The 128,166-nt window shown below is 42.6% G+C and overlaps 1 protein-coding gene across 2 annotated transcripts; it reads right to left on the bottom strand.

The window, feature by feature from the left end:
• Window positions 1–8,468: 8,468 nt before the first annotated feature.
• On the bottom strand, window positions 8,469–96,192 carry TMC3 (transmembrane channel like 3). Of its 2 annotated transcripts, XM_072148354.1 has the most exons (24): window positions 95,855–96,192; window positions 90,374–90,450; window positions 77,167–77,240; window positions 42,865–43,008; window positions 40,640–40,715; window positions 34,879–34,960; window positions 34,547–34,653; window positions 32,227–32,325; window positions 31,419–31,561; window positions 29,750–29,897; window positions 28,986–29,029; window positions 26,565–26,712; window positions 25,544–25,653; window positions 25,371–25,446; window positions 21,131–21,364; window positions 20,204–20,332; window positions 18,954–19,021; window positions 17,763–17,891; window positions 16,230–16,340; window positions 13,514–13,639; window positions 13,022–13,100; window positions 12,893–12,935; window positions 10,232–10,502; window positions 8,469–9,739 (listed from the first exon to the last, which is right to left on the bottom strand). In XM_072148354.1, the coding sequence occupies exons 4-24, from the start codon at window positions 42,888–42,890 to the stop codon at window positions 8,893–8,895; spliced, it is 3,096 nt and encodes a 1,031-aa protein (XP_072004455.1). In that variant the 5' UTR covers window positions 42,891–43,008; window positions 77,167–77,240; window positions 90,374–90,450; window positions 95,855–96,192; the 3' UTR covers window positions 8,469–8,892. The 2 variants fall into 2 exon arrangements, with proteins under 2 accessions (XP_072004455.1, XP_072004454.1); XM_072148353.1 differs by lacking the exons at window positions 77,167–77,240; window positions 90,374–90,450; window positions 95,855–96,192 and adding an exon at window positions 43,546–43,676.
• Between the last annotated feature and the right edge of the window lie 31,974 nt (window positions 96,193–128,166).

Here is a 128,166-nt window from a genome sequence, read left to right as displayed (position 1 = left end):
AGTACGTCAAATGTCGGGAAGGGGTTAATATATTTTTAAAAATTTTATTTTAACATTATGGGGGACATTTATCATCGGTTTTTGGGTCAGTTTTAGCAGGGGCACTTAAAAATCACTGTTTTTATTACTGGATTAAAAGGTCTACACTTCCCAAATGTAAAATTACCGTATGCTCCAGAGTATAAGCCGAGGCCCCTAATTTTACCACCAAAAACAGGGAAAACCTATTGACTCAAGTATAAGCCGAGGGTGGGATATACATTGGTCACAACCCCCCCCAGTATATAGCCAGCAAGCTCTCAGTACAGTAGTGTACAACGTGCCTGCCCCCTTGTATTATACAGCCTGCCTGCCCCCTGTAGTATACAGCCAGCCCAGCCCCCTGTAGTATACAGCCAGCCTGCCCCCTGTAGTATACAGCCAGCCTGCCCCCTGTAACATACAGCCAGCCTGCCCCCTGTAATATACAGCCAGCCTGCCCCCTGTAGTATACAGCCAGCCTGCCCCCTGTAGTATACAGCCAGCCTGCCCCCTGTAATATACAGCCAGCCTGCCCCCTGTAGTATACAGTCAGCCTGCCCCCTGTAATATACAGCCAGCCTGCCCCCTGTAATATACAGCCAGCCTGCCCCCTGTAATATACAGCCAGCCTGCCCCCTGTAATATACAGCCAGCCTGCCCCCTGTAATATACAGCCAGCCTGCTTCCTGTAGTATACAGCCAGCCCCCATTTGTATACAGCCAGCATGCCCCCTGTAGTATACAGCCAGCCTGCTCCCTGTAGTATACAGCCTGGTAGCGCCCTGTAGTATACAGCTAGCTCCCTATAGTATACAGCCAGCCCACCAAGCAAAATAAACTTATATACTCACCCTCCTGTGGCCCCAAGGTCGGCGCAGCTCCTTTCTTCAGTCTCCTGTGCCGGCCGACAGATAACATTGCTGCGTCAATGCCGGCTGTTACCGAAGACCAAAGAAAGAAGAGGTGCCGTGCCGACATCGGGGAACCGCGCTGAGCATCTGGGCTGCTGGAGGGTGAGTATTTAAGTTTATTTATTTTATTGACTCGCGTATAAGCTGAGGTGAGGTTTTCAGCACAAAAAATGTGCTGAAAAACTTTGCTTACACACAAGTACAGGAAATCCCCTACTTAAGGACACCCGACGTACAGATGACCCAAAGTTAAAGACGGACACCTCTGCCCACTGTTACCGACCCCTTGCCACTCCTCAGACTAATGCAGCAGATGGCCGCGCATGACCGAGCTGACGGAAATTGTCAAGCACTGCACTCACCGATCTCCGTAATGAACGGTCATCCGCGGCCGTCTGCGCCATTAGTCAGGAGAGGCGAGTGGTCAGTCGGACCCCTCGTTCTCGCGATCTGCGGGGTCACAGCACTGAGACCCCACTGATCAGCACGTTAGGCCCTATCCTGTGGATAAGGCCTAACTTACCTTTGTGGGAGAACCCCTTTAATGCCTAGTAGTGATACATAGTAGTGAAAAATTCCTTCCTGAACCCAAATATTGAAGTCAGAGTAATTTCCCTGGATCAACATCACCCAGTTTATTTCTATATTTCTAGTAGGAATATCGTAAAATTGTCACATAACAAACAGTATTATAGTTTAAGGATATTTTAGGGTTTTATTCGCTCATTTCTGTCAGGATCAGTGGATCCTCTGGACCACCGCGGGAGATGTAACTAGCCAACACCCGGAACCGGAGCCTAGCGGCACTTGGTATTCACCAGAGCCCGCCGCAAAGCGGGTTGGACTTGCTGCGGCAGGATACCACTAGGTCGTTCCCAGGTGTGACTAGCCCACGGTGGCAGCCGAGGTCGAAGTACCTTAGCGGATGACAATCTCGTAGACAGGTCCAGGCACAGGGTCAGGGCAGGCGGCAGAGATGCAACGTCAGGTCCAAGTCCGGGGTCAGCAACAGGAGGTCCAGGCAGGTGGGAACGGGAACACAGGCACACGGAACACAGCAACACGGAGGAACTCGGGTAACACAGGAGCGGGAACACACAGGAATACACGGGAACACAGGAATACACGGGAACGCAGGAATACACAGGAACGCAGGAATAATCGCTAGTAAGCTTTCTCTAAGGCAATGAGGCACAAAGATCCGGCAAGGGTAACAGGAAGAGGCAGGCTTATGAAGAATTGGGCAATATGGCCAGCGCCAATTAATGGCGCGCTGGCCCTTTAAATTTGGAGAAGGTGCCGCGCGCGCGCCCTAGCAGTCGGGGACGCGCGCGCACAGCGGAGGGGAGCGAGCCAGGAGCCGGGACGGGTGAGATGCGCTGGCGGCGCGCTGGCGGGGGCAGGGCGGCACGGGTGAGCCCGCGACCCGCGATGTGGGTCGCGGGACCACCCGTGACAGTACCCCCCCCCTTCGGCCTCCCCCTCCTCCTAGGCTGGAGGAACCTCTGCAGAAGACTACGATCCAATATGTTGTCCTCTGGCTCCCACGACCTTTCTTCAGGACCGAACCCCCTCCAGTCAACCAAGAAGAACCGCTTCCCCCTCACCGTCTTCATGTCCAAGATCTCTTTTACCTCATAGGTGTTGGTAGAGTCCGCCACTGGAGTAGGAGGAGGATCTTGCTGGGAGAAGCGATTCAAGATGACAGGCTTGAGCAGGGAGACATGAAAGGAGTTCGGGATGCGCATGGTGGGAGGAAGGCGCAGCTTATAGGCCACAGGGTTAATACGCTTCAGCACCTCAAATGGACCCAGATAGCGAGGGCCAAGCTTGTAGCTGGGAATCTTCAACCGGACATATTTTGAAGACAGCCACACTTTATCCCCTGGAGAGAAGATGGGAGGAGACCTGCGTTTTTTATCGGCCTGAGCACCATAGGAGCTACCAGAGTCGAGAAGTGGGGAATGAATTGTCTATAATAATTTGCGAAGCCCAGGAATCTTTGAATAGCCCGTAGTCCCACTGGGCGTGGCCACTGAAGAACCGCAGATAACTTATCAGGATCCATTTGCAAGCCTTTATCGGAAATAATGTAGCCGAGGAATGGAAGGCTTTTTTGATGAAACAGGCACTTCTCCAGTTTGGCGTAGAGATGGTTGGCCCTGAGGCGGCTGATCACTTGCCGTACATGGGAATGGTGGGACTCGAGGTCAGCAGAATACACAAGGATGTCATCCAGGTAAACCACAACACAGCGGTACAATAAGTCCCTGAAGATATCGTTGACAAACTCTTGGAAAACGGCTGGCGCATTACAGAGTCCGAAAGGCATAACTAAATATTCAAAATGCCCATCACGGGTGTTAAAGGCGGTCTTCCACTCGTCGCCCCTCCTGATGCGGATAAGATTGTAGGCCCCACGAAGATCCAGCTTGGTAAAGACTCTCGCACCCCGTAGGCGATCAAACAGCTCCGTGATCAGCGGCAGAGGATAGCGATTCTTAACGGTGACCTTGTTAAGACCGCGATAGTCAATACAGGGGCGGAGAGAGCCATCTTTCTTGGTGACAAAAAAGAAGCCGGCGCCTGCCGGAGAGGAGGATTTACGAATGAAGCCTCTTTGTAGATTCTCCTGGACATACTCGGACATGGCGGCTGTTTCAGGTACCGAGAGCGGGTACACCCGACCCCGAGGAGGAGAAGATCCAGGCAGCAGGTCGATGGGGCAATCGTAGGGACGATGTAGAGGAAGGGTCTCAGCTTGTTTCTTGGAGAACACATCCGCGAAGTCCTGGTATGGAGCGGGAAGCCCCCCCAAAGGCTTAGGAGACAAGGTAGAAGTCCCGACAGGGAGCGGATGTAGAACCTTCATACAGTGTGATGAACAATCCGGACCCCAGCGGAGAATCTCCCCAGAAGACCAGTCCAGAACAGGGGCATGATGTTGCAACCAGGGAAGGCCCAGCAGGAGAGTGGAAGTGCACTGGGGCAGCACAAAAAAGGACAGTCTTTCTCTATGTAATGCTCCAACTTGCAGGAGCAGGGGTTCTGTGCGAAACCGGATGGGCACGGAGAGAATTTGGCCACTGACCGAGGCAATGGACAATGGCTTCCTGAGACGAACCACCGGGAAGTGATGCTGGGAGACCAGGGCAGCATCCATAAAGTTCGCTGTAGAGCCCGAATCCAGGAAGGCGGAAACTTGGATCTGGGTGCCAGTGCCAACGCTGAGGAGTACGGGGAGAGTCAAGCGTGGAGAAGCTTTATTCTCACCTAGGGACGCTTCTCCTGAGAAGCCTAGGTGCTGGCGTTTCCCGGACGTTGGGGGCGGACAGGACAAGCCCCGACGAAGTGCCCTGGGCTGGCACAATACATGCACAGGTTCTCCTGACGTCGCCTGGAACGCTCTTGTAGAGAAAGCCGGACTCGGTCCACCTGCATAGGTTCATCAGCAGAAGATTCAGCCGGGGGCTGAAGCGGCTTTTGGAATACAGGTGCCAGGCGAGGAAGACGTCTAACACGGCCTTGGGGGTACTCGGAGCGTAGTTCCTCAGCGCGCTCCTTAAACCGCACATCAATTCGAGTGGCCAAGGTGATCAGACCACTCAGAGTTGACGGCAGGTCCCGTGCTGCCAGCGCGTCCTTGACCTGCGCAGAAAGTCCTTTCTTGAAGGTAGCAATGAGGGCCGCATCGTTCCAGGCAAGTTCAGAAGCCAGGGTGCGGAACTGAACCGCGTACTCTCCCACAGATGAGTTACCCTGGCGCAGGTTCAATAATGCAGACTCCGCAGAGGAAGCTCGGGCCGGTTCCTCGAAGACTGACCGGAACTCTGCCAGAAATTCCGAGAGGGTAGTGACAACCGGGTCATCCCTGTCCCAAAGAGGAGTAGCCCAGGCCAGGGCCTTCCCGGAAAGGAGGCTGAGGACAAATGCCACCTTGGACCGCTCTGTGGAAAATTGCGACGGCATAAGTTCTATGTGCAGGGAGCACTGGGTGATGAAGCCCCGGCACATCTTGGGATCCCCGTCAAACTTGCCGGGCAAAGAGAGACGTAGCCTGGGTTCAGCAGCAGGGAGATAAGCCGGGGTAGCAGGAGTCGCAGCGGCCACCTCAGGAGACTGTTGCTGATGCTGGGTAGCTAGCAGCTGTTGCAGCATGGCGGTGACTTGCTCCAGTTGATTCCGTTGTGCAGCAATCTGCCGGGACTGGTGGATCACGATGTTGGCGAGATCAGGCTGACTGGGAGAAGGAGCCTCGGCGGGATCCATGGCCGGATCTTACTGTCAGGATCAGTGGATCCTCTGGACCACCGCGGGAGATGTAACTAGCCAACACCCGGAACCGGAGCCTAGCGGCACCTGGTATTCACCAGAGCCCGCCGCAAAGCGGGTTGGACTTGCTGCGGCAGGATACCACTAGGTCGTTCCCAGGTGTGACTAGCCCACGGTGGCAGCCGAGGTCGAAGTCCCTTAGCGGATGACAATCTCGTAGACAGGTCCAGGCACAGGGTCAGGGCAGGCGGCAGAGATGCAACGTCAGGTCCAAGTCCGGGGTCAGCAACAGGAGGTCCAGGCAGGTGGGAACGGGAACACAGGCACACGGAACACAGCAACACGGAGGAACTCGGGTAACACAGGAGCGGGAACACACAGGAATACACGGGAACACAGGAATACACGGGAACGCAGGAATACACAGGAACGCAGGAATAATCGCTAGTAAGCTTTCTCTAAGGCAATGAGGCACAAAGATCCGGCAAGGGTAACAGGAAGAGGCAGGCTTATGAAGAATTGGGCAATATGGCCAGCGCCAATTAATGGCGCGCTGGCCCTTTAAATTTGGAGAAGGTGCCGCGCGCACGCCCTAGCAGTCGGGGACGCGCGCGCACAGCGGAGGGGAGCGAGCCAGGAGCCGGGACGGGTGAGATGCGCTGGCGGCGCGCTGGCGGGGGCAGGGCGGCACGGGTGAGCCCGCGACCCGCGATGTGGGTCGCGGGACCACCCGTGACAATTTCTCACTCTCCATCTTCAAAAATACATAACTTTTTCATTTTTCCATTTACAGAGCTGTGTGAGGGCCGGAAGGTAAGTACATCTTTATTGGTTTAAGCAGCCCGCTCCCGGCCACCTATAGTTTTTTTCAAAACTCGGACAACCCCTTTAATACAAAAAAAAATATTTTTTTGCCATCTTCTGACGCTAATACATTTTCATACTTTGGGGTATGGAGCTGGGGGAGGGGTAATTTTTTGCAAAATGAGCCGACGTTTTAATTGCTACCATTTTGAGGACTGTGCGACATTTTGATCATTTTTATAAAATTTTTTTATGTCATGTAAAAAGGTGTAAAAGTCGCATTTCGGACATTTGGGCACCATTTTCCGTTTCGGAGGTCACTGCCGTCAATAAGCGTTTTAATATTTTGCTAGATCGTGCATTTTGGGACGCGGCGATGCCTAATGTGTCTGTAATTTTTTTCTTTATTTAAGCATTTTCCAAAATATACATATATGCTTCAACATCACATACACAAACCATATGTATAATCAATTCCCCGAACCCTCTCCCACCCCTTCCCAACAAACAAACAAAAAAAAAACATTCCCCCCCTCTCTCCTCCTCATCCCCTTCCCTCCCCCCCAAGGTTCCACACGCCAGGTCCCTACCCTACCCAAAATAAAGGTATTGATCTTCACCCATTTTTCCCAGATCTTCTGATGAGATGTATGTTTTCCTTCCATAAATGCTGTTAATTCCTCCATTCTCCTAATCTCTTCAACTCTCTGTACCCATTCTTTATATGTGGGAGGGCTTGTATTCCTCCAATTTGAGGCTATACAAGCTCTTGCAGCGTTGACTAAAGGACCCACCATTAAATATCTGTACTTTTCTATAAAAAAAATTTTTGCCATCTTCTGACGCTAATAACTTTTTCATACTTTGGTGCACGGAGCTGTGTGAGGTGTCATTTTTTGTGAAATGAGCCGACGTTTTCATTTTGATTATTTTTATTACATTTTTTATATAAACTTATTCATGACATAATGTGACTGTGGTATTTAATAATTGTTGCTTTGCACTTGCTTCAGCTGATTTGTAATGGTATAGCCAGTGATTATATTATGGTTTGCTTTATTTAAGAACATAATACAATGAATAAAATTACATTTGTAAACATTGTGATTTCCTAATCACACAAGATGATCTTCCCTGTGAAGACAACCGTTATGTGTTGTATGAATACTAATATGTGATGATCTCCCATCTTCTTTATTGTTAAACACAGTAGAGTTTTTCTTGTCAGAAACAATTGCTTGTCAGTAACATCACTCGTCTAAGAATCATGGGAGAAGAGCCTTTATGAAAAAGGTGAAGAAGATCACTGTGGTAGAGCTCGAGAGATACAGAAGTAAGATGGGAGAAAGTTCCACAATGTCAACTATCACTGCAGCCCTCTAAGCGGCAGGTATGGAGAAAACCCGGCACTGCTCATCACCTGCCAAATACAATCCTGACAGTGATAAATGGTGGTGGCAGCATCATGCTATGGGGGTGTTTTGCAGCTGCAGGGACAGGACTACCGGTCGCAATTGAAGGAAAGATGAATGCGGCCAAGTACAGAGATATCCTGGATGAAAACCTCTTTCAGATGCTCTGGACCTCCAACTGGGTAGAAGCTTCATCTTTTAACAAGACCATAACCCTAAGCACGTAGCTAAAATAACAAAGCAGAGGCTTCAGAACAACTCTGTGACCATTCTTGACTGACCCCGCCAGAGCCCTGACCCAAACCCAGTTGAGCATCTCTGGAGAGACCTGAAAATGGCCTCCACCAATGTTCACCATCCAACCTGAGGGAACGGGAGAGGATCTGCAAGGAAGAGGCAGAGGATCCCCAAATCCAGGTGTAAAAAACTTGTTGCATCTTCCTAGGAAGTCTCATGGCTGTAGTAGCTCAAAAGCTGCTTCTACTCAATACTGAGCAAGGAGGCTGCATATTTTTGATGCTAAATTTCGGGGTGCATGATCACTGTGCGGTGAGACAACGTGCGCTCACTGTACAGTGACCGGGCGCCATAGATTTCAATGGGTCCCCATTACGTTTGCGTGAATGTGAAAATCAATACTTTGGTTCCAGACAGAACACAAACCCTACCATGAGTCATGTCCGTGACACATCAGTCTCTCACCTCTGTCTTGTATGTCACTATAGGCCAGAGGTTCCCTCTGTATGATAACTAAGCCAACCCACAGTGTATTCATCTAGAAAGTGATAGGGGTTAGCTTGTATGGAGGCAGCCAGGCCCATGTAGTGTTGTCCTGTAGAGATGTAGTTGAGACACTTGCCTTTTGTTGGAATTGAACTGGAAGTTGCAGTTCCAATGACAAGTTGTCTACTCAAAAGCATAAGTATTTACACCTTAAATATCTTATGTTAGCAATATTTATAAAAAAAAACAAAACATATAGGGACACATTTATCATACGCTAGTGCTAAGTGCACCAGTGTATAATGGTGCTCCCACCCACTGGCACTTAACGGGTCTATCAAGAGACTGCGGCTTCCTGATAAATTCCGGCGGGTGGCTGTGCTGCGCTGCTAGGGCACTTCTAGACCAGGTCTGAACAGTTAAAAGCTATTGGCAGTGCACAGGCGCGGGACCTGTATGGCTCGGCACCACCCCTTTTCCTTCCAACTGGCGTAGAAGGCTGTGATAAATCCCCCCATAGTCTTTTCAATATAACACACACAAAAGGTTTATTTGTTTGTACTGCATTTTAGTATTTGCAATGCAAAACTATCCACAGATCCCTATATTTATAGTCAGCTGTATGCATTTTTATATAGATTTTTATATAATCCACCATATGCAGATTTCTCCAATGAATCTTGTTTGTGAAAAGAAAGCCATTTACCGCACAGGAAGACAGATGTACTGTATATGGCAAGAAGAGTATTCTAGACATTTGAACAAATAAGTTCATTAAATGCAGAGGGATTTAAGTCACCACTTGCTTTGGACTTCTTTTTTGTTACCTTTCCACTAGATTTGATGTATTTCTCCTTATTATGGATGACCTGGATATATTGGTCAGTGCTGCTGTTTTGCTGGTCACTGCTAGAAGCATTCGAGTCTGACTCAGTATGGAAATGTTCAGTTTTGTGCTTTGACTTTACCTTTTTATGACGCTCCACAAAGTGTTCATCAACATCATAGTTCCTTGTATTAAATTTTTTGCGATGATGTGGTAGCTTATCTGTATCCACCGTAAATCCTCCTTCCCAAGATTTATATTGCAATCGAGCTAAATCCCTTCCTGATAAAATCTGATTGTCTGCACGATCACCAATGTAAAAGCGAGGAGGATGACGGAGATCTGATAATGAACGGGGCCGGTTGGATCTTCGAATTAAATCTCTCTGAAGTTCATCCTCCTCTTCCTCGCTGAGGTGTGGTGAATAGGATCTTCTTGGAGTCTGAACAAGATACCTCCTGAAATTTCTTGGGTATAGCTCCACTATATCTCCAGACTCATCCATTCGGAAGTGTCTTGGAAGCCTAGATGTTGAACGCAAAAGTTTCTTTCGAGACTCATGTTCATTTACAATAAAATACCTTGTGTGTGGACGGTGAGATACAACACTCGGGGCACTGGATCCATGATGCTCAGGTGTTATATGTCTGATTCCTTTTCTAAATAAAGGTTCTGATTGTGCATCTTCACTGTGCTTCTTAGCCACTATGGGATTGTAGCTCTTAGTTCTGCAGGCATCATTTGAACTTCCAAGTTTTACACTCGGAGGCCTGTGAAAAGAACAGCATTAGTGTGTGAGTATAGTCAGAGTCTCTCCAGATGTATGAAAGAGTTATTTCAGTGAGAAGCAGTGATCACCTATCTACTGGATAGCTGATTAGTGGGTGGATCTATGTATCAGTTATTCTATGTAACTTCTCCCCCCAAATCTAAAAGCAACTATAGGGAGTTTGAATGGAATGGCAGCCGGAAATTAATCATGTTTCTTCATTCAAAGTCAAATTGGGTTTTGTCAACTGGTAGAAATCTTATCGGCTATCAATCTGGAATTGATCACCAGCAATGAATATCACCTATCTAATCATAATACCAGTTTAATTGCCCATAAATCTAAGTGGCTAGTTGAAGTTTTCAAGGTATGTTATGTTATGGGGAAATCAACAGATGTAGTCTTTGGTCATGTCCCCTTATATGTTAGGCCACAAAAAAGATTATTTACCTATTTTCTCACAATGTAGGATTCAATTGTAGTGTAAACGTACCTGGTTGAAGTGCTCTCTGCTCGCTGCTGTTTCACCCTGGATGAAGAAGGGCTCAGGTTTACGTTTGGGATTTGGGGAACAGCCACACGTGGGGCAGGTTGAGCAGATTGGGTGATGGTCTGTATTCGACTGTGTTTGCTTCCTGGGGATTCGAAGTTCACCACACTGCCATTCTTTCTTGGAGTTGAAGAGTGAACAGATGACTCTTGGCTGATTAAGTCACCGTCTTGTTCTCGTTTTTTATCGAGTCCGTCTTTGTTCTGAAACCGGGCTGAGTACATAAAACAGAGTAATGTAAGGACAATCCAAGAAATCCACATAAACATACATTGATATCTTAACCCCTTAGCGCTCTGCGCCGTAGCTGTACTGCGCTGAGTCCCGCGATTAGCGCTCAGCGCAGTACAGCTACTGCGCAGAGCCGATGCCGGTTCAGCGCTGCATAGCAGCCGAACTGGCATCGTTAGCCGCGGGATTTCAGCGGTAATTTACCGCTGACATCCCCGGCTAACACCCGCGGTCGGAGTGGGCTCCGATCGCGGGTGTTTAACCCGTTAAATGCCGCGGTCAACGCGACCGCGGCATTTAACATGCCTTCTGGGGGTCTTTACCCCACAATCGGCCCCCCCGCACCGTTTTCGGGGGGGCGATCGCTGTTTTGGCTCCTCTGGGGTCCGATCGGGAACCCAGAGAAGCCTGGAGGGTTTACCTTTAAGATGGCGTCTGTGATAGGCTGGCACTGATAATACCCTGCAATACATTAGTATTGCAGAGTATTATCAAGAACAAGCAATCAGATGATTGCTTGTTCATATCCCATGGTGGATCATGTAAAAAATGTACAAAATAATGTTTTTCAATAAAAAATTACTTTATAAATCACTAAAAATGCCCATAAGCCCCAAAACATATAAAGAGACATATAACACTCAAAAAAGTCTAAATCATAACACAAACCCCACATATATAGTATCACCGCGTCCGTAACAATCCATAGAATAAAACTAAATAACTATTGAACCCATATGATGAACGCCGTAAAAAAAAACGTCAAAAACCCACCAAAAATTATGATTTTTACCTATTATATCCCACTAAAAATGCAATAAAAAGTGATCAACAAAACATATGTACTCCAGAATGATATTGTTGCAAAGAACAACATGTCCCGCAAAAAACAAGCCATCAACCAGCTCTGTAGCCAAAAACGTAACAATGTTATGCCACTTGGAAGACAGCGATGCAAAAATGATAGATTTTTCCCCACATTAGGGTTTTATTTGGCAAATTTAGTAAAACATAAGAAAAAATATTCATGTCTGGTATCCCCGTAATCGTATTGACCCATAGAATAAAGATAACAGGATTATTAGGCTATACGGTGAACACGAAAAAAAAAAAAGTAAAAAATCCAGTACAGAATTGATGCTTTTCTACTCATGACCTCAAAAAAAGTTCCAAAATTTTCAACAATAGGTGATACCAACCCCAAAATGGTAACACTGGAAAAAGCATCTCGTCCCGCAAAAAAAATGCCATCACATGGCCCAAATAACGGAAAAGCGAAAATTTTATAGCCTTCAAAAGGGGGCAACAAGAAAACTAAAATCCTGGTAGCTGCAGGGTGCTCCTTCCCTTCTGCGCCTCGCTGTGCCCCCATAACACAAGTAATGTCCACATGTGGGGGGTCGCTGCACTCAGGAGAAATTGTAGAACAAATTTTATGGTGAGTTTTCTCTTTTTATCTTTTGGAAATGTGTAAATTTTAGGGCTAAATGAACGTATAACCGACAAAATTTGACCATTCTAAATTTCACCGCCATTTTGATTCAATTACTATGAAGATCTCAAGGGGTTAACAATCTTTGTAAATGCTGTTTCTGATAGCTTGAGGGGTGCAGATTTGAAAATGGGTTGGTTATATAGGGGGTTTTGTTGCTAAATATGTAAAATTTGATTTCAAACAGTATTTATCCCCAAAATAGTCAATTCCAAAAATACAGAAAATCGCTATTCGATTTGTAGGCCGCGTGACGTCAAAATAAATTATCCAGACATTTCAAAAATTATGAAAATGTAAAGTAGACAAATGGGAAATGTTATTCTGCAAGTTATTTAGGTGGTAAATCTATCTGCCTGAAAACGCGGTGATTTTGAATTTCGAAAATGGCAAATTTTTCTAAAAATTCATCATTTTTTTCTTTTTTGTAAATAAACGCAAAACTTATCAGCCAAAATTTACCACTAAAATGAAGTACAACATGTGGGGAAAAAACTATCTCAGAATCGCTTTGATAAGTAACAGTGTTCAAAAGTTATTACCACAGGAAGAGACACTGGTCAAATTTAAAAAAAAAGTTGCGAGCCTTAACCTGCAAACAGGTCCTTAAGGGGTTAAATAAGTGATGACTTTGCCAAAATCAACACACCAATTAAAAAAAAAAACAATCAAAACAGGCTAATCTGCCTCACAATTACCTATTTTTCAAATGTGGAAACATATTTATATAATGAAATTCAAAACTCTAAATCCACTCCAGAATCCACTGTCTGAATTTGTATGTCTGTTTTTGATAATACAGTATGTCAGTGCACACAGGGTTTCTTGACAGAAAACAGGAGCTACATAAGTGAGCAGTATTATTATTTACTTGCACCCACCTACAGCCATTTTTATTACTTTCTTCTTGTCCTCAGTTCTTTCCTAGAAAAAAAACAGAAAAAAACCTTAAACAAGATGTATGTCTAGTTTTGGCTGAGAATAATGACTGCCCGCAGGCCTCTACTTACACTCTGGATTTGTGCTCTTAGCTGATTATTGGTGAATTTTAATGACCTTGCAATGCTTTGAAGGTAATAAATCAACATGCTACAAAAGAGAAAAATGCACAATAATACAATTAGAACCAATGAATATTCCAAAAAGGGTAAGAAATCTTGTAGGAATGGGAGAACTAGTAATAACAGGATTTTCCAGGCATAGAGATTATACCAGTGCAGGATGAAAACTACATCCACATGGTTGAACAAATACCCTTCTTTAAAGGGGTTGTATCATAGCTGCTTTCTTCTAGAAAGAGCACCACACTTAGGTCCATACTCCCACCACAAGTTCTTAAAGCTCACGTATTGACAGCATATTATTTACGGTTTTTAGTGCATACAATTTGCTTAGTCATGCAGTGACACATTTGACAGCTTTGCCTTGCATCTTTAGCTATGTATGTGGTCAATACTGCATAAGGTGTACTATTATTAGGATGATGGTCCATTGTCACTTACAAGAGAAGAAGCAGAGCTGGAAGCACCACTACAGGGCTACTGACATAGCTCATGACCTTGTTGAACCAAGCTGGAAAATCAGTTTCAATGGTTTCTGAAATTATGTCATAGATCTTCTCCTGCCCACTGTTATGAGATAATGGTTTGACAACTTTATATATACAACAAACATGTCCAATGCAAAAGAAAGCAATATATAGCATGAGTGCATTTTTACATATTTCTATTGGAAATCTGACAACTCAAACTTTTGGGTGTGAGAATATTACTGGGTCAATGTGGCCTCCAAGACCAGAGGGCTGTAACCCTCCAATGTGAGATTACTAGGTGGATTACTAACGTATCCTTTCAATGGAGGACCAGGATCCTCATACAGTGGGAAGCATCCTCCTCCTCCTTGAAAGCAGTAGGAGGATGTTGATATTCAGGGTATTTCCCCAGTGATGTACCGTATATTCCGGCGTATAAGATGACTTTTGAAGACTGAAAAATCTTCTGTCTGGTCTGGGGTCGTCTTATACGCCAGTAATTGACCGCCCGCCGTGTATTCACGGTGGCGGGCGGGTCACGCTGCATGGAGAGGGTTCACGGGCTGAGCCCTCTCCATAGCCAGTAAGTCTTTGCTAGCACCGATCGCGGGTGTTTTCACAGCGATGGCTGCCAGCAAAGCTGCCGGCAGCCTCAAAAAGATAGCGTCTCCATGGTAGCCTTGGGTCTTCCGAAGACCCGAGGCTATTTCGTTTTAACCCCTTCATTACAATGTGCTGATAGCACATTGTAATGAATGAGGAGGAAAATCCCCATATACTGCCATACTGTAGTATGGCAGTATATGGTAGGATCGATCAGACAACCAAGGGTTAAAGTACCCTAGGGAGTCTGAAAAATAGTATAAATAAAGAAAAGTAAAAAAAAAAAAAATTATAATAAAAAAAACTAAAATTTCAAATCACCCCCCTTTCCCTAGAACTGACATAAATATAAATAAACAGTAAAAATCATAAACACATCAGGTATCGACGCGTCCAAAAATGCCCGATCTATAAAAATATAATAATGGTTTTTCAATGCGTTTAACCCCGTAACGGAAAATAGCTCCCAAAGTCGAAAATGGCACTTTTTTTTGCCATTTTGAAAAATATAAAAAAATCTATAAAAAGTGATCAAAAGGTCGTACAGTCCTAAAAATGATATCATTGAAAATATTATCAAAATTTGCAAAAAATGACACCACCCACAACTCCGTACACCAAAGTATAAAAAAGTTATTAGCGCCAGAAGTTGGCAAAATCAAAAAAATTATTTTTTTACAGGAGGTTTTCATTTTTGTAAATGTATGAAAACATTATAAAACCTATACAAATTTGGTATCCCCTTAATCGTACCGACCCAAAGAATAAAGTAGACATGTCATTTGGGGCGCTCAGTGAAAGACGTAATATCCAAGCCCACAAGAAAAAATGCGTTTTTTCACCATTTTCATTGCATTTGGAATTTTTTTCCCGCTTCTGAGTACATGGCATGGAATATTTAATAAAATAAAAATTTAAGGTACAGTATGGTAACATTTACAGTAAAATGGACGATGGTAATGTTGTTGTTGTATGCCTTATGTTTATGAGCGACAGTTTTCCTGCTATATACCTGCATGTCATAAGAATTTAAATTAAAAAAGGACCATGTTAAATTTAAATCAGTTTTTTAAAAATTTTTACCGGTGTTTTGTATGCGTTGGAAAAGGGGTAGTCTTATACGGTGAATAAATCTTAAACTCTATATTTTAACAGGAAAGTAGGGGGGTTGTCTTATACACCAGGTCGTCTTATACGCCGGAATATACGGTAATTGTCCTTATTTGGACAGCTACATTACAGGGGACCTCCCAAAGTGTAAGCTTAGTGTATACCAGGGAGGGATGCAACACTTTACATCTGTACCCCATAGGCTAATATGGAATATACGGCACACAGCAGGAGGAAGCACGATGAACGACGTAGCTTACTATGCTGATGGATGCAAAAAACATGCCTCAATCTGTCAATATGGTCTATGGATATGTTATATACATTTGCAGAAAGCTACTATGTAATCTGTTCATCTTCCTAGCAGGCTGGTAAAGGCAGAGTTTTTAGAGAATATAGCAGATGAAATAAAATAAGGGGAAGATGTTAAGGACGGGAATGATATGAGCCATAAAAGGGTGGCGAGGAAGCACTTTGCACTGATAACACTGGTAATTTTCTATGAAAACTTTATTGAATAGTTAGTGATTAATTAATGGGGGATTTGAACAATTTTTTGCTCTTTTGCAATAACAAATGTTATATTTTGTTATTTTATTGGATATTTTAAAGTCATATTATCAAAGAAGGATATGGTATCACTTTATAATCATTCACATTTGACTTTTGGTACCGCACAAATGGTGGCTTCGTGCTTAATCCATCCACAGCAGAGCTGCCAGTCTCCAAGCTACTTAAATGGGTGGCTAATGGCTATGAGTGCCAACAGGTAGGGAAAAACAAAGGAACAATCACTTTCTAACATATTGCTAGAGGTCCCAGAGGTAGGACCCCCAACAATCATAAAGGTTCATAATAAAACATCAGTTTACTAGATGCAAATGCCCAGAATTCATTCAGCATAAAAAGTAATAGATGAAATAAGGATATATTTAGCTTCTTATTTACTTTAAATAACTTCACAGATAACTTACCTAAAGGGTCCACAGTTTATGGATGGCTTATACCTTACTATAGCGAACACTGTTGGAAGCATACACAGAAAAAGCATGAACAAGAGCATAGCCAAGTAGAAGTTGTTAGACCTAAAAGAAACAATGGGATAATGTTCTGTATGTGAGTAATAACTACGTCATCCTATAGAAGCTAGGAATCATTTCATTACGTTGGATAATGTACCACTTAGTGTAATTATAGTCTGTGGCCCTAATGTGACCTTTAAAAGCTTAAAAGAAAATCTATAATACTGATTTATATAAAGAGTAGATCCTTACATTAATACTACAGAATTTTTTTCTACACAAGTTTCAGGTATATATTTATTATATGCTCTTTTGTAAAGATGTCTGAATTATTATTATTTTTTTTATTTTGAGCACCATTAATGCTATGGAACTGTGCAGTCAATAAGGGGCTCACATACATTACATAAAGATAAATACAAATCTACAGCAATCTGTAACAAGTCGGAGGAGGTCCGTGCCCGTGTGGGCTCACAATCTACATGGAAGGGTGATGGAGGTTAGGGAGCAGAGCAGTTAAATGTTTGTTGTTACGTTTGAAGGTTTGAATAAAATGTCTGTATGGTTAATAGCGTTGTGGACACTATAATTCTGCCAGAGCTATGACTAAAATGTGTATTTTCAAGTTCCATATTAACTTAAGCAAGTTTAAAGAGAACCTGTCATGCAAAATAACCCCCCTAAACTAAATATATTTTCATAAGCTGCCATTAGAGAGCATTCCCTTCATTGTCCCTCTACATGCCTGTAAACCTAAGCAATGAGGTCCTAAAGCTGTATGCAAATGACCTGTGAAATGTCCAATGAAGCATTAGCATATTCAAGCTGTCCACTCTATTCATGAGTGGGAGGTACAGCCACACCCCCAGTACATGACTGACAGCCTGTATAGTGGTGTGAGGCTGTATAATGATGTGCTTCCTGGTGCTGGTGGCCACACCCCCTGCAGCCTGTGTGTGCATGTGTGTGTGTTTAGGAGAGATACAGCAGCTCCAGGCAGCCATGTTACAGCAGAACATGTCATATTCATGTGTAGCTGATGTCTGTGTCTCTCACCTGTATATTAGGAGGATGCAGCATGTCAGCAGATGCAGCACACCCACTAGCCATGCTTTACTATACATTACACACAGACATGAGCAGGGGGAGAGGTAACAGCCTCATTTACATAATAAAGAAAATATGATTTTACAATGAATAATGTATGAAATAACTAGATAAAGGCTGGGATGGATCCTTGTGAGCTGCTCCAACAGGTAGTAGTGACAGGACTAGTGACACAGACCTGATGACAGGTGTCCTTTAATGTAATGTAAAACTTTCAAGTTGAGCGCTAGAACTTGTTATAATGTGACTTTAGCTGGTGGATTAGAGCAAGACATCTGTAGCATAACCTTTGGTAGCTACAAACCACATTTATCTTTATAATATAGTGGTGAACTGAGAAATTGGTCTTCTTCTTCCCGTGAGCGACTTACTACTGACCTTGAAGCTCGGAAAACCTGCTGGTGTGGAACATTACAGGTCAGCACGGCCCAGCTCCTTAGATACATCAGTCCTATCAATTTGAAGACATTGAATGCTGGCAGGCACGGAGAAAAGAATGCTCCCATCCTAGAAAATGATAACAATTGTAATTTAAAATAACAGATATATACTGTACATTAATAAAACATGCACAATAAATAATAACAATAAATATATTATACCGGTAATTAATAAATAAAAAATAATAAATATATAATAATAATTAAAACATGCATGTTTGAATTTCTGTGCAAATCTTATATTTAAGTCCATATGATTAATGTAGATTTGGAAGTAGATTTGCTACGTTTGAGACCTTGCATCATTCTTAGCTAAATATAAACTGAATGCTTTTCAGGGCATCAACTTATTAAGGGGCTTATTTACTAAGGGTCCGCGGATCGTTTTTGGGGATTGCATGACTGGGACAGGTATTTAGAAGGGGATTGTGTCGCACGCGGGGGTGGGCCAGCAGACAATCCGATGGATTCGGACTGAGCGCGGGATTTAACTTTAAAATTGTGTCACAAGACCTGCACTTACATACACCATTATATATACATAATAGAGAATAAAATGTTGACAGCTCACCCTACTTAGCATTTCAACACACAGGGCCATAATAAGCCACATTGTTAGAGTGCATAAAATTATTTTCTTTACAGAACTCGTCTTTATTTTTTTGTTTTGTGACTCATTTAATTTTTTTTATTATTACAATTTAAATTAAAAAATATGATTGATGGGGAATCAACTACAGAAACCCCCACTTATCCCAATAACCTGGTTCCCTCAACGTATGGAGTATAAGATTGCCCCATCATTTATCGTCTATGGGACTACCAGAGATAGCACATTCTATGACTGTGAAAAACCGACTTTAATACATCCAATACTTCTTGAAAGTATCTAGAAAAACTGGGTCTTAAAATGTGCTTTACATACCTTTCTCGTTAAACTACAATGGACCTTTCATTACCTTTCGTTCCACATCAGTCAATAATAGCAAAAGCAGATGCAGACTATTATTTCTGTATTAAGAATGTGTAAGGTTGATATGTCATGCAAAGTACTAGATCATATCTGAAGAGCAAAGCACACACATCTTAAGAATATTGAGAATATTTCTCATTACTTTACTATACTTACCAAATCATTCCTTGGTTGTAGACCAGATGCAGAACATTTTCAGCAATTTTGAACTCCCCATATTCTGGCTGAATGCATATTAACACACAAATAGTAAATTATGTAATATTCATTATCTGTTATAGATATTTTGTTGGGTAGCAACATTTTGCATGGACCCTATACACAAGCACATGTCAAACACTGCAGACAGGGTTAAATCTAAACCACAAAACAGGCAAATCAAATTATATCTCATTCTCTTGATAAACATCCAAACATAATTTAACCTAATAGCTATCCATACTCAACAGTGAGAACATGGAGTAATGATCCCTAAGCATCATCTTTACATGTATTAAATAATTATGGAAAATATATGTCCATCTGAATTAAACCTTATTTTCTCAGGGAAGTACTGACACAATGGGGCAGATTTACTTACCCGGTCCATTCGCATTCCAGCGGAGGCTTCTCCGACGAGCGTTCGGGTCTTCCGGCGATTCATGAAGGTCCTGCGCCCGATATCCACCAGGTGTCGCTGATGCGCCGAAGTCCGCTGAGGTGACCCGGAGTTCATCGTCTTCATCATGGTGCATGTGAGTATGGCCCGTGCGACCAATTTTTTTTTTAAATGCGGCGGTTTTTCCGAATCCGTCGGGTTATAGTTCGGCCACGCCCCCGATTTCCGTTGCGTGCATGCCAGCGCCAATGCGCCACAAACCGATCGCATGCGCCAAATTCCCGGGGCAATTCAGGGAAAATCGTCGCAAATTGGAAATATTCGGGTCACACGTTGGGAAACCGCAAATCGGGCCCTTAGTAAATGACCCCCAATGCATGTTTCGGTTACTGAGGCCTTAGGCACAGTGATTGTAACTGTGGTAGAAAACAGCAAGTTTTTGATGCAGCGGGGTGGGTCAGCTAAACCTTCACATTGTAAAGATTACAGTATATTCTGCCTCTCAAATTCACGACAGTAATTGACCTGCTGTGGATTTTAAGTGTTTTTTTGCAGAGCTGTATAAAACCCATCAAGTATGCACTATATCTGTATATTGCTTAGGGTTAGCCACCAGTAATTCCAGTGCAGATAACCAATTGTAAACCACCAAGTCTGTGGGCTCAGCAAGGCCTCTATGCCTTTGTAAGGTTTTATCTACTTGGACAATGTTCACCAGCTGGTACTTCCGAAGATATCTCAATATTTAGTTCCTGTGTTGAAATGATTTTAAAAATATTTTTAACTATGTATTTCATCTTATACTCACAAATTTTCTTTCAAGGTCCCAACAGCAGCAGTCACTCAAATACCGTACAAACAGGCCACGAAAGAAGTCAATAAGAAGGATACTGGCCACTGTGAAAATCATATCAATAATGGACAGCTTCAGCATCTCCTGAAAACAAGAATTTACTATAATTAAGATCAAAACTATGTAACTATAGTTTGACGAATTCTTAAACATAAAAAACATATTTGCAAAATTCGGTGCTAGCTGGGTGGCATTCAACTCTAAAAGTAATTGAAAGTCAGTCCATAAATTATACACTATTGTTTTCACATGAATTCTTAACTTCAATAAAATTGAATACACTTTATCCCAAGTAAAAGTCTTCACTACTATGGCCCCATGCACACAACCGTATAAAAATGGCTGTATATACGGCCCCATGCATTCTAATGGGCAATTTGGCCATCCATGCACATGCCCGTATTGTCCACCATACCATAAGCGATCCATATAAAAATATAGAGCATGTCCTATTTTCCACCGTATTTCCGTTCCGTACAGCCCATAGAGGTCAATGGGAATGTATAAAATATGGGCTAAACACTTGCTGCATACGGCTGTGCACTGTATGCTGCTGTTTATCTACGTTCAGTATCCAGAACCAGTGGGAGGTGCATTCTGTCAGTCAGCCAATAGTCAGCCATCCATCATTTGCCAGTCCACCGTATTTTATACAGATACAGTACGGGTACAGTGCAATATGTTACCATACTGTAACAATACATTACGTATTTACAGCCAGAATACAGCCGTATATACAGAAAAGAAAAGACCATACGGTCGTGCGCATGCAGCCTATATCTGTATAGTCAGAGCCCTCTTTATTATCTGTATGTAGTGGTGTGTCCCATAATGATGCCAAAAGCAGCTGGATAATGATGCCCTGGTGTCGTGGTGACTCACCTGGCCTACATATGTTTCCCAACATTCATTCTTCTGTGGTCGGATGGTGGGTATTACCACCGGTGTTGTCTGGTTATCGATAAGTGCTAAAGGCTTTGTCATGTTCTGTTCAAATTCTATGAAAATTGTAGCATTTGTATCTGCTGCTACTGAAGGTGTTGCTGTAGAAAACACAGAGACTGCTGTTGTACCATAGAGTGGGGCAGCGTCTATGAATGTGTCATTTGTGCTATTCTGAAATAAAGGATCCAGATATACATTAAAGTTTAAGATGCAATAGTAGAAAAAAGAACAAACACAGTTTCTTCAGTTATTTTGAGCCAAAACATGGAGTGGTCATCAATGCATGAACAGATGCAAATCTTCTCAAAACACCTTACCTCTATGGCAGTGGCAGATTAAGTGTCCCATGGGCCCTGGGTTGTTCACACAAATAGGGCCAACCCTGTGTCCCGAGGCCTAATCTACTCCACCTGATGACATCACTGTAGCCTGTACAGGCCACCCTTTAATGAAATGTCCACAGCAGAGCCCCCCTTTACAGAAATGTCCACAGCAGAGACCCCCATTTACAGAAATGTCCACAGCAGAGCCACCCTTTACAGAAATGTCCACAACAGAGCCCACCTTTACAGAAATGTCCACAGCAAGAGCTCCCCTTTACAGAATTGTTCACAGCAGGGTGTCATGTCCAGCCATGAAAGAGTGACGCATGGACCCTGAGCTCCGCTGTGCACCCCCGATCATCTAGTGCCAACAGACACCCGGGCATGGGGAAAGCCACCAGAAAAGGGCTAACTAAGACCACTCAACTCCCCACTGTGACCAGAAAGGGAATCGGCTATTTTTTTCCAGCGACACTTGGCAACATGGACATCGCTCCCCTCACCATCAGGAGTCAAGATGGCCGCCACAGCCCATCCAGCACTCCACCACGATCGGCTGGTTAAAGATGCTCCAGTTTACCTTCTGACCCCATCAGAAGGAGGAGCAGGCGCAACAGCCACTGACACCGGCTGCTCTGCACCCACCCCAAACGTCACACTGCCGGAATCAGCAGCTCGCGCCGTGGCTGCAAATATGGGGTTCACCACGTCCAACCAGTTCACCACCTCTTCTGAGCTGCACCCTCCCTGGCTGATGGCGACCCCACCGAATTCTACCGGAGCGCCTGCAGGGCCCCAACCGGTGCCTGGCATGAAGCCACAGCTAATGTACTGCTGACCTTGAGCTGCCATGTAGCAGAACAGGCCTTCCTGTGAGTATGGGGTCGGATACCCTTTAACTTCCTCCCTGCTACACACATTCAATGACAGGACTAAGACAACGCCCCACTGTGACCAGAAAGGGAATCGGCCATTTTTTTCCAGCGACACCTGGCAACATGGACATCGCTCCCCTCACCGTGAGGAGTCAAGATGGCCGCCACAGCCCATCCAGCACTCCCCCACGAGTGGCTGGTTAAAGATGCTCCAGTTTACCTGCCGCCATTACCCGAACCCATCAGAATGAAAGGACTATTCGTCCACACCTATTCGCACAGGGCCTGCCCCTATTCCACCCCAAGGAGTAATTACTCCTCCTCTGGCCCATCTGTATGAACCCACTACAGCACAGCTGGCCCCGACAGATGAGAGGATGCCCACCTTATCCAATTTGCACACCCTATTTGCCTCTGTGCCCACCAAGGCTTACGGCCAATTGTAAGCAGGAATTTGCTAAACTTCACTCTGAGATCTCAACGCTATCAGGCAGAGTTGATGACCTATATCAGGCTAAATCCTCCATGGAAACATCCCTTGAGACCAGACAAGACACATGTCCACAGCAGAGCTCCCCTTTAAAGAAATGTCCACAGCAAAGTTCCCCTTTAAAGAAATGTCCACAGCAGAGCTCCCCTTTACAGATATGTCCACAGCAGAGCTCCCCTTTACAGAAATGTCCACAGCAGAGCTCGCCATTAGAGAAATGTCCACAGCAGAGCCCCCTTTACAGAAATGTCCTCCAGCAGAGTCCCCCTTTACAGAAATGTCCACAGCAGAACTCCCTTTAATGATATGGCCACAGCAGAGGCCCCATTGATAAAATAACCACAGCAGAGCCTCTCTTTAATGAAATGGCCACAGCAGAGCCGCCCTTTAATGAAATGACCACAGCTGGGTCCCCCATAAATGTAATATCCACTGCAGGCCCTCCCATAAATAAAATGTCCACAGCAGGGCCCCCCTCATAAATGAAAGGCCCACTGCAGGGCTCCCCATAAATGAAATGTCCACAGCAGGGCCCCCCATAAATGAAATGTCCACAGCAGGGCCCCTCCTTTTACAGAAATGTCCAAATTAAGCCCTCTTGAAAAAAAAAAATTCTTTCCGGCCCCATGACTCTGTCTCCTCTTCTTCCTGCCCTTGCGGAATGCAACACTATGACGTCACACGGCCATGACCATGCAGTGTCATAGTGTATGTGCGTCGGCCAGAAGAGTAGAAGACAGAGCCGTTGGGCTGGGAAGAAGAAGCCGGAGGTGAGTATACAGTATTTTTTCCTCATATAGGACCTGGATATAGAAACAAATCAAAGCGCACAGGGGCGGCCACAGCCCAATCACAGCCCAATCACATAATGGACACCCATGAGATCGGTAACCAGCACCCAGTGTTTTTAAACAATTCAAACACCCCGTGTACATGTATCAGACCTGCATCAGTTCTGCTAGTGACTAATGTTACAGTAGGAGGTTGTTTTTCACTTCACATATTTTCACTTGTAGAGTGACTCCTATGAAAGATACAGTCACTGTTATGAAACCATGGTTTTTGTGATGGCAAAAAAGTGTAGGTGTCCCCCAGGAATATTTTATGGGTCTATTTGGCAACAAAAATACAAACCTATAAAAAAGAAAAAAACACAAGTATAAAAAAGGAAAAAGTATTAAATAAAAATTTAACCCCTTAACGCTCTGCGCCGTAGCTCTACGGCGCAGAGGTATAAGGGATGTATGAAGAGGGCTCACGGGCTGAGTCCTCTTCATACAAAGGTGGGGGTTTTTGCATAATGCATAAAACCCCCACCGCTAATAACCGCGGTCGGTGCTAGCACCGATCGCGGCTATTAACCCCCCCCGTTGCGGCCGGCAAAGTCGCCGGCGGCATTTAAAAGACGGCGGCACGCGGGCGCCGCAATCTTTTTTTCGATCGCCACGCCCCCGAACGTCATCGGGGGGCAGCGATTGGTTGCCATGGTAGCCTCGTGTCTTTTTTTGACACGAGGCTATCTGGCAGCTGCAGATTCGTTACAATGAGCCAGTGGCTCATTGTAATGAATGTGCTGCAAAAATGCCATATATTGCAATACAGAAGTATTGCAGTATATGGTAGGAGCGATCTGACTATCTAGGGTTAATGTACCCTAGATGGTCTAAAAGATAGTGAAAAAAAAAAGAAAAAAAAAAGTTTAAAAAATAAAAAAAATTAATAAAATATTAAAAGTTCAAATCACCCCCCTTTCCCTATAACGGATATAAAACATAATAAACAGTAAAAATCACAAACATATTAGCTATCGCCGCGTCCCAAAATGCCCGATCTATCAAAATATAAAAACGGTTACGGGCGGGTTATTAGCATCAGAAGATGGCAAATTTTCTTTTTTGTACACATTCGTTTAATTTTTGAAAATGTATTAAAACACAATAAAACCTATATAAATTTGGTATCACCGCGATTGCACCGAACCAAAGAATAAAGTAGGCATGTTATTTGGAGCGAAGAGTGAAAGTCGTAAAAACTGAGCCCACAAGAACGTGACGTGCGTTTTTTTTTCAATTTTTCCACATTTGGAATTTTTTTTCAGCTTCGCAGTACACGGCATGTTAAAATAAATAACATTACGGGAAAGTAAAATTTGTTACGCACAAAATAAGCCCTCACACAGGTCTGTACACGGAAAAATGAAAAAGTTATGGATTTTTGAAGTTGGAGAGCGAGAAATGAGCCGAAAAACCCTGCGTCCTTAAGGGGTTAATAAAGTTGAAAAAGCTCTTGCAAAATACAAAATAATGGCCATAGTAATCCCTTTTATCCACGAAGTCACATTATGATAATTTATTTTACTATTTATGTGCTGCGTTAGGGGATACAAAATATAGTTTAAACTTTTGTCCCAAGTCAAGCATATATTTTAAAATGTATTATTGGTAATGTGTGTGACCATGTAATGTAACATTTGCACAACCCTCACTTACTTCACTCATGCTGTTAACTTTGTCCAGTAGTGCAATTATTAAGCTGTACAGGTTCCCTAGGTACAAAACCAGCACCCTGAAAGCAGAAGAGATAGTGTGAAGGTACAGTATTGCTTACATGCTTCCATTACGTCACTACCAGAATTACCCATGGAAAAGCTCTATATTCTTACCTCGCCAGCTGGAATCGTAGTGTTGTTCTTGGATGATACATTTCCAGAGCAGCTACAAGCTCAAATGCGGAAGGAGCAATCATGGTTATGAGTGAAACCACAACACTCACCTATAAAGAGATAGAGAATACATAATCCACACATTAATATCATGCTCATCATATATACAGATGAAGCAAAGCTTAACCTGACTCATTAATGATTACCATGGATCAGTAGCTTTTGTTATCTTACGAGATAAGATATCACAATACAGAAAGTTATCACAGCAGGATAAAGTCTAGATTAAAGAGTTTTATATCTGTTTATTTAGAATTTTGCACACAGATGATATGTTATTTATAAATAGGTCGCCTTTTGATGACATCATTGGAAGTGATGACCCTCCCCATAATGGTGGCGCACAGTGCTAGCGACATGTTAGTGTTGGGTCACTGTGGTAGTTTAAAAGCTTTAACCTTGGAGCTAACTTCATTTTCATAAAGAGTTAGTCGTAGATTTTTAGAGATAATCATTGATAAACATAGCCTATACCTTTATAGGGGTTGTCCAGAGGTTGAAAAACATGGCTGCTTTCTTCCAGAAACACCACCATTCCTGTCCATGGTTTGTGTCGCTACTGCATATAGATTAAAGGAGATTAGTTGCAATGCCTGCTCAAATATTTGTCAAGTGTGGCCCTATTTTTGGAAGAAAGCATCCATATTTTTCAACCTTCAGACAACCCCTCTAAATGAAAATGTAAAAGGAAGCATCAAAGACTTTATGAGCCATGAATAAATAAGTTACATGACATACAATATTACGGTTCTTTTCTAACCCAACAGACAATCCATTTTCTATTAATGTGAAACAACAAATTTTAAAAAAGCCTTATTTGGATAAATACTTTTAAAAATCCGTCAGTTCGTTTTGAGCCAAAACCAAATTTAAAAAAGGGGATTAGACAAAGACTGCACTTTGATGTAGATGTAGACCCTAGCTAAAAACCATAATATTCCTACAGAGGAAATAAATTTACCTCATTTTTCTCCCAAAGTGAAAGCTCTATTTTCGTTCGTTCCAGTTTTTGTGATCTGTCTACAACAAAGTAGATAATGTAGATACTGCCAGCCAGTGAGAGCAGAACTAAGATGTTGGCAAGAATTCTTAGACTTATTGTAACTGCTCTGAAAGGAGAAGATGTGGTCTGTTACATATTGTCAAAGATGCAAAACTGTTACAAGTTACTTTCGAGTTAAGGTTCTCCAATTGATCAATTATCCTTAGGTTTGTTGATCAGTAGCCGAACGAGAGTTGTGATCTATTGCAACTGCCTTTCATTACCTTTTTCCCTTAAAATAAGACATCCCCCAAAAGTAAGACCTAGTACAATTTTGCTCCGGCTTAAAAATATAAGGCCTCCCCTGAAAATAAGACCTAGCAGCAGTCATTGCAGCAGCTCCCCCCACGCCGTACATTAGTATTAGTAAATGTTTTAGATGCCACCGAAGATTGTGACATGGGGAAGAATTCATGGAATCACCGGCTGTTGTGCTGCAAATGTGATACCAGCAGCTACCAGGATAAGAAGGGACATTTATGGAAAGTACTTTTACTAACATGAAAGATTGGTTTCCAATGATTCTAATAGGAATGGAGTCACAAGAAATACAGCATGAAATTCAGAGTTTGGAGGATCATAAGAGGATGTTGGAGAAGTAGATTTTTTGTTCAATGATAAATGTAAATTCTTGTTCATGGAAAAATAAGACATCCCCTGAAAATAAGACCTAGTGCCTCTTTAGGAGCAAAAATGAATATAAAAATATAATAATGCCTTATTTTCGGGGAAACAGGGTAGTTACATGGCCTGGTTGCAGTTTAGTCTAATTGTGGAAGTCGCTCAACTAAAATACCTAAACTCTTATTCATCAATAAACTATTTCAATATGACATCATGATATGTAAGCAAAACCCTTCAAAATTCCCAACCAACCAATACTGTCTTGAAAAGTTACTTTTTTCCTGACTCATCTATTTGGACAGAGTGAGACCAAATGTTAAAGGAAACCCAACATTTGATTTGATGCAACCACTCAGCTCCGGGATTAAACAAGATATGGTCCTGCATCAGTGCAGCTACTGCATTCTCCAGGTATGTTTGCTTCATAATGCATCAAATAAAATGGTAGATTTTCTTTAAAGTAAAGACCAGAAATTTGTGTTGATTATTGTAAATTGTTGATTATTGTGATTATTCCCTCTGATGACGGTTTCTGTATTTATGCAGAATGTGGTAATGTATTTTCTAGGTAAATATTGGGCCTCATTTATGAGAAGTGTCTGAGAGTAAAACTGTTTTAGTTGTTCATGGCAACCAATGAGTTCTTAGCTTTCATTTTATAAACATCTATGGGAAAATGAAATCTGAGTTTTGATTGATTCCCATGAGCAACTAGCACAGTTTTAGGGCTCTTACACATTAGCAATGTTTTTCACATCAGCAGTTCTGTGATTTTCACGGATGCCTTACTGAGACATTGGGCCCATTTACTAAGGGTCGCTGATAGCACTTTCGTCGGACTGTTCGACGTTTTCAGGGATTGCACGGCTTGGACAGTTATTTAACAGGTGTCTGTGCTGGGATTGTGTCACACGCGACCACTTTTTAGCCGCAGCTGCGCTGGCTTCCATGCGTCACAAACTGAGGGGGCGTGTCGTGAGACGATCCGACTGATTCGGACTGAGCAGAGGATTTAACTTTCAAATTGTGTCGCAAGACATTGCACTTACATGGACCAGGAAGAAGAAGGTGAAGCAACACATGCAGGATATCGGGTACACGATCCTAGCGAATCGTGGCACAGTGTATTATCGTTGGACAATGCACTTTCGGGGAACTCCGTGGACGGGTAAGTAAATGTGCTCCATTGTTTTCCATAGGTGTTTTCACATTGGCTTTTATTTTCTAAAAATTTTAAACTGTCAGTTTATTTTCACTAATGCGGATCACAGAAGGCAATAGAAGTCTATGGGTGCACAAGACAAAACTGCAGGTAGGGTTTTTTTTTTTTCGTCCGAGGGGCGCCGGTGCCAGAAGCTGTGGGTGTCAGCTGAATATATATCTCCGAAAAGATGGTGATACGAAAATAAATTAGATTTTCTCTATAATAGGTTTTCTTCAGTAAAATTGTAAAAATATATAAAAATCTATATAAATGAGGTATCACCGTAATCATAGTGATCCATACAATAAACATAATATGTTAATTTTATGGTACAATGGGTAAGTAAATGTGCCCCAAGTGTCCCACAATCAGTGGTGTAAATTAAGGCTGCTGGGCAAAATCTGTATGATTTATAATGCAGGTTTCCTCAAATAGGGAAGTGACACCTAATGGGCCCACATAAACTTGCTCACAATGAAAGTGCTTAAGAAGAGACTTGGAATTATACTTACAAATTCTTGCTTTTTCGCTTTTCCTGCTCCTCTAATATTGCTTCCTTTGTGAAAGTAATAATAAAAAGCAAATAAATGGCTTGGTCGCTCAAAATATTTCATCTGTAAGTAATATAATAATACCAGCAGTATCACTACATCTGTCTCCTAGATGAAAATCTGCTTTTGTGTTCGTGTCTTTTGTACATTACACATTTCATAAAATCTTAATATAACTACAGGTACCAAAGACTTGTTAATTAGTCTGTCAACTACATCGCAGCTTATAGGGGCCGGCATATTATGAATTGCTCACAATTCAGACCACTATCAGGTGATACAGTCCCTGTGTTGCTTAGCTTTTACTAAAGAGAGAGAGACCTTTCCTTCCTCCGTCCAGTAGGGATTCCCATGCATACCAGGAGGCATGACAGAAGGAGAGCAGCCTGGGGGGAGGAAGGTAAAACCTCTGCTAGCAGGTAAACGCCTGCAGACAACTAATTAGAGTAAATTAGAGAATTGCTTATTTTTGCTTAGTGCAAAACTAGTGCAAAGTATATGTAAATGAAGTATATTGCAAAATTTAGAATTACTGCCTGCTCTATTGATTTTTGCAATTAAAAAATAGCATCAAAGGTATTGTTACTTTTCAAATACAAATGCATTAGATTAATTTCTATGGTTATATTTGAGATTTTACAATAGATCTTAATTAGAGAAAAATTATAGTGCTGGAAAACAGCACTGACTCATGACTTTGTTGAAATTGGAGATGAAGCACTCACCCTAATGCTGTTGACTATGGCAGCAGTTTTGCTCTCTGCAGCCTCTGGATTCCCAATGAGATAATCCCATGCACAGAAGATTCTCCAGCAGAACGTGTAGTTTTCATCTGATGCGCTCGCCAAGCTCAGTCTTGAATTCTTTGCCATTCTGAGAATGAGACCATTTTACAGTATGCAGTTATTTAGAGAGTCAAGATCAGAACTTGTAGCAGCACTGTATAGAGGGTGTACTTGATTGGTCTGGTTATAGGAGTTTATACTTCAGACATTTTTAGTGAAAACCGGACTGTATGCAGTTAATTTCCTACACATTGAGTACAGTGCCAGGGTCCCTGTTTGACGACGGAACAGCAGTTCCAAACTTGGACAATGTCATTCATTAGTCAGTATACTCATTAATTTCTAAGATGAGGTAATTGAAAATTTAAAGGGGTATTAGGGAAATATGAACTTCTGATATTGAAAACCCACAATGCTATCAATGAAGGAATAAAACAAATCTCAATGTCACTAATCACAAAATAGAGCTTAAATTGTTTGCTTTTATGATTCTCAAAATGTTATGGTCTTTCTAAAGAAGGCGGAGTTACCTCCAATATGGCTGCCATCTACAACTACAACTCCCATGATCCCTCAGTTCTCAGTAAAATCTCTTTCCTCTTATGCTCTGCTCCCAGGGATGATGACAGCAGACTGTCCTGCTCTGTTACCATAGAAAAGTTTCACCACAACTCTGGCCATACTGGATGCATTGCAACCAACTGACTACAGCCAAAATAGTGATGTTCACATGACCTGCCCAGGCCGGAGCAAGACATGTGATGTGGACTTGTGACAGTGACAAAGTCACAGGACTGATTAGAGGGCCAGTGGCATTTTAATTCTCCATCATAGTGTATGACCACAACATTTTTCTGCTAAGGAAAGCAACATTTTAAATAACTAATTACACATTAGCTTATATTTTAATGACCCATTTGAATATGAAATATGCTTAACTCTGGAATACCCTCTTAAGCATGTACTAAACAGATATTGTAAGAAGAGATGCTTTTGCATCACATGGCTAAAGATAGAATGATAAAGTGCTTGGACATGAAATAGCTTAAAATGCACATTGACACATAGGGGGTCAATTACTAAGGGCCCGAATCGCATTTTTACGGTGGGTTACCCGAATTTTTCCGTTTTGCGCAGATTTTCCCTGAATTGCCCCGGGTTTTTGGCGAACGTGATCGGATTGTGGCGCATCGGCGCCGGCATGCACGCGACGGAAATCGGGTGTGTGGCCGTACAAAAACCCGACAGATTCGGAAAAACCGCCGCATTTTTAAAAAAAAAGGGTCGCTTGACACACGCTTACCTGCACCCAGGATTGGATTGTGAACTTCAGTGCACTCCGACGAACTTCAGCGCAGCAGCGACACCTAGTGAACATCGGGGGAACTACCTTAGTGAATCGCCGGAAGACCCGAATCCTCCACACAGAACACGCTGCGAATGGACCGGGTAAGTTAATCTGCCCCATATAATTTTAGTGGAGGCTCTAGCGCTTCTTTTTCCAACCCATCAATGCAATATTGCGCTAATGTAGCTTCTATCTGGACAAGATATCCACGAAACATACACATTATCACACTAGAATAATGTATATAATATATAAATTTACTTTCTTAGCAGTGTGATGAAACTGTAGGCAAACACTGCCATTCCAACAAGAAAATATGCCAGTGGCAAACGGTACCCAGCTCGTCCTATTTTTCTTTCCCGTCCATAGTAGCCATAGAATAATACTGAGTATTGGAGATAACCCTATGAAAAGAAAAAAGGACTTTAACAGAGATTTTTTTATACTGTCTTCAAACTATTTCGAAGGTTGTACTTTTTAAGCGCTCTATCGGTCAGTCCCAAAGGCAATGAATGGAGAGTACAGTTAGCTAAATTTTCGTATTTGTAGCAGTATTGTGAGGAGAAATGGGGACTCAAGCCCTAGTGAACAGGGGGGGTTACAGAGGTGGGGCCCACAGAGGTCCCAAATTTACCATCTGTCCTGTGGATAGGTGACACACACACATATATATCTCTCTCTGTCTCTCTCTATATATAAATATATAAGATGAGATCATACTGAAAAACACAGATAAAATATACTTACAGCTTGTCAGTTTGTAATATAGACCCCCCTGACTTATTCTGTCATAGACATGCTTAGAGATCTGTGTACATGCAAATATACTTTCGCCTCTATTCCTATATAAAATATTCTGTATTATATTTTTGAAGATTTTATTGTCTGAAGTACCTGTTCGGATGGATATTTCCAGATAATAGATATCTGCCCTGTATAATCCTAAAATATACTTAATTATGCACGTGACACTTGCAAGGCAGCAAACTTATGGAGTGTCCAGTGTGTGTATAGGAGTTATATGTCTTCTTCAGTAATGAATGGCTTTAAAGATATATTAGAGCCTTACTCCCAGTGACCAGATGGTATTCAAGTCTTGTGCTGAAGGAAATTCCTTATCAGGGATTTTCTTGTTGACAGTGCTTCCAAAAGGAGCTCCAGCTAGGATCTGTAAATGAGAAAGAAATATGGAACAAATAGTGATAAGTATGTGTGACAATTGTACAGTACATGCTAGTGTTTTAGATATAGAGTGCTTCCAAATTTACAGCAACAGCAAAGTATTGCAAGTCCCTTTTTACGGATGATAAACAACACTTTGTCTACAATGTTGGTCCAATGAATCGGTCCTCAGACAGTGTAAATTTAGGGACATTTCCATGTTTGTCAAACATAGCCAAAATGGGAATGCACTGTGGGATTTGTGGAGATATGTGGCCATGCCCTACTCTTTCATAGGGATGTGGCAATATGAAAACAGTGTAGCAGAGTGAGCTAGGTTGTCTGCAAAACTCTTATTCACATATTCACCAATCCTTGGAAGTTACAGATAAAGTAAGAATTGCCACTTGGCTTTTTTTGCAACTTCTGACCCCTAGAACATCTCAGAGGTATTTAACCTTAAATGAGTTGGCCACTAGAAGATCATGTAATCTCTCTTGGGGGAAATTTATCGTCAATTTTCTAAACTGATAAATTGGTAAAACTGCTCTAGTTGCCCATGGAAACCAATCAGAGCTCAGCTTTAATTTTATAAACAGCTGTGGGAAAATGAAAGCTGAACTCTGATTTGTTGCTAGGGCAACTAGAACAGTTCTGCTCTAAGAGACTTGTGATAAATCTCCCCATATCTGTCTATGAACAGTCACCCTGCCAAGACCTTATGATAGTATTCATGAATATAAGATCAAAGTCCTGGCAGGTTAATTGTTCCTGGACAGACAGAGAACACGTTACCCTATGTCTGTGGCCATTTTATAGTCACTAATGTCTGGCTAATGAGCTAAAAGACAGGAGGCTTCACATATCAATAAAGCGATGCAGAACTTTTAATAGATGTATATTGGTAAATTACAGAATATCTTGCCCCCCACACTTACATACACATCACAAAAAGCAAGAGGTAAAGCGGCCAACCCCTTTAATCTAGACAGTCTAGATTCTGATGTCCTTCAATACCTTCTACTCCAATATAAAAATAAGAACATTCTTCTCAGATGACTTTACCTAAGTAGAAAGGAACAGCACAAGGACACAGTTCAGCCAAAGTGATCAGTCCACAAAAGACTGCACAGGACCACATCTATCTTCTTGTAAGGTGCTATACTGCTCACTGATGATAAATATCCCAGGATTTTTATGGAGGTTACACACTGTGGTGTAGATAGAATGTAATAAATTTGCTTGAGATTTATATCAGGGAAATGGCTGTATATCATCAGTTAACTGATGTGTCTAACCAGCACTAAACTCGTGTTGACATTGCCTCATAAAGTAAAGCACTTTGTTTCAATATCGGTGAAAACACATACTATATAACACTATTATCAAAAAGCTGCATACACAGAGTCATAGTATACACACAGGTATATAGAGGTCTATTGTTGGTTTCTCAACATTGCCAGAAATTAGGCCCACACTGTACCAGGCTAAGGGGTATCAAGCAATCCAAAACACCAGATCACCCCTTGTATTCCTGTGGTCATGAAGAAGAGCACATGTAGTGCATGAAACACATTGACTTCGAGCAGGTTACCTGTGATTTGCTTTGGATCCCACACTAAATGCTGAATAAAGACTACTATTTTTTTTGTCTAAAGAGCTGGATCAGAACTTTTCTTATTTTAAAGGGTATAAAGACCCACATGTAAAACACCAGATAGATTGTAGTTTCCTTTGCACGCATGTCTCCAAACATATATATTTGCTAGAACACAGTGACCCGCTCCCTCTCCTTGACATAGAATATAAACAAAATAAACCCAGAATTATAGAAAACTGGACGTGATTAGCTATGTGATGTACCTTCACTTCTTTCTCATCAACATACATGGGCTCCATATCGGATCCTTATGTATAAAAACTTTTGCCTAAGCCAAAATAAGCAATTCTCTAATTTATACTCATTATCTATCTGTTGGCAGGATAGCAAATAGGGTAGCAATAGCAGATGTGTTGTCCAGATCCAAGAGTTCCTAGGGTTGTGTTCTGTTAGCTCCATACTTTGCTTGTGGCTTTGATCATTGTTTTCCTGGTATCCTGACCCTTGGTTCTTGTTCATACCACTCTATCTTGTGATTTTGTACTATGTTTGCCCTCTTTGTTGTGACCTGACTCTGGCTATTATTATACAGTACAGAAACAGCAATTCTGCTCATTGCAAGTCATACCTCTGGTAGTACCACAAAGGCTCCAGTCATAATTGTAAGAACGATATTGATTCCAAATAACCATCGTAAAAAGATAAAATATGAGGCAACACCCGAGCCAAAGTGACCTGAAATAGCAAAATAAAGTGTTATAGATGCAATAGATTTTAATCCCAGATGGAATTGTAATGAAACATTCATGAAGACTATCAGCTGCATGGTGTGGTATTGGGGTGACTTAGTGTCTCCATTGTGGCCATTTCTTAAGGGCTTTGCATTTGTGTCAAATTTTTTTAGAAAATGGAACTAAAATTTGTGTAACAAAAAGTAATGTTACATTTCAACGTACTTACTCTCAATCTTCTTTATTCTCATTTCCCATGGTATAAAAAGGACAACAAAGTTGTAAGACAGACGACTTAACTTTTTCCAAAGCTGCAGCAAAGAATAATAAAAATGTATTTTAATTTTCCAAAAGTAATCATCGTGATCACTGGCAAGGAATGGTATGTCTATGGATGCCCCAAAATCTCTTAGGGAAATATTACGGTATATAGCTTTAGAAACAGAAGGATTTTGTCACTATTGGAGCCAATGTGATGGGCTGAATAAAACATACATGTTCATTTTTTATTCAACTAGTGAAAAAAATGTCCAGACTATAGAGATGATGTATAATATCAAACAATAACTTATACATGTGTGTACAAATAGTCTTTATTATTTGCACCAATTCTTTAATGTACTTGACTCTTTTGAAACCGCTATACAGATCTTCACACAAATGGAGAAATAAGACCATGACCTGTAGCCTCTTTGGGATAATTTGCAATGAAATTATTTTTCATCATTGTCAGCACAGTGGACAATTACCTATCCCAGTCATTAATATAACACACTCATCTGAATTACAGACTACAGACCTTGGGCTTTTTAACAAATGAACCTCTGAGCCTACATCCAGCTGTATCCAAGCCTATTTAATAAAAGTACAAGATAAGAAAAATGGTCTATGTGTTCTTTTAAGGAGCTTGATGAATTGGCTTGCAATGCGCCCAAATGGCGTAACTTCAGATGATCAATACTCAATTAGCTGTAATTGTACTAATTAACCTCTTATTGTAATTCCAAGACCTCTTTGTAAAGTAGTGCAGCATGAACCAGTATACCTAGTTCACGCAATAAACCTTGTTTTATGTGTCATTATCATTTTTTAGATTTAAAGGGGTTGTACAGGATTAGAGCAACATGGCTGCTTTCTACAAGAAACAATACTACTACTGTCCATAGGCTGTTGGTATTGCGATAGGACAACCTGTTCACATGTGTTGAGGAAATCAGACATGTTTTTCTTATTCTGTAAAACCCCTTAAGGGGAAGCTGGCAATAAATGCTCTGAACATGTTCACACATACATTGATTTTCTTTACTGGTATCCTCAGTGCTGAAAAATGCATTTTCACCAGTTAAAATTATGTTGCAAATATCTCAGGTGCCTCATGTGTTCCATGTTTCTTTATATTAGCCAACCCCTTACTTCCGACTAGCTACATGATCACATATATACTGAGAGCATGTGTTTCCTGTCCAGCACATATACTATACATTATATTTGTAATACCCTATGCATACTACCCTATATGGCGGCACTCAGCTAGTCTCAGAAATTGTGGCTAGCTCAGAGCTGCCATTGACTTCTATTATGTCATAGTCACATGGGGGCCTCACAGCATCAGGACCGGGCTGCCCAGTTTCTATGGAGATGGGAAAGGCGAGCAACACTCATCCCACCCATTTTCACCTGGCCGAAACAGACTGCAAAACATTTTTTCAGCACATAGTTTTCAGCACAGTTGTGTGCATGAGGCCTAAGGCTGATGCTCTAAGCAGGAAGCGTACCACACCGTTACCATCCACTATTTTCTGACTTCTCAGGATATACATGACAATAGCACTGTGACTAATGGCAAGGTGGAGGTGTTGGATGGGTTTGGAAACAGAGATCTAGAAAGAAAAGTATGCAAATGAAGGTTTCAAATATGGTCTAATAGTGATAATTACGTCTATAATAAAACTCTGTGCTCATGATAGTGCTGCTAAGCTAATATATTGTGCTGTTGACAGCAGTACCTCATTGTCATGGTCAACACTGGATTATTCTGCGAAAAACATCTTGCAAATGTCTATACCAAAGCATTTATACCAAATTTGGAAGTTAAAGAAATATTGAATTTGGCAAAATCGTGGGCTAATTTTAGAATAGTTTTAGGCTGAAGTAAACTACATTTTTTGGGAATTAAAAAAAATGAAATTGTTGGTGGCATGTCAGTAGTTGGACACCAAAGGGGTAAGGAGAATTTGTAAAATACAGCATTTATGTATTAAACCTTTAATCATATGCACGCACATATCAGGGGTATAATACACATTTGTGTGAGTATTAAAGGGTGCCTACCAGCAGAAATTAACCTAATAAAACACTACCAGTATGTTGTCAAGCACCTTACCACTTTACAAATGATATTTCTTTCAGCGTGGTGTTATTATCCACAAGATTTACTTTACATAAGACATAAAATGGTTGTAAAAAGTCAGATAGGCAGAAAGCTCAGTGCTGAAGTCAAGCTCTCCACCCCTCAGTATGCTCTCTTCACTGTAATTGACACTCTTGCATACAGAGACATAAAAACTGGTTCTTCTGAAGTCTTTTCAATGATGTCAATCACAGCATAAAAGATCTTTTACAGTGAGGAGAGCTTGACTTAGAGCAACCAGTATACATCTCACTGCAACGTAAATATTCTGGTGGATGGCACCCCAATGGCCCATGACAGTAACAGGATCTGGAAGGTATTGTGACAAGTGACAACTCACTGGTAGTGATTTATTAGGTCGAGTTCTGCTTACAGTTTCTATTTATTCCGGCTTTATACCTGAACTGGGCCACACCTAAAACTCTAAGGTTAGTGATCTGAAACATAAACTAGTAACTGGCTTTGTTCTGTTTCTTTCTGTAATAAATAGATTATATAAAGGACAGTGATTCATGGTGTAGATGTTGCTTCTTTTTAAGACGAAAGCCAGGAATGAATTTATATTCCTTATTATGTTTTGAACCATTCCTGGTTTATCAATTGAGAAAACTGGAATTAGTTTATTGATAGGGACTTTTATACCACTAAATTAACACTATCTTCAAGTAGGTTATGAAGAATCCTTTCTAGCATTTACTCATCTGTTTATCTTTGAAAAAAGCTCACCTGGAAAGTCACATGGAAATCAGCTGAGTCACTTTAAGAGGCTGGAAGGGGAGCATCACATTTTTATGCCTGTGTCTAGATAGATAAAATGTTATAGAAATAGAGATATGGGCAGCTACAGACACAGTAGGGACTGTAAATTGCAGTGAGATCCAATTTCTACCTCTTTCTTTTAACTAACAATATCTTTTGGTTTCATATCCCACTGGCCTAATGTGTGAATCTAGGAATCTAGGGGATCTGAAGTGACGATCTCCTTCTAGGCCCTAAAAGTGACTTTCCTAAGCTCATTTACATATGACATTGCAAGCAGGTTTTTTATAGTTAGTGTTTTTTTTAATAGATTTACATAAAATAGCAAATGCGAGAAAACTTTTTATACCCTACCTGCAGTGGTTGCATGTTTAATGGGGTCAAAGCTGCTGACATGTTCCCTTTAACATAAAGCAATGTTTATACAACATAATTATGGGTATACGCCATTTACATTGCATTCTAATAGGCCATTTATATACATGTCAGAAGTGCCTTGATCTTATTAATATTATCCACACAAAATCCATTTTCCAGAAGTGTTGAGCAAACACACACATTACAAGCTTCTCTCCTCATATAGCAGACTGGGGATTTCATGGAATAACTGCTCTATAAATCATCATGGGAAAGTTAATTAATTTTTACAGAGCTATTTCTCATTTTATTGCGCAACTGAAGTATTTTAATTAAGCAAAGAATTAACTGAGACTACTAACAGATTTAGAGCCTGTAGGACTGGCTTCTTTCACTGTTTATTTGTACCAAGAAGCAGTCATATGGTTATATTGATGACATATAAATTACACATTGATGTCATTGGAAGGAGCCTGGGCCTGTGCTGATAAAGCTGTGCTGACTGTATATTCTGCTATCACTGATAGGTGGAGGCTGTGTACAGAGGTTATAGACCCTTATAATGTGTTTGATGTAAGGTGCAGGTTTTATAGCATCAAGTGTGCGGCATCCTAAATATTCGGAATGTAAGAGATGGCTATTATTACACTATAAATACTGCCATCATTGCTGCACAGGGACAATAAAATCACTACAGTATGAGAGGCAGAGAATTGATAATTGCTTTTTTTCCAAGAAAGGATTGTTATTTATCTTTTCTTAATATACTTGGAATAATGTGGAATAATGTAGGCGGTTTCATGTTGAAAGGAGGAATGATCCTGTAGGCTCGGTTCCAGCTATAAAAAAAAAAACAGGACCGTCTAATGAATACCTGTAGATCCCATTGACTCTATTTTAAAAGAAAACACAATATTTCTTTATTTCTTACAGTTGTTTTCCATGAATCAAGTATTGCTTCTGCAGGACAACCCCTTTAAATTTTCAAATAATGGAGATTAAATGTGTTTAAACAGCTATTTTGACTGGATATGGAAAAGATTTGCATAAACCCCATCTACTGTAGACTGTAAGCTCTTGTGAGCAGGGTCATTTCATTATTTTATTACTCATTAGCCCCTTGCCAAAAAGTGCCATAATAGTATATCCATGTGTGGAAAAGATTGTATGGAGAGCACTCAGGAGCAGAGCCCTTTCCAAACAGGCCACGTGTTTGCCACGATATGCTAACACCTGTGATTGGTGCTTGCCACCCGCAGTGCATTGCCGTATTGGCTTAGATCGTTGTTCCCTGTGATGTCATCAGAAAGCGACAATCTATAACCATGGTAGCCTGGAGTCTATATAAGACTCTAGGTCCTGTCATTTATGCAGATCTGTATCAATGGTCCACATTTACTAAGGGTCGTGTGCTAGTTTTGTGTCAGATTTTGCTCGTTATTTTCAGTGGAAACTGCTTGCACAGGTATTTAATAAGTGTCGCACGCTGCACTACTTTTCATGTGACACAAATTTCTGCACAGAAGTGGGCATTCCAGTGCTCAATCAGACCTTACATCACATTTAACATGCAAAGTCTGCCGGAGATGTATTGCACGTAACGTACTGGGGGATATAGGCATAGAGGTGTTAGCTTGACGACTCCAACACTGAGTGCCTAGGGTAGCATCAACACTAAATATGGCCCTGAGGGGTAACACCTCAAGGATCCAAAGCTGTTACCCCCACTGATGCATTCTACTGACCAAAATAGGGGCATGTGAAAATGGCCAAAATATGGAAAATGCACAATGTCCCTTTTCAATAAATTGCAGTTATTTGAAGTTTTCAGATTTTTTAAAATAACTTCTTAAATTGTGTCAAACTCCACATTAATCAGCTGATCAACATGTTAAAATATACTGATAGTTTGTTTTTTCTGCATTAACCACATGAATCAGAACAGATCCAGGAAATCTTTGAAATGAATCTTTCCATTAACAAAAATTAGCAAACCACAGGACGACGGCACATGTTCTTATAATTAAGAGCCGTGCCAGCTGCAATGTTAACAGTCATTAACAAATAAGTTGCCATAATGAAATGATACTTCTACATGGCTGCCCACACTTCCTTCTTACATGTGCATACTGCTTGCCGCCATTTTATTCATAGATCAAGTAGTGCTAACATGTGTGCCAATAAGTCAATACCACCACAGTCCCAAAGGACATCTCCTTCCACACATCTCTCATCCATGTGTAGATACCATACAATAGGTTACTGCTGAAACATTAATCATGCAATACTCTTAATATATCATGAATACCCCTAAAGCAAATGAAAAGCAATTGATAGAAGACAAGACTGTAACCACTGGCTAGCAGAACTGCTACAGGAGGAATATCTTACACAGTATCAGAAGGTCATCAGAGAGAATCTGTCTTAAAATACAGAACAATTGCTTCCACATATGAGTCCTCACCTCTGCTCCAGCTGCTTGATAACCCCGTGTCCTGGTAAGCCGTCCTTCATATTTCAGTACAATTTCTTTTGCTTGCCTATCAGAAAATATTCAGATTACAATTTTTCATTTTTATTTGTTCTTATTTTTCTCCAACTAGATACTGCACCTGCATTGTTCTGACTCTAAGATGTGTCCTAAAGACATTTCTTTAGGACACTGAATGACAAATGTGGTGAAATGTGTACCAGAATTTTGTATTGAGTTGGATACAGTACATACAAGTAGTTTGCACTGAAAAGAATGTGCAAAGTTAGACAGAAAACTGCTGCAGGGGCTTTAATAAATGTGGGCCAGCGCAAACACTCTGCTCTACTGCAATACAGAACTCTTTGGTTTCAAGTTTTCATGGCAGGACATAATTTAAAAAAACACATTTAGTCCACAGATGGGCAGCAACTGAGGATTTTTGGATTTTCAAATATGTGGCCAAAATGTAAAAACCATCGGGTAAAAACTAAGCACAATCCCAAGAATCAATATCCGGAAGAATCAATTTTATCAACAATAACTGGAATCATCTTTTTCTGGCTTGATCAGTCTCCAAAAATGTTCTTGATGAATTTTGTGCCCCTTTCTACAAGTCACTACGGTTTATTGAGGTTTTTGCCATTCTTTAGCTGTTAGATAGATACTGTATTATTTCGATCTGGAATACTTTGGTAAACAAGAATTCATAGTTCATAATTGACGTGACTGCAGGGTACCCAGGTCGTGTGACTGCAAAACAAGCCAAAATGACCACCCTCCACCGCCATACTAATAAGTTCATATGTTTGATATGCTGTGTTTAGTTCATGACCAAATATAAAAAGGAGTATTGTATCTCCAGTCATTTGTCCACAGAACATTGTTCCAGAAGTCTTAGGGCTAGTTTAGATGTAAATTTGTAAACTTAAACCATACTGTCCTATAAGACTCTTTCTCATGGCACCCAGATTTTCAGATGCCTTCAAAGTTTTTCACTTGTGAATTGTCTTTCTCACTGTAAATTATAGACTTCAAAATTTTTGGAACCAGCCGCATAAACCTTCACAGATTGATGAGCAGCAACAATTGCTTCCTTAAAAGAAATGTCAAACATCATCAAACACAAACATGAAGATAAGCACATTTAGAAGTCAGCATGTGCCTACTGAATCTGGATATTGTCTTCATTAAACCTGAAAATGCTGCATTTGGAAGAAAATAAGGGTTTAAAATATGTTAATGAGTCTTAAGGGCTAATGTCAACGTCACAGTAGCCCTTGCTCACTTCGTCTTGCTGTAATTTTTTCATGCCTCTTCAGTCATTTAATTAACTCCTAATTAGCTCATTAGCATATCACAGAAACATCTTTTTTTAGGAAAACGAGACTACAAAAGACTATTACAAAGTTAGATGCGACATCCGGGTGCAAAGTGGATGTAGTCAATGAGGCAACTTTATAATGTTTGAATCAGATGGTAGATTTTCTTTTAAGGACATATTCTCCTTTTTACACTAGAACTGTTTTTCTAGGTGCCAAGCTTCAGAAGATTTAGCTATATGAAGTGTGACCCCGTCCTCCAGCCTGTCATCTAACGGCAATATGGTGAAGGAGCTCACAGTTTATAGACGTACATGCACATTCTTTATCTCTAGCTGTACTTTGTAATAGATTGATGTCTTACATATTTTTAACATATTTTGTTCAAAGATTGTTCAATTTTACAACTTGTTAACCAGAAGGCATTTTTGTATTATGCCTTCTTTTTCTCTGTTTAGGCAAAGCTTGACACACACATCCAGTTTTACTCTGCAAATATATACACATACTTCTACACTCACACACACAGCTCTGCTGTTCTGATATTTAGCACAGTACTTCTTACTGTTTGCCTTTCTCTCTCATACCTAGGACATGTTTCATGCTTATAACAACAGGAAAGATGCTTAACACTAGGATCTTCCATGTGCCATGACCTGCAGGATAGAGACCCCCACTATATTTAACATCTTTTACATGGGGAATTTTATGCCTGGCCACATACAAACACTTATCTGGATAAATACCTCTCAGGGAGCAAATGACAAGAACTAGAGTAAGTTACTATAAATAGAACTGAATGACTAGCGCTAGAATAAATTCCTATACTAGAACTGAAAGACTACAACCAGTCATCTATCAACTGTCCTAGAGTCAGTAACATTTTATAAAACATACTTAAGTGAACGCAGCTTCTGTCTCATTGGCCATGGCCTGCAACGAATATTTGCAACTATTTCCTTTTGGATTTGTATGTTCTGGAAGATAGTTTCTGGATCATTATTCTCCTCCTTTCCTTCATTTTCATCTTCATCCGAGTTACTGCCGAAACAAACAAAATATTCTGAAACCTTTGTTTAAGCATTTGCTATAGCAGACCTGTTTACCAAACAGTAAAGCATAAAGTAATTCATCAAAACTTACAGTTTTCACAGTTATCAGTTGTCCAGGGGACCATCATCATGACTACTTATCACAGTCTTATCACAGTGAACATAAGAAACTAATCAACAAATTCAGCCCTGCTCTTATTACATTAAATTGCTATTAAACTACTATTAAATTGTTGCTTTTACTGAAAAGAAGACAACATCAAGGCTGAGGTTATAGGGAAAAAAATATTGGAATATAGAAAATACTGTATAGCAAGTGAATGAACCCTATAGTTCAGCTGCTCTCCATGGTGCTGAATCTTTCAATGGTTAAATTTGGACTGTCAGCTGAAAATATGTGTTCAATATATTTAGTATTGTATATTTCCTTACTTTACAGAATCAGGTATAGCATTATCAAAAATACACAAAAGTTCATTTGGCATACAATATTATGAAATAGATTCTCCATGTGCTTTCAGCTTACCTCCGTGGTGGGACGCGGTAAATATTGGTGTTCCTCCTGACACTTTTATATCTCTTAGTGGACTTTGTAGGCTTCAGTGCTGTAGAGGTGCTGACTGTTGTCATTGCAGTATAATCCTTCCTCAGACATGAGGAGCTGAACAGTGTGCTTAGTACAGCATTCTCCTCCTGTTTTATTGCCTGGAACGCCCACCACAGTGACAGGGCTGAGGGATACAAGTCTCTAATAGAAGGTTTCCCACTTAAGGATGCACTATGTGACATAATAGTTATAATAATAATATATAACAATATTCTACCATGTATTTTATTGATGTATTTTATATCTGCCTAAAAAAAAACAATATTGATTCTTGATTTTCCAAATGCTAACTATTACATGGAGTAAGATTAATTATGAGATAAGACCAGGATTGCTTTAATGTGCACAGTTAATGTATCATTTATTTGGTTCGTCACTTGTACCACTTCTATCCTGAGGTTGTTGCCCCATTCCACTTCAGTAGTGCATAAAGGGTGAAAATGAAAATAATTTATTCTGAATCTTGGTATTTGATATGATTTATTTTGGAAAACAACCTTAGGCCAAGTGCACACAAAAGTTCTTATTGGCTGTGAGCTGGCCACACAAACTTCGGCCAACTTATCTTTCATTATGCAGTGTAATGGTGCGATGAATACACCATGTCTCACTACACATACTATAGAGTACTCCTAATACAATAGGGTCCTGCCCAGATTCCCTCTGAGGCCCATTTTCAGCAAACGGACGTGTGCACTTAGCTTAACTCTTAGTAATCGTATCTAAGGATTATATTGCTTGTGGATAAACATTTAAGGCGTTTCCCTACATTTATCATAAGTTTTTTCTGGACAAGGAGTTGCCACAGACCATATCCTCGAGTGGTGACCTATCTCTTATTATAACAATAGGATCAGGTGCGGTGAAATCTAACTGCTCAATTCTCCTTTTCTTGAAAATTACCTGTTGTGGGAGTCAGATGGCCACAACAAGTAATTCCCCAACCACTGGGCTGTAATGCTGGGATTACGATTAGTTAGGGCTAGGCAACAGGAGGAGGATGAGGCAGGAGTGACCACTAACTACAGTTATGTTAGTGACCAGGCATGTTGCTTCTGATCTTCAAATGTTCATCTGCTCACAATACAGTACCGGTCTACTGGGGCTGTGACCAATAGGAGCAGTAAGTAGTAGCAGCGCTGCGGTCAGGCACCCCCACCACCTCCAAGCTCCACCTGCTGTGGACAATGGAAGGTACTTCTACCTGATCCACTAACTCATCTTAAAAGGAAAAAGTGATTCCAGTGAAGGCTGGAATAAAATTTTATAACTTCATTTCTGATATAGAAAAATTATAGGAAGTGTATACTTTAATTTAGGGTAAGTCTAAAATGTAAATATTGCAATATATCTATTGAAGTTTAACAGTAAGTTTCCCAAATTCATATAAAATTAACATCAGGGTTGAGGAAGATTATGTCATGCACATGGCCTCCAGAAGATATCTGCACATGCACAGGATCAAGCTAATGTGATGTATGAATCTCAGAGGAGAAGAATGTCATGACCCTGGTGATCACATGCAAAGTGAATTAAGTGGAAATCACTCAAACATGATTAAAGTCTTTGTTATCAATCTAGGATTTTAGTATTACAAATAGCCTCATGCACCCAGTAAGCAAAAAGTTATATTATGCAAATACATGCAAGTTGTAAAGAGGAATTGATAATTAAGTTGCAAATTTATACATCTGCAAATGTAGTTATTTAAATGTGTGGAAGCTAGAAACAAGTGATCCAGTGATGTTCTCTAGAGACTTACAGCCTATAGACTAGAGACATGTAAAACACTGCAAAATTTTATCTTGTGTCCTAACCCTTCTGTTAGCATTTACCACAGGGATGATGATGTGTATTCAGTGCAGTCATGTTTCTGTAAATTTTGTAAAATACATTTTCATTCATATATGAATATTATTAGGAAGAGAAACCATCAATTTAACCATATGTTAACCTTCCATGTTGGGACAGTAGATGGAACTGCTGGGGGCATCATTTGGGTCCTATTCAAGACTCATTATTAATAGTAAATTAAATGGCAAAATGTACATACCGTAGAAGCAGAAAGGATGGATAATAGTGTCATTTTTCTTCCAACAAAAGACAGCAAGTAAATTGCTTTTGTATGTTTTCCCCACAAATAGAATTTTGTCAAACAGTAAAAGCATATCAAATGCATATCAAATGGGAATCACCATGGCATAAACAGGAAAATGCTGTTTTTCGTAGGCGTGTTGACAGCTGTACCATTGTACTACATCGCGCATTCATAGTAGTCTGGAGTAGTAAATAAAATAAATAATAAAAAATTTGGGTATGTGTATAACATGAAAGACACTTTACAAGATAGCAAGGGCGAACCACACACGAAATGAGTGTTATGTGTGGAAAAAAATTGCAGTATTTATACATGTTATACATACTCTGCTGTTTTACAGCCTCTCTGGCTGTGCTGCACTGCTACGGCAATGAGAGTAGTTGGAGGCAGAGCTCACTAGCTACAGCCTACTGTGCAAGGCTTCATGGGAATGCTAGTCAGCCTGTTACAAGGAAGTGGAAGAACCAATATAACCATGATAATATAGTTGTTATGCAAACAGCATATCAATATCAGGTGAGAGCACCTTACAGAGAACTCACCCATTTTTACTCTTGCACTCGAGGTGCCCTAGGATTGCTTGTCCCATCCTTTTTCTAGTACCAGTAGATTTAAAGGATATCTATCACCAAGATGAAGGATTGTAAACCAAGCACAGTCACATACTAGTGTGTATCCCCTAATGACGGGATCTTCTCTTCTTGTAGCTTCTTATGCCCTTGTTTTTAAGAAATAAAGGTTTTAAAAATTATGCAAATTACATTGCCATCTATGGAGTTTGCATAATTTTGAAAACCTTCTTTTTGTAAAAACAAGGTCCTTAGAAGCTAAAAAAAGAGAAGAACCTAACAGATGCGACACAAACCAGCATGTGACTGTGCTTGGTCTACAATCCTTCTTCCTGGTGGTAGATGTCCTTTAAATAGTTACCATTGTCATGGGTGAACATTGATTTGAATAGTTGTGGTCTCATAGTTACATTTTTATATCTATGTTCATAGAAAAATGATGGATGGGGAGTACTATAAGGTCTACAAAATGGTGTCTTTACAGATGTAACCTATTCTTTCTGAAGAGAGAGGCAAATTGTTATGCCTGAGACCACATGCTTTTCACACAGTTAATTATTTCTAACCTGGAAAGAAAGCTCATGTTCTCACCACAGATATATATGCTGGTGATGAATTGACATGACATGACATCCTGGCTGGTGGCAATATCCCATAAGTGGAGCATCAGGATGTCAATAGACATACATATTGTCACCTACTTATCATGAGGGCAGAGGCTGTGACGGGGCACATGTGGTAAGGTCAGGGGTCTAATAGGAAGCCACAGATGCACATGTTAACTGGTATATGAAACCATTGGATATACTATGATGTATAATCATAGCAGGAAATTAATTGAGAAAGTGTCAGTATATCACTATATAATGTGCTGACAGCCCAGTGACACAATTTCTGGGGTTAGAGATGATGATCAGATGCACAGCCTTTTCACAAGATTTCATCCATCCACCATTTCCATCTTATTTAGATGATGTGCAGAGGTCAAAGGTTAATTGTTCTGTGCTAATAAAGATTTGAAGTGAGAATGTAATTAACCAGATTCTCTCATATTAAGAGCTATAGATGAAATCAATAAGGATGTATATTAAGACTTTTTTAATGGAGTAATCCCAACCTTAACAAGTCTTTTGCGAGGAAGGAATTAATGGGAAAAAAATTAGCTACTACTTTATAAAACTGCACAGAGATCCCAGTATTTAGGATTAAAAGAAACAGGCAGGGACTCTTGTGACTCAAGTGATTTTGATACTTTGAAGCTACTCAGCCAGTCATTGCTAGAGGGTGTAGCCTCAAGGCTCCTTTCAGGCAAATGTATGCTACTCCTAGGTTGGGACCGGGCCATCACATACCAAATAACCAACAAAGAAAATAGAGTGAGCATGCGTTACTAAAAGATGTAAAGTTTATTGATATACATTAAAAGTAGAACATCACATAATTCTGGGTAGTTGCAAGGCGAAAGCCAACAAGGTGCTGGGCAGCATCAATATTTAATGGACATTAGGCATAATATTATGTAACATCATAAAGTGCATAGTGCAAAGCCCAAAGAGACAATCCATACTGAGTAAACACAAATGGTTTAAAGCGCTAAAAGACAGATCACAAATTATACCTGAAATATAAAACGTAGTAGGCGCATAGAGGGAGAGCTGCCCAGCACCTCCCCGACACGTGTTTCGTCCACGTGTATAATTCTTTGTTGGTTATTCGCTTTCTGAGCGTAGCATTTTTTATATTTTTGGTGCCCTATTCTCATTATAGCAACATTGCTGGGATTTACGTTACAAAATTAGTTCATATTTTGCTTTAATAGGATTTTCTTTTTTCATCACATACCAAAGGCTGAAGAAGGGGAGGGAGGAGCACTTCTCACCTCTCCCATCTCCATAGGAAGCCATGCAGCCAGGCAGTTCATACAGTGGAAGGTAGACCATGCTCTACCTTTTTCCTGCTTATGGTATGGTCCAGTGGGCAATCCGGCCATTCAAATGGATGGCTATATTGCAAATTCAATGGAAGGTGGCTGTGTATATTTTACTGAAAATCTACGGTATGGGTAGCACACGGCCATATTAAAATGTTAGAAGGTGTATTACGTGTACCAATTATTGGTAAAGACCATTCCTAGAAATGTTGAGCCATCAGCCTGCACAAAGGCAGATTTACAGTGGTGTGTCTATTGTGTGTCCGTTGACAACAGATCTGTTTTTTGTTTCTGTTTTGGTTATTCTTCTATTTCCCATTTTTTTCACATCTGCAAAAAAACCTGAAGGTTAAACATTGGTTAGAAGATATAACACCTTGTTTCACAGCATCATCAGTGAACAAAAATGGATTGTCTTTGGGTTTTTTTTTCAGATCCACAGATTTCTATTCTCTTCCATGATCTGCAAGTGTGAAACAATTAGGACAGGTTCCAAATTCTTTTCCATTTAACAGATGAGTGGAAAAATATGGAAATGTGAATTTCCATTGTGAACCCATAGAAAAGTATGCTTCAGTATACCTAACAGCTACGGGCACAATATAGACATGTCCTATCTTTTCCCTGTGTATAGGCGGCACGGTGCCACACATGAGCTGCACCCTATTGCTCTGTGCGCCATTGTCATCTATGGGGGACGTATGTACGACCACAAGCATGCAGCCGTACATGCGTCCCCCATATATTTGTGTGTATTTGGCCTTACACTGTCTAGAAATTAATTCCTCCCCATACTAAAATGATGGTTATCAGATACATCAGATACATATGAGATAAATTGACATTTCAATGATTTTATTGAATGATATTAAAATAATTTCACTATTACCTGTGCAGTTTCATGAATTAGTTATCAAAAGGAGCAACTGATAGACAAGTTGTTATCTGAAAGTCTCCCTATAAAAGGGGTTTCCAATGTTAAACATTTTTGGAAAATCCACAGCCTATAAATATCTGATAGGTTTGGACCCCAGAAGCTGGGTCCTAAGGCTTCCCATCCCTAGTTTTTCCCTCATTTCTGATATAAAACAATGGTGGAGGTGGCGTAGCCACAAAAATAACTGCAATTTCCTGCAGAGTTCAAGATAAATTTCACTGATAAATCCCCCCCCCCTCATATTTTTGACCAGATTACTAGACAGCTGCAAAGACATTTTATTAAAACAATATTAACTTTCCAATCTAAAAACTGTTTTGAAACTCCTTCCACTAGGGGGCTCCTGTCTTTCAAATCTTCTATCCTCTTTCTGATTCTATATACATCCCATCTCCAGCAGAGGAGGTTGAGATAGAATGGAGAAAATAGGTGGATGGGTCTTTAGCCACAGGCACAGCATGGCAGTAATCTGTGCACAGACACTCTGCCATATAGATTCATTTCTTCAATTACATGTTATTAAAAAAATTTACCTGTGTGATAATTTCTCATAAATGTAGTGATATGGTCCCTTAGAAACAAGACTGTGTCCTTAATAAGACCACCTCTGCTGGAGAGACAAAGATACAAAAAGTTACCGTCCTGTGGTAATGAACTCTGAAGACAGGTGGTCAGGCAGGACTCAATAGCGCATGTCTGGCCACCTCTACCAGAGTGCGGGCTGGTCGTATCCGAGGAAGCTATCTCGTTTCTAAGGGATAACAAGGCTACATTTATGAGGAATTATCTTCACACAGGAACAATTTTTTAAATAACATTCAATTGAAGAAATGTTTACATGTGGCAAATGAATTCCCTCATACCTCTCCACATAATGTCTATCATCCTTATCCTCCTTCTTCTCTTCCCGTTTTCTAAAACTTTACATGAACAAAACGGAACTAATAATCTTTCCTCTATCTAACACATCCCTCCCGCCAGACCTAACTGTAAAAATGTACGGCTCCACACTCTCCCTGGTCCCTAAAGTTCGCCGCATTAGAGTCAGCTTTGACTCTGCTTTTTCCTTTAACCCCTAGGCGCACCAGGACGTTATAGTACGTCCCCGGGGCTAGATGCTTAGCGCACGGGGACGTTCTATAACGTCCTGCTTCTGGCACCGGCTCACGAACGGAGTCGGTACCAGAAGCAGTGGCTGTCAGCTGTCTAGTACAGCTGACAGCCTGCGCTAACACCCGCGATCGGAGCTGGCTCCGATCGCGGGTGTTAACCCCTTACACGCCGCGGTCAAGCATGACCGCGGCGTGTAAGGGTGTTTGCGCTGTGGATCGGATCCCCCGTGCCGCTTACCGGGGGATCTGATCCACTTCTGGGCAGCTCTGAGGACTGACATGTGCCCCGGAGCTGCCCAATGTCCCTGGCAGTCAGATCCCTTCCAGGTCTGACTGCAAACTGTCTGAGCATGCGCCTGCATGCTCAGACAGTTTACACTGCTCTACAATAAAATAGTATTGTAGAGCAGTGTATTGAACTTGAACCAGTGATCAGAGCATCACTGGTTCAAGTTCAAGTATGTATAAGTAAAAAAAAGTCAAAAACACTAAAGTTAATACATTAGAATAAATAAAAAATAAATACATTAAAATATAAGCCCCCAAAATGTCACTTTCCTATAAAAACACTTAATAAAGTATAAAAAACACAAAAACACAAAAACCTCCCGCATATTTGGTATTGCCGCGTCCGTAACAATCTTTATAATAAAACAGAATCATTACTGGACCCGCACTGTACACGCTGTAGAAAAAAAAATGCAAAAACGTTCCAAAAAAAGATCATTTTTAATGAATACCCTATAAAAAATGCTCTAAAAAGTGATTTAAAAAATGTTATGCACTCTAAAATAAGCCCACTAAAAAGAACAACTCTTATCGCAAAAAATAAGCCCCTAACTAGATTTGTCAGCCGAAAAATAAAAAAGTTATGCATATGAAAAGATGGTGATGCTAAAATGAACAAGATTTTCTCCAAATTGTTTTTTATTCAGTACAATTGAATAAAATACACAAACCCCCCACATATTTGGTATCCCTGCGTCCGTAACAATCTGCATAATAAAACAGAATCATTACTAGATCCGCAAAGTAAACCCCGTAAAAAAAACCCCCAAAAATCTCCAAAAAAAAAGATAATTTTCAATTAATACCCTATAAAAAATGCTCTAAAAAGTGATTTAAAAAATGTTATGCACTCTAAAATAAGACCACTAAAAAGAACAATCCTTCTCGCAAAAAATAAGCCCTTAAACAGATTTGTGAGGCGAAAAATAAAAAAGTTATGCATATGAAAGACGGTGATGCTAAAATTAACAACATTTTTGCCAAATTACTTTTTATTCAGTAAAAATGGTAAAAAATAAAAAATCTATATAAATGAGATCTTTTTGTAATGGTGGCGACCCATAGAATAAAAATAATGTACTATTTTTATGGTATGGTAAACAGCCCAAAAAAACCCCAAAATCTTCCTAAAAAGTGATGATTTTCATTTCCTCCACCAACAAAGATAATAAATAAAGATAATAAAATCTCACCAATTAGCCTATAGATTCCCCAAAATTACGTACCAGAAAAGTACATCTCATGTGGCAAAAGAAATAAGCCCCTATAGGTCCACATTAAAAAAAAGAAAAAAATTATAGCCTGTACAATGTGACATAGCAAATCTGATCTGGATGGTGCCCTCTTCCCTCCTATGCCCGGCCGTGCGCCCATACAGCAGGTTACCACCACATATGGGGTATCCATGTACTCGAGAGAGATTGGGTATCAAACTTTGTGGCGCCTTTATTCATTTAATCCATTGTAAATGTTTAATTTTCCACCCAAAATGAGTTTATTGTGAAAAAATATTACAATTTGCAGACTGCACCACCATTTTGTTTTAACCCCTATAAAACACCTAAAGGGTTAACAAACTTCTTAAAAGTGGTTTTTCATACGTTGAGGTGTGTAGTTTCCACAATGGGGTAATTTACGAGTCTCACTATTATTTAGGTCTCTCAGTGTCAATTAGAAGTTGTGCAGGTCCATCTAATACGGGTTTTAGTGATTTTACAAAAAATGTGAAAAATGATACCTAAATTCTGAGCCTCATAACATTCTAGTAAAATATGTGGAATCTTAAAAACAATGGCAACATAAAGCAGACATTTGGGAAATTTAAGTTATGAATTTATTTGGGTGCTATGACTGTCTGCATCAAAAGTAGAGAATTTAGAACGTTGAAAATAAAGAATTTTTCCAAATTTTTGCCAAATTTAGTTTTTTTTCATAACTAAACGCAAAAGATTTCATCCAAATTTTTAAACTAATTTGAAGTACAATGTGTCACGAGAAAGCAATGTCAAAATCCCCTGGATATCTCATAGCGTTCCAAAGCTATAACCACTTATAGTGACACAGGTCAGATTTGAAAAATGGGGCCGCATCCTTAAGGCCAAAAGAGGCTGAGTCCCCTAGGGGTTAAAGGACTTTTACCACCGGGATAAAGAATTGTAAACCAAGGCCACTTACATGTTGGTGTGTGCCCCTCTGGCAGGATATTCTCTTACTTAACCTTCGTATGGTCTGATATTTACAAAAAAGGCTTTTACAATTATGTAAATGAGCCTTAAGGGCTCCGGGATCCATATACATTAATGGAATTAGGAAAAATATAATGGAAATGCACCAGTAGGTATACACAGTGTTCATAGGAATTTTTCAGATTAAAAATAAAAGTTACATACCCTCAGGTATGTGGCACTTTCAGATAATCAGGAGTCAGGACCCACCACCCCCAACACACATACACACACCTACACCTGAATCCTTATTAATGCTTTAGGTCAGGCCAGAAATATAGTACTGTTACAAACTACCATATATAATTGCTACTATAGGTAAATACATAGAAGCAAATCTATCTTTTATTGGTCCTATTACTTTATGGTTGCACATTATTACTGGGCAGAAAACTCATATTATGATATTAGGATACTTTCTGATGGTGAATACTTTAATATTTCCTTGAGGAGCAATTGGTTTTCCTTTTTAACCTACTTCTAAACTGAGGTGTAAATCACTATAACACGTGCATTAAGGAAGGTGTAGGTCATTCGGGGCACATAACTCCTATTGGCATCTGAGACACTAAGAGCTATTTTTATAGATCACAATAAAATGTATTTCTCTGCCGTAGATCAGAACCTCATGTGTCCATCTGTGTCTGTCACATATATACAGCATGTAATACACATTAGAGAAATGTATCTGTTATTTCCCTATCTTTTTGGTACATAATTCCTATGAACAGGTGCATTTTTATCACGTTTTTGGCTTTACTTTACTCCATAGGGATTGACCATCTGGATCTTTTTTATGTTAAAACTCAGGTTAGCTACAGTACCCCTGTTTAGGACTTGCTGGATTGTCAGGTTGAAATAGTCAGAAGGTGATAGAACCTGATGGATGAGTGAGATATAATAGCTTGATTTTTGTTATACTATTATACTATTAAAAGCAACATAGTTCCGGGTTGTGATGAACGGATTAGTCATATCTAAAAATGCAAACCAACAGTATCCCATTTCTCTTCCCACCGAGTATTGCCTATATAACTTCTAAAATGCATTGCTCAAAAATACACAGGAAAGTATTTCCTTGTAGTCTCTGTGCGCTTTTGTATAAGCTACAGTTTAAATCAGAAGTTGGCACCCAAGGATGAACCAGACTTGTGTAAGTCCCCAAATCTTTTCCTTATATCTTGGCTGATTTCTTTAGACATTCCCATGATGCTACACAAAAATACAGTTCTTTTCCAGTTGTGCCTTAAAATACATCCACAGGTATCCCTCTAATTAACTCAGATATTGCCAATAAGCCAAAAGCTCATATCAGAAGCTTCCAAAGACATTGCATCATCATATGGGCTGCCCAAATTGTTCAAAGGCATAGTAATCTAAGTGTATGTAAAAAAAATGCCAGATGCATGTGTTTCTTTTATATAGTGTATGGATTTTTTTTGTAAAATACAAACATAAAACACATAAAAAAGAGAGTCTGAAGCCCAAACAAAAATGAGTGCAGGTTCACTGAACACATGTTGTATGACATGTCAGAGCAAAAGCGGCATTACATAAATAGTCCTGACAAAATACAGTACTCCATGAAAGCCAGAGTAAACATAGTATAAATGGATGTAATAAGTTAAGACAAATACAGGGGCAAAAGGAAGAAGTGACATAGGGGTATGTACATGTCTCTGGCAGAATGCCTCATTTTTATTCTGGTGCACTTTCTTCGAGCTTTGGAATTGTGGTGCACAGAATCCAACAGTGCACTGGAACGCCCCTTCTGGTGCACATTTTTTTGTCTTGTCAGACACAGTGAAGCTGTGACACAAAACTGGTACAAACACTTCATAAATACATGTGCAAGCGGTTTGCACATTCTTTCTGGTGCAAAGTCAGACAGAAAACTGGAGCAAAGGCTTTAATAAATATTGGGCAATCCCTTCATTTCAGGGGCTCAAATGAAATTGGACAAATTTAATCATAATACATTAAATGTAAATTTCTAATACGTGATTGAAAACCCCTTGTGGTAATGACTGCCTGAAGACGTGCTGTTTTTCCTCCTTTTCATTGCTCAGTCAGGTCTTTCAGCTGCTGTTTGTTTGTGGGCTTTCTGTCTGAAGTTTAGTCTTTCACCACTTCATTGCCACAGTGTTTACCCAATTATTGCATTTCTAACTCAGCATACATATATTGGGGCAGATTTACAAAATAAGAGTTCAAATACCGCCTGGGGGAACCCTACCTAACATGGGGAGTGACTATTCATGGGCAGATGATGGGTTCCCCACTAGCTAGGGAATCCCCAGCTGTCAACACACAAAGCAGAGGAATTCCATAGCAAAGTCGAAGGAAGCCCTGGGGTTTCCTGAAGATAACCTGAGAACTGGGTAAAACTTGGTATCCCCATGGATACATGCAACCCCGAGTGACTAGGGAGAGTGGCCAAGATTAGAGTGACCAAACCCCAACAATCCTAAAACAAGACATCCATTGATCATCAAGGTACACATCTGTAGTCCCTCTCCCATGGTTGGTACTGCTCTGCATGCAGGCTGGGCCAAGAGCCCCCACTGGGGGTCACCCTGTGCAACACACAATGGAGAAGGGAGTGCATGAAGCGGTCTATAACCACTCATTGCACCGTATGTGTCAGGTAGCCCGATAAACCACTTCTGGACTAGATGCAACAGGTTACGCTGCTGTGATCTTGGAGGCTTGTCTAGGGCATAGGCCCAGTGCTATATACTTTCTGCACTGCCCAGTAAGGTGTTGCCAAGCCATGCCTATGCTTTCATTTTGGGGAACTCCTTTGAGTCCCTCATGGCAGGATCATAGAGCTAGGACTTTGGCCTACTTATCCAGCGTCAGCTTCTCCCAGTCAGTCACCCGCTTCAACAACATCATCCAGGGTCATCTTCTGTAAAGCTACCCTCACAGTCTTCCTGACATGATGACCATCATCCTTGGTTAAAACAGAAATCCACAAGATGTCATCCCGATCTTATAGGCGCTGCTTCACTCAGAAATCTGGTCGCAGTATTTATCCATAAGAATAGATTTATTAATAATAGGTAGAACGCGTTCCGGCTCTGGGTGGGAGCCTTCGTCAGGTGCAGTTGCTTACAGATCAACTGCACCTGACGAAGGCTCTTGTCCGGAGAAACATGTTGTGCCTATTATAAATAAAACTATTCTTATGGATAAATACTGCGACCATATTTCTGAGTGAAGCAGTGCCTATAAAGTCGGGACAACATCTCATGGATTTCTGTTTTACTGCTGCTCCGTCACTCTGGATGAACAGACCTCTACGTCCCGCGGGCAGTAGCTCCTCAACTTTACAGCACGTATATGATATGCTCTCTATACAGTTACATCAGGTGAGAGTTACACCCTAAGTAATTTTGTCCTTTTTAAAAGATCTCACTTGAGTTCTCTGCGCTCTTTATCTCATTTCTCTATATTGGCTTTGTTGTCGTACGTCCGCGAAACTCTATGGTCCTCCATCCAACGCCAGTCCCTCTGCATCATCATCCATGGTTGTCAGAGTTTAAATCTACCGAGCAAAGGCAGAATCTGTCAGAACTGCCGTCTGCTGGGTGAGCAGTCAATTGGCCTCCTGCGGGCTTGTATAGCCGTGGTAATGCATTTCCCTTTATTGCTGAGCATTCATCTGTTATTGCTGAAAGTTCACCTGTACGAAGTGGTGGATCACTTCCTCCATGGCAGCTAGTGTGGTGGGCTCTGTGTTGAAGCTCTGACACAGAACATGTAGTATGTCTGTGCCCACATCAGAACCACCAGTTGTGAGTGATCAATTCTAATGGCAAGTAGTTATCCAAGTTAACTGTTTTATTTTCTTCAAACTATCAGCTCACTTTATCAAGTCCAGGCACCACGGTCCACATCAATAATGGCACCATATACTTATGAAGATTACCATGCTATGGGTCATTGCCATCAACTGAAGATGTGACATGTTGTAAGTGATGATGTGGCCATGTATAGGATCTTTATACATGGAGGTAAATCCATCCTATTAATAATGAAATTCTACACTTACTGCCCTACTGAAAGATGTTGATGTACAGTTGCTGACACATGTCATTAATTGTATAATGCAATGAGAAAGGGTTCATAACTAGAGATGAGCGAACATGCTCGTCCGAGCTTGATGCTCGGTCGAGCATTAGGGTACTCGAAACTGCTCGTTACTCGGACGAATACTTCGCCCGCTCGAGAAAATGGCAGCTCCCGCCGTTTTGCTTTTTGGCGGCCAGAAACAGAGCCAATCACAAGCCAGGAGACTCTGCACTCCACCCAGCATGACGTGGTACCCTTACACGTCGATAGCAGTGGTTGGCTGGCCAGATCAGGTGACCCTGGGATAGACTAGCCGCTGGCCGCGCTGCTCGGATCATTCTGTCTCTGGATGCCGCTAGGGAGAGAGCTGCTGCTGCTCAGGGAAAGCGTTAGGGTGTTCTATTAGCTTACTGTTAGGCAGGAGTGATTCTCAAAGAACCCAACAGCCCTTCTTAGGGCTACAATAACGTTCTACTTTTTTTATTTTAATTTGCATCTTTTACCATTTTGTGAGGAATTAGCAGGGGGACTTGCTACCGTTGTGTTTAGCTCTTAGTGGCACACATATCCATAGCAAAGACCGAAGTGGGAAAATTCAGTAGGGGTTGGATTTCTATTAGGCAATAACTCAGTGTCATCTCATCTGGCATAGTACTGTGCTTCCTTTGATACTTGGCTAGAAAATAGCCATAGGAGAATACAAACAGCTTCTTGAAGCCTACAGTAGCGTTCTATATATTTGATTTCTGGTTGATCTGCTGGTGGCTGTAGTTTCTGCAGTGCATGTACTTGCCAATTCTGAGCAATTTGTAGTGAGACTTGCGACCGCTGTGTTCTGCGCTTAGTGGCGCACATATCCATAGCAAAGGCTGAAGTGGCAAAATTCAGTAGGGGTTGGATTTCTATTAGGCAATAACTCAGTGTCATCTCATCTGGCATAGTACTGTGCTTCCTTTGATACTTGGCTAGAAAATAGCCATAGGAGAATACAAACAGCTTCTTGAAGCCTACAGTAGCGTTCTATATATTTGATTTCTGGTTGATCTGCTGGTGGCTGTAGTTTCTGCAGTGCATGTACTTGCCAATTCTGAGCAATTTGTAGTGAGACTTGCGACCGCTGTGTTCTGCGCTTAGTGGCGCACATATCCATAGCAAAGGCTGAAGTGGCAAAATTAAGTAGGGGTTGGATTTCTATTAGGCAATAACTCAGTGTCATCTCATCTGGCATAGTACTGTGCTTCCTTTGATACTTGGCTAGAAAATAGCCATAGGAGAATACAAACAGCTTCTTGAAGCCTACAGTAGCGTTCTATATATTTGATTTCTGGTTGATCTGCTGGTGGCTGTAGTTTCTGCAGTGCATGTACTTGCCAATTCTGAGCAATTTGTAGTGAGACTTGCGACCGCTGTGTTCTGCGCTTAGTGGCGCACATATCCATAGCAAAGGCCGAAGTGGCAAAATTCAGTAGGGGTTGGATTTCTATTAGGCAATAACTCAGTGTCATCTCATCTGGCATAGTACTGTGCTTCCTTTGATACTTGGCTAGAAAATAGCCATAGGAGAATACAAACAGCTTCTTGAAGCCTACAGTAGCGTTCTATATATTTGATTTCTGGTTGATCTGCTGGTGGCTGTAGTTTCTGCAGTGCATGTACTTGCCAATTCTGAGCAATTTGTAGTGGGACTTGCGACCGCTGTGTTCTGCGCTTAGTGGCGCACATATCCATAGCAAAGGCTGAAGTGGCAAAATTCAGTAGGGGTTGGATTTCTATTAGGCAATAACTCAGTGTCATCTCATCTGGCATAGTACTGTGCTTCCTTTGATACTTGGCTAGAAAATAGCCATAGGAGAATACAAACAGCTTCTTGAAGCCTACAGTAGCGTTCTATATATTTGATTTCTGGTTGATCTGCTGGTGGCTGTAGTTTCTGCAGTGCATGTACTTGCCAATTCTGAGCAATTTGTAGTGAGACTTGCGACCGCTGTGTTCTGCGCTTAGTGGCGCACATATCCATAGCAAAGGCTGAAGTGGCAAAATTCAGTAGGGGTTGGATTTCTATTAGGCAATAACTCAGTGTCATCTCATCTGGCATAGTACTGTGCTTCCTTTGATACTTGGCTAGAAAATAGCCATAGGAGAATACAAACAGCTTCTTGAAGCCTACAGTAGCGTTCTATATATTTGATTTCTGGTTGATCTGCTGGTGGCTGTAGTTTCTGCAGTGCATGTACTTGCCAATTCTGAGCAATTTGTAGTGAGACTTGCGACCGCTGTGTTCTGCGCTTAGTGGCGCACATATCCATAGCAAAGGCTGATATGGCAAAATTCAGTAGGGGTTGGATTTCTATTAGGCAATAACTCAGTGTCATCTCATCTGGCATAGTACTGTGCTTCCTTTGATACTTGGCTAGAAAATAGCCATAGGAGAATACAAACAGCTTCTTGAAGCCTACAGTAGCGTTCTATATATTTGATTTCTGGTTGATCTGCTGGTGGCTGTAGTTTCTGCAGTGCATGTACTTGCCAATTCTGAGCAATTTGTAGTGAGACTTGCGACCGCTGTGTTCTGCGCTTAGTGGCGCACATATCCATAGCAAAGGCTGAAGTGGCAAAATTAAGTAGGGGTTGGATTTCTATTAGGCAATAACTCAGTGTCATCTCATCTGGCATAGTACTGTGCTTCCTTTGATACTTGGCTAGAAAATAGCCATAGGAGAATACAAACAGCTTCTTGAAGCCTACAGTAGCGTTCTATATATTTGATTTCTGGTTGATCTGCTGGTGGCTGTAGTTTCTGCAGTGCATGTACTTGCCAATTCTGAGCAATTTGTAGTGAGACTTGCGACCGCTGTGTTCTGCGCTTAGTGGCGCACATATCCATAGCAAAGGCCGAAGTGGCAAAATTCAGTAGGGGTTGGATTTCTATTAGGCAATAACTCAGTGTCATCTCATCTGGCATAGTACTGTGCTTCCTTTGATACTTGGCTAGAAAATAGCCATAGGAGAATACAAACAGCTTCTTGAAGCCTACAGTAGCGTTCTATATATTTGATTTCTGGTTGATCTGCTGGTGGCTGTAGTTTCTGCAGTGCATGTACTTGCCAATTCTGAGCAATTTGTAGTGGGACTTGCGACCGCTGTGTTCTGCGCTTAGTGGCGCACATATCCATAGCAAAGGCCGAAGTGGCAAAATTTAGTAGGGGTTGGATTTCTATTAGGCAATAACTCAGTGTCATCTCATCCGGCATAGTACTGTGCTTCCTTTGATACTTGGCTAGAAAATAGCCATAGGAGAATACAAACAGCTTTTTGATCTTGAAGCCTACAGTAGCGTTCTATATATTTGATTTCTGGTTGATCTGCTGGTGGCTGTAGTTTCTGCAGTGCATGTACTTGCCAATTCTGAGCAATTTGTAGTGAGACTTGCGACCGCTGTGTTCTGCGCTTAGTGGCGCACATATCCATAGCAAAGGCCGAAGTGGCAAAATTCAGTAGGGGTTGGATTTCTATTAGGCAATAACTCAGTGTCATCTCATCTGGCATAGTACTGTGCTTCCTTTGATACTTGGCTAGAAAATAGCCATAGCAATAGGATAGCATTGTTTGGTTTTAAAAACTCAAAAAAAAAAAAAAACACAAAAAAAAAAAAAAACACAAAAAAAACAAAAAAAAGTAAAAAAAAAAATAAAGTTATAACTCTCATTTTAAAAATGTTTAACCCGAGGGCTAGGGGTAGAGGACGAGGGCGGGGACGTGGGCGTCCAACTACTGCAGGGGTCAGAGGCCGTGGTCCTGGGCGGGGTGAGACACCACCTGCTGATGAGGGAGCAGGGGAACGCCGCAGAGCTACACTCCCTAGGTTCATGTCTGAAGTTACTGGGACTCGTGGTAGAGCACTGTTGAGGCCAGAACAGTGCGAACAGGTGATGTCGTGGATTGCTGACAATGCTTCGAGCAATTTGTCCACCACCAGTCAGTCTTCCACGCAGTCCACCCATGTCACCGAAATCGCCACTCCTCCAGCTCCTGCACCTCAGCCTCCTCCCCCCCAGTCTGCCCCCTCCCAGGAAAATTTGGCATTTGAACCGGCATACTCTGAGGAACTGTTTTCTGGACCCTTCCCACAGTCACAAACCACTTGTCCGGTTGCTGCTGAGCAATTTTCCGATGCCCAGGTTTTCCACCAGTCACAGTCTGTGGGTGATGATGACCTTCTTGACGTAGTGGAAGTGTGTAAAGAGGTGTCCGACGATGAGGAGACACGGTTGTCAGACAGTGGGGAAGTTGTTGTCAGGGCAGGAAGTCCGAGGGGGGAGCAGACTGAGGGATCGGAGGATGATGAGGTGACAGACCCAAGCTGGGTTGAGAGGCCAGGTGAACACAGTGCTTCTGAGACGGAGGAGAGTCCTCGACCTGAACAGGTTGGAAGAGGCAGTGGTGGGGCCAGACGGAGAGGCAGGGCCAGAGCTGGTGCATCAGCGCCACTGTCAACTAGTGAAGCTCCCGTGGTGAGGGCTCTTGCGGCGAGGGCTAGATCTTCAGAAGTGTGGAGGTTCTTTAAGGAAACACCGGATGACCGACGGACTGTGGTGTGCAACATTTGCCAAACCAGGCTCAGCAGGGGTTCCACCACTACTAGCTTAACTACCACCAGTATGCGCAGGCATATGAATACTAAGCACCCCACTCAGTGGCAACAAGCCCGTTCACCTCCGGCCGTGCACACCACTGCTCCTTCCCCTGTGTCAGCTGCTAGTCAGCCCCCTGCCCAGGACCCTGCCACAAAAACCCCATCGTCGCCTCCATGATCCTCCACAGAATCCACCAGCGTTCAGCTCTCCATACCCCAGACGCTGGAGCGGAAACGCAAATATAGTGCAACCCACCCGCACGCCCAAGCCCTTAATGTGCACATCTCCAGATTGCTTAGCCTGGAGATGCTGCCCTATAGGCTAGTAGAGACCGAGGCCTTTCGCAACCTCATGGCGGCGGCCGCCCCTCGGTATTCGGTCCCCAGCCGCCACTACTTTTCCCGATGTGCCGTCCCAGCCCTGCACCAGCACGTGTCAGACAACATCATCCGTGCCCTGACCAACGCCGTTTCTGACAAGGTCCACCTGACCACGGACACGTGGACGAGTGCTGCCGGGCAGGGCCACTATATATCGCTGACGGCACATTGGGTTAACTTGGTGGAGGCTGGGACCGAGTCTGACCCTGGGGCTGCTCATATACTGCCGACGCCGAGGATTGCGGGGCCTACCTCGGTCCAGGTGTTTCAGGCCTACTATGCCTCCTCCTCCTCCCACCCCTCCTCCACCTCCTCCTCCGAACTACCATCCGTGGGCACGGCGCCATCAGTCGGTAGCTCTAGGCACAGCAGCAGTGCCGTCGCTAAGCGACAGCAGGCGGTGCTCAAACTGCTGAGCCTAGGCGACAAAAGGCACACCGCCCAAGAGCTATTACAGGGCATCACGGCGCAGACTGATCTGTGGCTGGCACCGCTGAACCTCAAGCCGGGAATGGTTGTGTGTGACAACGGCCGTAACCTGGTGGCGGCTCTGCAACTCGGCAGACTGACACATGTGCCATGCCTGGCCCATGTGTTAAATCTGATAGTGCAGCGTTTCCTCAAGACATACCCCAATCTGTCTGATTTGCTCACGAAGGTGCGCCGCATCTGTGCGCATTTCAGGAAGTCCAGCCCAGATGCTGCCACTCTCAGGGCAGCGCAGCGCCGCCTCCAACTGCCCGCTCACCGACTGTTGTGCGACGTGCCCACGAGGTGGAATTCAACACTGACCATGTTATCCAGAGTTTACCAGCAGCGCAGAGCGATTGTAGACTGCCAGATGTCAACTTCCACCAGAACTGGTAGTCAGCTTCCTCAAGTCTACAATGAGGAGTGGACGTGGATGTCTGATATCTGTCAGGTGCTGAGTAACTTTGAGGAGTCAACACAGATGGTCAGTGGCGATGCCGCCATCATCAGCCTCACCATCCCGCTGCTTGGCCTGTTGAAAAACTCTCTGGTCAGCATGAAGTCGGAAGCTTTGCGCTCGTCACAAGAGACGGGGGAAGAATATTCCCTTGTTGATAGCCAAAGCACCCTGAGGTCTGTTTCTCAGCGCATATCGGAGGAGGTGGAGGTGGAGGAGGATGAGGAGGAAGAGGAGGAGAATGTTGGCGAGACACAAGAGGGGACCATTGTTGAGTCCTTCACTGTTCAGCGTGTATGGGCAGAAGAAGAGGAGTTGGAGGAGTTGGAGGAGGAGGAAATGGACAGTCAGGCCAGTGAGGGGAGTGAATTCTTACGCGTTGGTACTCTGGCGCATATGGCAGATTTCATGCTAGGCTGCCTATCCCGTGACCCTCGCGTTCAAAGAATTTATTCCAGCACCGATTACTGGGTGTTCACTCTCCTGGACCCACGGTACAAGCAAAATCTTCCCACTCTCATCCCTGGAGAGGAAAGGAGTGTGAGAATGCATGAATACCAGCAGGCCCTGGTGCACAAGCTGAAACAGTATTTCCCTTCTGACAGCGCTAGCGGCAGAGTGCGTAGTTCTGCGGGACAAGTAGCGAGGGAGAGTAGGCGAGCAGGCAGCTTGTCCAGCACTGGCAAGGGTACGCTTTACAAGGCTTTTGCCAGCTTTATGTCACCCCAGCAAGACACTGTCACCTGTCCCCAGTCTCGGCAGAGTAGGGCTGATCTTTACAGAAAGATGGTGAGGGAGTACGTAGCTGACCATACCATCGTCCTAAATGATCACACAGCTCCCTACAACTACTGGGTTTCAAAGCTGGACATGTGGCACGAACTGGCGCTCTACGCCTTGGAGGTTCTTGCCTGCCCTGCCGCTAGCGTCTTGTCCGAGCGGGTTTTCAGTGCAGCTGGTGGCATCATCACCGATAAGCGTACACGCCTGTCGACTGACAGCGCTGACAGGCTGACGCTTATCAAGATGAATAAAGCATGGATTTCTCCTAATTTCCAATCTCCAGCAGGTGAAGGAAGCTCAACCTGAATAATTTATCCACTCCTCCTCCTCCTCCTCATTTTCCTCCTTCTCCTGCTCTTTGTACAGTAAAGCAGAGGAAACTGGCTATTTTTTGACAGGGCCCACTGGCTCTACCTATAGTACTTTATGCATTTAATTTTTCTGGAGGGCCACCTACCCGGTCCTCTGTTTGAAACAATTTTTGTGAGTGCCACATACAGGCACTCAATCTATTCCATTTTTCTGGAGGGCCACCTACCCGGTCCTCTGTTTTAAAAAATTTTTGGGACTGCCACATACAGGCACTCAATCTATTCCATTTTACTGCAGGGCCACCTACCTGCTCCTCTGGTTTGAACAATTTTTGGGACTGCCACATACAGGCACTCAATCTATTCCATTTTACTGCAGGGCCACCTACCTGCTCCTCTGGTTTGAACAATTTTTGGGACTGCCACATACAGGCACTCAATCTATTCCATTTTACTGGAGGGCCACCTACCTGCTCCTCTGGTTTGAAACATTTTTGGGACTGCCACATACAGGCACTCAATCTATTCCATTTTACTGCAGGGCCACCTACCTGCTCCTCTGGTTTGAACAATTTTTGGGACTGCCACATACAGGCACTCAATCTATTCCATTTTACTGGAGGGCCACCTACCTGCTCCTCTGGTTTGAAACATTTTTGGGACTGCCACATACAGGCACTCAATCTATTCCATTTTACTGCAGGGCCACCTACCTGCTCCTCTGGTTTGAACAATTTTTGGGACTGCCACATACAGGCACTCAATCTATTCCATTTTACTGCAGGGCCACCTACCTGCTCCTCTGGTTTGAACAATTTTTGGGACTGCCACATACAGGCACTCAATCTATTCCATTTTACTGCAGGGCCACCTACCTGCTCCTCTGGTTTGAACAATTTTTGGGACTGCCACATACAGGCACTCAATCTATTCCATTTTACTGCAGGGCCACCTACCTGCTCCTCTGGTTTGAACAATTTTTGGGACTGCCACATACAGGCACTCAATCTATTCCATTTTACTGGAGGGCCACCTACCTGCTCCTCTGGTTTGAAACATTTTTGGGACTGCCACATACAGGCACTCAATCTATCCCATTTTACTGGAGGGCCACCTACCTGCTCCTCTGGTTTGAAAAATGTTTGGGACTGCCACATACAGGCACTATCCAAATTAAATTGTCTCCATAGCAGCCTCCACACGTTGTCTCCATTGCTACCTCCAAAAGTCGTCCATATAGCTGCCTCCATACATCGTCCCTTTATCAAACGAGGTGTGTCAGGCAGAAATTTGGGTTGTTTTCATGGATTCCACATCAAAGTTGTTAACTTTGTCGCCACCCTGCTGTGTAATCCCCAAAATATACTGGCAAACTTTTACCATTTAGGGATATTATTTCAGCGCTTCTTGCGCATCTGTTTACATTCCCCTCACCCGGCATATCCTAAACTTATAAGAACGCTACTACACTTGATCTTATACAAAAGGTTCTTAGAAGTGCTGTTTGGGGAGTAGCCTAGAGACAGGGGCTTGGATTGGCGAAAGCTCGCCTGGCAGCGGAACGCCAGCTCCATGCGCATCATGCGCTTCTTGCGCATCTGTTTACATTCCCCTCACCCGCCATATCCCAAACTTATAAGAACGCTACTACACTTAACTTGGTGCAGGCTGGGACCGAGTCTGACCCTGGGGCTGGTCATATACTGCCGACGCAGAGAATTGCGGGGCCTACCTCGGTCCAGGTCTCAAAGGCCTACTATACCTCCTCCTCCTCCGAATTACCATCCGTGGGCATGGCGCCATCAGTCGGTAGCTCTAGGCACAGCAGCAGTGCCGTCGCTAAGCGACAGCAGGCGGTGCTGAAACTGCTGAGCCTAGGCGATAAAAGGCACACCGCCCAAGAGCTATTACAGGGCATTCCACATCAAAGTTGTTAACTTTGTCGCCACCCTGCTGTGTAATCCCCAAAATATACTTGCAAACTTTTACCATTTAGGGATATTATTTCAGCGCTTCTTGCGCATCTGTTTACATTCCCCTCACCCGGCATATCCTAAACTTATAAGAACGCTACTACACTTGATCTTATACAAAAGGTTCTTAGAAGTGCTGTTTGGGGAGTAGCCTAGAGACAGGGGCTTGGATTGGCGAAAGCTCGCCTGGCAGCGGAGCGCCAGCTCCATGCCAAGATCCAACTAACATAGTTTTAACTGCAGCACCTTTAATCTACTACTAGTTCACTGCCTCCATACATCGTCCCCTTATCAAACGAGCTGTGTCAGGCAGAATTTTGGGTTGTTTTCATGGCTTCCATGTTAACTTTGTCGCCACCCTGCTGTGTAATCCACAAAATATACTGGCAAACTTTTATCATGTACCGATATTATTTGAGCGCTTCTTGCTCACCTCCTTTGGTTCCTCTCTGCCACCCATTGGTTTGAAGCCTGAGTCCATTTAGGGTATGTCGCCATGACACTCTCTAGCCTGCTGCCGCTGCCTCTGCATGCCGTCCCCTATAGTGTCAGGGTCAATTATTGGATGTTTTAGATGCTATCTAGCTTCATTCTGTCACTCTGTCATGGCCATGCTGTTGCCCATAATTTTGGCATAATGGTGCGATTATGCAGCCTCAGAGGCATCCATGCATGCTGCCCCTGCTGTTTCCTGTCCATTTCCGTGGTGTTTCCATCCTTTTCTGAGGTTCCCAGGTGTTTGGCCAAGCTTCCCTGTGCAGAGCCTTGGTCCCCTTGAAAAATGCTCGAGTCTCCCATTGACTTCAATGGGGTTCGTTATTCGAGACGAGCACTCGAGCATCGGGAAAAGTTCGTCTCGAATAACGAGTACCCGAGCATTTTAGTGTTCGCTCATCTCTATTCATAACATTTTGTGTTAATAAGAAGCATTTGCCACCTTACTAGTATTTCAAGCTACAAGCCAAAAATGTATTTGCAAAAAAAGGATTCAAATGAAAATGTTAATCTAAAATTGGCTACATGCTTTTACATAAGAGTGGAGCAGACATCTGGCACAGGAGGAGAGATCCAGTTCCAGCAGATGAATCATCTCAGTATAAAGTTTCATGCGCTGCCGATACATTTGTCCAGTGAAATAGTGAGATTTACCAGTGGCTGCTGTGTGGAGCCATACAATGTCTAGCGCAGCTTTCCTAGACATAATAAACCATATAATGTTCTGTTGATATAATGTAATGGTTATAGCAGAGCTCAAGGAAATCAGGTTAAGAGGTTATACAGATTGTGCATTTTTTCTTACTGCTGAGAATAAATATAAATATACCGTATGTGATGTTCCCAAGGTCATAAACCGGAACAAAAGTATTATTATGTATGATAACTTCGGATTTATAAAACAGTCACGTTAGTATGATAGTGGAAAATGGCAGAACACAGCCATTATCTACTGATAAACTGAAGTATCATAGACGCCACAACATTCACAATAATTATAGCTTATAGCATGTGTCTGCAATTAGCTACAGCCATAGAGTTGCACTGCAGATTCTTCCTTGTAAATCCATGGCAATGTATAGAACAATAACTGTGGATAGGATTTACAAAACTACATGCATCAAAAAAGATCTGCAGGAAATATGGACATGCCGTGGTTTCCTGCATATTCATTGTTGTATGGATTCTTACTGCAAAATTCACAGATCATATATACTTGAGTATAAGCCGACCCAAGTATAAGCCAAGGCCCCTAATTTTACCACCAAAAACTGGGAAAACCTATTAACTTGAGTAAAAGCCGAGGGTGGGAAATGCATTGGTCACAGCCTCCCAGGATATAGCTAGCAAGCCCCCAGTAGTATATAGCCACCAGCCTCAAGTAGTATATAGCCTGTCAGCCCCCTGTAGTATAAAGCCATCCTCCTGTAGTATATAGCCAGCCCCTGTAGTATATAGCCAGCCAGCCCCCAGTAGTATATAGCTAGCCAGCCCCTTTTAGTATATAGCCAGCCAGCCCCCTGTAGTTGAAAGCCAGCCCCCTGTAGTATATAGCCAGACAGCACCCTGTAGAATATAGCCAGCCCCCTGTAGTATATAGTCACCCAGCCCCATGTAGTATATAGTCAGCCAGCCCCCAGTAGTATATAGCTAGCCAGCCCCTGTAGTATAAAGCCAGCCAGCACCCTGTAGAATATAGCCAGCACCCTGTAGTATATAGCCAGCCCTCTGTAATATATAGTCAGTAACCTTTAGTAAACAGCCAGCCAGCCAAACAGCGCGGCTCCCCGATGGACCCATCCCTGCGACTCCTCTTCTGTCTTCTTTTTGCTGTAACAGCTGGCAACAGCTCTGCGGCTGGTGCACACTATGATGTAATCAGCAGCGATACCACCGCATCATAGATCGCATGGATGCATCTCTGCCGGCTAATACAGTAGAGATAAAACAGAAGAGGAGCCGCGGAAACAGGAGCATCGGGGAGCCGTGCCGAGCATTGGGAGCGCCGGAAGGTGAGTATGTAAGTTTATTTTTTTTATAGACTCATATATAAGCCGAGGTGGGGTTTTTCAGCACATTTTTTTGTGCTTGCAATAGATAACTGCAAGGTATTCTATTGTACGATCACTCCTCCTCCAGCTCATCCCCTCTGAAAGAAAGCATTGATTTTCTGCTGCTGATGTTCAGGGTGTCTCCCTAGTAACAGAACTGTCTATACATAGACAGTTACATCAACGTGTTCAGTGGAGGGCAGGGATGGAGGCTATACATTGTTGTCTGTACCCCATAGACCAGTGATGGCTAACCTATGGCACTGGTGCCAGAGGTGGCACTCGGAGCCCTTTCTGTGGGCACTCAGGCCATCACCAGAGATGACTCCAGGTATCTTCCTGCAGTCCCAGACAACCCAGGAATTGCTGTGCAAAGAGGTATTTTAAAGTGACAGCTCTACCTGGGACTATTTTCTGCTATATTGGTGCCTGAGGGTGCTGGTATCAATGAAAACTGTGACAGAGAAGGGAGTATAAATCACAAATTACATTTCTGTGTTGGCACTTTGCGATAAATAAGCGGGTCTTTGTTGATGTTTGGGCACTCGGTCTCTAAAAGGTTTGCCATCACTGCCATAGACTATTATCAGTACTGGTACATATACATATACTTTTCTTACAGCAGCCAGGTGGATAAAATACTGCAGTCTATAATGCTATTTCATCTTCTATTTCCCGATGTACATGACAATTTACACTGACCATACTGACCAGACTGGCCTCTGTCGGAAAATATATGTCTATGGACATCTGGGGATTTCTTCAACGTGTAAAAAAATGTAGAGTTTGGATGCTACAATTAGAAAAATTCGAAGTATTTGGTATTTATTTTATGTTCTGATTTTAAACAAAAGTTGACCTATTTGTTTTTAATCTTTCTTATATGATTTTCAGCATACAGGACTTTATGTGCATGTATAGTTCCCCCAATAGACATTGTTTGGAGACCATAATACCAGTCTGTAAACATCCAAGAGAAAATCCAGCACAGATTACGGGGGATGCGTTTAAAAGTCCAGTTTCTTTATTTCCACATCGTTAAAAGTTTACAGGGCAAATATATACGTCAGCACACGGGCAATGTAGCACAGACCTACGCGTTTCGTCTACTCGACTTAGTCATGGTCCCTACGAAACGTGTAGGTCTGTGCTACATTGTCCGTGTGCTGATATATATATTTGGCCTGTAAACTTTTAACGATGTGGAAATAAAGAAACTGGACTTTTAAACGCATCCCCCGTAATCTGTGCTGGATTTTCTCTTGGATGTTTGCTGGAATAGTGCGTGGCAGGCTAGCACGCTGAACCTTTCCGTGCACCGGGAGGATTGCGGATTGACCACTAGGGTGAGCCTGCAGTACTATTATAGGACCAGTCTGTCTCCATGGTGATGCCAGCTCCATCAATTTATCTGCCATGACCAAAGATCACTAAAGGGGTTACTAAATAGCAAATCCTGCCATTTGCTATTTTTGCATTACACTTATCTCACACTGACAGCACCTGTGTCCTGCATCACCATTATTCCAAATATGTCATTGTGCAGCACATGACGGCTGCCCTCCAGGATTGAGATACAGTTGTTAATACTTTTTCTTTTACAGGCAGTCCCCGGGTTACATACAAGATAGGGTCTGGAGGTTTGTTCTTATGTTGAATTTGTATGTAAGTCGAAACTGTATATTTTATAATGGAAGTTCTAGACAATTTTTTTTCTTTTGCCCCAGTGACAATTGGAGTTTCAAAATTTTTGGTGTAATTGGACCAAGAATTATCAATAAAGCTTCATTACAGACATCTTACAGCTGATCATTGCAGTCTGGGACTATAGTAAAGCATCCAGAGAGCTTCACCAGAGGTCACAGTGGGCAGAGGGGTCCGTCTGTAACTATGGGTTGTCTGTAAGTCGGGTGTCCTTAAGTAGGGGACCGCCTGTATTTATTAATGAACTATACAAATTTCAGCTCACGCTGTTCTCATATGTCAAGGGTCTAGTACACATGTCCTGATATACTAGCAACATAATCTTCTATAGAAATATTTTGTCTGAATATCCTGAATACTCTCTGATTTAAAATTAAAACATATCACATTGTCATGTAGTTATAAAAGGGAAAGCCCTGAGACTTCTCATGTATAACAGCTTATAGGAGGCGCTTTCAAGTCAGGCCATAGAATAGACTGTAATAAGTGAACACCACTGGGAAATTATTGTAGCAATGGGCAGATCCAGGCGATGAAAGGAGCAAGAGGAACAACACAGATCTGTAATATCCTGCTGCGCTTTAGTTATTAACTTTTTATTGCTTTGGCTGGAAAGAACAAATTTTCCCCCATTATTGATGATCTATGCAAGCCTCTGGCATTCATACATTAGTAGTGGACCAGGAATGAGCACAGCGATAAAGTCTCTTTTCATATACATTATATATATGAACTCTATATAGAATCTATCTATCATGCTATGAAAACATACTGGGGTAGATTTATCTTTCTATTTCTAGTTTTACTGTCAGTCTATTTCCTTTTTTTGTCTTTTTTAATTTGTCATAGGTGGATTTTTCTTGTGTTAAATTGCATCTGTGCCTGTTAGTTTAGCATTGCTGCCTGTTGTGGAGGACACAACTTTTTTATAAAGTCGCACATTTGGTTGTCCTGCTTTTTCCTGCCAAGCTTGCGACCAGAGACCAGGCAAGCTTTTGTGCATTTTTTTGCTACTTTTTCAAAAAAGCTCAACTAACTTTAGTCCAAACACCTGGATTCATTAGATAAATAAAGGCAATCCACTCACATGCTGTGCACTACAAGTTGTGGCGCAAACATGGAAAAGTAGCAGAAAAATAGCAACCTGCTCAAAAACGGGCAACTTTTTTTTGCACTAACAAAATAAGAAAAATGAAGAAAAATAAAGACAAATTTCCCCTACTGTCTACTAACTCCATAAATAAAATCCAATCTTTACAGCATTTATTGAAAACACCAACAAAACATGTTGCAGATTAATAACACAAGACCCACCAGCTTTCTGAGGCAGCAACAATTTTGATGCACATGGTTGTTATTGTATAAAGAAGCATCTGCATTTCTACCATGGATTCCACCTATAAAAAAAGCAGTAGGAATAATTTATGGGAAATGTGTTGTAATCAATGTGAAGGATGCGTGTGTACAGCATCTTTGCTCTGCTATCAATAAACTGTGACCTCGATATTACAAGGTGCAGACACTCGTGTATCTACCTTCCACACAGACCAATATTTATTCCTTTTGATTATATCCTCTTATCTTAATCTGCGCTGGCTGTAAAACGGAGTATGAGCACTGCTACTAGCATGATCTTAGTAGTAATAATAATATATTCTTAATTATTATAGTTATACTATTTAATATATCACAATAGTTAAAAAAACCCCCTCCTTTAAAGGAAAACAACCACTGAAAAATCTTTAAAAAAAATCTTTAAAAATACTCACCTCCTTCATCTTGATTGCAGCGCTGTCCATCGTTAGTCTTGATATACCGTGATCACCTAGAAAAGAAACATAATTAGCAGAACGGAGCACGGGGACAAGATGTCCGGTAATCCATGCTGCTAATTATAAGTTTTCTAGATGATCCCGGCATTTTAAGACTAGTGACAGACAGTGCCGGGATTAAGGAGAAGCAGAGGTGAGTATTTGTAGGATTTTTGTTTTTTTCAAATTTTGATTTCCTTTAAATGTCTGTTCTATTTTCTTAAAGAGGACCTGTAGGTTAGGGTCCCAAATCGTCCTGCATGTGGAGAAAATATATAAAAATAAACTTCGGATTCACTTCTGAATATCCCGCGACGATGCCTTCTCCCCCAATGTGGTAAGTGAAGCCAGGCTACTGCCACGGCTTTATTACACATGCAGGTATCACAAAACGCAATGCGCAGGTGCAGGATGGAACAATTAAGGAGGTGAGTGTAAAGGTTTTTTTTAACTTCTGCTTAAAAAATCATACAGGACAATTCGGAAAAAAAAAACAGTCATTAAGGACCTGTAGGTGGTTTAGTTTCCAAAATCTTCATGACAAGTTCATTTTATTATTTCTACATACCACAGTACAATTTTCTCTATAATTTCTTTGATTTAAAGTGTAACTAACATTTTAACAAGCTTTACCCAATTTAGTCCAGCCTGTACATTAGAACCTTATCTCTAGTTCTCAGTTCTTGTTTAGCTTTTAGTTTGAGAATGGCTTCTATAATGTCTCCCATACATCATACATAAAAACAAAAGGAGATTCTGTTCATATAATGCTTTAGGGGGGATATATCAAGGCTTGTACTTGTACCCCCCTGCCCTTTTACACTGCCTCCACTCCAGTTCCTTATGCAGGTTATTGAGAAGTTCAACACTTGGCATATATATGTGCCAGAGCATCTTGAACCATACCCCTACATGTGTCACAAATTTTCAGTGTGGTATAGGACGTCCTAGAGAAGTTCTAAACAGCGTTGATGAGGATGAAGCACTTGAATGAGATTGGATATTTATATTTCACTATGGAAGTGCTGGTGTCTCACTAAGCTTATGTCCACTTTTTCACTTCCCCCTCAATAGGATTTTTAAAATAATCTTATACCCCTAGACACTAGACAGTCTTAGATCGAAGCAGACATCTTTTTTTTATTGTTGTCTCTTTTTGAGTACTAATATCTTGTTTGAGTCAGTGACTCAGGTATTTTTGATTTCCAATACATCCCTTTAAGGAAGTTTAGGGTTAAAACCTTTCATTTTTTTCACTTGCCACTTAATGATCTCAATAGCTAGCTATAAACTTCATCAGGGCTGGATATCCCTACCCGAGATATGGTTTATCTGCCTAAGTGTTTACTTTGCCGGACCTTGATTTCACTAGATTACCTTCTGCTTTAATTTCTGACCACCCGCAGCCACTTGATTTTGTACTGTGTTGCCATCATGTTTAAACCTTGGATTTACCCCTGTCTATGCTTTTGATTACAGATTTTATTTAACCTTTCATACAAATGTCCTTTTCAGAAATTAATAGTGCAGGAGATATCGTATATACTCGAGTACAAGCCGACCCGAGTATACGCTGAGGTACCTGTTTTTAACACAAAAAACTGGGAAAACCTATTGACTCGAGTATGATCTTAGGGTGGGAAATGCATTGGTCACAGCCTCCACCCAGTATATGGCTAGCCCTCTAGTATACATGTCCCCAGTGTATAGCCAGCCAGCACATGCCCTCTAATATATAGCCAGCCTCTGCCTCCAAGTATATAGCCAGCCACCCCATGCCCTCTATTATACAGCCTGCCAGCCCCTGCCCCCAGTATATAGCCTTCAGCCACTGCCCCAAGTATATAGCCTTCAGCTCCTGCCCCAAGTTTACAGCCTGCAGCCACTGCCCCAAGTATATAGCCTGCACACACTATATGGTAGTGCACACACTATGATGTCAGCCTTTTACTTCCCCCATGGATTGAGTATAAAGTAAAGTTATAGGTATCAAATACAGATCTTTAATATAACTGTGTATACACAACATTCCAGAACTGAATCTAGTTAGAACATGATATACATGTAAACATATACCGTATATTCCGGCGTATAAGACGACTTTTGAAGACAGAAAAATCTTCTGTCTTCTCTGGGGTCGTCTTATATGCCGGTAATCGTCTTATACGGCGGCGGTCGGGTCCCGGTGCATGGAGAGGGCTCACGGGCTGAGCCCTCTCCATAGCCGGTAAGTCTTTGCTGCATATTGAAGCAAAGGCTCACCAATCGCGGGTGTTTTCACAGCGATGGCTGCCGGCAGCCTCAAAAAGACATACTCACCCTCCGTTGGCCCCGATGTCCGCGCAGCTCGTCTTCAGTCTTCCGCGCCGTCTTCTGTCTTCTGCTGGGCACCGCCAGGTTTTTCCCAGCAGCGGCGCGTCATACTAGGCGCCTGCCAAGGAAGATCAATGGCGGCGCCCAGCAGAAGAAAGAAGGCGGCGCGGAACACTGAAGACGAGGGGGAGCAGCGCAGCACATCGGGGCCACCGGAGGGTGAGTATATAAGTTTTTTTTTTTTTTTAATGCTGGGCTGGGCTGTGCTGTATACTACTGGGGGCTGTGCTGTATACTACTGGGGGCTGTGCTGTATACTACTACTGGGGGCAGTGCTGTATACTACTGGGGGTAGTGCTGTATACTACTGGGGGCAGTGCTGTATACTACTGGGGGCTGTGCTGTATACTACTGGGGGCTGTGCTGTATACTACTGGGGGCTGTGCTGTATACTACTGGGGGCTGTGCTGTATACTACTGGGGGCTGTGCTGTAATGGTAATGTTGTTGTTGTATGCCTTATGTTTATGAGCGACAGTTTTCCTGCTATATACCTGCATGTCATAAGAATTTACATTAAAAAAAGTACCATGTTAAATTCAAATCAGTTTTTTTTTAAATTTTTACCGGTGTTTTGTATGCGTTGGAAAAGGGGTAGTCTTATACGGCGAATATATCTTAAACTCTATATTTTAAACAGGAAAGTAGGGGGGTCGTCTTATACACCCGGTCGTCTTATACGCCGGAATATACGGTAAGCAGGATATTTGTGCAGCTGTCTTCTGTACTTATGTAATACTCTTTCTGTGTGCAGACAATGTTGGTATCTTACATTAAGGTACATTTATTATTTTCATTTTTGCAGTAATTAAAAGTAGAGAGGATAGATTTTATGTGATTTACTGCTATGGCAATCCATCCAGCACTGTTACAATAATGCTGAAGCCATGACGTCTGTAGGTTTAAATCTTCTTTGATCAATAGCCAATGACCAGCCAAATCCATGATGTAACAGTAAAGAGGGTATAAAATGTCAAATATCATTTTGCTGAACTGTTACCCTGTTTGTGTTAAATGCAAACAAATTTATGAGAAAAAATATCTTATTAGAAAATGTGTCATGTTTAGACCAATCTGCCACCTTCATCACATCAGAAAATACTAGATAAAAAATGTGGTACGTATTTAAACTGTTTATAGCAGCTACTTTTTTGGGGAAAAATTTTGGGAAAGCTCGCCCTCTTAAGGAAACTTTAAACTTATGGGCTTTTAGGAGAGATGCTGTTGAGGGGTGAATAGTGAACTGTCTGTGTGTTTGTACTTTTTCTTCTTTTTGTCCTCCTGCTGGCCAGCAAACCTTTGTCTCCCTCCACTATTGTTCCAACAGACAAACCAGTTCAGCAGTCACCACTCAGCATTACCTGATCTTACCTGTGTATGCAGACCCTAAGCAGAGGGTGCGCTGGACCCGATTACGGCCAGGTGATGCAGAGCTTAAGCCATGAGATATGTGTTTGTATTTCTTACTTTGGTTACTTGTGTATATTGTAAATTCCACTTTATTTTTAGGTTGTGTATTATATTATGTTGTGATGTTTTATATATTATTTATGTAAGAAATGTATCTTGGGATGTTTGTTTTTAAAGCTGAAACCTAGGAGTGTATCCCTTTAAGACTCTAGGGAAATAGTTGGGTATTTAATGACACCTGTGTGTACATGTGTGTACATGGATGGTCTCTAGGTCTGAGCGTTTGATCTCATCACATGGGATCTGCTTGTTCCAAGTTAGCTGCAACCTGACATCCTGCATCCTGATCATTTTTTTGTGCAAATAAATGCAAGCTTTTTCTTTGGACCTGAAGACTGAGTAAAGACCTTTATTGACGGCTAGAAGATCCTACATCTCAACAGATCCTGCATCATGCGTATTTATGAGAACCTATGACCTTTATTTTACAGTATTGAAGTGGTTACACAGAAGTAGACTAGATGAAGGCTACAGAAAAAGGGGCATTATATAGAGTGGGGCCAGTAAGAGAGTTATACTTCATGGACACACAAGGGGGTGGGACTAGGTATGGGGTAAGGTATGGGGTAAGGGCTGGGCTTGTGTATCTTTGCCAATGTTCCCCCTTCCATTGGTCCCTGCAAAATATTTCCCTGTAGCTGGTCAACAGGGTGCTTGGTTTTAAGCCATACTACTTAAAACCACTAAAAACTACTTAAAACTACTCCAATTAAGTTGCAAATCACAAATGAGATAAAAAGCGGATCTAAAAGATATTATAAATGCAGGGCATAACATGGGTATCAGAAAAGGGGGCATTATAAGGAGGGTCTACAGAAAAGAGGGCATGTGGACATTATACATGTGTGGTTTACTATATATTGTTGAGCCAGTAGGGGCTTATACTTCATGGATACAAAAGGCAGTGGGGTTAGGTATAGTGTACGGGCTGGGCTTACAAACTGAATGTTTTGGCAACCTTCCACCGTTCCCTGTGAAAAGGAACACTGAAAGTGGAGTTCCAAATAGGGTTTAAAACACAACATAAATGTGGGGGAAAACAAGGTTTTCTGTTTTTGAGCACTAATTAAGACAGAATTTTAACACATTACACTTAAAAAGATTAATTTTCCCATTGGATTTGACCATATTCATGTTACGTCATACTATAGTGAAATTGATTTGACGTGTCCCCTCCACACCTGGCTTCTGTGGCAAAACAATGTATTGTGTTAGGGCCACAAATCTCATATATGAATTTCATATTTGATAGGAATACAGCACATTATGAGCCGCATAGTCTCCTTGGTTCAGTAAACAAGCTCTTCCTAGTTTCAGGTTTAGCAATGTATCCATTAGGCTCCATCTCTTAGCAGTGACATTGAAATGTCCTGCTTCATTTAGCTGCCTTACCCCACTATATGTGAACAATCTCACTAAATCTTCTATGGTGACACTTCTTCATGCTCCCATGTCGCAGAGAGGACCTACAGATAAATTATATAGGAAATGAGGCACAATGCAATTACCCTGCCCTGCAGATAGATAGTTTTAGCCTTATAAACCATTTAAACAGAGGACTTCTTATAAAAGCCACATTAATACTTATGATTCTATGAGCCATATATCAAAATGCCACCTAATTGCTGCTTTTATCACACCATCATGGCTGGACATTAAGAAGCATTCGGCTACACGGTCTCCCAATTTCGTATTTGTAACCTCATTATTGAAGACATTGAACATTTGACTCATCGGTATGTGTATCACAGAATGTTTTGTAAAATTACATTTCACTGCTTGCAATTGAATTTACTGAAAATAATACATTTCCACTGGGGTTAAGTCCAGCATTTAATATTCCATTAGTATCTTCTATCAGATATGGTTTTCCTGTGGAAAGAAAATTATTTTAAAACTTCTGATTTATTATTATTGTTGTGGGTAAAATGTTTGGATATTGACAGGAATTCACTCTGATAACAGATCATTAGTCTGAAAAGGCAGAAATTTTATTGACAAGACCGACAATAACATTCCCCTATGGACAGACCATATGTGTCAGACCTCACTAATGCTTTCTGCAGTGCTCTGAGTTTAAGCCAGTGCTCTGAGTGATTGACAACTGCATTACAGAGTCTTTTGCCTGGAAAATGTGGGCGCTGTCATTTTGAGCTCAGTTGTGACTGGAGTGATTGACAGCCGATCCACTAAGTTGCATGGGGCGGCGTCCAAGAACTCATTAATATATCTACCATGTTATATTACACCTCACTGGTTTTACTAGTCTCCTAACACCTGTGTCCCATTTCTGTTTGATATTGCTTTTGCTAACACTTTGTATCTGACCTCTACTTCTTATTTGACCATATTTTGCTATTGGATTCTGTGTTTGGATTCTGTGCCATCTTGGATTTGAACCTGTTCGTCAGATTTTTCTTGTATGTGTGTTATCTGTTGTTTGTTCCTGTGGCTTATCATCTTTCTTGTGTCCCTAAGCAACAGGGTTGGTGAGGCCTTTTAGGTAGGTTACATAGGTTATGGGTGAGGTCTGCACCCCCTTTCTCTATAGTGACAGTATGGTAGTATGATCCTTTATTTATATAAGGGTTACATGTAAAGTGGGTGAATCATTTTAAGTAAATACATTTTTAAAGGTACTGACTAGAGATGAGCGAACATGCTCGTCCGAGCTTGATGCTCGGTCGAGCATTAGGGTACTCGAAACTGCTCGTTACTCGGACGAATACTTCGCCCGCTCGAGAAAATGGCAGCTCCCGCCGTTTTGCTTTTTGGCGGCCAGAAACAGAGCCAATCACAAGCCAGGAGACTCTGCACTCCACCCAGCATGACGTGGTACCCTTACACGTCGATAGCAGTGGTTGGCTGGCCAGATCAGGTGACCCTGGGATAGACTAGCCGCTGGCCGCGCTGCTCGGATCATTCTGTCTCTGGATGCCGCTAGGGAGAGAGCTGCTGCTGGTCAGGGAAAGCGTTAGGGTGTTCTATTAGCTTACTGTTAGGCAGGAGTGATTCTCAAAGAACCCAACAGCCCTTCTTAGGGCTACAATAACGTTCTACTTTTTTTATTTTAATTTGCATCTTTTACCATTTTGTGAGGAATTAGCAGGGGGACTTGCTACCGTTGTGTTTAGCTCTTAGTGGCACACATATCCATAGCAAAGACCGAAGTGGGAAAATTCAGTAGGGGTTGGATTTCTATTAGGCAATAACTCAGTGTCATCTCATCTGGCATAGTAGTGTGCTTCCTTTGATACTTGGCTAGAAAATAGCCATAGGAGAATACAAACAGCTTCTTGAAGCCTACAGTAGCGTTCTATATATTTGATTTCTGGTTGATCTGCTGGTGGCTGTAGTTTCTGCAGTGCATGTACTTGCCAATTCTGAGCAATTTGTAGTGAGACTTGCGACCGCTGTGTTCTGCGCTTAGTGGCGCACATATCCATAGCAAAGGCCGAAGTGGCAAAATTCAGTAGGGGTTGGATTTCTATTAGGCAATAACTCAGTGTCATCTCATCTGGCATAGTAGTGTGCTTCCTTTGATACTTGGCTAGAAAATAGCCATAGGAGAATACAAACAGCTTCTTGAAGCCTACAGTAGCGTTCTATATATTTGATTTCTGGTTGATCTGCTGGTGGCTGTAGTTTCTGCAGTGCATGTACTTGCCAATTCTGAGCAATTTGTAGTGAGACTTGCGACCGCTGTGTTCTGCGCTTAGTGGCGCACATATCCATAGCAAAGGCCGAAGTGGCAAAATTCAGTAGGGGTTGGATTTCTATTAGGCAATAACTCAGTGTCATCTCATCTGGCATAGTAGTGTGCTTCCTTTGATACTTGGCTAGAAAATAGCCAGAGGAGAATACAAACAGCTTCTTGAAGCCTACAGTAGCGTTCTATATATTTGATTTCTGGTTGATCTGCTGGTGGCTGTAGTTTCTGCAGTGCATGTACTTGCCAATTCTGAGCAATTTGTAGTGAGACTTGCGACCGCTGTGTTCTGCGCTTAGTGGCGCACATATCCATAGCAAAGGCCGAAGTGGCAAAATTCAGTAGGGGTTGGATTTCTATTAGGCAATAACTCAGTGTCATCTCATCTGGCATAGTAGTGTGCTTCCTTTGATACTTGGCTAGAAAATAGCCAGAGGAGAATACAAACAGCTTCTTGAAGCCTACAGTAGCGTTCTATATATTTGATTTCTGGTTGATCTGCTGGTGGCTGTAGTTTCTGCAGTGCATGTACTTGCCAATTCTGAGCAATTTGTAGTGAGACTTGCGACCGCTGTGTTCTGCGCTTAGTGGCGCACATATCCATAGCAAAGGCCGAAGTGGCAAAATTCAGTAGGGGTTGGATTTCTATTAGGCAATAACTCAGTGTCATCTCATCTGGCATAGTAGTGTGCTTCCTTTGATACTTGGCTAGAAAATAGCCAGAGGAGAATACAAACAGCTTCTTGAAGCCTACAGTAGCGTTCTATATATTTGATTTCTGGTTGATCTGCTGGTGGCTGTAGTTTCTGCAGTGCATGTACTTGCCAATTCTGAGCAATTTGTAGTGAGACTTGCGACCGCTGTGTTCTGCGCTTAGTGGCGCACATATCCATAGCAAAGGCCGAAGTGGCAAAATTCAGTAGGGGTTGGATTTCTATTAGGCAATAACTCAGTGTCATCTCATCTGGCATAGTAGTGTGCTTCCTTTGATACTTGGCTAGAAAATAGCCAGAGGAGAATACAAACAGCTTCTTGAAGCCTACAGTAGCGTTCTATATATTTGATTTCTGGTTGATCTGCTGGTGGCTGTAGTTTCTGCAGTGCATGTACTTGCCAATTCTGAGCAATTTGTAGTGAGACTTGCGACCGCTGTGTTCTGCGCTTAGTGGCGCACATATCCATAGCAAAGGCCGAAGTGGCAAAATTCAGTAGGGGTTGGATTTCTATTAGGCAATAACTCAGTGTCATCTCATCTGGCATAGTAGTGTGCTTCCTTTGATACTTGGCTAGAAAATAGCCATAGCAATAGGATAGGATTGTTTGGTTTTAAAAACTCAAAAAAAAACAAAAAACACAAAAAAAAAACAAAACACAAAAAAACACCAAAAAAAACAAAAAGAAGTAAAAAAAAAAAAAAAGTTATAACTCTCATTTTAAAAATGTTTAACCCGAGGGCTAGGGGTAGAGGACGAGGGCGGGGACGTGGGCGTCCAACTACTGCAGGGGTCAGAGGCCGTGGTCCTGGGCGGGGTGAGACACCACCTGCTGATGAGGGAGCAGGGGAACGCCGCAGAGCTACACTCCCTAGGTTCATGTCTGAAGTTACTGGGACTCGTGGTAGAGCACTGTTGAGGCCAGAACAGTGCGAACAGGTGATGTCGTGGATTGCTGACAATGCTTCGAGCAATTTGTCCACCACCAGTCAGTCTTCCACGCAGTCCACCCATGTCACCGAAATCCCCACTCCTCCAGCTCCTGCACCTCAGCCTCCTCCCCCCCAGTCTGCCCCCTCCCAGGAAAATTTGGCATTTGAACCGGCATACTCTGAGGAACTGTTTTCTGGACCCTTCCCACAGTCACAAACCACTTGTCCGGTTGCTGCTGAGCAATTTTCCGATGCCCAGGTTTTCCACCAGTCACAGTCTGTGGGTGATGATGACCTTCTTGACGTAGTGGAAGTGTGTAAAGAGGTGTCCGACGATGAGGAGACACGGTTGTCAGACAGTGGGGAAGTTGTTGTCAGGGCAGGAAGTCCGAGGGGGGAGCAGACTGAGGGATCGGAGGATGATGAGGTGACAGACCCAAGCTGGGTTGAGAGGCCGGGTGAACACAGTGCTTCTGAGACGGAGGAGAGTCCTCGACCTGAACAGGTTGGAAGAGGCAGTGGTGGGGCCAGACGGAGAGGCAGGGCCAGAGCTGGTGCATCAGCGCCACTGTCAACTAGTGAAGCTCCCGTGGTGAGGGCTCTTGCGGCGAGGGCTAGATCTTCAGAAGTGTGGAGGTTCTTTAAGGAAACACCGGATGACCGACGGACTGTGGTGTGCAACATTTGCCAAACCAGGCTCAGCAGGGGTTCCACCACTACTAGCTTAACTACCACCAGTATGCGCAGGCATATGAATGCTAAGCACCCCACTCAGTGGCAACAAGCCCGTTCACCTCCGGCCGTGCACACCACTGCTCCTTCCCCTGTGTCAGCTGCTAGTCAGCCCCCTGCCCAGGACCCTGGCACAAAAACCCCATCGTCGCCTCCACGATCCTCCACAGCATCCACCAGCGTTCAGCTCTCCATACCCCAGACGCTGGAGCGGAAACGCAAATATAGTGCAACCCACCCGCACGCCCAAGCCCTTAATGTGCACATCTCCAGATTGCTTAGCCTGGAGATGCTGCCCTATAGGCTAGTAGAGACCGAGGCCTTTCGCAACCTCATGGCGGCGGCCGCCCCTCGGTATTCGGTCCCCAGCCGCCACTACTTTTCCCGATGTGCCGTCCCAGCCCTGCACCAGCACGTGTCAGACAACATCATCCGTGCCCTGACCAACGCCGTTTCTGACAAGGTCCACCTGACCACGGACACGTGGACGAGTGCTGCCGGGCAGGGCCACTATATATCGCTGACGGCACATTGGGTTAACTTGGTGGAGGCTGGGACCGAGTCTGACCCTGGGGCTGCTCATATACTGCCGACGCCGAGGATTGCGGGGCCTACCTCGGTCCAGGTGTTTCAGGCCTACTATGCCTCCTCCTCCTCCCACCCCTCCTCCACCTCCTCCTCCGAACTACCATCCGTGGGCACGGCGCCATCAGTCGGTAGCTCTAGGCACAGCAGCAGTGCCGTCGCTAAGCGACAGCAGGCGGTGCTCAAACTGCTGAGCCTAGGCGACAAAAGGCACACCGCCCAAGAGCTATTACAGGGCATCACGGCGCAGACTGATCTGTGGCTGGCACCGCTGAACCTCAAGCCGGGAATGGTTGTGTGTGACAACGGCCGTAACCTGGTGGCGGCTCTGCAACTCGGCAGACTGACACATGTGCCATGCCTGGCCCATGTGTTAAATCTGATAGTGCAGCGTTTCCTCAAGACATACCCCAATCTGTCTGATTTGCTCACGAAGGTGCGCCGCATCTGTGCGCATTTCAGGAAGTCCAGCCCAGATGCTGCCACTCTCAGGGCAGCGCAGCGCCGCCTCCAACTGCCCGCTCACCGACTGTTGTGCGACGTGCCCACGAGGTGGAATTCAACACTGACCATGTTATCCAGAGTTTACCAGCAGCGCAGAGCGATTGTAGACTGCCAGATGTCAACTTCCACCAGAACTGGTAGTCAGGTCAGTCAGCTTCCTCAAGTCTACAATGAGGAGTGGACGTGGATGTCTGATATCTGTCAGGTGCTGAGTAACTTTGAGGAGTCAACACAGATGGTCAGTGGCGATGCCGCCATCATCAGCCTCACCATCCCGCTGCTTGGCCTGTTGAAAAACTCTCTGGTCAGCATGAAGTCGGAAGCTTTGCGCTCGTCACAAGAGACGGGGGAAGAATATTCCCTTGTTGATAGCCAAAGCACCCTGAGGTCTGTTTCTCAGCGCATATCGGAGGAGGTGGAGGTGGAGGAGGATGAGGAGGAAGAGGAGGAGAATGTTGGCGAGACACAAGAGGGGACCATTGTTGAGTCCTTCACTGTTCAGCGTGTATGGGCAGAAGAAGAGGAGTTGGAGGAGTTGGAGGAGGAGGAAATGGACAGTCAGGCCAGTGAGGGGAGTGAATTCTTACGCGTTGGTACTCTGGCGCATATGGCAGATTTCATGCTAGGCTGCCTATCCCGTGACCCTCGCGTTCAAAGAATTTATTCCAGCACCGATTACTGGGTGTTCACTCTCCTGGACCCACGGTACAAGCAAAATCTTCCCACTCTCATCCCTGGAGAGGAAAGGAGTGTGAGAATGCATGAATACCAGCAGGCCCTGGTGCACAAGCTGAAACAGTATTTCCCTTCTGACAGCGCTAGCGGCAGAGTGCGTAGTTCTGCGGGACAAGTAGCGAGGGAGAGTAGGCGAGCAGGCAGCTTGTCCAGCACTGGCAAGGGTACGCTTTACAAGGCTTTTGCCAGCTTTATATCACCCCAGCAAGACACTGTCACCTGTCCCCAGTCTCGGCAGAGTAGGGCTGATCTTTACAGAAAGATGGTGAGGGAGTACGTAGCTGACCATACCATCGTCCTAAATGATCACACAGCTCCCTACAACTACTGGGTTTCAAAGCTGGACATGTGGCACGAACTGGCGCTGTACGCCTTGGAGGTTCTTGCCTGCCCTGCCGCTAGCGTCTTGTCCGAGCGGGTTTTCAGTGCAGCTGGTGGCATCATCACCGATAAGCGTACACGCCTGTCGACTGACAGCGCTGACAGGCTGACGCTTATTAAAATGAATAAAGGCTGGATTTCTCAGAATTTCCAATCTCCACCAGGTGAAGGAAGCTCAACCTGAATAATTGATCCACTCCTCCTCCTCCTCCTCATTTTCCTCCTTCTCCTCCTCTTTGTACAGTAAAGCAGAGGAAAATGGCTATTTTTTGACAGGGCCCACTGGCTCTTGCTATAGTACTTCATGCATTTAATTTTTCTGGAGGGCCACCTACCCGGTCCTCTGTTTGAAACAATTTTTGTGAGTGCCACATACAGGCACTCAATCTATTCCATTTTTCTGGAGGGCCACCTACCCGGTCCTCTGTTTTAAAAAATTTTTGGGACTGCCACATACAGGCACTCAATCTATTCCATTTTACTGCAGGGCCACCTACCTGCTCCTCTGGTTTGAACAATTTTTGGGACTGCCACATACAGGCACTCAATCTATTCCATTTTACTGGAGGGCCACCTACCTGCTCCTCTGGTTTGAAACATTTTTGGGACTGCCACATACAGGCACTCAATCTATTCCATTTTACTGCAGGGCCACCTACCTGCTCCTCTGGTTTGAACAATTTTTGGGACTGCCACATACAGGCACTCAATCTATTCCATTTTACTGCAGGGCCACCTACCTGCTCCTCTGGTTTGAACAATTTTTGGGACTGCCACATACAGGCACTCAATCTATTCCATTTTACTGGAGGGCCACCTACCTGCTCCTCTGGTTTGAAACATTTTTGGGACTGCCACATACAGGCACTCAATCTATCCCATTTTACTGGAGGGCCACCTACCTGCTCCTCTGGTTTGAAAAATGTTTGGGACTGCCACATACAGGCACTATCCAAATTAAATTGTCTCCATAGCAGCCTCCACACGTTGTCTCCATTGCTACCTCCAAAAGTCGTCCATATAGCTGCCTCCATACATCGTCCCTTTATCAAACGAGGTGTGTCAGGCAGAAATTTGGGTTGTTTTCATGGATTCCACATCAAAGTTGTTAACTTTGTCGCCACCCTGCTGTGTTATCCACAAAATATACTGGCAAACTTTTACCATTTAGGGATATTATTTCAGCGCTTCTTGCGCATCTGTTTACATTCCCCTCACCCGGCATATCCTAAACTTATAAGAACGCTACTACACTTGATCTTATACAAAAGGTTCTTAGAAGTGCTGTTTGGGGAGTAGCCTAGAGACAGGGGCTTGGATTGGCGAAAGCTCGCCTGGCAGCGGAACGCCAGCTCCATGCGCATCATGCGCTTCTTGCGCATCTGTTTACATTCCCCTCACCCGCCATATCCCAAACTTATAAGAACGCTACTACACTTAACTTGGTGCAGGCTGGGACCGAGTCTGACCCTGGGGCTGGTCATATACTGCCGACGCAGAGAATTGCGGGGCCTACCTCGGTCCAGGTCTCAAAGGCCTACTATACCTCCTCCCACCCCTCCTCCACCTCCTCCTCCTCCGAATTACCATCCGTGGGCATGGCGCCATCAGTCGGTAGCTCTAGGCACAGCAGCAGTGCCGTCGCTAAGCGACAGCAGGCGGTGCTGAAACTGCTGAGCCTAGGCGATAAAAGGCACACCGCCCAAGAGCTATTACAGGGCATTCCACATCAAAGTTGTTAACTTTGTCGCCACCCTGCTGTGTAATCCCCAAAATATACTTGCAAACTTTTACCATTTAGGGATATTATTTCAGCGCTTCTTGCGCATCTGTTTACATTCCCCTCACCCGCCATATCCTAAACTTATAAGAACGCTACTACACTTGATCTTATACAAAAGGTTCTTAGAAGTGCTGTTTGGGGAGTAGCCTATAGACAGGGGCTTGGATTGGCGAAAGCTCGCCTGGCAGCGGAGCGCCAGCTCCATGCCAAGATCCAACTAACATAGTTTTAACTGCAGCACCTTTAACCCCTTAACGCTCTGCGCCGTAGCTCTACGGCGCAGAGGTATAAGGGATGTATGAAGAGGGCTCACTGGCTGAGTCCTCTTCATACAGAGGTGGGGGTTTTTGCATTTTGCACAAAACCCCCACCGCTAATAACCGCGGTCGGTGCTTGCACCGATCGCGGCTATTAACCCCCTAAACGCCGCCGGCAAAGTCGCCGGCGGCGTTTAAAAGACGGCGGCGCGTGGGCGCCGCCATCTTTTTTTCGATCGCCACGCCCCCGAACGTCATCGGGGGGCGGCGATCAGTTGCCATGGTAGCCTCGTGTCTTCTTTTGACACGAGGCTATCTGGCAGCTGCATATTCGTTACAATGAGCCAGTGGCTCATTGTAATGAATGTGCTGCAAAAATGCCATATATTGCAATACAGAAGTATTGCAGTATATGGTAGCAGCGATCTGACTATCTAGGGTTAATGTACCCTAGATGGTCTAAAAGATAGTGAAAAAAAAAAGAAAAAAAAAAGTTTAAAAAATAAAAAAAATTAATAAAATATTAAAAGTTCAAATCACCCCCCTTTCCCTAGAACGGATATAAAACATAACAAACAGTAAAAATCACAGACATATTAGGTATCGCCGCGTCCCAAAATGCCCGATCTATCAAAATATAAAAACGGTTACGGCCGGCGGTGACCTCCGAGGCGGGAAATGGCGCCCAAATGTCCGAAATGCGACTTTTACACCTTTTTACATAACATAAAAAATGAAATAAAAAATGATCAAAATGTCGCACAGACCTCAAAATGGTAGCAATGAAAACGTCGCCTCATTTCGCAAAAAATGACCCCTCACACATCTCCGTGCGCCAAAGTATGAAAAAGTTATTAGCATCAGAAGATGGCAAAAAAAATTTTTTCTTTTTTGTACACATTCGTTTAATTTTTGAAAATGTATTAAAACACAATAAAACCTGTATAAATTTGGTATCACCGCGATCGCACCGAACCAAAGAATAAAGTAGGCGTGTTATTTGGAGCGAAGAGTGAAAGTCGTAAAAACTGAGCCCACAAGAACGTGACGCACGTGCGGTTTTTTTTCAATTTTTCCACATTTGGAATTTTTTTTCAGCTTTGCAGTACATGGCATGTTAAAATAAATAACATTACGGGAAAGTAAAATTTGTTACGCACAAAATAAGCCCTCACACAGGTCTGTACACGGAAAAATGAAAAAGTTATGGATTTTTGAAGTTGGAGAGCGAGAAATGAGGCGAAAAACCCTCCGTCCTTAAGGGGTTAATCTACTACTAGTTCACTGCCTCCATACATGGTCCCCTTATCAAACGAGCTGTGTCAGGCAGAATTTTGGGTTGTTTTCATGGCTTCCATGTTAACTTTGTCGCCACCCTGCTGTGTAATCCACAAAATATACTGGCAAACTTTTATCATGTACCGATATTATTTGAGCGCTTCTTGCTCACCTCCTTTGGTTCCTCTCTGCCACCCATTGGTTTGAAGCCTGAGTCCATTTAGGGTATGTCGCCATGACACTCTCTAGCCTGCTGCCGCTGCCTCTGCATGCCGTCCCCTATAGTGTCAGGGTCAATTATTGGATGTTTTAGATGCTATCTAGCTTCATTCTGTCACTCTGTCATGGCCATGCTGTTGCCCATAATTTTGGCATAATGGTGCGATTATGCAGCCTCAGAGGCATCCATGCATGCTGCCCCTGCTGTTTCCTGTCCATTTCCGTGGTGTTTCCATCCTTTTCTGAGGTTCCCAGGTGTTTGGCCAAGCTTCCCTGTGCAGAGCCTTGGTCCCCTTGAAAAATGCTCGAGTCTCCCATTGACTTCAATGGGGTTCGTTATTCGAGACGAGCACTCGAGCATCGGGAAAAGTTCGTCTCGAATAACGAGTACCCGAGCATTTTAGTGTTCGCTCATCTCTAGTACTGACATTAAATTCTCGCCAAATGTCAGTAAAAACACATCCAATCCACACTCACAAATAAATGAAGACATATTTGTCCATACATTTAGTAATGTGTAAAAATGAGAAATGAAACAGGATAAAGTAATGAATACATAAAGAAAGAGACATGAAAACGGCATGGAAAGTCACGACGACAGCTGAAATCTTTTAGTAATTAGAAAGCCATCCTTCCACTAAGTGAAAACTTATATACCGTAAGCTTATTCAACTGATGGCCTCATTACCTCATTACCAATTTGCCACAAATGTAGCATCTCATAATGGGTAGAATATGGGATCTGTCTCAAGACCATCACAACCTTATTGTTAAAAAATATACTGTCCGCATTGGTAAAAGAAACATTTTTGAACTACAGAAAGGATCTAGTGAGCATTGTTGGAGCCATAATCGAGAAGTGAAAAGAATATAATACATCATAAACCAGCCATGACCAGGCTTTTATGACTTTCAATGTGCAGTCCAGATGACATCCCTGATTATTTTTTGGATTAATATAATTATAGCAATAACACATTTACAGGCAGTCCCCGGGTTACGTACAAGAGAGGGTCTGGAAGTTTGTTCTTAAGTTGAATTTGTATGTAAGTCGAAACTGTATATTTTATAATTGTAGATCCAAACCAAAAATTTTTTGGCCCCAGTGACATTTGGAGTTTAAACATTTTTTGCTGTAGTGGGACCAAGGATTATCAATAAAGCTTCATTACAGACACCTTACAGCTGATTATTGCAATCTGGGGCTATAGTAAAGCATCCAGGGAGCTTTACCAGAGGTCAGAGGGGTCTGTCTGTAACTGTGGGTTGTCTGTAAGTCGGGTGTCCTTAAGTAGGGGACCGCCTGTATATAGTTTAATTATGTCATAATAATGTAAAAAAATTTTTAAAACTTGCATTAAAAAATGCCTTGTATCACTATATTCTGACACGCATACTTTATTCTATACTTCAGCATACGGAGCTGTGTACGGTGTCACTGTTTGCAGGATGGGATGACGTTTCAAATTATTTTGAAAACTGTACGATCTTTTGAACACTTTTTATAAAAATTTCTATGGGAGTCAAAATGGCTAGAAAGCTGTGATTCGGACAGTAAAGTGTTATTTTCCATTACGGGGTTCACCGTCAGGAATAATAGGCATTGCAATATCCTAAAATGTCCAAACATATTTATGACTTTACTTTTTATATGTGTATTAAAGAAAAGGGGGGTGATTTTATTATTTTTTTTACATTTTTAATTTTTATTTTACTATTATTTCAGGCTGCCTGAAATACATTACAACTGTCGACAACAGAAGACAAAAAGCTTGTCCTTTGCATGCTGTGCTACTTGTCCCTGAAGTAAGCAATGTTGAAGCAACTGTCCCTAAGGCTATGCTTTTTATGCACCATAATATTAAGTAATATTAAGATTATCACCCTCTAGGCCTGTCATAAAGCCAGAAGCAGGGACTTATTCATATATGGCATAATCACCATATACCGCAATACAGGAGTATTGCAGTATATTGTATCAGTGATCAGAACCCCTAGGGCTCATGTGCCCTATGGGGCTTAAAAATAGTTTTAAAAAAGTTAAAAAAAAGATAATTCAAAGAAAAGTTACAAATCATCCCCTTTTCTGTAAAATGAAAACAAAAATAAAGAAACATAATCATATATGGTACATGTTATGCTTCCCAAAATGCATAATATATCAAAATATAATAACTGATAATTCCCTGTGTTGCAGCCCATAAAGGAAAACAAAAATTCAAATATCTGAATCACCACTCACATAAAATCTGAAAAAAAGTGATCAAAAAGTCATAGAGTCCCCTATTTACTTACTAAATGATATATTTTGGGTTATTTTTATGAATTAGTATAACATTTACAGTTTTGTCAGTTTGTACTGCTGCTACCTCTATTAGAGAGCTATTATATGGATTACAGTGATGCATTTTACCATAATCCATCCCACTTGTCATTTTAGTGGAGAAGGAATAATTACACACTTAAGCCCAATAGCAAGGGTAAACTGTTTCACAAAGCAGATGCTATCCATGACTTTACACAAGCCATATGCCTGTATAGTTCTCCAAGGGATCTCTAATAACAAGTGAATTATCTTCTACACATCTGCCACTGCCATTGATCTTGTGCCTTTAACTCTAGTGCCACACAAGTGAGACCAAGTTTGTTTGCCTGTGTTAGCTCCTTATTCCCATTGCCGTCCATCTTGTCTGGTTTACAAGCTCTATAGAGCGTCTGTCCTTGAAAATTAGATTTAATTTATCTCCATGAAAACAGCCAAAGAAACTCACTTGAGTCCAATTTACTCCAATGCCAGTTGGTTTTTTTCATCTCAGTCCCATCAATTCCAGCAGTATTACTTGGAATGCTGGAAAAGGAAAAGAAAATCCATTATAGCCAATCAAAGGACAGTAAGAGAGAATAATAAAGAATACACTATTTTCAATACATTTTGTATCTTGTAAGCCCATGTGCATACCAGTTTGCAGCTTTTTTGCCAGTTTACACTTTTATTGTCATTGTCTAAACTGAAAACAAAATCACATTGGATTTAATGGAGGAAGCTCTATCTGTATAATTAAAGCTTGTGAGGAGAGGGGGAAACCTAGGGTTTGTGTGAGAAGAGGTGTAAACACGTGAGGGATGTGTGAGGATAGGAGGAAATATAGGGGCTGGTGTGAGGATAGGAGGAAATATAGGGATCAGTGAGAGGAGGAAATCTAGGGGTCTCAGTGAGGAGAGGAGGAAACATGGCTGAATGTGTGAGGAGAGGAGGAAACATGGGGTCTGTGTGAGGAGAGGGGGAAACATGGGGGGCTGTGTGAGGAGAGGAGGAAACATGGGGGAATGTGTGAGGAGAGGGGGAAACATAGGGGGCTGTGTGAGGAGATGGGGAAACATTGGAGGGCTGTGTGAGGAGAGGGGGAAACATGGGGTCTGTGTGAGGAGATGGGGAAACATCGGAGGGCTGTGTAAGGAGATGGGGAAACATCTGGGGGCTCGGTGAGGAGAGGGGGAAACATCTGGGCGCTGTCTGAGGAGAGGGGGAAACATCTGGGGGCTGTGTGAGGAGATGGGGAAACATCGGAGGGCTGTGTGATGAGAGGAGGAAACATGTGGGAATGTGTGAGGAGAGGGGGAAACACAGGGGGGCTGTGTGAGGAGAGGGGGGAACATCTGGGCGGTGTGTGAGGAGATGGGGAAACATCTGGGGGCTGTGTGAGGAGAGGAGGAAACATGGGGGAATGTGTGAGGAGAGGGGTAGATATGGGAGGGCTGTGTGAGGAGGAAATATGGGTGTTTGTATGAGGATAGTGGGAATCACAGGAGGGCTGTGAGAACAAAGGGGGAAACACAGGGGGCAGATGAGACAGAGATGAGGTTACACATAAATATATTCCCTTATGTTACTTTGTACAAATGATGTACCGCCACATGACAGAAGCAGAGTTGTGTCTCTGAAATCATAAACATGTTAGTTGTTCCCGTGGGCCAATATCTGATTTATTAAACTATGTAAAAAAAACTATCCCATAAAGTGAACTTTGTAGCAGAAAACAGTCAGGTTTCACCACTTTTTCACGGGAAAAAAAAATTGGCAGTATTGAAAATGTCATCTCGTCCTTACTCAGGTCTATACACAGAAGTATGTAAGAGATATGGCAAGACAGCTAAATAATTATTTATTTTTTATATATATATATATATATATATATATATATATATATATAATTTAAAGGTATTAAGGTATTAAAGGTATCAAAATTTAACAAATAAAATTTAACAAACATATTGGGGCTCATTTACTAAGGGTCCGCGGTCCACACTATCATCGGAATACCCGTCGATTTCCCTTGTGTGCCGCATTTAGAAGAGGTTTTTGGATTTTGCTGCACCGGCGCGGCTTTCACGCGACACAAATCGGGGGTTGTTGTCGTCGGACGATCCAACGGATTCAGATAATGCACCGGAATTAACATTCAAAATTGTGTCGCAAGCCAAGCACTTACAAGCAAACCTCAGTGGGGAAGCGACACATGCAGGAATTTGGACGCACGATCTTATCATTGCTGTTTACATAAACTGTATATACTTTAGAATTCTAAACAATTGGACTTCTCTAAATAATGTTCATGAATAAAATGATATGCTACCACCACTTCTATCCATACGTTTATCATTAAATCATTACAAAGAATATGTAATAGCAGAATGAGCTCAATATTTGAGTACCCTTGAGGGCATTCTGAATATAACTTCTAAAATGAGACCATGAGCGGCCATCTTAATTACATTTCAGGTGGTGACTGCCATTTCAGCTAATACAGGATTAGACTTTCTTTGAAAATATCTCTCAATGGTCCAAATCTTTGATCTCAGTAAATGTACATTTCTGTTGCATTAAGATTTTAGATCTATGGCATTATAGAGCTTCAGGTCTTGTAAATGGAATGAATATACAATCTAAAATTACAAGGTTTGAGTGTAAGGTAGAACATACTACAACAAATACCTTTAACACCTTCCTTCACCTTGACATAACTGTACCTCTTAAGGTGTGGTTATTAATGCACCATGACGTACTATTACATTACGTTGATCACCCGGCTCAGAAGATGAGCCCAGTTGAATACTGTTGGATCCTGGCTGTAGGCGCAATCCTGGCTGTTTAACTTAAAAGACACCGCAGTCATGGTGACCGCGGCCTCTATAGGGCATTACCGGTTACTCACTCAGAAGAACGGCAACCTCAGTGCTGAGTTGCTGATCATTTCTATGGCAGCCCTGGGGTCTGATGAATGGGCCATGGGCTGCCTTCATCCCAATCTAACAATGTTCCTGTCAGCCTATGCAGAATTTTAATATGATGCAATACATTAGTATTACACTGAACATGTGATGAAATGATTGCTCATGTGCCACACTAGGAGAAAATAAAACAGTAAAAAGTACTGCTGATCCCACAGAAAACAAGCCCTAAAACAGCTCCGTAAGCAAAACAATAAAAATGTTATGACTTTTAGAACATGGCAATGCCAAAACAAACAAATTTCTCACCAAATGCAAAGCAAGACAACCATAAAAATCGATATAAATGAAGTCATTATCATGGTGACCCATAGAAAAAAAAGCACAAAGAACGGCAGAAAAAAAAAACCCGAAAAAACCTTAAACCAGAATTAATGATTTTCTTGACTCTTAAGAAAGATTTAATTAAACATCATCCATCAGCTATTAATCCCCCTTAATGATGTACCTGAAAAGTGGATCTCACTCCACAAAAAAATAAACCCCCATATGTCAACATTACAAAAAAATAAACATTTTATGTAAAATGCGACAATGTACATCTGCTCTGAATGGCGCTCCTTCCATTTTTTGCCTTTTCATGTGACCATACTGCAGTTTACCAACACATATGGGATATCAATATACCTGTGGGAAATTGGGTATCAAACTTTGTCCATTGTTATGTTTAATTTTTGGGCTAATATGAAAATATTAAGACTAAAAAATTACAATTTGTAAGTTGCACCTCCATTTCGTTTAAATATCTGTGAAACACCTGAAAGGTTAACAAACTTCTCAAAGTTGGCTTTTCATAAGTTGAGGTGTGCAGTTTCTGTAATGGGGTAATTTGCAGTGTTTTTGCTATTATTTAGTCCTTTCAAAGTCACTTGAAAGCTGAGAAGTGTCAGGGTCAGTGGATCCTCTGGACCACCGCGGGAGGAGGTATTAGCTGACACCAGGGACCGGAATCTAAGTGGCACCTAGTCTATACCAGCGCCCGCCGCAAAGCAGGATGGTCCTGCTGTGGCAGGGTACCACCAGGTTGTTCCACAGGTGCGACTAGCCCGCGGTGGCAGCCGAGGTCGAGGTACCTTAGCGTAAGACAGTCTCGTGGTCAGGTTCAGGCACAGGGTCAGGGCAGGCGGCAGAGAGGCAAGGTCAAGTCCAATCCGGGGTCAGCAACGGGAGGTCCAGGAAGATGGGAACATGAACATAGGCACAGGGAACACTGGAACACAGGGATGCAGGAACACAGGGATGCAGGAATGCTCAGGAATGTTGCAAGGAAGCTTTCTCAATGGTGGACGCACACAAAGATCCGGCGAGGCAGGAAGGGAGGTGCCTGATTATAAGGAGAAGGAGTTCAGCCAATCAGAGGTGCGCTGGCCCTTTAAATCTCCGACAGCCTGAGTGCACGTGCCCAAGGAGGCGGGGGCACGCGCACATCGCAGTCCGCTGGGGAGCAGGAGCTGGGACAGGTGAGTGCGGGGTGGCGGCCGGACCGGAGGCACACAGAGGAACATGTGTTCAGTTCCCTTTAAATATAGGTTTGGCGATTTTCAGAAAAATTATAAATCTCCTAACATCCTTGAAAAATGAGAGGATGGATAAAAAAACCATGTCAACATAAAACAGTAATTCGGGAAATGTAAGTTATGGAGTTATTTGCCTGAAAGGAAGCAGAGAATTTGGAACTTTGTAAGTGGAGAATGTTTTTAAAATTTTTTCAAGTTTCCATTTTTCTTTCATAACTGAACACAAAAGATATCATCCAAATTTTTCAGACAATTTGAAGTACAATGTGCAGTTTGCCTGTGTAGTGTGCAGAGGGCACAATTGTGACACAATTCTGTTGGACACTGCATATTAAATGGGGTGTGCATCGGAATGCCCATTTCAGAATTTTGTGTCGCGTCAGGTATAGTGCAGCCGCAACAAGTGTCTAGAACACGTCTTAAATACATGTACAAGCAGTTTGAACATAAAAGAACAGGCAATGTCCGACAGAAATCTGGCGCAAATCTGGACCAATGTGTCAGGAGAAACAATCTCAAAATCCCTCGGATTTGTTAAAGCACTCCAAAATTATAACCACATATAGAAAAATCGCTGTTGTTGCTGAAGCCCTAAAACGGCTTAGTCTGGAACGGATTAATACTGAATTTCAGAGTAATTTTATTGTCCATAGTTGACTGCATTGTGTTTTTTTGTTGCTGTAACATAACACAATATAGAGGATGTTTTCAATGCTTGGACAATGACCTCTGCTGGTGGAATCACAAACAGAATGGCCCAGTGCTGCCGTTCTTGCTACTATTCCTTTTGTGTCCCTTGTATTAAAGCCTCCTAAATCTTACATAGTATTTTATGGAATACAACTAGTTGTTGAAATTGTGTTTCTGTTAAACATGGAAATTTTTAATTAATATTATTTTTTAAAATGTATTATGTATTTATCTAAAATAAAAATCTTTCTGTTTTCCCAAGTGGCTCACTCTGTTTAGCAGAGAACATTCCCCGACAGTCAGCAGCTCAGTATCATTACTTCTGGAATCTGGATTCTGGAAAGCTGGATTCAGATCCTTAAATAACAATGGATGATGAGGAAAGTATTTTAATGCTCAGCCTCCAAATACAGCAAACCATTGTGCAACATCCCCACCGGGGTCTAGCCTTTTTCTTGGGGCCTGGAGGAAGCCAGGGGGCCCAGAATACCGGAGTGGCTGGCGGTTGCGGCCTAGGCAAGCTAGTGTCACGGTGCTTGGTATGGAGACCGGAGGGCTGTCCTACAGCCTGGCAGGTCTCCTGCAGGTGGTGTTGGCAAGAAATGATGAGGGAGAGGCTGCTATAGTGGTTCTCCCTGGGGCAACCCTTTGAGATCTGGAGTATGTATCCCTGTGTAGTGGATAGGATGCCCGTAATGGTGATAGCCGTAGTAGCAGGGATCAGACAGAGGCAGACGTTGTCTAAAAGCAACTTACAGTTCTTTATTGGAACCAACAGGAGTAGTGGATAACATGCCAAACGAATCTTAACAATGGTAACAGGCTGGAGATGCACTTGAAGAGGGAACCACAGGGATTGATCACCAGCCTGGATGCAAGGGCAGGCTGGGAGATAGCTGTGTCCTAGTAGGATGCTTCAGCTTGTCCTGGGTTACTTCAGATATCACCCTTGAAGGTAGGATTATATCCCTTTTCTCTCACTAACTCCTCAGAGCTCTACTCTCTCACTGCTTGGTCTAACTGACTAGTCTTTCTGACTGACTCTTGTCAAACTGGACTCCTGACTGACTGCACTCTCTGTCTCTCCTCACTACACTAGCTGAACCGACTGTTGGCACTCTCCAACCGTCACTTCTCCTCAGCTCCTGGTCAGGTGGTGGTTACTCCTCCAATTACATCCCAGCTTACAATACAATATTATAACAGGTGTGATTGGCTGATGGAATGACATCACATTAAACAATTAACTCCTGCCTTACGAGGCAGGATCTAGCGCTGCAGTGTTCCCAGTGTTGTGTAGTGACCTGCTGTGGGGTTGATCAGACTCCACACACGTTGCAAGCTACATATTGGGACGTATTCGCAACAAACCCTCTGCCTTGTATCGGCAGGGGTGTTGCAATTGGAACTGCTAAAAGGCTGGATTCACATGACGCTTTGGATCTATGTTGTAGGGAATCCTCCTGATGCATCCTTACAACTGAGGGCAAGTTGTCCTGGTACTCCCTTTCCCCCTGAAAGCAGGAGGAGGAACAAACATCATCAACAACCAGTAATTGCTTAAGGCTGATTTTCAGTATGTTAATTCCAAGAATGCTGCTATATTTATACTGACATCTCTGGTGATCTCCGGAGGAGGCTGTGGTAGGGATACAATACATTATATCCATCCTGCATTGCATCTAATGGCCTCCGATGAGTGTTGCTGCATCTTTCCATTCAGTGTTTTCCATAGCACACCATGTAAACTGTGGAAGCAAAAAGGATGCCTCCATTGCTTGCATGGCCAAGGATGGCTTTACGGCTTTACGGCGTAGCAAACTGGGCCAAGTCCCCAAAGCTGGTTTTAGACAATGTAGGGCCCTGGACAAAACTAAAAGTGGGGCCCCAAAATAAAATTACTGTATATACTCGAGTATAAGCCGAGTTATTCCCCACTCGGCTTATACTAGGGTATATAAAAATAATAAACTCAGTACTCACCATTCCGATGGCCCGGACAGCTCTTCATCGATCTTCATGTTCGTGGCAGGTCTGCGACAGCTCCCTGGGCAGTGCCTCTTCTTTTTTAAAGAAGCCGCTGCGGCTGACATCATAGTTATGCACCGGCCGGGCTGCAAGCACGGAGCCGACGCAGACCTGGCGCCAGCATGAAGAAAGAAGAGGCGCTGCCCAGGGAGCTGCCTCGTACCTGCCACGCATATGAAGATTGAAGAGGAGCTGCCTCGGCTGTCAGAATGGTGAGTACTTAGTTTATTTTTTATGGGCAGGCTATCTTCTACAGGGGGGCTGGCTGGTTGTCCACCTCAGGGGGCTGGCAGGCTATCTACTACTACAGGGGGCTGGCAGGCTGTACACTACAGGGGGCTGGCAGGCTATACACTACAGGGGGGTGGTAGGCTATATACTACTACAGGGGGCTGGCAGGCTATTTACTACAGGGGGCTGGCTGGATATATACTAAAAGGGGCTGGCAGGATATATACTTAAAGGGGCTGGCAGGATATATACTACAGGGGGCTGGAAGGTTATATACCCTGTTTCCCCGAAAATAAGACAGTGTCTTATATTAATTTTTGCTCCTAAAGAGACACTAGGTCTTATCTTCAGGAGATGTTTTATATTTCCATGAACAAGAATTTACATTTATTGTTGAACAAAAAATCAACTTCTCTAACCTCCTTATGACTATGCAAACACTGAATTTCATGCTGAATTTCCTGTGACTCCGTTTCTATTATTAATCATTGGCCCCAATCTCTCATGTTTAGTAAAAGCACTTTCCATAAATGACCTTTCTTATTCTGGTAGCTGCTGGTATCACATTTGCAGCACAACAGCCGGTGATTTAATTCCATGAATTCTTCCCCATGTCACAACCTTCTAAAAGATGTCCTAATATTAATGTATGGCGTGCGGGGAGCTGCTGCAATAACTGCCACTAGGTCTTATTTTCAGGGAAGGCCTTATATTTCTAAGCCTGAACAAAATTGTACTAGGTCTTATTTTCAGGGATGTCTTATTTTAGGGGAAACAGGGTACTACAGGGGACTGGCTACATACTACTGGGGGCTGGCTATATACTACTGGGGGATGGCTATATACTACAGGGAGCTGGCTATATACTGGGGCTGTGACCAATGCATTTCCCACCCTCGGCTTATACGCGAGTCAACAGGTTTTTCCAGTTTTTTTTTTGTTAAAATTAAGGGTCTCAGCCTATACTCGTGTCGGCTTATACTCAAGTATATGCAGTATTTTCTGAAAAGTCACATTCAGTAAGAGGCTCCCTTTAGCCGTGCACAATAATAACACTTAGCAGTATGGTAAGGCAATGGATAGGTAGAGGTATGATAGAAGATAAATATGAAAGATGATAAAGATTTATAAATAGATTTTTTATAGATGCATAAATATAAAGTAGATTATAAATAGATATAAAGAAAAAATTAGGCAGCACTTACCAGTCCTTTAGATGAAACAAAAAGTGATGAGTTTGTTCCATGCACGACGTTTCGGTGGTTACCACCTTTCTCTGCTTGACTTTTCTCTGATTATACACCTAGATATATAGATAGATGATAGAAGATAGATATGAGAGATAGATAGATACAGTACAAGAGAGATAAAAGATTGATGGATAGAAGAGATATAGATAAAAAGATAGGCAGAAAGATAGATAAATGGTAAGATAGACAGATATATAGATAGGAAATAGTTGAATTATAGGAGATAGATAAGTAGACAGATGATAGATATCTTGATAGGAGATAGATGCTAAGCATCTTCATCCGGGCATTCAACCATGGGGTATAAAAAGAGTAATACATCCTCTGCCCACAAACATCCACATGCAGGGGACCCCTTTAGGACAGAGGGCGCTGGGCACATGCCCAGTTTGCTGCCCCCTAACGCCGACCCTGCCTGAGACCTGCCTGTCTAATAGGTGTGTGTGGATTTTTGTGAGCAAAGGATGTACAGGCAGTCCTCGGGTTACATACAAGATAGGGTCTGTAGGTTTGTTCTTAAGTTGAGTTTGTATGTAAGTCGGAACTGTATATTTTATCATTGTAATCCCAGCCAGAACTTGTTTGGTCTCTGTGACAATTGGATTTTAAAAATGTTGGGTTGTCATAAGAATCAATATTAAGACTAAAGCTTCATTACAGACACATTTGATAACTGTTTCATCTGTTTATTGTAGCCTAGGACTAAAGTACAAGAAATTACCAATATCCAGAGGTCCGTTTGTAACTATGGGTCGTATGTAAATCGAGTGTTCTTAAGTAGGGGACCGCCTGTATTGCCCTTTTAATACCCCTTGGTTAAATGCCCAGGTAAAGATGCTTATCAACTATCTCTTGTCTATATATCTATCATCCATCTGTCTAGTTATCTATCTCCTATAATTCATCTATTTCTTATCTATATATCTGTCTATATAACAATTTATCTATCTAGCTTTTTGTTAATCTATATATCTTCTATCTACCTATTTCCTGTCTATTATCTATCCATCTATCTTCTGTCTCTCTTCTACTCTATCTTTTATCTATATAATCTACTTTATATTTCAACATCTATAAATCTATCATGCATCTATAAATCTATATAATCTTTTATATACCGTATTTTCCGGACTATAAGGCGCACTTAAAAGCATTGGATTTCCGTGGAAATCCAAAGTGCGCCTTATAGTCCGGTGCGCCCTATGTATGGCGCTGGGCAGCGGACCATACTTACATAGGTCCCCGCTACCGGAGACCGGAGACAGCAGATCTCCATGGGAACTGCAGACCACGCGGCAACAACAACTTCTGCCGCGTGGTCTGCAGTTCCCGCTGGAGATCTGCTGTCTCCGGTAGCGGGGACCAATGTAAGTATGGTCCGCTGCCCTCCTCCACCTCCCCCTCACCTTCCCCGCTCACCTTCCCCGCGTTCCCCGTCGCGTCTCGGCGTCACGTCCCGTCACCGCGTCCCGTCGCCTCCGACACGCCCCCGGACCCCGCGCCTTATAGTCCGATGCGCCTTATATATGTAATTATTACAAATATAAGGCGCATCGGACTAATGCGCCTTATAGTCCGGTGCGCCCTATAGGGCAGAAAATACGGTATATCTTCTATTATACATCTACCTATTGTCACGGGTGTCCCCGCGATCCATGTTGCAGATCGCGGGGTGCAACCGTGCTCTGCTGCCGCTGCCCCGCTCCCCCGGGGTCAGTACTTACCTGTCCCGACTCCTGATGGCTCCATCGCGGGCCCGTCCAGGCTGCAGGTCTGTCTCCTGTGTAGGGGGGCGCGCGCGCCTACTCTCTAAGAATTTAAAGGGCCAGCTTCCCCCTTATTGGCGTGGCATTCCTGGCTCTGCTATATAGCCTGGCTACTCCCAGCATTCCTGCCCGCATCTTCATGTCCTGTTACTGAAGAGAAAGCCCTCCGTGTTCCTGAGCGTTTCTATACGCCTCCGTGTGTTTAGTGATTCCCTTGTTCCGTGGTGTTCCTGTTATCCTGTGGCGGTCCTGTTATCCTGTGGTGGTCCTGTTATCCTGCCGAGGACCTGCCAGCCGTCCTGCCGAGGTCCTGCCAAGCACGGGTGAAGATGCCTTCCCATGGTCCTGCCTTCCCGTGGTCCAGCCTTCCCGTGGTCCTGCCTTCCCTGTGTCCCTACCTTGGCTGCCACCGCGAGCCTAGTCGCACCCGTGGAGCGACCTGGTGGCTCCCCGCCGCAGCAAGTCCATCCCGCTGTGCGGCGGGCTCTGGCGAAGACCAGGAGTCCACTTAAACTCCGCTCCCAGGTTGCGGCTGGCACCTTTATCCCCCGCGGTGGTCCAGGGAGTCCACAAGGCATTAGTCCCAAGGGACTATTCCCCTGAGATTGTGACACCTATCATCTGTCTGTCTCCTATAAAATAGTCCTACAGTCCCATATTACAGGTTATCTCACCATACTACATACTACTAACAGTATGACATTTTCTACATATTTCTAAGTAATATATACTGTATTTATCTTCACTTTAACTACCCTGGACCCTTCTGCAGCCAATGATTAACGATAATATTATTAATTACTCACTATCATATATATATATTGTGTGAAAGAGGCAAAACGTTTTCATTTTACTTATTTTGTGCCTTTATTTCAGCCTGTACACCCATATAAAGTACCGTAAAACAAATATTCCATCAGACAGACTCCAGTAATGGACATCATATCGTATAGCATTGCTACTGTGTGTCAGTGGGTGCTATTTTTCAATAAAGTTATTACATGACACATACTAGGGTCCTAGTTTGAAGGGGGGAGGCTGTTTTGCCAGTACAATTCCAATAAAATGATCATTACTATTTTATTTTTCTTTACCAATTGGTCACATTCCCATTAGCAGTAAACACATATCTGTCAAATATTTCATCTTAAATAGATATTCACATTTAAATTCATTTAGAGCTTTCTTTATAATGATTCCATAGGCAATGTAGGTTCACAAAAGGTTAATTAATTTTCATTCTAGATCTTGATGGTGCACATTATTCAGTTTGAGACAATTTCCTTTAACCAGACTATTCCACCTACATATGTTACTATGTCTTTTCTGACAACCAGACCTCGTTTATTAAAACATTAATGTTTTCCAGGCCCCTTCATAAATATCTTTTTGTGCAGGAAAACAGAAACATTGAACATCAATTCCAGCAACATATCGAAGATTGTCACGCAGAGCTGTGCAGCCGGAGGCAGTGTACTCGCAGTGCAGCTCCTTCCCCTTACTATATTATTATTTATAAGTGTGGGGGATGTTATGTATATAGATAAAATTTAGCCTGGACACAACTCTATTTCATAATGTATACATTTCTTTGTGAAGAGCAGCAAATTACCCATACAAAAGCCACCATGTTGTCAGTGATAGCTTTTCACATCTATGCAGTAGCCAGGCTTAAGGCTACCATGGGCCCCAGGTTGCATCCACCATTCACATAGATCCAGCAGGCAGGCACCCCTGATCTCCTGATATATTCGGCCCACTGAATTTACAAGCAAATCTTTAATCCTTTCAAAACTGCTATTTGGCTATACAGTACAGTATATGTTTTTATTGTACATGCCCCACACAAAAAGCATGTGTAAAGATGTTAGGGGCACAGTCTTACAGTTATTTAGTCTTAAAGATGGCAATTAGAAACACAGTTCCGATTGTATTTTAAAAAGGAGAATCTCCCATCTATTATTTTGTTTCTAGGTGCCACAGAACTGAAAATATCCAACTGTTAAAGTTGCAGTCAGAGAATCTCCTCTTTGAAAAGACACCAGAACTGTGTTCAGTAGTTATAGCTGTGTGAGCTCCTTCCAGCCTGTCAGCTGAAGGCAAAATAGAGAAGGAGAACTCTGCATCTGCAACTGAAATCGGGAAGGTAAATTATTATTTTTTTTTAAATTGTGATGATATGTAATGTTTATAGCAAAATAGAAAAATGTAGCCACTCACCAGACCTTGAAGACTTTCTGAATGTGCACAAGACCCAGTTCAGAGACCAGAAACACAATATGGCAAAGAAGAAAGAATGGTCCGGCATTCCAACGTCTTGAATAAAATGTATTTTTCTTTAATTAATCCATATTAAAATACAGGCGGTAATACACTTGCGAACAGGACTACATCGACCAACGCATTTCAAAAACAGTGCTTTTGTCAAGGTTTAACCTATGAGTGTTAATTGCTGTATTTAGAAACAGTGTGTGAGTGAACATGTGAAGAACACAGTCACATGATGAAATCACCACTATTAAAAGCAAAAAATCTGTCTGGATATTATTATGCATAGACATGGATGCGAACATATTCAATTATATCAATCATACAAATTTCATATATTTGTATATATAAATTATATACGGTATAGGAACATTCTTAAAAATAGCCCCATATTATCCTCAGTTAACAACAGGGAATAATGTTTTGCCTCTGGTTTCTACCCTGCAGTTGTCTCGTCTGCAAAAGAAATATGGTATCCAAAACGATTCCCTGCTATACAATTTTTTGATGTGGTCCCCTCTTCTTTGTATTTTTGTCACTTTCTTGATTCAACACATTTAATATGTGATGTGTCTTTCTTATGTGTTGTTCTAAAATGCCTCGAAAGCTCCGACACATTAACTTTATTTTTGGTTGCATCAGACAGGTGTATACTACTTGTGATGTTGTACAGTTTATGTAGGTTTTGATGGGCTAAATAGTACTTGGGACTGAACTGAAAGTATAATTCCTGTTGTTATGGCTACACGCAGCACACCTAGTGTGACCACATTTGGAAGATCCTGTAGTGTAAACACCATAAAGGTTATCTTAGTGCACTATTGTTCGATCAGTGTATAAACTAGGAGAGAGAACAGACCCTATAGGGGCTCTTCTACCAGAAAATCTGATGCCATTAGCTAGGATATCAAACGTGTCAGGATCTTGCCGAAGAATTTCCTCACAATGGGCTTATTTACTGAGGGTCGGCAGACTTTGTGCCGTTTTGGGGATTTGCACGGCCTTGACAGGTATTAAATAGATGTCTGCGCTGGGATTGTGTCGCAAACACATTAGCTTCCACAAATTGGGGGGTGCGCCATCGGACGATCCGACTTATTTGGACTGAGCGTGAGATGATCGTCGGACAATGCACTCCGTGGACCGGTTAAGTAAATGTGCGTTAGGTTCATAAATTTTTCCTATAAGCAGTGGTAAATGTTACAGAATCCTGTTTAACCCCTTTGTGTCCTAACCATTGTAGACCTTTAGGACCAGGCCTGATTTTTTAAATTTGCTCTGTGTCATTATAGAAGGTTAGAACTTTGTGACGCTTTAACATATCCAGGGGATTTTGAGATTGTTTTCTTGTCACAGATTGTACTTCAAAATAATAGAAACATTTTGATGATATCTTTTGTGTTTGGTTATGAAAAAATTAAAAATTTGGCAAAAGTTTCAAAAAATTATTTATTTTCAAAGGTCATTTTCTGCTTTTCAGGCAGATAGTCATAGCCCAAGTAGCTTTATAACTATCATTTCCCAAATGTCTGCTTTATATCGGCCTAGGGTTTTTTTTGCATCCTCTCTCTTTTCTAGGTGACCAAAACCCTTATTTAGAGGCACCTCCTCAGCTTTAACTGACTTTGAGAGGCCTAAATAGCAGTAAAACCCCATAAATTATGCCATTTTAGAAACGACACCCTTCAATGTGTAAAATCAACTTTAAGAAGTGTGTTAACCCTTAAGATGCTTCACAGGGTTTAAAACAAAATGGAGGTATAATTTACAAGCTGTAATTTTTTTTAGACAATATATTAATTTTGGCCAAAAATGAAACCGTCACAAAGTATTAAATGACGAAAAACTCCACAAAGTTTGATACCCGATTTCTCCCGAGTATGAGGATGCGCCATATGTGTTGGTAAATTGCTGTAAGGGTACAGTGCCAGGCATAGAAGGGAAGGAGGCGCCATTCAGAGCAGATTTGCAATAACACATTTTACAGGCTATAAAATGTTTATTTTTTGTAATTTGGACATATGGAAACTAAATTCCAATTGTTTAACTTACAGTATTTCATTATTTCATGAAGTAATTTGTGTTTTGTACCCATCCATGCCCACACCAAGTTGTTAATGTAACAACCAAATCATCCTATGTAATTGGATTGCGCATAGAAAAAATGAAATTTTCTCCCCATTGCAACATGTAAATATTTGCAAGTGAGGGGGAAAAAACAGCTCCCACAGGGGCTCCCCTCAGGGGCAAACAATACTGTCCGTTGAAAAGCAATACACATATGCATCCAGCAAAAATTTGGGGATTTTCGGGAATGTAAGTCCGCAAATCTTCATTATAAGGATTATAAGTCCCAAATATTGGGGAATGGATGGGTACAAAGCTGTGAGGTTGCCAAATAACAAAAGTTAATATCAGGCATCTCATTGAAAATCTTTGGTGAGTGGCTGAAGATGATAATCTAACCATTCTCCCTATTTCTCTCCTAAACTTCCTATAGGGCGAGGAATTTGTCCTTTATGAAATTTAGGTAAGGAATGGAAAATGGGAGTGATAAGATGGAATACAAATAAGTAATCTTTGACTTTTCCACTTAGAATGCCCTTGTAAATCCCTTCTTATAATAGCGAACATAAAACATTTTGATACATTAAAGTAGGATCTTGTGTCAATCTCTTATAGGTATTAAAATCAAAATACTCAAAAAATTAATTTTTTATACAGACCACTGTAAAAAATGACTATCGATCCCCCCTTATCTGCCGTTCTTATACTATGATAGGGATTTGTTTCATGTCAGATAAAGCTGCACATTGCGCTCTTGATAGGTTACATTTACAATCAGACATAGTATTGCTAGGAAGCTTACCCAACTCCTTCTATACCAGTTCCTGAAAGTGGTCAAATGCTGAAGTCCTGGAGTTAATGGGATAAAAATCCGTATTGCTGGTAGAGAAGGAATGGGGAAGCTTATCTGACAAAGGAGACGACTCACATGTTAGAGCCTTCAATGATAAATCAATCTGTTGTTCAGCAAAGTATCTATTATAGGGTAAAGATTTTACCAAATCTCTCATATAAAAATTGGCTATTTCCTGTGAAAGATCATTCTCGCGAATATTTACGTCACCAGAATTATGAAAACGCTTTTTTACTGTGAGGTTTCTAATGAACTTATTAACATCGAAGTTGGTTAATAGGTATATATCCAAATTAATAGATGGAGAAAAATTCAATCCATTTTTTACTACTGAAACTACAGTGTCCATGATAATGCATGCAGACTAGAGATGAGCGAACACTAAAATGCTCGGGTACTCGTTATTCGAGACGAACTTTTCCCGATGCTCGAGTGCTCGTCTCGAATAACGAACCCCATTGAAGTCAATGGGAGACTCGAGCATTTTTCAAGGGGACCAAGGCTCTGCACAGGGAAGCTTGGCCAAACACCTGGGAACCTCAGAAAAGGATGGAAACACCACGGAAATGGACAGGAAACAGCAGGGGCAGCATGCATGGATGCCTCTGAGGCTGCATAATCGCACCATTATGCCAAAATTATGGGCAACAGCATGGCCATGACAGAGTGACAGAATGAAGCTAGATAGCATCTAAAACATCCAATAATTGACCCTGACACTATAGGGGACGGCATGCAGAGGCAGCGGCAGCAGGCTAGAGAGTGTCATGGCGACATACCCTAAATGGACTCAGGCTTCAAACCAATGGGTGGCAGAGAGGAACCAAAGGAGGTGAGCAAGAAGCGCTCAAATAATATCGGTACATGATAAAAGTTTGCCAGTATATTTTGTGGATTACACAGCAGGGTGGCGACAAAGTTAACATGGAAGCCATGAAAACAACCCAAAATTCTGCCTGACACAGCTCGTTTGATAAGGGGACGATGTATGGAGGCAGTGAACTAGTAGTAGATTAAAGGTGCTGCAGTTAAAACTATGTTAGTTGGATCTTGGCATGGAGCTGGCGCTCCGCTGCCAGGCGAGCTTTCGCCAATCCAAGCCCCTGTCTATAGGCTACTCCCCAAACAGCACTTCTAAGAACCTTTTGTATAAGATCAAGTGTAGTAGCGTTCTTATAAGTTTAGGATATGGCGGGTGAGGGGAATGTAAACAGATGCGCAAGAAGCGCTGAAATAATATCCCTAAATGGTAAAAGTTTGCAAGTATATTTTGGGGATTACACAGCAGGGTGGCGACAAAGTTAACAACTTTGATGTGGAATGCCCTGTAATAGCTCTTGGGCGGTGTGCCTTTTATCGCCTAGGCTCAGCAGTTTCAGCACCGCCTGCTGTCGCTTAGCGACGGCACTGCTGCTGTGCCTAGAGCTACCGACTGATGGCGCCATGCCCACGGATGGTAATTCGGAGGAGGAGGAGGTGGAGGAGGGGTGGGAGGAGGTATAGTAGGCCTTTGAGACCTGGACCGAGGTAGGCCCCGCAATTCTCTGCGTCGGCAGTATATGACCAGCCCCAGGGTCAGACTCGGTCCCAGCCTGCACCAAGTTAAGTGTAGTAGCGTTCTCATAAGTTTGGGATATGGCGGGTGAGGGGAATGTAAACAGATGCGCAAGAAGCGCATGATGCGCATGGAGCTGGCGTTCCGCTGCCAGGCGAGCTTTCGCCAATCCAAGCCCCTGTCTCTAGGCTACTCCCCAAACAGCACTTCTAAGAACCTTTTGTATAAGATCAAGTGTAGTAGCGTTCTTATAAGTTTAGGATATGCCGGGTGAGGGGAATGTAAACAGATGCGCAAGAAGCGCTGAAATAATATCCCTAAATGGTAAAAGTTTGCCAGTATATTTTGTGGATAACACAGCAGGGTGGCGACAAAGTTAACAACTTTGATGTGGAATCCATGAAAACAACCCAAATTTCTGCCTGACACACCTCGTTTGATAAAGGGACGATGTATGGAGGCAGCTATATGGACGACTTTTGGAGGTAGCAATGGAGACAACGTGTGGAGGCTGCTATGGAGACAATTTAATTTGGATAGTGCCTGTATGTGGCAGTCCCAAACATTTTTCAAACCAGAGGAGCAGGTAGGTGGCCCTCCAGTAAAATGGGATAGATTGAGTGCCTGTATGTGGCAGTCCCAAAAATGTTTCAAACCAGAGGAGCAGGTAGGTGGCCCTCCAGTAAAATGGAATAGATTGAGTGCCTGTATGTGGCAGTCCCAAAAATTGTTCAAACCAGAGGAGCAGGTAGGTGGCCCTGCAGTAAAATGGAATAGATTGAGTGCCTGTATGTGGCAGTCCCAAAAATTGTTCAAACCAGAGGAGCAGGTAGGTGGCCCTGCAGTAAAATGGAATAGATTGAGTGCCTGTATGTGGCAGTCCCAAAAATGTTTCAAACCAGAGGAGCAGGTAGGTGGCCCTGCAGTAAAATGGAATAGATTGAGTGCCTGTATGTGGCAGTCCCAAAAATTGTTCAAACCAGAGGAGCAGGTAGGTGGCCCTGCAGTAAAATGGAATAGATTGAGTGCCTGTATGTGGCAGTCCCAAAAATGTTTCAAACCAGAGGAGCAGGTAGGTGGCCCTGCAGTAAAATGGAATAGATTGAGTGCCTGTATGTGGCAGTCCCAAAAATGTTTCAAACCAGAGGAGCAGGTAGGTGGCCCTGCAGTAAAATGGAATAGATTGAGTGCCTGTATGTGGCAGTCCCAAAAATTGTTCAAACCAGAGGAGCAGGTAGGTGGCCCTGCAGTAAAATGGAATAGATTGAGTGCCTGTATGTGGCAGTCCCAAAAATGTTTCAAACCAGAGGAGCAGGTAGGTGGCCCTGCAGTAAAATGGAATAGATTGAGTGCCTGTATGTGGCACTCACAAAAATTGTTTCAAACAGAGGACCGGGTAGGTGGCCCTCCAGAAAAATTAAATGCATGAAGTACTATAGCAAGAGCCAGTGGGCCCTGTCAAAAAATAGCCAGTTTCCTCTGCTTTACTGTACAAAGAGGAGGAGAAGGAGGAAAATGAGGAGGAGGAGGAGGAGTGGATCAATTATTCAGGTTGAGCTTCCTTCACCTGGTGGAGATTGGAAATTCTGAGAAATCCAGCCTTTATTCATTTTAATAAGCGTCAGCCTGTCAGCGCTGTCAGTCGACAGGCGTGTACGCTTATCGGTGATGATGCCACCAGCTGCACTGAAAACCCGCTCGGACAAGACGCTAGCGGCAGGGCAGGCAAGAACCTCCAAGGCGTAGAGCGCCAGTTCGTGCCACATGTCCAGCTTTGAAACCCAGTAGTTGTAGGGAGCTGTGTGATCATTTAGGACGATGGTATGGTCAGCTACGTACTCCCTCACCATCTTTCTGTAAAGATCAGCCCTACTCTGCCGAGAGTGGGGACAGGTGACAGTGTCTTGCTGGGGTGACATAAAGCTGGCAAAAGCCTTGTAAAGCGTACCCTTGCCAGTGCTGGACAAGCTGCCTGCTCGCCTACTCTCCCTCGCTACTTGTCCCGCAGAACTACGCACTCTGCCGCTAGCGCTGTCAGAAGGGAAATACTGTTTCAGCTTGTGCACCAGGGCCTGCTGGTATTCATGCATTCTCACACTCCTTTCCTCTCCAGGGATGAGAGTGGGAAGATTTTGCTTGTACCGTGGGTCCAGGAGAGTGAACACCCAGTAATCGGTGCTGGAATAAATTCTTTGAACGCGAGGGTCACGGGATAGGCAGCCTAGCATGAAATCTGCCATATGCGCCAGAGTACCAACGCGTAAGAATTCACTCCCCTCACTGGCCTGACTGTCCATTTCCTCCTCCTCCAACTCCTCCAACTCCTCTTCTTCTGCCCATACACGCTGAACAGTGAAGGACTCAACAATGGTCCCCTCTTGTGTCTCGCCAACATTCTCCTCCTCTTCCTCCTCATCCTCCTCCACCTCCACCTCCTCCGATATGCGCTGAGAAACAGACCTCAGGGTGCTTTGGCTATCAACAAGGGAATATTCTTCCCCCGTCTCTTGTGACGAGCGCAAAGCTTCCGACTTCATGCTGACCAGAGAGTTTTTCAACAGGCCAAGCAGCGGGATGGTGAGGCTGATGATGGCGGCATCGCCACTGACCATCTGTGTTGACTCCTCAAAGTTACTCAGCACCTGACAGATATCAGACATCCACGTCCACTCCTCATTGTAGACTTGAGGAAGCTGACTGACCTGACTACCAGTTCTGGTGGAAGTTGACATCTGGCAGTCTACAATCGCTCTGCGCTGCTGGTAAACTCTGGATAACATGGTCAGTGTTGAATTCCACCTCGTGGGCACGTCGCACAACAGTCGGTGAGCGGGCAGTTGGAGGCGGCGCTGCGCTGCCCTGAGAGTGGCAGCATCTGGGCTGGACTTCCTGAAATGCGCACAGATGCGGCGCACCTTCGTGAGCAAATCAGACAGATTGGGGTATGTCTTGAGGAAACGCTGCACTATCAGATTTAACACATGGGCCAGGCATGGCACATGTGTCAGTCTGCCGAGTTGCAGAGCCGCCACCAGGTTACGGCCGTTGTCACACACAACCATTCCCGGCTTGAGGTTCAGCGGTGCCAGCCACAGATCAGTCTGCGCCGTGATGCCCTGTAATAGCTCTTGGGCGGTGTGCCTTTTGTCGCCTAGGCTCAGCAGTTTGAGCACCGCCTGCTGTCGCTTAGCGACGGCACTGCTGCTGTGCCTAGAGCTACCGACTGATGGCGCCGTGCCCACGGATGGTAGTTCGGAGGAGGAGGTGGAGGAGGGGTGGGAGGAGGAGGAGGCATAGTAGGCCTGAAACACCTGGACCGAGGTAGGCCCCGCAATCCTCGGCGTCGGCAGTATATGAGCAGCCCCAGGGTCAGACTCGGTCCCAGCCTCCACCAAGTTAACCCAATGTGCCGTCAGCGATATATAGTGGCCCTGCCCGGCAGCACTCGTCCACGTGTCCGTGGTCAGGTGGACCTTGTCAGAAACGGCGTTGGTCAGGGCACGGATGATGTTGTCTGACACGTGCTGGTGCAGGGCTGGGACGGCACATCGGGAAAAGTAGTGGCGGCTGGGGACCGAATACCGAGGGGCGGCCGCCGCCATGAGGTTGCGAAAGGCCTCGGTCTCTACTAGCCTATAGGGCAGCATCTCCAGGCTAAGCAATCTGGAGATGTGCACATTAAGGGCTTGGGCGTGCGGGTGGGTTGCACTATATTTGCGTTTCCGCTCCAGCGTCTGGGGTATGGAGAGCTGAACGCTGGTGGATGCTGTGGAGGATCGTGGAGGCGACGATGGGGTTTTTGTGCCAGGGTCCTGGGCAGGGGGCTGACTATCAGCTGACACAGGGGAAGGAGCAGTGGTGTGCACGGCCGGAGGTGAACGGGCTTGTTGCCACTGAGTGGGGTGCTTAGCATTCATATGCCTGCGCATACTGGTGGTAGTTAAGCTAGTAGTGGTGGAACCCCTGCTGAGCCTGGTTTGGCAAATGTTGCACACCACAGTCCGTCGGTCATCCGGTGTTTCCTTAAAGAACCTCCACACTTCTGAAGATCTAGCCCTCGCCGCAAGAGCCCTCACCACGGGAGCTTCACTAGTTGACAGTGGCGCTGATGCACCAGCTCTGGCCCTGCCTCTCCGTCTGGCCCCACCACTGCCTCTTCCAACCTGTTCAGGTCGAGGACTCTCCTCCGTCTCAGAAGCACTGTGTTCACCCGGCCTCTCAACCCAGCTTGGGTCTGTCACCTCATCATCCTCCGATCCCTCAGTCTGCTCCCCCCTCGGACTTCCTGCCCTGACAACAACTTCCCCACTGTCTGACAACCGTGTCTCCTCATCGTCGGACACCTCTTTACACACTTCCACTACGTCAAGAAGGTCATCATCACCCACAGACTGTGACTGGTGGAAAACCTGGGCATCGGAAAATTGCTCAGCAGCAACCGGACAAGTGGTTTGTGACTGTGGGAAGGGTCCAGAAAACAGTTCCTCAGAGTATGCCGGTTCAAATGCCAAATTTTCCTGGGAGGGGGCAGACTGGGGGGGAGGAGGCTGAGGTGCAGGAGCTGGAGGAGTGGCGATTTCGGTGACATGGGTGGACTGCGTGGAAGACTGACTGGTGGTGGACAAATTGCTCGAAGCATTGTCAGCAATCCACGACATCACCTGTTCGCACTGTTCTGGCCTCAACAGTGCTCTACCACGAGTCCCAGTAACTTCAGACATGAACCTAGGGAGTGTAGCTCTGCGGCGTTCCCCTGCTCCCTCATCAGCAGGTGGTGTCTCACCCCGCCCAGGACCACGGCCTCTGACCCCTGCAGTAGTTGGACGCCCACGTCCCCGCCCTCGTCCTCTACCCCTAGCCCTCGGGTTAAACATTTTTAAAATGAGAGTTATAACTTTATTTTTTTTTTTTTACTTTTTTTGTTTTTTTTTGTGTTTTTTTTTTTTTTTTGTGTTTTTTGTTTTTTTTTGAGTTTTTAAAACCAAACAATGCTATCCTATTGCTATGGCTATTTTCTAGCCAAGTATCAAAGCACACTACTATGCCAGATGAGATGACACTGAGTTATTGGCTAATAGAAATCCAACCCCTACTGAATTTTGCCACTTCGGCCTTTGCTATGGATATGTGCGCCACTAAGCGCAGAACACAGCGGTCGCAAGTCTCACTACAAATTGCTCAGAATTGGCAAGTACATGCACTGCAGAAACTACAGCCACCAGCAGATCAACCAGAAATCAAATATATAGAACGCTACTGTAGGCTTCAAGAAGCTGTTTGTATTCTCCTATGGCTATTTTCTAGCCAAGTATCAAAGGAAGCACAGTACTATGCCAGATGAGATGACACTGAGTTATTGCCTAATAGAAATCCAACCCCTACTGAATTTTGCCACTTCGGCCTTTGCTATGGATATGTGCGCCACTAAGCGCAGAACACAGCGGTCGCAAGTCTCACTACAAATTGCTCAGAATTGGCAAGTACATGCACTGCAGAAACTACAGCCACCAGCAGATCAACCAGAAATCAAATATATAGAACGCTACTGTAGGCTTCAAGAAGCTGTTTGTATTCTCCTATGGCTATTTTCTAGCCAAGTATCAAAGGAAGCACAGTACTATGCCAGATGAGATGACACTGAGTTATTGCCTAATAGAAATCCAACCCCTACTGAATTTTGCCACTTCGGCCTTTGCTATGGATATGTGCGCCACTAAGCGCAGAACACAGCGGTCGCAAGTCTCACTACAAATTGCTCAGAATTGGCAAGTACATGCACTGCAGAAACTACAGCCACCAGCAGATCAACCAGAAATCAAATATATAGAACGCTACTGTAGGCTTCAAGAAGCTGTTTGTATTCTCCTATGGCTATTTTCTAGCCAAGTATCAAAGGAAGCACACTACTATGCCAGATGAGATGACACTGAGTTATTGCCTAATAGAAATCCAACCCCTACTGAATTTTCCCACTTCGGTCTTTGCTATGGATATGTGTGCCACTAAGAGCTAAACACAACGGTAGCAAGTCCCCCTGCTAATTCCTCACAAAATGGTAAAAGATGCAAATTAAAATAAAAAAAGTAGAACGTTATTGTAGCCCTAAGAAGGGCTGTTGGGTTCTTTGAGAATCACTCCTGCCTAACAGTAAGCTAATAGAACACCCTAACGCTTTCCCTGACCAGCAGCAGCTCTCTCCCTAGCGGCATCCAGAGACAGAATGATCCGAGCAGCGCGGCCAGCGGCTAGTCTATCCCAGGGTCACCTGATCTGGCCAGCCAACCACTGCTATCGACGTGTAAGGGTACCACGTCATGCTGGGTGGAGTGCAGAGTCTCCTGGCTTGTGATTGGCTCTGTTTCTGGCCGCCAAAAAGCAAAACGGCGGGAGCTGCCATTTTCTCGAGCGGGCGAAGTATTCGTCCGAGTAACGAGCAGTTTCGAGTACCCTAATGCTCGACCGAGCATCAAGCTCGGACGAGCATGTTCGCTCATCTCTAATGCAGACAAATTCACAACTGTGTTCTCGACTTCCTGCTGCCCCGATGGCCCCTTTTTTTGTCTTGTTAGAAGAAGATCTAGATGAAACATTATCCTTTCTTCTTTGAGATGTTGATTTATCTAGACTATCATCAGAATTGTAGGAAGATGAACTGTATCTTGAGTCATCTGTCTCTGCAAAACTTACCTCATCAGTATCTACGTTGCTTTAAAAAAGGTTTTGGTCAAGTAAAAACTTATGTCACGTGTAGATTTGGTCATGATAATAGTTTGTGAGGTCCCGTTGGAACTTTTTGCGTATAACTTCTGTAATGTCAGTCTCCAAATTAGCTAGTCTTTTTGCATTTCCTCCATGTAATGCTTGGCTTAATGAATGTTGTATCATTGTGAATTCTTCTTTTGTTTTCATGAAAACAACATTTTCTTTAATTATAAGAGATATTAGTTTTAAAGAACACTCACTAAGAATCTCGATCCATTCTTTTAAGAAAGTATCTGAGTGTACTGTGGTGGGATTTTTTTTCTCTTTCTTAAAGGGAACCTGTCACCCGAAGACAGAATTTCACTGGCGACAGGTCTGTATAGGCACTGCAGAGTACATTACATGACACCTGGATTCACAGCTCTGCTCCCCACCATTCCCATAATATCCCTTGATAAAGATTACCTGGTTCCCTGCCAACAAGTCCTGGCCAAGTCCTGGGGTGATGTCTCTTTTCAAATTGCAACGCTCGCCTGCTCATTCACATAACCTTCTCCTTGCCCCCTGCTTCACATTATTCATTTATTTCCCCTTCCACTTGCTCCCTCTTCTCATAGTCACGTTGACTCAGCGAACAGGAAACCTTGCGCCTGTGCGGTAAGCCATATAGCCTGGCGCCAGCGCAGTTCACAGCTCGGTGGCTCAATGCACCTAGCAGCGAAGCGCACATGAGCACCTCGCTGCCGGTTGTATTGAGCTGCCGAGCCGCGAAATTTTGTAATGTTGTTCCAAAGATGTCATAATTTAAAGAATAGCAGAACTTCAAAAATTCAGGTACCCACGATCCTTGGTCACGAAAGGGTTAAATAGTATCTACAGCATCATTCAAAAATTCATAACTTCATAATTTTTTCCATAGAAATTAATGGAGCAGAACGGTCATGCACGGCCATCTGCTCCATTACTCTGACAGGCCGACGAGGGGTCCAACGGAGGTACGTGGGACCCCATTGGACCCTTAGTTTTCATCACTGAGACCCCCACCTATCAGCAAGTTAGACCCTATCCAAAGGACTTGTGTTGGTGGAAAAACCCCTTTAACCCTTGGTTGTCTGAGCCTACCATATAATGTGGTAGTATATGATCATGTATTACAATGTGCCACTTACAAAGACCTGAGGCTGTCATAGCAACATATCATTGCTCCCCGATGACGTCACAGTGCTAACATTGATCACTGGTGGTACCAATGGGTGTTTGCTGCAATATGCCAAAACAGAAACTGGACTGACTGAAAAGCTAGAATGAGAAATATCTGAGATATATATCTTGTGCTGTGTATAGTGGACATTGTGAGGTACTGCAGGAGTAGCTTCTATTACACTCAATGGTATCTGAGCAGCAGTAACAGCACCTAGTTATTATACAGACCACAGAGCCATCAGCTTCCCGCTCTGTGCCCTATGTTACCCGAACCAGGTAATTAGTGCATCTATAAAACTTTGTGGACAACCCGTGTGGCACCTATTGAGAGTAGTGCAGGCTTGTAATAAATATGCTGTATTTTATGACTCACCCCCTTTATAATACTTTTAAAAGTGTCCAGCAAAGCACAAAAAATCTGTTCTTTACAACTGAAGAAATGCATCCAAATTACAGTATAGTGTAACCGTAAGCCTCCTGACACTACTTAGTTAACAAGTGGTATAGATGAATGACACTTAAATTACTATTACTCATTAAAGCCACCATTCAAAGTCCCGATCCACCATTTATTGCGTTAGAAAAATATTGGAAAATGGGATAAGAGTTGCGTGTGTTATCAGGTGCCATTAATATATTGTCCAGCAGGTGTCCACAGAGACTACTACATAGAAATACAGGGCTGGTCATGTCAGCTGAGGACATGAAAGACGCTGGGCATCTTGTCCGCACTACAGATGGCAGCATCCAGTAACCAGATTTACATTTTGGAGAACCTGTCAAGAATACAGCTCTCAGATTCTGGTCTCTGTAGTCTTTGCAGAATTTTATACTGACATTATACCGTACAAACAATCATCATATACTTAGTTATACTTCAGGCAGAACTAACACATGGAACATTTTATATAGGATTTTATATAGGATTCCACAGTGCCTAATAGGCTGCATACCTTGCCACATACACAGTGGATGAGTCTGCTATTGTCTTAAAATTAAAATCAGGTCAGTTTCAAACATGGGGGCAGGGGTGTAACAACAGCCATAGCAGCCGTATAGGCTGCTACAGGACTCGTACTACACAGGGGCCCGAGATGGTCAGCAGAACAATTCATTAGTGCTGCTCTCCCGGGCCCTAGAGTACTGTAATAGAACAGAAGCTTGTTACGCGCAATGTAACGGGGCCCCCCCCCGATTTGCCTTACGTAAAAAGCTGCCAAAGAGCCGACCTCCCACTCTTCCGCCCACCGCCCAGCCTCCCGCCCACTCTCCCACCCTCTGCACAGCCACCCAATCTCCTGCCTGGCCGCTCGCCGGCACATCCGCCCTGCATTCTGCCTGACGGCACAGGACCGAGGAACCGCCGACCGCTCAAAAAGCCACCCACTCCACCCACCGTCATTACACACTATTGAAATTGTGCACCTGTCCCCCCCACCTCCCGCTTGCAGTAAGAGTGTATATGATGTGTCTGCGTGCATGTGTGTATGTGTATTTGCTGTATGTATGTGTATATGCAGTGTGTGATGCTGTATATACTGTTTGTATGTGTGTATATTTTGTGTTTATACTGCATGTATGTGTATAAACAGTGAGTGTATACTGTATGTATTAGACAATGATGAATATATACTGTATGTATGTAAATAATGTGTATGTACTATACAGTATCTGTGCAAAATTGATGTGTATATATTATATTTGTGTATAAATTAATGGATGTGTAAAAAATATGTGTCTGTATACTGCTGTATGTATTAGTATATAAATGTATATATGTGTTTTAATATATGCGTAAATTTAAACCAGTATATAAAAGTAAATGTATGAGTTTAGTACTTTTAGTGTGTGCATATAATATAAATGTGTTAATATATGAGTACGTAAATGTGTGTTGTACAAATATGTATAGATTTTTTTAAGGGGAAAGGAGGCGCCATGCAGAAATCTGCTATGGGGCCTGAGCTCTGCACTGTACTGCATGGGGGTTGATTCATTATGCCTTTTCCGCTAGTTTACTGGCTTCTCTAACCCACAAACCATTTTGGGCGGAATGGGGGGCCGGCAGTGACATGAACACTCAAACTGCCGAATTTACTGTAGTCTCTGGCTGAGATTATAGAAAAAACTCTGCCAGATCAGACCTGGTCTACAGACCTGAACCAGTTGAATTTGTCACCATATCTGCTACAGACTGTATACTGGGGGGGGCAATGGCTACAGGCTAAATACTGGAAGCAGGGCCTGTAGGCTATATACTGGGGCAGTGGCTGATGGCTATATACTGGGGGGAAGGGGCTGCAGTCTATATACTAAGGGCAGGGGCTGCAGGCTATATACTGGGGGGCAGGGGATGCAGGCTATATACTGGGGGGATGGGGCTGCACTCTATATACTAAGGGCAGGGGCTGCAGGCTATATACTGGGGGCAGGGGCTGCAGTCTATATACTGGGGGGCAGGGGCTTCAGGCTATATACTGGGGGGCAAGGGCTGCAGGCTATATACTGGGGGCAGGAGCTGCTGGCTATATTCTGTCGGCATGAACTGGCTGGCTATATACTGGGGGTAGAGGCTTCTGGCTATATACTCGGGAAATGAGCTGGTAGGCTATATACTAGGCTTATAGGTTTTCCCAGTAGTTTGTGTTAAAATTAGGTTATACTCAGGGTGGCTTATACTTGAGTATGTACCATACATTTTTAGACCACACTGAAAAAATGTGGGTCCCCACTCATCCGCCCTCTTATTGTGGCCCTTCTCTTCTTCCCCCTCTAATTATGGCCTCCCTTGTATTTACCCCTCTTATTGTGGATCTCCTTTTAACCCCCCTCATGTTGTAGCCCCTCATCTCCCCCTCTATTATTGTGAGCCCCCTGGTATATCCCTGGTATATCGCAAGGGGCAGAGTCAGCAGGTGTTGGGGCCCACCAGTACGACCCTGTCTCTATCTGTCCATGAACAATCGCCCTGTCAGGACCTAGGATATTCATAAATACTATCAAAAGGTCCAGGCAGGGCAATTGTTCATAGACAGATAGAAAACACATGACCCATCATCATTTTATGGACAGGGATGTCTGACGAGGTAACAGACAGGAGGCTTCACTTTACATATCAAGAAAGAAGAGCAGAACTATTAATAGATGTATATTGGTAAATTACCTAATATCCTGTCCCCACTTTTACACACACATTACAAAAAACATGAGGTAAAGTGGCTAACCTACTTACTAGCGGGAAATACAGTGGGTACAGAAAGTATTCAGACCCCTTTAAATTTTTCACTCTTTGTTTCATTGCAGCCAATTGGTAATATCAAAAAAGTTATTTTTTTGCGCATTAATGTACACTCTGCAACCCATCATGACGGAAAAAACAGAAATATAGATATTTTTGCTAATTTAGTAAAAATTTAGGAAATATCTAAATATCACATGGTCATAAGTATTCAGGCCCTTTGCTGTGACAATTATTTTTAACTCACCTGCTGTTCATTTCCTTCTGATCCTCCTTGAGATGGTTCTATTACTTCATTGGAGTCCAGCTGTGTTTAATTAAACTGATTGGAGTTGATTAGGAAAAGCACACACCTCTCAATAAAAGACCTTACAGGTCTGTAAACTGCTGTGATAAAATTTTCTACTATTAAAGGGAACCTGTCATCAGCAATTGGCCTAATAAACCACTACTAGTATATTGTCAAACAGCGTAATACCTCCTAATTTTTGTTTCTTTCATGGTCCAGTGTGGTGGCATCATCTAGAAAGTCAACTTTGAAGTGAGATATAAATTAGTTGTATAAAATCAAGGAGGCGGAAACTTTAACACTGAAGTCAAGCTCTGAACTCCTCCTCCTCTGTGATTGATACCATGCTTAGTGATGTCTCTGGATGCAGGACCATCAATTAAAGTGAAGGGGGCTTTCTGAGAGAGCTCGTCTCCATCTCCTTGACTTTATACAATCAATTAACTCTCACTTCAAAGTTGATTTTCTGGATTATGTCACCACACTGGGCCATGAAAGAAACATGGTCTGGAAGGTGTTCAGCTCCTTGGCAACATACTGGTAGTAGCTTATTAGGTCAATTTCTGCTGACAGGTTCCCTTTGGAAAGGAATGTGCAAATGATCCTGCCAAATGCAGGTTTGGACTTTGGAGTTAGTCCGTTCAGATAGTTACAGTAGGATGTCAGCTATAAGCTAAGCCTGCACCTTCTTCCTGTACATCTTGCTACATAGTAAGTGCTTTCCACCTGTGCTATTACAGTTCAGCATGATGATGGAAGGGGTTAATATTGCTCACTATATCAGTTCATATCTTTTATAAACTTCCATGGCTCCATTTTAAAGACTGGCTGCATACACTGATCATTGTAATGCACTGTAATATGTCTTGCTGTGACATGTGTGACAAATCTCCTTGGCTTTTGTAGTGTTTCTCTATAAACAGACATAGGATATTTAAGGACAAACATTGACCTTAGCAGCTTTTTTTTTCTGTGCAGGAAATTTCTGTTAATGGTCTGTATTTTCTATGGCACGTCATCAAGATAATATTGTGTTTGGTTTCCGCTCTGTTCAGCTTGTTTGAAGTTATTGCTCATTTAATCCCAAAATATGTTAGGAAATAAAGTATTGTACTTGTATATGTAATGGTGTAGGTCCAAGTCAGGTACCATATCATAATTTATGTATTGTTACTGTCATACATCATGGGACCACTGTGCGGATACATTCCCATGCAGACTCGGCTGGAATACTTGTGTCATTGTTTATCATCATTAAAGGTAAACTAACCGCCATGAGTTGTAAACCAAACTAGCACAGTTCTTTTTTAGGGAGTCTTAAAGTTATCCTGCCACATTGAATATGTAGTATATTACCCATTCATCATGTTATAGATCAGAAGGAGCTGAGGAGATTGAAATATAGTTTTGTGGGGAAAGATTCAGTATAAACTTTTACTTATTGCTGTAAATCTCTGCTCATGGAGGATTTAGGAGTCCGGTGGGTGGTCCAATTTAGGACTGACTCTCATGTATGATCTTACATACAAACGTGGCTGTAAGTCACTAATTTAGAGCATTAAATGGGTTTTCCCACTATCTAAAGTAAGGCCCTATCCACGGGTTAGGACTTAACTTGCTGTTCAGTGGGGTTTCAGTGCTGAGACCCCCACAGATTGCAAAAACAAATGGAGCAGACGGCCGCACATGACCGTTCTGCTGCATTAATCTCTATGGAGCTGCTGGAAATTGCGCAGCACCTAACTTTAGCTTGTGGGAAAACCCCTGTAAGGGGTGATTAACAGGGCAGCCGTCTTGAGGCAGACTGCAGTTTTATATAGTAACATTTTTTCAATATTTAACAATTCATCAACTTGTTGTCAGGTTTCCCGAACTAGTATTTGAGACTTTTTTTTGTCAAAACTGCAACAAAAGAGTCTCAAAAAGTAGTGCAAGAAACCAGACAACGGGGTTGTCTGAATTTAAACAATAGGTCACTTTGTGATGACAGATTCTAAGGTTGCATAGTATGTTGGAAAAAGAGACGTGTCAATGACATAAGTTAAACCTTTGAACAGGGCTAGAGAAGTTTTCGAACAGTTTTCTTGTAAAAGGCACTTTTGAAGCTCTCTACTGTTCCTGCTGTGAGCAGCTCCAGAGGCAGGCTACTCTATAGATTTACAGTTCTTCTAAAAGCCGTGTAACCTATTTTTATCACAGACAAGCAGAGAGTTAACACTAGTCATTTCAGCCAATAGTATATAAACCTGTGTTAGTGTGTTGAGAGAAGCCTCACAGCTTCTGCTAGCATTCACACTCAAAGGACTACAACACACAGCAATTTTCTTGTAAAAGCATTGGAGGAGATCCATGATGTCTTCTCTGCTAGCAAAGGAATCTCCCCTTACCTGACAGTTGTGGCTCTTCCCTCACCTGCACGCCACTTTGGGCGTGTCAATGATGTGGGGAAGGGGGCTATGCACAGGCTGGGGCATGAAAAATCTGCCAGCTCAAATATAGTCTGTGGACCTGCGCAGGACCACCAATGGAGGGAATTTTAAGACTGGCATTCAAAATGCTAGTCTTAATGACTTCCTCCATTTATTTCTGAAGGCTGAAAACATACAAGATATACAGCATCATATGATGTTTTGGGGGGGAGCAGTGGCCATGTCTCCCAAACATCACATAAAGCGGTTGTCATCACTACTCAACTAAGCAGCTTTGCGTATGTTCTGCCCAAAGCTTAATGGATATGGAACAAGAAACTTGATGTTCACAACTGGGTGACTATAATATATGCTGTATCAGGACAAATGATATATTTATATAAACTCTTATGTATACTTAAATACTTTTTTTTAATCTTCATAACTGATGAGTGAGACTCTGTTGTCTGAGTCCCTAGTATTTTGGCTTCAGTTTTTGACTATTCTTCTATAATTCCACCTGTGTATTGCATCACTATCTCTGTTGTGACCAGGATTGTTGATGATTCTTCTTTGTTGTATGGTTTGTTTCACTTTGTCATAGGAAGGGAATGAAGGCAGGCAGGAACAGTTTGGGGAGCACAGTTTTAAGACGCTCTATATCCTTGTCTGTGTCCTGTCTTTGTTTTGTGGTTTCTGCCTTCACACTTCTCCCCAGCCTGGAGCCCCTCAGGCTCATTTGCATACAGTCTTTCATGCTGGTGGTAGATGTCCTGTAAGCAAATACTGATGTTTCCATTGGAATCACATTGTGTCGGGTCAGGATCTGATTTTGATAAAGTATGTATACAGTATACAGTATGTATAACATTTGTTAAACTCTGTTTTCTGGTTTAGAGTATTACTGTATATGATTAAGACATACAGGGAAGTTGTAGCTATAGCAAACTTATAATGAATGGCTTTAGCAGAAGGACCACAGCTAACAAGCACAATGACAACCTGTGCAGGGACCTTCAGTTATGTCCCTGATTACCAGATGCTGCTCATGGGAAGAATGAAGCTGGTTGAAGTTATGATTGCATTGCTTAACATTAGAATTTTTACAGCTCTGGTAGGAGCATCTTCAGTTTCATTCTCCAGCAATCGACTCCTCTCTCGTTCCTCATAAAGATAAAGAACCTTGAGAAGCCTCTCTCTTAGTAAGGACCCAGTTCTTCAGTATATGGATCATTATCATAATTACATAATCATCTTTACTCATTCTATTATAAAAATCCTCTATCTATGCTTTGGCCTCTGGTTAAAGGACATCTACCATCAGATACCGAAGGAACAAAAGCCAATTATGCAAATTTGCCTTGTCTGGATTTCAGAATTCTGGACCAATCCCGTCCTGGACCATGACTTTCACATAACACAAGTGGTCTGCCTACCCTAGGTTCTTTGTCAACTATAGACTTGGTAAGCTCCTGGTATAATGTTATTCTGTACTCTGTATTCTGGACTTTTGAATCATTGCTTGTATTTAGACAATCTTTTTGCCTTTTGATTTTGAACTGTGTTTGTCCTCTTGGTTCTGACCTGGCTCTGGCAACTATTCTTCTCTGTTCATATTGTGTTGTCTTTGTCTCCATGTTTTGCACTTTGTTGCAGGAAGAGGGGGTTGACTAGTTGTCCCCTACCACCTAGGGTAAGTAAGGCAATCAGGCAGGGACAGCTGGGAAGAGGTTTAGTCTAAGGGGCCCGTGTCTTTTTCCAGATCCTGCAATAGAACCATATTAAATCATTTCACATTGAATATAAATGTATATTTCGCTGGATTGCTTAGAAGAAACATCTATAAATACTGATTTATTATCTCACGCTGACTGTAGGTCACTATAATCCTGTTGAATTTCTGACCTAATGTTACTATTTTGCCAGCATTCATTTCATTATTTAGCACAAAATGCCAATCTCTATCTCATTCTATTCTTCTCTGCATGCGGTGTAAGACCCAGCAGTTCCTGAACTGCGGCCAAATGTGTTTGTAGTGATTAGCAGATAAATTAGCAATGTAGTCAGCCTATTACACTGTGTCGTCTATGTATTGTAATAGGGCAGTGAGGAAATTCATTTGTTTAACACTGATTGCAACAATAATGTGGATTAAGTAGGGTTCTCCAAGCCAATCATTGTCACGTCTTATCTATTAAATAGAATAAAAAGGGACAGTAACAAAATTGAACATTTCCGCCACTCTTGTAATTACATGTGTAAATATTAACTTCACCTTTTGCCTAATACAAATACAGTAGCAATAAGCAATACTGTAATAGCTTGTAGCATTCTTATGTTGTCCATCACTCTTCCATTGAGTAGTCTTCAAAATATTTTTAATCGCCCAAAACAATGTTCCGATCACTCCTCTGGCTGCCTGCAGATGGCTGATAATATCCATATGAAGTTCTGCTCCTAGTTACTAAGGAATGTAAACCAAGTTAAACAAATAGGAGCCTGCTGCATTATGATACAAATGCTACAATCATCTCTCCCATGGCCTGCCAAAGAAAATATGCATCGCCTTGTCTTGTCTTTATGTTTATAGTTTAGCATTGCCAAACTGGCTTAGTCATCATAAGATTTCTAAGATCATAAGGTTCTTCAGAATGGATATAAACCAAACTCGGTCCTGTTGAAACGCAGTGAGATCTGCATCACATCATGATTAAATACTAGAAAAATGATGGCTACTCATCTACTAATGAATTACTGAATGCTGGATGTGTGGATATGTAGTTCTACAATTCCACAGGTGTATCCAGTCCTAGGTATGTGCACTCTCTATGGTTAAATGTTCAAGGACATCTAGTACATATAAGATCCTAAAATTAAGTATAAACAATTGTTTAATAATGATATTATTAAATACAAATTACCCCCCCCCCCACCCTGTCCAAAATGATAGGGTAGCAATTGTCTCTCCAAGATCAATATCTTTCCTTTGTGGCCTATATTCTTTAGTTTTTCAAACTTCCAAAGCTTCTGCTGTTATAGAGGTGGGCACACTTGCTGATGATCAATTCAAGGGAATTTGACTAGTATCTGGCTACTACTTATTTCTTAATTTCTATAATACATTGGAATTTGCTGTATTTTGTTGTTCACTTGTATTTGTATGATGTCTAAGTGTTAAGGCCTTCTAAGGATTACATATTGTATGTCCTAAAGCTTTACACACTCTCATTTAGAGGGGATGTGCTCTCTCTCTCTATCTATATGCAACACCCTCGCCGATGCAATGGCGAGGTAGGGTTTGCGAATACGTCCCACCTGCATGTAATCACCTTACACTACATGGTCCTGATACGACATAGCGGTATTGCAGTGGTGAATCCTGCCTGGCAAGGCAGAGGTTAAGTATTTTGTATAATGCCAGATGCTGTTATCCAATGATATGTGTTACATCCTGTGCTCTGTAAGCTGAGATGTGATTGGAGGAGCAGCCACCACCTGACAAAAGGGAGGTAATAAAACCTCTGGCCAGGAATGTTCTAGAGAACATTAGGTGATTATTCTAGTGTGGAATCCTAGGAGAATCAGTGAGTGAGTGAGAAATCTCTGTCTAGCCCATACCAGAGCAGGAAGAGCCTAGCCCCTGCCTCTGAAGAGTGGAGCATTAGACTAGAGTTAGTGTAGTGAGGAAAATGGGTATCATCTGACCTTTGAAGGTGATACCTGAAGCCCTACAGGACAAGCTGAAGCTTCCTACCAGGACACAGCTGCCTCCCAGCCTGCCCTCTACTTCCAGGCTGGTGAACTATCTCCTGAGGCTCCCTCCAACTCACATCTCGGCATCCTACCTACCTGTTAAAGGCACGTTTGCTGCGGTTCCTGCGGTTCAAATAAAGAACTGTAAGTTGTTTTCTTCAACTTCTGTCTCCGTCTGGTCCCTGCTAATACGGCTGCCTTCATCACCGGCACCCTGTCCATCACCCAGAGACTCACACTTGGGACATTAAGGGGTTGCCCCAGGGAGATCCGCTATAGCAGCCTCTCCCTCATCTTTTCTTGCCAACACCACCCTGCTGGAGACCTGCCAGGCTGTAGGACAGCCCTCCGGTTCCCCGTACCAAGCACCGTGACAACAGCGTGCTTAGGCCGCAACTGCCAGCCACTCCGGTACCGCGGGCCCCGGCTGACTCCAGGCCGCACCTCAAGGGCTAGGCCCCGGTGGGGGATGTTGCATATATATTAACTTTCTCTTCACAGATGTCATGATTGCAGATTATATGAGAATACAACCTGCCACATTTTAAACACTATGGTCACTGTCATACTGTTTTAAGTTACAGTTAGTAAGTAGACATATTAAGATGGAAATATTTCCATATAAATTGCCCAAAGAAATTGGAGAGCTAAATGCTGATGTCAGCTTTGTGGGGTGAAGCATATTTGAGTACCCATGTTTAGTCAGTAGGTGGCAGTGCTGATTTAGTTGTGCAGTCTTTCTCTGTAGGAAGTTGGAGGCATTAGTCAGACTAGACTGGATCAATAATAGTCTGGCAGTCCTGAAAACCAGAAATTCATTGTTGTCTTTAATACAGTAGTGAATGCAAATACCATCAGCTTCATGTCTTAGGATTATGCATTTTATTACAGAATTTCATGCGCAGAGACATTACATTTTTATGGTTCTAATATTAGATTGAAGGGGTCCACAACATCCATTATATTCCGTGTGTATCCATTTTATCTACAGTTTAATCTATTAGTGCTTTATAATAGGTGAAAAATAACATACACTTGCCATCAATAACTCACATGTGGACATTCTCCAGATTTCAAAATTCACCTACTCTTCCAGAGTGTTTGGGTGTAGTGCTGTGTTGACATTGTAACTACACCCAGAAACCATGCGTCAAACTTCTATAATATTATTATATTTTTATATCAATTTTACTTATGTGTCAACACTTTAAATTAGTTTTGACTAGCTAAAATTTAGTTTTCTTAAAGTCCTGTGCAGACCATACACCGTTGACCATCATTGCATCATGTAATGTACATGATATGATATACAGTATGAAATTTTATTTTGCAGACTATTGATGCCTACTGCTTACAACATCCATGCTGGGCCAAACCTAATGATAGGTTAATATTTAATGTATCATTTACATGTTAGAGAAGCCTTTTAGGATACATTCAAGAAAAGCTTCAATTCTTTTTTTAAATTAAAAGCCTCATCAGACTCACATCAAGTTTTTTTTTTACGGCCTTCAAAGACTTAAGGTTCATAAGGACCTGTATTTGGTTTAGGGTCCCAAATCTTTACAGGGAACCTGTCAAGGGAGTGATATTTTTATCAGTGGACAGGTTACTATAGAGAAAGTACTGTATATGCAAAATATGGTTTTTTTTTTTAAATATCCCGTGTTATATGGTATTTGAAATAAAGTATATGAAACTTTACCTGGCTCCCTGCTAGATTGGTCAGCCTGACACCAGAGTTGACTTTGCTCTATCTTGTCAACTCCTGGCACTTTCGCCTCCCACTAATGATGTGTCAGCGCACTGCAGACAATAGGGCTTATTTATTAAGGGTTGTGCTGTGCACTTAAGTCAGACTGTTCACATTCTTCTAAGCTAAAACGGTTTGCACAGGTATTTAATAAGTGTTTGCACTACGATTCTGGCGCATGCTACCCTTTTCTGCAACACAAATTAGGGGGTTTGTCGCTGTACGGTCCGACTGAGCACGGTATATAACATTAAAATTTTGTGGCATGCCCTATGTTAAAGATGCACCACAAAAAAAGATGTGAACTCTGTCGGACCTGAGTGGGGATGCAACACATTCATGACTTCGGGCGCACAATCTTAGTGAATCGCCCCACGTAGCATTAAAGATGACAATGCAGTTTCTGTGAACTTGAGTGACCAGGTAAGTAAATGGGCCCCAATCTCTCCCTCATCTCAGTGCAAGGAGGCAAACGGAGGATGTGGGAGGTGGAGGGAGGGGCAGAAGAGTCAGCAGAGAAGTAAATACATTATACAGCAGACGGAAGTTGTCATTTGAAATTTTCCCCTCCAAGACTCAGGCTGAAGCATCTGGCAGGGAGCCAGGTAAAGATTCACATACTTTATTACAAACACCATACAACACAGGCATTTTTTTAAAAACATATTTGCCATATATAGTACTTTGTCAAAGGCAACCTGTTGCATGATAAAAATGTCTCTCTGGTGACAGGTTCCCTTTAAGATTAGTTTTACATGACAGTCTTCTTGTCATGTAGTATTCTTTTCATGTAAATGAAATTCAAAACTAAAGGTGGATCATACAGAGAAACGGTATAATAGAAAGTTCACACCTGCGTTCGGCAGGTTCTGTCATAAATTACGTTACGTAATAGTGGAAAAAATTGAGCATCAGCAATCTAGAACCGGTCCCAGTGATGGAAGGTGCATGGATCATACATTTCCTATAGGTATGAAATGTTACTTAGTGGGATGAACCTTTGAAATGGCCCCTGCTATGATTCGTTGACTCTTGATCAATATATATTGCAACTGGTATCTTGAATCAAATGAATTATTATGGGAACAATCTTGATGAATGCAGAACTAAGCCATGTCTTAGAGCACTCTGTTCCCTTACCAAGGTATACAAAATTGTGAATATTTTATAGATAGTTCTCAGGCTACGACTGTAAGGAAATGATTATATTGTAGTGCCTTGTATAATGTCTAGAATAGACAGAATTATTTCCATGTAGTATAGATTAACACTTTGCTGGACCATTCTCTGCTGATAATATCACTTTGAGCCTTGGGATTTCTTTAATGACCCTTATTAGGGTGATCAGTGGGGATAATGTGGAGTGGATCATTGTGTAAGCAGGTCAGTAAGTGCCTCAGCTCTACAAACAAGTAAATGTTTTACAGCTAGAGAAGGAGATACTGGAGGAAACAATCAGGAAAATTGTTGGGAATGGGATGCAAGGGAATAATCTACTTGTAAGGAGTACACAGGAGACACAATAAAAGCATTGAACCTATGTTCTGCAAGATCCTTTGACTTAATAGATTTACAGATCCATCTCTACAAAGCTCTAAGAAAAGGACATGAGAAGGAACTTTTTAATGATAGATGGAGAAACATAAGACATTCTTACAAAATCAATCGAATCAAATGCAATGTTTCCTTTGCAACTGCTTGGGT

Source organism: Engystomops pustulosus, chromosome 4 (assembly GCF_040894005.1).
Source record: "Engystomops pustulosus chromosome 4, aEngPut4.maternal, whole genome shotgun sequence".
In the NCBI taxonomy this organism is placed as follows: Eukaryota; Metazoa; Chordata; class Amphibia; order Anura; family Leptodactylidae; genus Engystomops; species Engystomops pustulosus.
This window is presented reverse-complemented; position numbering and strand designations above follow the sequence as displayed.

Bases quoted from the DNA above. Each gene is read 5' to 3' on its own strand.
- TMC3 (XM_072148353.1), bottom strand. From the start codon at position 43,649: ATGACAACAGTCAGCACCTCTACAGCACTGAAGCCTACAAAGTCCACT. The intron at 25,654-26,564 runs GTAAATTTATTT...ATCTCTTTATAG, and splicing joins CACTTTGGGAGAAAAATGAG to GTGAGTGTTGTGGTTTCACT. The intron at 13,101-13,513 runs GTAAGTGACAAT...TCTCTTTTGTAG, and splicing joins CCAGCTCTGCTTCTTCTCTT to CATGTTGATTTATTACCTTC.